Source organism: Helicoverpa armigera, chromosome 3 (genome assembly GCF_030705265.1).
Source record: "Helicoverpa armigera isolate CAAS_96S chromosome 3, ASM3070526v1, whole genome shotgun sequence".
Taxonomy (NCBI): domain Eukaryota; kingdom Metazoa; phylum Arthropoda; class Insecta; order Lepidoptera; family Noctuidae; genus Helicoverpa; species Helicoverpa armigera.
The window spans coordinates 9004580-9111781 of record NC_087122.1 but is presented as its reverse complement, the minus strand read 5'-3'; the positions used below and the strand labels follow the sequence as shown (position 1 = coordinate 9111781).

The 107202-nt window shown below is 36.0% G+C and overlaps 11 protein-coding genes and 1 non-coding gene across 19 annotated transcripts in view; 7 read left to right on the top strand and 5 right to left on the bottom strand.

Annotated features, from left to right (window-relative positions):
• Positions 1 to 9485: 9485 nt before the first annotated feature.
• Ago1 (Argonaute-1) lies at positions 9486 to 19583 on the bottom strand. 2 transcript variants are annotated; one of them, XM_021338346.3, is made up of 15 exons: positions 19380 to 19583; positions 18902 to 19236; positions 18513 to 18713; positions 17821 to 18064; positions 17269 to 17491; positions 16613 to 16858; positions 16152 to 16317; positions 15732 to 15856; positions 15192 to 15376; positions 14652 to 14818; positions 14162 to 14310; positions 13483 to 13530; positions 12372 to 12549; positions 11763 to 11954; positions 9486 to 11428 (listed from the first exon to the last, which is right to left on the bottom strand). In XM_021338346.3, exons 1-15 carry the CDS (start codon positions 19396 to 19398, stop codon positions 11120 to 11122), a joined length of 2787 nt encoding a protein of 928 aa, XP_021194021.1. In that variant the 5' UTR covers positions 19399 to 19583; the 3' UTR covers positions 9486 to 11119. The 2 variants fall into 2 exon arrangements, with proteins under 2 accessions (XP_021194021.1, XP_021194022.1); XM_021338347.3 differs by lacking the exon at positions 13483 to 13530 and having other exon boundaries at positions 19380 to 19582.
• Positions 19584 to 20147: 564 nt separating this feature from the next.
• LOC110378908 (large ribosomal subunit protein mL53) lies at positions 20148 to 21703 on the top strand. Its single transcript, XM_021338349.3, has 3 exons — positions 20148 to 20402; positions 21031 to 21158; positions 21248 to 21703. The coding sequence occupies exons 1-3, from the start codon at positions 20257 to 20259 to the stop codon at positions 21403 to 21405; spliced, it is 432 nt and encodes a 143-aa protein (XP_021194024.1). The 5' UTR covers positions 20148 to 20256; the 3' UTR covers positions 21406 to 21703.
• On the top strand, positions 21421 to 21703 carry LOC126053442 (uncharacterized). Its single transcript, XM_049836742.2, has one exon. It carries the CDS (start codon positions 21421 to 21423, stop codon positions 21598 to 21600), a length of 180 nt encoding a protein of 59 aa, XP_049692699.1. The 3' UTR covers positions 21601 to 21703.
• Positions 21704 to 21814: 111 nt separating this feature from the next.
• LOC110378916 (eukaryotic translation initiation factor 3 subunit E) lies at positions 21815 to 27129 on the bottom strand. Its single transcript, XM_021338361.3, has 9 exons — positions 26904 to 27129; positions 26685 to 26801; positions 26073 to 26240; positions 25548 to 25670; positions 22885 to 23126; positions 22668 to 22802; positions 22384 to 22578; positions 22068 to 22302; positions 21815 to 21975 (listed from the first exon to the last, which is right to left on the bottom strand). The coding sequence occupies exons 1-9, from the start codon at positions 26997 to 26999 to the stop codon at positions 21949 to 21951; spliced, it is 1338 nt and encodes a 445-aa protein (XP_021194036.1). The 5' UTR covers positions 27000 to 27129; the 3' UTR covers positions 21815 to 21948.
• LOC110378915 (zinc finger protein 347) lies at positions 23165 to 25524 on the top strand. Its single transcript, XM_021338360.3, has 3 exons — positions 23165 to 24580; positions 24738 to 24909; positions 25080 to 25524. The coding sequence occupies exons 1-3, from the start codon at positions 23481 to 23483 to the stop codon at positions 25179 to 25181; spliced, it is 1374 nt and encodes a 457-aa protein (XP_021194035.3). The 5' UTR covers positions 23165 to 23480; the 3' UTR covers positions 25182 to 25524.
• A 735-nt stretch (positions 27130 to 27864) lies between the features above and the next one.
• Pps (protein partner of snf) lies at positions 27865 to 37473 on the top strand. Of its 4 annotated transcripts, none has more exons than XM_021338408.3 (17): positions 27865 to 28328; positions 28707 to 28862; positions 28945 to 30733; positions 31301 to 31493; positions 31645 to 31896; positions 32007 to 32468; positions 33050 to 33379; positions 33460 to 33612; positions 33689 to 33816; positions 33905 to 34405; positions 34491 to 34753; positions 34833 to 34945; positions 35030 to 35238; positions 35386 to 35596; positions 35957 to 36089; positions 36214 to 36401; positions 36715 to 37473. In XM_021338408.3, the coding sequence occupies exons 1-17, from the start codon at positions 28196 to 28198 to the stop codon at positions 36883 to 36885; spliced, it is 5385 nt and encodes a 1794-aa protein (XP_021194083.3). In that variant the 5' UTR covers positions 27865 to 28195; the 3' UTR covers positions 36886 to 37473. The 4 variants fall into 4 exon arrangements, with proteins under 4 accessions (XP_021194083.3, XP_021194084.3, XP_021194082.3 ...); XM_021338409.3 differs by having other exon boundaries at positions 28701 to 28862; positions 34839 to 34945; XM_021338407.3 differs by having other exon boundaries at positions 28701 to 28862; positions 34836 to 34945.
• Positions 37463 to 39496, bottom strand: LOC110378948 (mitochondrial ribonuclease P protein 1 homolog). Its single transcript, XM_021338414.3, has 6 exons — positions 39348 to 39496; positions 39116 to 39264; positions 38808 to 39028; positions 38572 to 38720; positions 38118 to 38484; positions 37463 to 37850 (listed from the first exon to the last, which is right to left on the bottom strand). The coding sequence occupies exons 2-6, from the start codon at positions 39249 to 39251 to the stop codon at positions 37476 to 37478; spliced, it is 1248 nt and encodes a 415-aa protein (XP_021194089.3). The 5' UTR covers positions 39252 to 39264; positions 39348 to 39496; the 3' UTR covers positions 37463 to 37475.
• Positions 39497 to 39723: 227 nt separating this feature from the next.
• LOC110378949 (peptidyl-prolyl cis-trans isomerase) lies at positions 39724 to 40684 on the top strand. Of its 2 annotated transcripts, none has more exons than XM_021338416.3 (2): positions 39724 to 39889; positions 39977 to 40684. In XM_021338416.3, exon 2 carries the CDS (start codon positions 39997 to 39999, stop codon positions 40576 to 40578), a length of 582 nt encoding a protein of 193 aa, XP_021194091.1. In that variant the 5' UTR covers positions 39724 to 39889; positions 39977 to 39996; the 3' UTR covers positions 40579 to 40684. The 2 variants fall into 2 exon arrangements, with proteins under 2 accessions (XP_021194091.1, XP_021194090.1); XM_021338415.3 differs by having other exon boundaries at positions 39729 to 39893.
• A 326-nt stretch (positions 40685 to 41010) lies between these two features.
• Positions 41011 to 81496, bottom strand: LOC110378947 (solute carrier organic anion transporter family member 3A1). 2 transcript variants are annotated; one of them, XM_049836715.2, is made up of 17 exons: positions 81180 to 81496; positions 68455 to 68499; positions 57707 to 57841; positions 53555 to 53719; positions 52791 to 52926; positions 52466 to 52682; positions 52019 to 52221; positions 51583 to 51724; positions 48249 to 48356; positions 47824 to 48054; positions 47225 to 47389; positions 45576 to 45777; positions 45068 to 45237; positions 44551 to 44776; positions 44023 to 44214; positions 43715 to 43866; positions 41011 to 43631 (listed from the first exon to the last, which is right to left on the bottom strand). In XM_049836715.2, exons 3-17 carry the CDS (start codon positions 57775 to 57777, stop codon positions 42904 to 42906), a joined length of 3108 nt encoding a protein of 1035 aa, XP_049692672.2. In that variant the 5' UTR covers positions 57778 to 57841; positions 68455 to 68499; positions 81180 to 81496; the 3' UTR covers positions 41011 to 42903. The 2 variants fall into 2 exon arrangements, with proteins under 2 accessions (XP_049692672.2, XP_049692673.2); XM_049836716.2 differs by lacking the exon at positions 68455 to 68499.
• Positions 81497 to 82963: 1467 nt separating this feature from the next.
• On the bottom strand, positions 82964 to 83035 carry Trnap-ugg (transfer RNA proline (anticodon UGG)). The gene has a single exon. It is a non-coding gene; the product is annotated as a tRNA-Pro (tRNA).
• Positions 83036 to 90406: 7371 nt separating this feature from the next.
• Positions 90407 to 100839, top strand: LOC110381131 (uncharacterized). 2 transcript variants are annotated; one of them, XR_002429868.3, is made up of 5 exons: positions 90407 to 90481; positions 92790 to 92972; positions 95949 to 96063; positions 97565 to 97655; positions 99496 to 100839. XR_002429868.3 is itself a non-coding variant. In XM_021341338.3 (4 exons), exons 2-4 carry the CDS (start codon positions 92801 to 92803, stop codon positions 99500 to 99502), a joined length of 294 nt encoding a protein of 97 aa, XP_021197013.1. In that variant the 5' UTR covers positions 90407 to 90481; positions 92790 to 92800; the 3' UTR covers positions 99503 to 100839. The 2 variants fall into 2 exon arrangements, 1 of the variants encoding a protein (XP_021197013.1); XM_021341338.3 differs by lacking the exon at positions 97565 to 97655.
• Positions 100840 to 105343: 4504 nt separating this feature from the next.
• LOC110381132 (acanthoscurrin-2) overlaps positions 105344 to 107202 on the top strand; it is a 6487-nt gene continuing 4628 nt past the window's right edge. Inside the window, exons 1-2 of the mRNA XM_021341339.3 lie at positions 105344 to 105487; positions 106301 to 106484. Coding sequence (XP_021197014.3) covers positions 106316 to 106484 — 169 coding nt within the window. The 5' untranslated portion in view covers positions 105344 to 105487; positions 106301 to 106315. The remainder of the gene's footprint in view (positions 105488 to 106300; positions 106485 to 107202) is intronic.

Sequence of the window (107202 nt, the reverse complement as noted above, 5' to 3'; positions counted from 1 at the left end):
TTGGTACTTGAAAAATCCCGTCAAAAACTACTGCCTACTCTCAAACGGGATCTAGTTATAATATGATGCATCGAGATGGATCCCGAAAAATTACCCGAGACCTCGCGAGGTCGGGATCCCGCGGGATCGGGATTGCATTCCTTAGGCAAGGAGCCAGAAGAGGTTTGCAAGATTTGATTGTGGTAAATGAAATACATAGTTAGGGTAGAGAACATTTAATTACACAATTTTAGTAAATATAACGCAGATTGAGCGCTACTTCACAATACTCAAACATCCGATGCTCCATTTATCGAACCCAGAATCGTGGTTACCCTGCACGAAGAAATTTGAATAATCTATGTAAATCGAAAACCCTACTTGAAGGAGTCATAGGATTAAAATATGCTATTGAAATTCAATGCATGGTCCGTTTATAAAATAACTATAGTAACAACTATGTAGATATGTTTCCGAAAAAAAAAAACAATTGGCGTAAACTAGTTAAGCTTAAATTGTAGTACATACCTACAAATGATTATTGATATAAAGGACACAAATATCCTGAATACAATAATGCAGTTTGTTCGTACGTAGGCTACCACTAGATATAAAAACAAACACTGAATTTTAAAATAATATAAATGATCAAACATCTTATAATTAAAGGGCGGGCGACATGGGAGGATTATTCGTCAACTCGCTGCACTAGACTCACCATGAATGTGTTGTCATCATTTCGCCAACTGGACTCATTTTAGCATTTTACCCGAATTCAAGATAAAAGTACAGTCGACACATTCATTAAAAAAGGTACTTTGAATTTAATTCTGCTACTTACAACAAGTAGGGAATCCTAAGTTCATTGAAACCAGATAGATGCATAAGCGACTTACTTACTTTAGCTAAATAATGTACTTTTACCTTGAATTTGGGTAAAATGCTAAACGAGTCCAGTTGGCGAAATGATAAAAGTACAAATTTTGAGTTTCACCAACTGGACACATTCGTGGTGAGTATTGTGTGGCGAGTTGACGAATAAGCCCTGGGAGACAGTATGATAGCTGTTTTTACTCTGAAGTGGAACAAAACTGCTTTATTTTTTGTATTTTTCGGTGTTTTAAATTAATAATTGATAAAATAGAATTGTATAATTGTAAAATAAATTAATAATAATTAAATTGTAATAGACAGCTGTGTTGCTGGGAAGTTTGTTCTTCACCACTTCTTCTTTCCAGCCATAACACTAGGAAGTGGTGAAAGGGGGGCGTTTTGGGGGTGCTGTCCATTGTAAAATTTTGACGTTAAAAAGTGCTAATCGTATTAGCCTATTTTAATAAATGATTTTGACTTTGACTTTGACTTTGACTTTACATTGCATCACGTTCAACTTACCAGCGATTTTTTAAACTAGTTATTCTAAATAATACAACTATTAATATTATTGATAGACATCATGGTGATTTTATTTAGCATTGATAACCAATTATACAAGACCACGAGTAAATCTAAGCCTACGGATAAATAATATTAAGTTCTTACAACATTTTCAGATTCTACAAGGGCTGAAAAGTTAAAACCAAATCTGACACCAGCTTTTGTTTGCAATAAGATAGCCTGTGTCATATGCACGATTTTCGTAGAAGAAGTTCATGATGGTTAAAATTATCGTCAACGTGTAGCTATAAAAAAATATATCAGTCTTAGAACTGATAAATGATTCAAAACCGCTGATAATCTGTATCGGAATTGCGGTCAATAAACTATTTTAACTGATATCGAGAGGAAGCTGTCCAAGTCTTCCCTCCAGCGTTTCCTTGGTCTCCCTCTCGGTCGCCTTCCATCCTCCGGGATCCACTTTGTGGTAATATTGGCCCACTTGTCCGGGTGCATTCGACAGATGTGACCCGCCCAATCCCACTTCAACTTTGCAGACTTATTGCCCACATCGAGTATGCCCGTCTTGGACCGGATAATGGTGTTGCGTATCCGGTCGCTAAGCCGTATGTTGAGCAGGCTACGCTCCATGCTTCTTTGGCATACTTTTAGCCTGGACTTCTGAGATTCGGTCAAAGACCAAGTCTGAGCGCCGTAGGTTAGGATGGGCAGAATACACATGTCGACTAGTTTTCGCTTCAGCGATAAAGGGAGCTCACCCTTCATAAGCGACTTCATGGACCAGTAGCTCTTCCAGGCGTTTTCGATCCGTCGATCGATTTCCTTGTCTTGCCTGTTTTCGAAGGACACTAACTGGCCCAAGTAGATGTATTCGTCGACATGTTGTATTTCTTGCCCATCTACCTCGACCCTACGTTTCGCGCTATTAGTCATTACTTTAGTCTTTGACCGGTTCATCACAAGCCCGACTTTGAGGCTGGCGGAGCTCAGCTCTTGGAGCATCTGTTGCAGCTGTGCTGCCGACGGTGCGAATAGGACAATATCATCTGCAAAGCGAAGGTTAGTGAGTGTTTTACTGCCGACTCGGATACCCTGCGATATCCAGGGGTCGGCCAGTTCCTAAACACCTCTTCAAGCGTGCTGGTGAAAAGTTTTGGAGAGAGCGGATCACCCTGTTTGACTCCTTTGTTTATGTGGAATTTGGTGCCTGATGAATCTAGTTTTATGTTTGCGGTGCTATTGCTGTATATTGTTTTTAAGATGTCTATGTAGGTTTTTTCTATGCCTTGGTCTTGCAATGCTGAGAATATCGCTGGATGTTTAATGCTATCAAATGCTTTTGTGTAGTCTACGAATGCCAAGTACAATGGTTTCTGAAACTCAACGTATTTTTCGATAATTTGATTAAGTGACTGGAGATGGTCTGTTGTGGAGAAATTAGGGCGGAATCCGGCTTGCTCGGGTGGTTGATGGGAGTCTAATTTGACATCGATCCGGTTGTGAAGAATTTTTATAAAAGCTTTGTAAATATGAGAGACTAAGCTAATGGGCCTGTAGTTGTTTATGTCAGATTTGTCTCCTTTTTTGTGAAGTAGTATGATGTTAGAGTGGCACATCGTATCTGGGATCTTGCCTGTTTTCAAGATGTTATTGAAAAGACTAGTAAGGTGTGGAACAAGTGTGGCTGAACCAAGTTTTAAGGCTTCAGTAGTAATACCATCCTCTCCAGGGCTTCTGCCATAATGCATACTCTTGAGGACTCTATGGACTTCGTGGCTAGAGATAGGTGTAATGTCTTCTGGGTAGTGGTATGTAAGGTCATTACTTGTTTGTCCAGTATCGGAATATAGTGAACTATAAAACTTTGTACATATCTCTATAATTTTTGGTCTGCTGTGTTGTTTTGTGCCAGTTTCGTCCCGTAGACTATTGATCCAGGGTTTGCTTTTCGAGATACCTTGTTTGGCAACTCTCAAGGATCGGTGTTTCTCTAGAGCGACCTTGACTAGTTGTGTATTTAGATTTCTAAGGTCTTTTCTAATGGCTCTTTTTACTTGTTTATCTAGAAGTCTATGTTGTTCTGTTCCTATTTCGTAAGCGTTTCTTTGTTCTATCAGTGTATTTGTATGTACACTGAATTTAGTATTCTTCTTTCTATTTATTGTCATGCTGTTGCAAGTTTTATTGATACGTGAAACTATGTTGCGATATTGTTCTTCTACGTCGGCGACATTTAGATCTAGGCTTCGTTCCTCTCGGACTGGCCTCAAGCAGCGATGGATAAAGAAAAGTGGAAGGCTTTGGGGGAGGCCTTTGCCCAGCAGTGGGACAGCATAGGCTAATTAAAAAAAAAAACTGATATCGCTGAAACGTCGAAGTCACCTAGTTTCAACTAAGTAAATAAAAATTTGCCACTTCAGATTTGCTGTGAAATAGAGATAGTAAATAGGTGACTGAAAATTAAGCTTATATTGAAGAAATTTTATAAAATGGACCATTTCTTTCTCTTAACTAATAATTTGACACGGCTCATTTTTTTTTTCATTTTTTATGAGAAAATGTTTAACGTAAAAAAGAGTAGCGCTTTAAAAGCTGGTGCCAGATTTTACAATGGTAGTTACCTAATTCCTCTGCTATTGATTTATGGGGCCCATGACACATGTTTATTATAGTAGTAGAGATGCTCAGTTTATAATCGGTACATACGTACAAACAGGTGCTGCCTTATGTTTGATGTTATTGTGTGTAAATTAAACTAGTAACAACCATGTGTAACAGAGCCTTTTCTCTTTGCTGTTAGTTATTGAGATAATAATTATATTTGTATCACGAGCTAATTATGAAGTTCATGATCACAATTTTTTTTTAATCAATGGAGTATACATAATTATGACAACACATTTTTCTATCAACTATTATCTACGTTAGTCACTAAATTCGTGCTGTTTCTATAAGATTTTATGCAAAATGTTGTATACATGCCCTGAATAAGAATACAATCTGTGTAATTTCACTTCAATATCGTGACAGCTAATGTAAGAAATTATGAACGTACAAAAATAAGTGTATTATCGTGATTACCACTTTCTACTTCTTAGAATATTTTTGATAAACAGACCGAATTTAGTACGGTACAAGTGGATATAGTAAGAGGACATGGAGTTAGGTACGGTTTCTTTCATTAATTACATACTTCTAAATACTCTACATAAGCTTATCCCTTGTTTACGTTTATAATAAGATTAAAATAGCTTATTACAAAATAAATCTTATATTTAATTTTCAAATGTCTGTTTTTATCTTTAATTAATTATGATGTGCATTGTAGACTGACGCATATACCTTATGCATACCTAGGTACAATTCTCGCAAAAAACGATGGTGCTTCGCAACTTAATTCCGACGACAAAACATTTGCCGAGAACTATATCTAAAATAATATTCAGCCATAAGAATCAACAAGAATGAAAAAACAAAACATGCTGCAATATAATCCCTAGGCATAGGAGACTGCGTCAATTTAAATGATGAACTCAAGACTTCCTAATATTAATTGGACATTTGATCACGCACCGCATCTACTAAAAAGCGAAGGCAACATATTGCAAATTCTTATAGACTGCTTAGGGGCATAGAACTAACAAAACACTCGGTTTCTTACACTAAATTACATAGCGAATAGAAAATCCTGCCACCAACAATTTAAGCTCTATCAAAATAGCTTTAATGTAAATATCTGAATTTCAAAAAATGTTTCCAAATAACCTACATACACCACATAAACATGTTTTGTTCTCAAAATATTCGCTGATTAATTTCTCACTCATTTAGGTGGCGAAAAACCAAATTGATATCAGAAAGTTAGTATGGCCATCATTCGTATAGGTAGGATATCAAAAGACCATCAACATTAGCCACATAAAACATCAACAATATAAAAATTAAGAAAATTGATATCACATTTTTGGTATCTGATTATGATTATAATGTATTTTTTGGTAATTTTGGTTTGTGAAAGATACAGGATTTCTCATCTGGTATTAGGATTATTACTAATAAGAGGTGATAAATCCTGAATGAAAAATTATCAGAAGAGCAAATGCCATACCGTATGAATATCAACGCTCCACAACATTTTTGGTCAGTCGCCAGCTTTTACTTAATAATTTATGATTCTATATGGGAAGGGACGATTTCAACTTTGTAAAGTATTCGACAGCATGGCGTTTCTGTGCAGATGTTTGTTTACTTCAATACCAACTAATGTTTAGAGGTTAATTGATGCCGTACTAAAGTCCCATCCCATATAAATTAACTTAAATATGTCTGACTGCTGCTTTACACTACTTGTTACATAACCAAGCAATGCGATCTATGAAACAAGCTATATCAAGTTATTTGAAAAAACTTGTAGAAAAATTAAGAATGCTAGATGATTATGTAAAACTAGCTTTATTTTATACATTACTTGATGTTGATGAATTAAAATTTAGTTGAATGCCCGATCGATCTACGTAAGTATAATCTAAACAACAACCTTACACATACAAACAATCATGGTGGTATGGGGACTCACTATAGGTACAATTGAACATCTTTATATAAGTAAAGCATTATTTACCATTTTGTACAATGGTATTTAGTTAATATTGCTATAGAACCGGAATTTCATTTTATGTATATAAAATAGAAAATAGACGACATAGCATCTTTAGCTTCGACTGGTTAAGCGTAAACGTTACTTGTCTTGTGACATTAAAACAGTAATCTACAACCCGAATAATATAATTCATTTTTATGTACATAAAGTGTATTTGATTGTTCACAATTTTCGCTATAACATAGTATTATAGAATAATATATAGCACAAGTGGCCAGTGAGGCGAATAAGTTGTATGGCAGCATTCTGTAACTAACTCGTCCACGGGTCAATTTTCTACTATTTGAGGCACACAACGTTGAGCGTCACTATAGGCTCGTATTGATAAAACTGCGCCCGTTATGCAGTTTACAGACACTTTGCAAGCTACATACAAAATACATTTTCTTCACTTGCGTCAGCGACGTTGGATCAATACGTTAAGACTAGGAGAGATAAAAGGTGGCTATAAATATTAAGCGTCAACGTTATATGTATCTTTTGTAACCCTGCTTAATGCTCGCACAAAGTTGGCACGCACTATAATATCTATCTTTCTCTAACAGGCAATATAAGAAAGTGAAGGTAGAATTATTAAAGGTTGTACCAAGTACTTGCACCTTATGTTCCCGAATTATTATTTAAATAAAGTGTGGCGACGACTTGAAATAATTGGGAACAGGGTGGAGTAGTACAAAACGTGTGTTATCTCTGAATCTTAGATTTTAAGTTTCCTCCAACGCTTTCTTATCTCAACTGCAATCTTTAACCTAGTTGGTGTCTCTGTTTAGCGGAATAGAGCCATTAATCTTATAAAGTGCCGTCATTCGAGTCAGTAGTGTCGAGTTATGCAAGAAATTAATTTCCCTTATATCCCTAACTTATAATCGGATATTACCTCAATATTATAATTTTAATTTAACAATTTAGTACACAACAAGTTTTTCAATTAAGTCCATTTTGATGCCGTTTAAGATTTAGGATTTTATTTTTATATTGCACTTACACTCTAGCCTGAGAACGAATATCGTTAAATCAAACGAAACAATTTCATTACAACACATTTTTAAACTTTTGAGAAGGGTTCCCCTTTTCACATTGTATACCTACTCTGTTATGGGGAAGTAAGCAAGTCCTGTACAATATGAAATGTTGGTCAACCCGGGCATCAAACACTCATCGTGTTTTTCATTTTTCCTTACACAACGTATTATAGACAATTATGTTTATTCCATGATACATTGTGGAAGAATTAGTTCATAGAAAACGTATAATACGCACTATTATTAAAACTAAGTTCTGACCCTAGCCGAGTAGATTCTGAAGGTCTGTCTTTGGATATAAAAGATGAATGAAACTTTGGAGGTACATAGCGATTAAAATTCACCAACAAAGTCTCAAAAAAGCCTTTGGCATTCCCGTGACTTTTGAGTCCACTTACCTAAATATAAACAGACTAGTTCAGTAATGAGAAAGATCGATAAATAACGAACACAATGATATTTTATTTTACAGTATCGTAGTCCTATGAACCATGAAAGAATAGAAAGTTATATAAATCAATAATTTCTGAAGGATCAATGTCCAGAAACTATTAACAATTACATTTTGATCACTATTTCTATCAAAACTGATCTTTTAAGATTGCGCTAAGAAAATAAAAAGTTATCAAAAAAACTTGCAGAGATTATCCACAGGCAGAGTAACGCGTATAATAATTATTAAAAATTAAATGTACGTTAAAGGTATCTTCACGTTTAGCTTTTTGGACAATATTGCTTACAATTTAGGAAGGGATCTGATCAAATAAGAGTAGAGTTTTATAGATGACTGTCTATTTTCTTAACGCGTACGTCACTAAAGTCTTAGTTATAAATAGGCGGCTCCTGTTACATACATATTGCTAAATTACGCTCAGCACGCGGCCATCAAATAGAGCTTTCTTTTTTTCTATTGACATATTTTATGACGACCTAATTTTTCCCGTGCTGTTTCGCACCAATATTCCACCCGGAACTGGTTATCTATGTCTAATACCCAGTATTTGTGAATTTTAACCCTTATCGAACCATTAGGGACAGTTAATGTGATTACATAAAAATGCTACAAAATGAAGTTCATTAAGATTGACGAATTTACAAGTGAAATGGTAAAGCAGCGACTGTCGCAAAAAGATTGGCCTAAATATCTTTACCCTTTTTACAAAATATTTTTAAACGAAAACCTAGACTATATTATTACCCCTCGTCTACTGTTCAACCAACTAAAAAAGAAAATTCCTAAAAGACAAAGGTCTACTTTGATCAACGAGAGAATTCTATACGAAGGACTGTTATCGGCCGTTTATTTGCCCTATTGGCGAAGTGGTTCAAAATATTTGCCTCGGCTGCCTTTCGAAGCCTATGACTTCAAATCCCTTAGACAGGAAAGCTCAACAACCTATAATCTACGAATTTGCTGCATATCATGAAATAAATTAAATGCAAAGCTACTTGAAAGAGTTGCCGATATTATTAATAGAACTTATTAGTTCTGTAACGTTTGTGCGATTTCACATTTAATACTGTGGCACTGATTACGCATATGACCCTGATATGGCGCCTTTCCCAACTTTAATGGAAAAAAAATGAGTTCATTTTTAATGGAAGATTTTGTAGAAGATTGACATGCTCGTAAAGACAGATAAAGATAAAGGCTTAGACGAGATCTATGAAATGACTTGTGACAAACATATCATCACTGAATAAACAGTAGGTTTTAGCAAGAATAGATGTGGTTAAATTGAAGCCGAAATCGGTCTAGACAACGCGACGTTGTTAATGTAAAATAATCATAATCACTGCAGAAAAGCAAGCACACAAAGCAATCCTATGCATACTATTATAATTAAACATTTTATTATATAAATATGAACTCAAAGGTATATACTTAAATACCATAAATAAGACGCGATTTTTTTATTATTTTTAAGTGTGATTAAATACAGTCGCGTTTGCTCGACAACTAAGCGATCGCAATTACCGCTGAACATATTAGAATCATCATTCTGTATTCATCCTTGGAAAAGAAAGATGTTTGGAATATGTTTTAAGCTCATTTTGTTCACCCAGTTGTCATGCAAGTGGACGGTACTTTAAGATTTTATTACACTGGTATTAAAATGGCATTTCATACATAAGAAAAGTAATTTTGTTAATAATGTTAACGGTTAAACATTTACACGACACAAATATTAGGATATTACTGTGAAAAAGTGTTATGTTATACATATTTACATCAATATAATGTTATATCATGATAAGAAACTAAATTATTTATGTATATATTATGTTTATAGACAATTCTGTCTATGTCTACCGATCGTCTATTGTTGTATCATTTATTGCAAATATCCTATTTAACGGCAGTTACCTCGCGAGTGTTACCTAACTAAAAAATAAAACCGTGCGACCAATTGAAACACCAAATATAGAATTTCTGGTAAAAATTTGTTTATTTGCTTCCACACTACTTAATTACAAAAAAAACATTTGTCACCAACTCCTAAAGTCAGAACGTAGCTTCTTCCCAACTTTTAGTTGAAATAAAACTTAAAGCTAAAAAATACATTATAAAAGAATTCTTATTTTAAAATAAACTTAAAAATATAAAATAAAAATAACATTCTTTACAGTGATAATAATGTTGGCTGTATCTTCATACTGTGTATTTATATACATAATGTATTTGTGGCCGTGTGGAGTACGTGTGGTGTGTGCAATACAAAATATTATAATTAGAATAAGGATAGACGTAGAAATAAGATAGAAATTAAATATTATATTCATAAAAGCTGAACACGTAATAATCACTCACGAGTTATTTCCATGTTATGGTAAATTGTCCGAAGTAATGATTATTTTGACTATTATAGAAACGTGTGCATTGTGCACCTAATGAGGACTATTTGAGCGAGGGCGCTACGTATTAATACAGGGAAAGGCAGTATAAGCAACACAATACATTTTCTCACTAAATTATTAATAGCGGATACCAATGTAAATGATGAGTATATACGACATTTATTTGATTTTATTTATTTCATAATGAATGAAAATATAATGAACTCAACAGGTATCTGCTGTCCCACGTTCGACCAGGATGAGCAGAAATAATCCTCATTCAAGTGTCAGAATATATGAAGGTGATGAATGTAATTATTCTATTTTTTAAACTTTATGTCAATATGCATAAAAAATTAAGATATGATTCATGGCCTGTCCGTTTTAAAGCCTGAAAGTATTTTCAACTAGTTTATGAGCACTTGATTGTTCTTATTTATATATTTAATAAAATATATTTCTTTGCATATCACTGTCACTAACAATTCATTTTTAGTTTCAAATGACGATAAAACATGCACTTATTAAATTAATCGCACTTCTTTATTTTATTTAAAGAGCTAAAGTTGAATCCTACAAAATGCTTCTTAGAAGATAGTCAATATCCATGACACGTAGTCTTCGAGAGAAAGGGATTACTACACTACACAATACATGCATGAGGTAATCAGTATTGCATTTGTCTGAATATTCAAAATAATATCATCAAAGAATTGTCAACGGTATTCGTTTCGATTACCAAAATTTCATAAAAGTGAAACGTCTTTTATATTGGGACAGCTATCTTCGTAAAAGCATAACAACAATTATAAAATTAGACTATATGAAACACGTGGGGCTATACAGAACCTGATAGAAAACGGTCGGCATCGACATCGATTTAAGCAACCAGAAAATAGGCGGAGTTCTATCTCACAGCGAGGAGACCGGACGGCGTCGTGCCCCGCTCTCACAGTCGGGGTGCATCCCATTATTTCTATAGCGGCATAAATCGGTTAGAACACGAAAAAAACGCCTGAAAAATGTCGGCGCTTCGCGGAAAATTACTGTTGAAGTGGAATCATACCAAATATTTGTATATGATTTATGAGACTTACTTGTTCCGGTCTATCTATCAGAATCATTTATAATAATAGAAAACGTGGGATCCACCCGGCGATCGCCTACGGAGCCGACACTGGCACCGAGCTGCCCCCTCGGCTGGCAGGCTGAGTAGCGGCGGTTAGGCGAAGTACATGACCTTCTTGGTGACGGCGTGCACGGTGATGGCGCGCGCCATGGCGATGGGCGTGCGGTCCTCGCTGCAGGCGGACTGGTGGCTGCCCTCGCCCGAGTCGTGCTCCTTCTCCACGAGGTGGTAGCGCGCGCGGAAGGCCACGAGGTGCGCGTAGTAGGCGGGCGCGGGGATCGACACCGAGCGCGTGCAGCGCACGTACGTGTGGCACAGCTGGTACGTCAGGCACTGCAGCTCGTCCGACCCGAAGTGGTTGTCGTCCCACAGCACGTGGTAGTGCGACGGCCGCGACGTGCCCTGCGGGTGCCACGCTCACCGCTCAGTACACGGATACATACATCGCACAGGGCCGGATTTAGGGCGGGATATGCCAGGCCAGAAGGGCCAAAAGAGAGGGACAAAAAAGTAGGTACACATTAATTGAAAATTAATTCGATTTCATTTTGAAAAACAAAAATATTGATTGCTGTATTTTAATCGATAAACTAAACTTTCGAACTATTAAAACCCTTTCATACAGAGCTCCTTTTTGAAGCATAACAAGAGCTTCTCAATCCGGTCCTGACGTAGTGTCAATGCAACCTTTTCACACAACAGCATTAGGTCTTACATAATTTAAAAAAAGTCTCACCTGTATACCCTGATGACTGCAAAGATAGAAGTCGAACTCAGTGGGGTGCGTGATGCCGAGGTCGACGGTAGTGCCGGCGGGGATGTTGCCGGACTTGCCCGACTGCTCCTTCTTGTCGGCGCAGAACAGCCGCGTGTGGTGCCGCTTCTGTACCACGATGAACGTGATACCCGGCTTGTATTCCGCTTCCAACTACAAATTATAACAATTTTGTGTTGGGATATTTCTTCTATGTTGAGAAGTTGGTTCCAGCAGGTCTTTGCAGTAAACAAAATCGTAAAAAAGGGTGGGGCGTTTTTTTTTTTTCAATCACTGTTTATAGTCAATAAGCTGATTTATCAGCCGAGTTTGAAAAATATTATAGTTTTGATCAATTATATTTTTTTACATAAAAGCAAGGTATACAAACAAATAATAAAATATTTTTTAACAGAGATAGTGAGTTTCCCACTTTGATGTATCCAATATTCATAAGCAACCAATTTCGATGTCATTTTCATTTCTTTTGAGTGTTTCATAGGTTAACGGTTAACCTAATATCGCTATTATAACTTTTAATCCAAACACAGATATTTAAATAAATATCTGTAATCGGTGTTTTAAACTTACCTTGATACAAGCTTCTCTGACAGCGGTAAGTTCATGTTGCAACACATGCAGAAACTGTCCTTCTGATATTCCGTCGCGGTACATAATGATGCGATGCGGCTTAAACCCGCCCGTGCTCTTGTAGAACATTATCAACAACTCTTGCACCATGCTGCTCATTTCGTGAACTATCTCTTGCCTGAAAAGCATTATGTCCTTAACATTAGCAACAGAAACCTTGCTAAGAAATACGCTATGTTCAGTTTTCAGGTGACTTATAATGATGGTCCATGAGTTACTTATGCCAGTCTTTCCACGTTGAGAATAGACTGGCGATAAGAATATGATAACATGGAAAATGGAATTGTTATGACTCATTGAAATTAAATGTCTTGTTTCAACAAAAGGTCTGTTTAATTCTTTTCCTGTAAGGTTTATTATAATTTGCTGAAAGATATATTTATTTAAGAAGATACAAAAAATATATTAAAAAGCCATCAAAATAAACGTAAAAGGAAGGATTATCTTTAAACATAACAGCTTTTGGTAAACTAAACTGGGTGATTTCATAGGATGTATGCACCCTTTATCTTCATCCTTTAATGCGTTCTGAGCAGAAATTTTCCAAATATTTGCTTTTGTCAAAATAGATGGAGATTCGCGCAGGGAGTGCGCACTTTGCAGATTTTTATCGACCGATAGTTTATTCGCTATCCGGCTGACAAAGACTTATAAAATATATAATTTAATTAAAAACGAGTGCACACACTGTGTTCGATGGTCGGCCAATTTGTAGTGTTCAATTTTGAATGAATGGCGTATGCATTTGATGGGTACGACTTCGTCCATGCATCGTGTGTTATGAAAGAGCGACAACTAAACCAAAAGGGAATCGGGACGCCTTTCAGATTATTTTATCGACCGATTTTAGATTGGATAATGTGCGCACTCCCATATTACATGGTCAATATTTATAACCGATCCAAAGAAATGATTCATCATCCTAGCTTGTTCCCGTGTTTTGGGTCAGCCTCTGCGTAAGTAGATGCAGTTGACTAGCTAACCAACTAAACTATCGGCCGATAAAAAATCTGCAGTGTGCACACTCCAAAAGACTGCCCCATCTACTTACTTATAGAACCCTAACGGTGAGTCGGTGCAACTCGCACACCTGCCCTCGCTTGTCATTGACGAGAGCAGTGGACGTGTGATGAGCGAAGCGAAAGGGAAAAATAAAAAAACAGCGTAAGTGCGAATGCGCACTGAGACCGATCCCACTCCGAGATAATACGGACCGAACTAACTGAACATAACCCCAGTAAATTTTTAACAACTTCGAAAATTTCTAGCACAATATTTGTCTTATAAAACTGTCGTATAGATAGATTGTATCATCTTGGATCGAAAGCTATAGTGAACATGTAACATAGGTATTTATTTCGGACCGTATTGTCTCGGAATCGGATCAGACGCGGTGCACAAACGCAAAAACTGCAATTTCGCGTAAGAAAAGAAATGCTGGGCGCGAGATACGGGTGCACTGGACGCTCGGAAACATTTCATATAAAATCTGATGATAAAAGATATATATTTCGTGAACTTTATTTATATGATGATCGATTATTATCGATTACTAAAACCTTTCAAACAACGCGCAAAAGTAACATCTACCATTCCAAGTTCCAGCGTCTAACGCACATATAACTCGCACCATCCATTACACAAATGAGTCACAACACAACAGTACACAGACCGTGTACTGAATACACAACAGTACACAGCTGTGTACTGCAGTGGTAAGACGACAGTACCTGTGTTGCTGCACGCGAACAGTGGCCGCGTAACGTGAAGGATGAGCGTCCATTGAACCAACGACGGCGGCTATAGACGGCTTCTTGTTGTCGCCGGCCGGCGGGTGCGTTACGTCCACGCCCAAGAATATTACGGGCTCGTTGAATACCTGGCAAAGGAAAACATTATGTAAAAAAAATCGTACAAGACATCTCGATAAAAAAGGCTTCCCAAACCATAATTATCTTCATTTAATTGGTGGTTATAAGATTGATAATCCTGTGTCTCTGTAAAAGGATAGGAGCGGAAACCGTGATTGGTGCTGGCAAAACCAAACCATATTACACATTTCTTTAACTTTTACCCTCTCTAGTGAACAGGAGTTGTCGAAGAAGCAAAAAAAAAACAACACAAAAATAGCAATTTTTCAATTATAAAATGGATAACGTTTCATATGATATAATCTGTGGTTTCATGTTGAAAAAATACGTAATAAGCTTAGTTACACACCTTAGGACGTAACGACGGCACGAGAATAGAGTTGATACCGCCGAGCTTCACGTTGATTTTTAGACACAAATTGCTTAGCGTCTGCGGAGATGTTTTGTTCACGTTCTTCGCTTGAACACATTGCGTCGCCATGCCGAGTACTGTGTCGCCTACGCGTTTCACTTCAGCTGTGGACAAAGAGTTACCACTTAGTGTTTGGCCATGGTAGTAGGTACTGGTCGACTATGACCTTCTTTTTCGAAAAATCGTTTGAAATTGTCAAAACAAAGACTGCAGTGCATGCTAAATTTCAACCTCAGTGTATTTGAATGTCTCTACTAAAATTTGCCTAAGCTGAGTATTTCAGTACATTATTTTGAATAATACATTTTATTATTTTTCATAATTGAAGAAACTAATTTCGTGGCAGCATGAACTACTTAGCAATGTGTCATGTTGTGGGGCCGTAACCGTGGGTTATACATAGTGTAACCACAAAAAAAAAATATAGACAGGCTCAACGAAAAATAATCTAAAAATATTTTAACCACAAATACATACCATAGACAGGCGTTTTTCCCGGTAGAACAACAACAACAAGCTGCAACTGTACGAAGGTGCTTTTAAGGTATTTGAACATGGGCTCCACTTGGTCCGGCCCTGTCGCGTACTTGCAGAAGCACGGCTGCCCGATGATAGGCATGCCGGCGTCATTCGATATCTTCTGCAGCTGCTGTGTGAAGTTTCTGTAAACAATTCAGAAATATTATACATACACAAACATACTTTAGCTAGTAGACAAGAACAATGCCAGGAGGGCTTTTTTTACTAACCAAACCTGTATTTGAAAAGAATCAAAGATTCTCACATGGATCTTGAACTCTTTACTGGAACCGAAATTCCTTTATTACATTCTATATCCATATCTAGGCAGTTTTACAGATGTTCAACGACTTTGGTAATATCCAAAAATTTACCAGGAGATTAAGTTAGTTATTAATTCTGTAAACTGGAATTTTATATACCCACTCAATTTACAGGTTTTTTAGTTTAGATACAACATTTGTCTTTTTCATACCACATAAGCAGAAATGAACTTACTTCAAGGCATCTTCTCTAACAGTTCTTTGAGGCGCGAAGCAAGCAATGGCCCACACTCTTATCTCAACCCCCATGAAGAACTGCTTGCCTCTCATGTCCCACACACCTTGGTTAGGCAACGCTTGCTATAGGAGAAACAAGAAAAACAATTAAATATGAAGTAACAAAGTTATAGCAATATTTCAAACTTAGTTATAAGTTAGCCCATTTTTTTTAGATACTGTAAGCCCCATTTTCACTGGCAAAGTAATTGACCGTTTTTCGTAGAAGCTACTTACTTTGTTAATTAAAAAAATAAAAATTCATAAACAGATGTTGTCAACTTGGGCCTAAGCCTACTTATGTATTATTTTCGTTGTGAAATACAAAATTACAAGTAATGAAGGTAAATAAAGCAAGGTGAGTAAGGTTATAAACTACCTGTCCTCCAAGTGACGAGACACGGCCTCCATACTGTAGTTTAGGCGGCGGTAACACGCGACCACGGACCTCCATCATGTTGTTTGAGATCGTTAGACCAAACTCCTTCACGTACAGATCTGTGTTGAAGTTCGCACGACGCACCAAGTTGTTGATTTCTCTTTCCCTGTATAATTAAATAGAAAATAGCTTTTTTAGAAACAGTTTCTGAGAAATATTGGTGCAGCCATGGAACTCAAAAGCCCCACAGAGAAAACATAAGTTTTATGTCAAAAAATTTGGAGATACCCATCCATTTCGTATACAATAGGTGGGTAAATTTTATGAATGCCCAAAAACTGTCGGTCATTATAATAACCACAATTTCATAAAGTTTTAAAATAAATACTGCATCAAAGATACAGATAGGAAAAATATTATATGACTATTATCCTGGTATGTATTTAAAATCGTGCATTTACCTATCGGGAGCGGAGCGCGCTGTCGCTTTGATCATGGTAGATGTTTGCATGTCAGTCAGCTTTTTAATACATCTCTGACCCGGCACTATGTTGCATACTTCCAGAGGTAGGTATGTGTGTTTGTGCTCCTGACCTACTTGTAAACATGGCAAATGTGGATACCGTAACTTCATCTTGTACTTATCCAAGAAATATTTGGCTACAGTACATTCCACTGTTTGTCCATTTTCTAGCTGAAGAGGAAACCTGTGGGGAAAAAAGATAGATTGTACACACTCAATAGAGGAAAAAAGAACAGCTAATTTTTTATCAGATGGGACAAAACCGTTTAAACTTATGAATATGCTTTTATAGATTGGTAAAGTTTGTTCTTTAAATAATTACAATAAGGAAACAATGCAATTAGAAAAAAACTTAGTTTTGAATATTTTTTTTATTTTCATCTTGATGCTATTTTTACTTTAAACAGTCATCACAAAAGTTATATTGTTATTGGTTTTCATTACATTACAGTTCCAAAATAATATGTCCCTTGATTTTTTACTTACAACCATATTGCAATAACAAATCCCTTGTCAATATATAATATTTCACTGAGTATTTAAATTATCATGAAGTTTAGTCTAATATCACAATATGCCCAATAAATAACTTACGATTGCATCTGAGAAGGTCTGCGGGTCACATTACACACCCTGTATTTCCTCTTCATTGTACCACAATGAGTGATTTCTATTTTGAGTCCTTTGATTTCTTTTGTAAATTTAACTCTTTGCGAGTCTGTCAATGGCTTTCTCTGATCATTAATATCTCGAATGTCAAGTACTTCACACATAAATTCTATGACTGGCTGTGCTTTGTAAAAGGCGGTTGCAGAAACTGAAAAATTAGGAATAACATAAGAAACATTTCAAGTAATCCATATTCAAGATAAATATTATGTGCTTATAAGAATGTAATCTAAATTAAGAAGGATGGAGAGATGGATTGATTGCCTGAAAGAGGACATGAAGCGGAAGAGAGTGGATGTAAGTGTTACATCTGACAGAGAGGAACGGAACAGGGCAGGAAGATGATGATGAAGAATGTAATCTAAATTAATGTAAACAATATTGTTTAATTGCAATAAAATTTTTAAGCTAAATTTCTATCATACTGTAGTTTGGTCATTAAATATTATATCATAATAATTAAACAAACATACGTACCATCAATGTTAAGCATCATTTTCCATTGGCTAGGCCTCACAGACTGGTGGAAACCAAACCAAACCTCTCTACCTCCACCAAGTGGATGGTAATATCCTTCTGGAGATGAGAAAAATGATCGGCCAACTGGCGTATACATCATAGATGGTAGATGCCGCATGACTACATCCAAAGCTAAGATGGCGTCATAAGGAATCTGCCTTGTTCGACCTTCAAGAGCTTCTTCTAGAGCAAACAGTGACACCTAAAATAAATGTGTTGAAAGAACATTTGACTAAACACTTTCTTTTGTCCCGTAATACTGCAAAAAATTTGATTACTACCACATATTACGAATTTGCTGAATTTCTTAAAAACAGTAATACTAAAACTTAATTACAAACTGACAAGCATAAATAACATTTGTTGATTTAATTTGCATAATTATAAATGACATACTAAAACAAAGCAGAAATGTTATGTAAAATTATAGTAAAATAAGCAAATTTTTGATTGTAAATACACTCAGACACTTTAACGTAGTTACAATGAAACTTATTAATCAAAAATGCCACCACAAAACCTTTATTTCAAAAGCAAATTACAGAATAAGTGGTAATTTCTCAGTAAATCTCATGTTAACACATGAATAACTATTAAATGTTGATTTTATTACATGAAATCCATGTAGAATCCATTAATTATATACCAACCTGTGCAACCCATTTGATGCTGACTCGGAACACTCTGTCTTTTCCCTCACCAGGCAATATAACCTCCAATTCAACCTTGTCATTCCCTATAGGCAGCGGATCTCTTGTGTAAAGATTATTTCTGCCATCAAACACAGGCTTGAGTGCTCCAAATATTTTATTGTAACAATGAACCATAGTTTCAACAATTTCTCTATTGACCTAAAAATAATACAAAATCATGATCACTACATTCAAAGGATTTTAATCTCTTGTTATTAATTCAAATTGACACAATGAAATATTAAAGTAATATGATATTCGTTTTTATAGAGCTGTTATTTAACATAACACTAGAAAAAACAATGTTAGAGGAAACAAAAGGAAACTGTCAACAATATACAAATTACCTTTCTTGGGCATTTATCAGGTTGTATATTAACATCGTAATGATGAACAAATCCTCTGGGCATGGATATTTGAAAATGATTAGCCCGTAGCATAATCGGCCTTCCCTCATGGCCGAGGTTGGGACGTCTCGGGCATGTGAGGGTCGGTAGTTCTGCGAGCGGTGCAGCAGGCGACACGAGGCTCATGGCACCCGCGGCACCAGCTGCCCCAGGTGTGGTCGCTCCGGCCGCGGGGGCAGTGCTGGGGACTCCGGGCGCAGCACCAGTCGTGCTCGCAGCCGCGGTCACTGCCCCCGCAACACTCACCGCACCAGCATTCGTGTCCCCCGCTGGAGCTGATTATTTTACACATGTGAATACATAAATCGGAGTCCAACAAAAAAATTTCAAGTTCTAAGATCCATGGTCAATCACATTGCTTGTAATATTATTTAGAACAATCAAACAAAGTGGTGCTCCCATAGAGCATAACACCTACCTTGACCAACGGGGTACATCCTGATAAAATGTTTATATCAACAAAAGGGTAAAACTTAAGAAACACACAAATATTTAGCTTTAGAAATTGCCACAATGTGATAAATCCAACAATAATTATTATAGAAAGTGTCAAAGTATTTTCTAAGTCGTCGCCCTAATCTAATGCTTTATGACGTAGTGTGATAGTGTCATAGTGTGTAGAGTTATAGAGTAGGGCAAGAGTGTAGGTAGAGTTGAGTACAGTTGAGCAGTCTGAGCAACAGTCTCAATGGTTTCAATGCAAAAATGCAATGACTACGGCGACGCTTGTGACACTATCTATTGAAGGAATTTTAATTTTATTAATCTAAATTCACGTTTAAACTGTCTTCTAAGTGTAATTATAACATTAATTAGTCACTAACATTTTTGCAATGATACAGAATTTAACTTCTTTGACTTACTTTTATTTTAATGCAGTTATGTAAATGTTTTAGTAAAATAGTATTTTAAATCGCTCACAAATGAGTTTGCTCAAAATAAACATTTTAGGAGATCTTTAAGAAAAACCGTGATTTTATGGCCGTTTTATAGGCAGTGGTATGGAACCCTACATGTGGGAGTTCCACTCGCACTTGGCCGGTTTTTTATTGCATATGCATAATCATCAATCAATTTTGATTCTCCAAATGCTGTTATGCGTCATGACAATAGACTGCACTGCTTAAAGGAAAAAAACAGTACTTTTTCTTGTGTTTCATCGCACATGAACAAAAATCACCGACTATCGACAAAATATATCATCTGTGGTATCACATTTTATGTCTGCCGCCCTGCTCTACTTATTGATCAATCCCAGCTGCTACCCATATACATAATTATATTTTGGGAAAACTATGTCTATCCCATACAGTGGAACACTTAGAAGATCTGGAGGCGTAGTATCTGCTATTGGAAAACAGCTAAGACTCGTAAATTTGAAAGCTGCTAAGAGAATTACAGTCAAATTTGACCCATTTGGTGATAATGTAACACATACAAGGTAAGGCCGATTGAAATTTTATTTATATATGCCATGCCATAGTGACATTTGACGGCGTACACCAAAAGAGGTACACCTTTACTTATTTCCAACATTTTAGCAGATTCCTACCCAATTATTCGATTTTTTTCACATAAACACATTCATAACCTTTAAATCGGCTGAGAATAATAAAATAATGTCATAGACTATCTGGCATGTCTACCAGACATTTCGTTAGCCAATATCAGAAATAGTTGAAGAATTTTAAACCTGCTCTTATTAGCTTTAGCTCATACTTAAAAAGCAATCTAATAGGTTGTGTGGTGTATCATAGGTTGTGCTATTAATGGATAAGTTCTTTGTTATATTGGACATAAAATTATACTATCTCAATTCACTAGGTAACTTCCCTTAACATTGTTTTGATACATTTAATCTTGTTACTGCAATGTCTAAAAATAGATAACCAAATATGATTCAGCACCATTTCCAGCAAGACAATTTAATGTTTATTCAATTCTTGAACAACTAGAAAAGATTTGGGAGTCTGATTTGGGCTGAAAACAACAATATTTTGGAATTCATACCTTTGATAGTAGTTATTATAGTAAATAAGTTTTTAGTGATTAAAATATATTTTTTTTAGGAATTTCCTTCATTACATAAGCTCAACAAAAATTAGTCTGACTAATCCCAATTGTGCACTGAAAACAGAAATTGTTTGTGACCGCAGTGAGCCTACTGTTGATATCACATTAACACCTTCAATTGCAGGTAATTATAATCTATTTACCATGAATACTTTTGTCATCTGTACAGTTTATGAAGTTCCTTTATATATGAAATTTGTGTTTTTTTTTCAGAGACAGCCAAAATAAAAAACGTTACATTAAAAAGTGGGAACCTCACCTGTTTAGAAATTTTGCAATTGTTGAACAAACATATCTCATCACTAGCCCCAGTAGAACAGCCAGCAGCTACAATCCAAACCAAAACAGAAAAGAAGACCAAAAGGAAGTAGATAATATCATACAAGATGACGAGGTCAAATAAAGGCAATCTAAATGTAGTGGAAGAGCTCTACAACCAGATTCCAGCATTTACAGATGTATTTTCTGAAGATACATTTTACATATTTGTTGTATTCTTTGTAATGTCAACAATATTGGTTGCTTTTATTCTGTCTAAGTTCATTACTATCAAACCTGTAGAATAGTTGTTAGAATGTATGGATAAATATTTATGTTTAAAATTACAGTAAAGTTTAAAAATGTATCAATTTACATATAAATAAAACAGTACCTTTATTAATTACAAAATTATTGCTTTAATTTTACAGACTCTTTAGTTATCATTCAGGGAAAAACCTGATAGGAATATAGAAAGCAAGTTCAGAGGTTGGTTTTAGGATTCCGAAATAAAATACAAGCTTTATAGTATAAATATGTATATGTAATAAAAATTGCTTCATAGATGTGCCGAAGTACAATAATGTTATTTCTTTGAGACGATTCTTACGCAAGTAATGCTAGTTCGGAATTATTTTATCAAAAGAATGTTAAGCTTAAAATTCTTGAGTTCCCCAACGAATCTGAAACAGAAATTTAAAATTTTTGAGAAATGAAGGATTACATTGATTGTGTTGGGTCATATCCATGTATGTAGCATAGCAATTACACTTACATCTTGGTTACGGGTTTTCTGTTTACGTTCTACTAACGACGTCAGCGCTTCAGATCGGACAGCGAGTGAGTCGATCCTTTCCACAAGTTGTTGGTATGGGGATAAAGGTTGGGCCCCCATCACAACATGACCTAACTTGGAGTCGATCTTGGCGTCCAGACGCGCATTACGAATCAAGTTTACAATCCAGCATTCAGCCTCATCTGGCTGCATGTTCAAATTCTCAGCTAACATTCTGTAATATCACAATTAATTTATAACAAGATATAAAAAAAATACAGAAAATAAACTATCTTTTTTGTCATCTTATACACACCCAATACTGATGACTTGGTGAATACGACAGAAAGTTTCGAAGATCATGAGGCGAGCATTTTCAACAAACTCTTCTAGACACGCAATCAAGAAAAAGTCGGTCAAAAGTACTGCTTGGCACTGGTTCAACTTCCGGCGGGCAGCTTCGAAGTCAAAGTTTACGTAGAGATGCTCTATAAACTCCGTGATGGGGTCTCTGAAAATACGACGTAATTGATAGTATTAATTTTTCAAAAGTATGCCTGTAAGATTGATGTGATGTGTTAATCATAAATATTTACATACCTATAAGTGTAGGCTTCTTGCTGAATTACTTTGACCAAGTCCTTCAAGGCGTTCCTTCGGGAACGGTTAATAATAACAGCAGTCGCCAAATAACGCAGGATATGCGGGCACATCGTTTGGATGGCATTCAAGTACCTGTAAGAAAAATAACATGAATTATGAAACAAGAATAAAGACAGGTAAGTAAACAGATACGGGGTATTAAGTGGTTACTCACAGAGGCTTGTACAAAAACATCTCAATGATGAGGTCTCGCCCTTTGACGTGGTTGAAAAATACGAAAAGTGACCAGTGCACAAGCCAAGTGCGCTGCTGAAGGGCTTGCATGTTGTTGGCAGTTGCTCCTGCTCCACCATTATCAATGAACTCTCGCAACTTCGTCAAGTCGTCTAGGGCACCATCCCAATTTTGTACCAAGATCTCACTAGCGAGTTTGCCCCATAGAACGGACAAGTAGTTCTGAAAACAAAAATATTACTTCAAATAGGTTGGCATTTAAGTAACAAGGCACTTTACTTGGGCACGCTCCCAGTTGACAGCGATGGGGACGAATTTTTTGACGCTTTTTAGTTGTTTGTTTTACTAGGATAGTTTTTGATTTTTATTGTAAATATGTATTGTAAATATTAAAGGCTCACAATAACATTCTCAGTAACAAGTAAGATCGTAAGTAACGTCGTTACAACCTCCCATTTATCTATGAAGAACAATGTGCAATTGAAACCTTTTTTGACATCTATTAGGCACTTATTTTCAGCCATTAATGAACAGTAAAAATAAAAAAAATACTCTGTCTCTGTGGCATGTACAAAAATGTCAGCCTCATCAAAATTAATAATTCATAAATTTGAAGCGGCTGGGGTTAATTTTAAATCGTTACATATATCCATAGAAGATGAAGGGAGTTCTACACCTACTACCAAATACAGTAAATGGTTGGATGGCAAAGTGCAAGAGAAAAAGAAAGAAACTGATAAGTCTTCACGCTTAGTAGTAAAAATCGTTTCGGGAAATGATTTTGATAGATTTAATTTAGATGCAAGTGCAAAAGCAATTGAATCGCCTGAATCTTACATAACGAATGTTTATTCCGAGTCTTCAATGCTACACAAAGATGAACTTACTTATAAATTAGGTGAAAAAGATCAAGACATAAGTTACTATCATGAAGAATCAAGAGATACACTCCTATCAAATCAACAAACATTTGAAACAAATATACGTTACGAGAATGATTTACAGTTTTATTTGAAAAATAAGTGCAAATTAAATAATCCAGGAATTTATTTGAGTCCTTTAGAACACAGCCTTGAAAAAGTCAAAGAGAACAACGCTCGTATTATGGAAAATATACATATGCTCAATAGAACCCTGAATTATACTAAGAAGAAAGAGATACTGGACATTGTTTGTCCCAAAACTATAAGATCATTTCCCTGTAACACATGTGGGAAATGTTTTGTTTACGAGACTGGTTTGAGGAGACATTATTCCATGAGACATGCTATGGCGGAGGCACAACCTCGCTGGCAAGTGGTCTGGACCTGTATTCAGTGTTTCCAGGTGTGGCCTCGCCAAGACCAAGCTTTGAAACATTCCTCTGAGTGTTGTAAATCAAATAATGCCGATTGTGTTAGAGAGATCAAAACTTCTTCGTTGCTGCAATGTGAATTTTGCGAGAAAGTATTTACGAGCATTCCTAGATTATTACGACATTCAAAAAATCATACTACAGCAAATAATTACGAGTGCAATGCATGTGGGATGTCATTTATGTCTTACAAAACAGCTGAACAACATTGGATATTATGCCCATGGTTGAACATGTATTACAGTTTTTCATTACCGAAACTATTGCTTTGTAATGCATGTGATCGTAAATTCAGAAATTATGAACAATTGTATAATCATAGGTGAGTCTAAAGCATAAATTACTCATTTTTTGTGTAGTTTTTTTTTCGACATTTGTTACTCGAGACATTCTTCCATGTAAAGATACATAGATAGAGACCTTTAAAGGCAAGACCATTTTTTTCAAACAATGCTTATAAAAATTTGATTGATTTTCAGATACAAAGTTGGTCACTTCATGACTAAAACACATCAGGACAGCTCAAAATCCCTTGGTATATTGGTCTACCAATGTGAAATATGTGGCCAATGGTATTCTTCAACAGCACCATTGAAGGTTCATAAAAATCAATTCCACCCTAAACATGATATGGGATTGCAGTGCAGAATGGTATGTGTACATATTTATAATTTTATACAAACAAGTTTATATGTATTCAACTTCAAATAAAATTAAGTTATAATTACTAATACAATATTAGCTTACATGTGTAATTGCATCTACATAAGCTAATATTGTATTAGTGATCAAGTAATTAATTCTGCTTACTTATGCTGCAGGATAAAACCTATCAAGATAATCAAAACTACTGTATCTCCAATGAAAATGAAGTTTATGTAAATCAAGGTGAAGAGATTATGAAAGCAGCAGATGAACAATGAAAAATAAATATATAGATAGAAGAATACATGCATTTAGTTATGAAATAAAAACATTTTTTATAAATTAATGGATAGTTTTAATGTATGCTTTTATGAGTCAGATGGCAAAGACAGGCTAATCTAATATTATAAAGAGGAGCTTGTGACCGATAGCCACATGGGTTGATTGATCATATGGTCCAGCTACACTTGGACCACTTTGGCATTTGTTACGGGTAGTTGGAAGCCATAAGGATATGTCTAACCAAGGGAAGTTGGGTAGGCCAGGGAACGGAATTGGGAGTATATCCAGTTTTAGAAAGTAGCGCCCTCTGGAAAATGCTGTCTTGTTAATCATTAGTTTAGTTAATTCTCATCAAATCTTACCTTGTCAGTTGGGCACATCACCAGCTGGCAGAAATAGAGATAGGATGCTGATTCAACGTAGTTACCACACTCGTATCGGTATTTGGCCAACCGATACATGCTGTCAATCATCTCAACTTTGAACTGTAAATACATAAAAAGTTTAAAATAATCTGGATGTTAAAAATAAAATTATGAATAACAAAATAAATCTATACTAATATTATAAAGCTGAAGAGTTTGTTTGTTTGAACGTGCTAATCTCAGAAACTACTGGTCTGATTTGAACAATTCTTTCGGTGTTACTTTTTATCCGGGTTTGTGCAGAGGTTCCCATGGGATGCGGGTGAAACCGCTGGCAGAAGCTAGTTATTTATATAGATTAAACTCGCTCTCCAAGTTAAAAGCATTAATCTAACAGCCTACAATATGGAATCTTGCATTATTGAAACATTTCTTGTGACTTTTTGTTGTTAAAATGTATTCAGTACTTCCATAATATTACTGTGTACAGCACAATTATTATTATTTAACAAGGCTAGTTACCTCAAATTCCTTGTTAGTGGTGAGATGGTTGATGAGAGTCTTGGGGTCTCTCATGGTCTCTACTGTCTTCATGACATCATCTCTTTGCATGAGTCTCAATACTGGCTCCACAGCATCCTGGAGCTCTTGCAGCTGGGAGAGAACTACCCCTCTCCTCGCTTTAATCTCCTGGAAATAATAAATAAATCATTACTGAAATTTATATGATGGTGTGGGGGTTAAGACACAAATTTTTTTGTAAGGAATATCAAACAACTCAATTAATTATCGTAGAAATAACATAAAATATAAGCATTTAGTCATGTGAGGAATGAAAATAAATCACTTATGATACAAAAGCTTAAATATTTCCAAGTATGTATGAAGCAAATTATGGGTGTGAGAGAAAGTACAATATGGTAGCAAAAATTGGAAATTGTTTTGTATCAAGAAGGTGAAACTAAGAACTACCTTACTGGAAGGGATATTTGAATAGTTATAAATATTATTTATGCTGTGTTCCTACATTGTATTCATAATAATTAAACAGACAGTATTTGGTTACATTTTGAATTTATGAATGAAACACAAAGAACTTAGCATTATAAAGGCCAGTCATTCGGTGCATCTTACCTCAGGGGTGTCCTCATCAGGGTAAAGCATTTTCCTGATATCAATAACATAATCAATCATGTTAGTCTTGCTAAGAATCTCTAGTTTGGCTTGCAGGAGCTCCGATTGGTCGTAAGTCTGAAAGTGAAGTTATGTACATGATTAGTATTTAACCAGCTATTTGTACACTACCTCAATTTCTAATATGTCCAATCATACAGGTTAACTTGTGTAACTCACTTCTTTAGCAGCCAGAAACTCAAGTAATGGAAACACTAGATGCCGGTCTAGGTATTGACCTATTTTGAACGTTAAATCAAACTTGGAATAACTCATTTCGGCGGTTTTGCTTCTCTTTATCTCAAGTTGTACAATTATTTACTCGTAAAAGTAAAAATTAAGTCCTATGCATTGAATGCATGGCACTTGGAAAGAAATGCCAAAGTGACAACTCCTCAAGATGTTGCTTTCCGTGCATGAGCTTAAAGTTTATCTTTTTATTACTATTTGTCTCTGTTGCTCTACACTAACTTTACTATTTGATATCTCTTTCTAATGCTCATAAATTGATCATCGTTGGATCGCGGTACGGAAAATTTATAACCTCAAAATGATATTTCTCTTTGTCTATGATTGTGTGTAAATTTTAGGAAACGGAAGTAGTAATGTTGCATCAGTATTCAAAATGTATATTTTTGTTATTTTATTAAACCTAATATCTTACGTAAATAGACGTGACCCAATCCTTATAAAATTTTACGTAATGCAGCATAAACTGGGGATTGTTGTTGCATGTCTAGCAAGTAAGATTCTCTGAGGCCATGAGAGTCCCTGTGCAACCAAAGCTGACTTGCTTTTTTAACCTGACTGCAAAAGTAGAAAATCCAGTGTTACTCACGATATTAGGTTTTTATGAAGATTATTTTGTTACGGGACTAAGGGGCCCACTTATTTTTATCGTCTAAGCTGCCCCTAAGGTCAGGATATCAGTTTTATTTCTTTACCAGTTTATGTTACAGGAGTTATTTATAATGGGGACATGAACTTTAAATGATGTTTTTTTGCATAAAACACTACACCTAATCAACGGTTTATTTATTTTTACAGTTGCAGTTTTAAAGCACACTACCAGAGTAAAATCGACTAGTAATCGACTAGATTTTTTCGTTTTTAGATTAAAAGGCACTTATCTTAACTTATCACAAAAGTCTACAATTGTCTCTGCTCTCAAAAAAATATTGATAATCGTGTGTGTTTCGGAAATTGAATTTCCTTAATAAAAGATGCCTAGCTATTAAAGCTAAATAGTGCCTCTTACCAATTTGTATTAATATCTGCATTGCGTAATTTCGACCAATAGTTTAAATACTATAGTGTTTGCCGCGGTGCGGCCATTCAGCCTAATGGTGGAGTCCAAAATGGCGTCAAGCGCGTTGGATTTGGATGCGTCATAAATAGACGCGGTGCATGTGTCTTGAATGGCTATAAATAGAGGATTTGAATTAGAATGATTGCATGAATTGCAATGAAAAATGTCAAACACAGTAATTACTAACTATACTGACCTCAATGGACCTTCCACAAAAGCTGATAGTTCTGTTGTTGTTATTGTAAACAAGGATGGATCTCTGTCTGTTGATCAAAAATTACTCGGAACGTTGATGGGTAAGAAAACTTATGTATATTTATTGCGAGAGAGTAATGCCCAAACATATACAAAGTCAAATTAACGCCGGTCTATTTGCATGAATAACATAGTGGCTGAAATGGTTTTTTTGGCAAAAAAAATACTAGTAGTATTACGTATCTTATAAAACTCTCATAAAAGACAGCAAAAATGTGTACCTATGTTTCACATTAGAAATATATCTGTTTATCATCAATAAGATTTACCAATAACGCCTGTAATTCCATGTCAAACACTGAAATCCAGTCACAAATCATTTTGGCGCCAAAACCCCTAATCTTGATTATGTCCATTTTCTTGTTGGGAATTTTAAGTTAGTCTTCACAATATTATAAAAACTATTATCCTAGGTACAGATGGATCTCAAAGTACTGGTATAAGTGTTGTTCGTGTTGGGCACGAAGGCAAACCTGATGATGCTACTGATTCTGACACTGATGATGAGAAGGTGCCCCATGTTACACTTTCAGTGGATAGCTATTATGATGAACCAAACAGTATCATAAAATATGGTAAGTTTAATTTTTTTATTTTTTTCTAAAATGAGAAATGTCAAGGAGTGTTTTTAATATTTCTTCATACTTTTCATGACAGATAGTGGTGCTGAAATGCTACAATCGTTAAGAATAGAAACAAGGGAAAACAGTTTGGTAGGATTTCAAAATGACCACTGCTACACACCACTTAAATCTCCAAGTCAGTCCTTACCACAGCAAAGTGACAATTTATCAACTTATGATGAATCGGTTATTGAAATCACACACACACCACCACCAAAGCCTGTTCCTAATTCTAAGAAGATCACTATTTTGGAACAGCAGATCATACCAAAAGGTAAAAAGATAGTTATAAATCCTACTGAAGCTCCCATTATACTGAAAGGCAAAGATGTACTGAATAAACTATTGCCAATAAATAAATCAAAGGAGAGTAAGGACTTAGATAAGCCTTCCGATACAATACAAAAGGGTGATGACAGTACTGAATCCTCTTCCATTAGTTCTTCTGGTGATAGCATCCCTGACAGAGATTCTGATTCTGACTACAAGGACACTAAAGATAGGACAGGTTCTCTCAGATTAAAGAAAACCAAATTGAAACCCCGAATATTAAAGACTGCTGCTGCATCTAAAGCATCAAAACCAGAATCTAAATTGATTAGTAAATTAAAGCCAGCTAGAAATATAATTAGAAAAGAAATTAAAGAAAAGCTACAATATAAGAATGTTTTGGAAAAGAAAGATCCCTCTGAAGTTGATTTGGAAAGCCTCTTGCCATCATCCAAAATATCGACGGTTGTCACACCAGGCACTGAAGTTAGTAAGGTCATTTCTAAACAAACACCAAAACCTATCAAAAAGGAGAAGAAAACACCAGCTCATGTTACAGCTCTGCTGTCAGACATGACTTCATTGTTTTCAACACCAGATGTTATAAGAAGAGTGTCCACAGATGGTAAGGTTCCTCCTAAGACACCAACTAGTGAGAAAGAGTCTCTGTTATCTGTTGCTGACAAGAAGCCAACAACTGTTGGTAAAGCAGCAGAACTAGGGGATGGAAAGATCTCAGATATCAACAAGCTTGATGGTTCAGAAACTCTTAAGCCTATTGTGCACAAAACTTATGTGAAACCTAAAGAGAAGACTAAGCCTTATGATCCAATTCCACAACTGGATGATGCAAGTTTGGCTCAAATACTTCAAGATACCACAGGCATCTCAAACACAGTGAAGAGCCAACCAACAATATCTACTGGTGGTGCCATGAATAGCCCAAGTTTAGCAGGTCCTTTATCACCTACTTTAGACCTACTGGGTGGCCTTCAGCCTGAAGAGGAAGGATTGACTGAAGATTTCCTAATGTCAGTTGCTCAGCTTGTAGCAAGCTCGGAAAACTTACAGGAAGTCATTGATAAGCAAGTACTAGGGAAGGTGGATTCTGGTCCTATTAAGACACCACAGACTACTCAGTCACCACAAACGCCACAACAACCAACACAGGCAACCACTAATTTATACACTCAAACTCTTTCTAAATCAGTGCCTAAAACTATGCCCGTGCGCAAGGATCCTATTGAGATAGTGCGACGAGATGGACGCGTTATAACATTACCGCCTATTGAAGCACCAGCAACACGCTCTTCAAAACGAAAAAGTCAGATGGAGGTGGCAAGTAACCCTGAACCTGCACCTGTCCCAACGCCACCAGCTCCCGTGCACCCTGTGTCAACTACCCCTGAGCCACAAGTGCAGGCAGTCTCCAAACAGTACATTAACAAGAAGCTGTCCACCAAGAAACAGGAACAACCTCTACTTAATCCTGTTCTTGACAAATTATCTGCAGAATCTCAAGAAAGCTGGAACTCGGAAGATGATCCTAATAGGTATGTAAGGGTTGAACACTGAATTAATTATACACACACTGAAATTATGTACAGTCCCCATGTATATAATTAGGAGAGGCAATATGTACATAATTCATAATTTGTTCTTTAGTTTTTTCTGAAGCAAAAGATTTTTCGAATAATAGGCATGCTCAAAGCAATTACGTTATCAACATAATGCACTACTGGCTGTATGTTTAACATTACAGTTACTCACGATAGTATTAATCAATTAAGATAAGAATTGCTTTCAAGAAGATGATAGTAATTTACCTATATGTATTTTTGGGTGGTTTGTCCTAGCTGTTTTCCTGCGGCCTAACGTCCCGTGGGAACTACTGCCCGTACCCGGGTATCGGGATAAAATATAGCCCATGTTACTTGGCAAGAGTGTAGATTTCCAACAGTGAAATAGCAGTGAAATAATTTTTCAAGTCGACTTCGTAGTTTCGGAGCCTTTAGGGTATAAACAAACAAAAAAGAAATTCCCCTTCATTATATTAAAACACACAAGTGTAAAGGCAATAGGTACCAATTAATTTTATTTATAATTTGTTGTAATTTCAGACTATGGTGTATATGTAAGCAGCCACATAACAACCGTTTTATGATTTGCTGTGATGGTTGCGAGGACTGGTTCCATGGGAAATGTGTTAACATCACCAAAGCTATGGGCCAGCAAATGGAGGAACAAGGCATTGAGTGGAGATGCCCAAATTGTATCAAGAAAGCAAAGCCTTCTGCTAAAGGCGCTAAACAGGTATGTAACTAAAAACTAATGCTAGCAAATGTACCATATTAGAATACCATATCTAATTGGATTTATGGCACAAATACAGAGCATAGGTTTTAATTATGCTTTAAAATAATAATTGGAGTACTAAATTAATGAGGGTCTTTATTTCTTACAGCTACAGTTAACAGAAAGTAAAATAGAACCAGGGCTAACACCGGAATTAAAGTCACCAACCCAATCACCGGCTGTCAAGGACTCAAAGACAAGTTGCATTGTTTGCAAGAAGCCCGCTCGTGCTAGTAGCATTTATTGCAGTAACTCGTGTATATGGAAACATGCACAAGACTCACTGGGCAGTCAGGGTCCTTCAGGTAAAGGAGACGGTGAACCTGGCAAAAGTAATGAAAAGCAAAAAGCTGAATCAAGGGTAAGTTTTGCATTTCAATTTCAATCTGAAGCATGATATCACTAATAAGACATTACAGCCGTTCTATGCATGTTTTGAGGTAATTACATAACTTTTAATATTTTTTTCAGGTCATTGTATATGAACGCAAATCTGGAAGGTTACTGGCTGGGGCAAATGCTCCGACTGCAGAAAATTTGAAATCATGGTTGCAGCAACATCCAACATTTGAAGTAGTGCGTCCTGGTACTCTCAGTACAATTAAACCAGGCCTTGGAAAGAAGAAGACTAGTGAACCAAATAAGATTCAGACCACACTCAACTTTGAGAGAATACCGCGCAAACCAGCTGAGCAGGCTACACCACAGAGAACACCTAATGTGGAGCCAAAAGAGAGATCTATTAGACTTATATCAGCTCCTAAAGAAGAACCAAGAGCTTCTCCACAACTCAAGTCTCCCGTTACTCCGAAATCTCAGCCTCCTCTGTCGACTGAGACTCCTAAGGCCAGCACGTCAACTGCCAAGCCTGCAATAACAGCCAGGAAATTGATAAGAACGCCTAGCAGTCATGGACAGTCATCACAGGAAAAGGTATGAAATAATTTGGATACTAATCTCCACTGTTTGATGTAAATATTTAGTTGTATCAAGGACTTTTTATGATAGTGCTCTTTTCGGAAATATTCTAAGGTCATGACTATGGAGAATTCCATATAATAATCCCTCTATGCGCTCAGCAATTATGTCATACGCGTACGCAGTTTTATTACTCATTTTGTTTTCGACGTTAACTATGAAGTCGCTCAGATTTAACTCTAGCCAATTTTACGATCATAGGACGTGTCTCGTATACGAGTGTTACTGGTATGTATTTATATTGTATTACACCTACACCTGCACTGAAGGTAGTTGCGGGAATAATCGCTATCAATCTTTGATAGTATTTTTACCTAATTTTGTAACTAATCAAAGTAAGGTTCCTACTACTAAAGTTAATCTTGAACTATTTAAAATTTTACGTATTAGCATTGTTGTTGTTGTTAAAATTACTTACTATCCTCTTATTTGTAATCAGATAGGTATTGTCTAATATAGTGATTACAACCTTGAACGTGTTTGCATTTTGATTAGGAGGTTGAGATGGCGGGTTAACGATAATTGTTACGTTACAGGCGCCTTCAGTTTCGCCGTCGACATCGCGCCGGAAAGATACTCACAGTAGAATAAGGATGTCAAGTGGTGAACCAATCAGAGATAACGTGCGGAAAGCTTTGCAAGAGCAACTGAGCATCCGCATGTCAGAAAATACGGGCCCGAAGTTTACAGAAGCGGAAATACAACAGTTTGCCAACGATACAGAGTCTGAATTGCATGAACTATTCAGAGATGTGGGGATGAAATACAAAGCCAAATACAGATCACTAATGTTCAACATAAAGGATCGAAAAAATCTGACACTATGGCAAAAAATCTGTGACCGATCTATTACGCCTAAACAACTCGTAAGCATATTTCTTTTTAATAGTGTTAATGTACCGTTACGATTTATTATTTATTAATATTAACAAAACAACTTTTTTAGGTCCGCCTATCTCCAGAAGAATTAGCGAGTCAAGAGCTGGCGCAATGGAGAGACAAAGAGGCTAAGCATCAGTTAGAACTCATTAAGAAGTCAGAATTAGATCTTTTAGCGGCTAGCAAAACATATGTCCTGAAAACGCATAAGGGTGAAGAGGTAAAACAAAGTTAAATTTAATATTTATGTAAATGAATTTCAAAGCCTTGACTTATGTACTGTTTTATGTCCCCAGGTAATGGAAACTAAAGAATCCGTAACAACTGAACTTGATGCAAATGTGCCGGTTGAAGATGTAGTGACTGCACTCAATGACTCAACAGTCGGTCCTGATGTTTTGTCGCAAGAAAAATCACCAGAAAAGTAAGTTTATTTATTAATATGATTTAACTATTTCACAAGTTGCTTTGAAATAATTTCTTATTATAATTTTATTTATTCCGTTTACTAGTAACAGCAAAGGTGGCCATCCAGAAAAGAAAGTCGGTAAAAAACGTAATCGCGAGGATAGCAGTTCGGGCCGATCGAAAAGAAGCAGGCGAGAGTCGAAACGTGATTCTGACAGAAAATCTAGATCTGCAAAGAGAAGATCAGAGTCTACCGAAAAAGAGACAAGAACCGAGCAAAGAAGATCAACGCGCAGATCGGACAAGAAGTCCAGTAGAGCTAGATCGGTGTCCAAAGATAGAAGTAAGGAATCTAAAGAGAAACCAGATTCAGCTGATCGAAAACGGGACAGATCATCTTCCCGGGAGAAAAGTAGAAGACGTTCGAAGTCAACCGCGCGAGATCGGTCACGGTCACCGACACGCTCCCGCCGACGCTCGCCTTCACGCGACAGCCCCAAGCCCAGGGAAGAGTCGCGATCCAAACGTACTAACAGTAGCGATGACAAGCAAAAGCATCATCGGTCCAGATCTCAAGATAATATTTACACTAAGATTAAGAATGAGTAAGTATCTGCTAGAAGTTATTCCGTAAAATTGTAACAAATAGTAGGTAGATCAATATTAATTTATTTATTTTCGTTTCCTCAGTTCCACAGATTCGGATTCAATAGAGCGACCGAAGTCGGCTATGATGAAGGATGCTCATCCCGAATACGATCCTCATGAACCAATGATAACATCGGCATTCTCTGAAGAAGATTTAAGAAAATCTAGAGAAGATGTATTTGAAGAAAACTATCGGAATGATATGATTAGTTATGAAGCCGAGTATGATCCTTCTAAGTCATTAATCGACAACAATATCATATTGCCTGGATCAAGATTTTCAACAAACCAGGATAAAACTTCAGGTGATAAACAACTTGGATTGGTCATAATTTTATAAGTTTTTTTCATTGAATGGTCATATAGTATGTTTTAATTCTTTAGAAGCAGAGAGTGATCAAGAACCAAGTAGCACAGTGGACAATTCTGCTGCAACGGTGTGGAGTGGGTGTATCAACATGGTGGATGTGGCCAGGTTCTATGTAGCAGCACATGAGGTGGGTAACTGGCAAGAAAGGCTCGAGCAAGGGATAACATAAATATGAGAACTTGTGTGATCATCATCTTATCTTACATTTCAGGTGTCAGGCAGTTCTGTGGATTTGGAAGAAGACCTTAGCACAGAGCTGGATATTGTAGGTAGAATAAATCCTGACACAGTATGGGAATATATTGCTAAAATGAAGAAAACAAGTACTAAGGATATTGTTATTCTAAAACTTCAAACGGCTAACGACGAGGAAAAAATGCAGTACATTGCCTTATATAGCTATCTTAGTAGTCGCAATAGGTTCGTATTGTATATTCGAAATATAATAAATGAAATAAAAGAATACATCCCTATCCTTACGATTCTACAGACTTATTTTATTTACCTTGCATTCATGAAATAATTTCTTGGCAGTAAAATTATTTTAATGAAATTTTCACGTTTTAGGTTAGGCGTAGTAAAGTCGTCTAATATGATGACCGTGAAAGACTTTTATATAGTACCGCTACCGGCGAACACAGCGCTGCCGGCAGTTCTCCTGCCTCTTGACGGCCCGGGGATCGGAGACATTAAGACTCATCTTCTCATCGCCATCGTAATTCGCCAACGGAAGAAGCGATTGCATGCAAACATTCCTACCGATGTGGTTCCTGCTAAGGTCAGTTCGCCAACCGAGGGAGATCTATTGTAAATAAATATTAATAAAATATGGCTCCTCTTGTTATTTTATTATTTACCGAAACATTCTGTAATTAACTTTATTTAGGATGCCTATGTTGAACTTAGACTATAACTTGAAAATAATTACGTAGTTCTGGGCAAAACTTAATTGTGGCTCGTAACTTACTTCCGGCCACAGGTACGCACGACTGCTAATGCGCATGTTGCTTGCAATGCTTTCCGTGCAGTGACCGTTCCGAGCCGCCTTTCAGTTTGGCACCACCCCAAATACCTAACCAACTTAACGTATTCTATTTATTACAAAAATACTTACTTTGTTATTATTACGTAACATTAGGTAGCACGAGAGTCCCGAAAGCGGTCGTACACGCCACCAGCATCTCCGCGCAGGCGTCCGCCGCTTCCGCTACCAGCATACCCATCATCAAGTCTCTCTACTACCGTGAAGGATAAAATTGCTGCGTCCTTAGGTAACGTGTCTGCATTATTATACAATAAAATACCTCTATTTACTTCAATGTTATACAGTTTGTTTAAATAAACAAACCAAACATCGTCGGTTAAATAGTTCGTAACTTATATCTTATTCTGCAGTGTCTGCAGATGATGACGAACCATACAGTCCTGGGTCGACGAGCAGCAGTGGCAGCGGCCCGTCGTCTTCCGGACCGAGCTTAGCCTCCAATACTCTCAGAAGTAAGATGGAGGAACTCAACAGGCAAATAGAAGAGCAGAAACAACAAATTCTTAAGATGGCGCAAGCAGACTCTTCTATTGGCGAGGTAATTACGAATGAAAATCTGTATTGCCATTTAACGAAACTTTGAAGAAAATGATAAATGCAGAATATAAGTTTATTTCTTGCTTATACTGAATTCATGAAATATACAATAAATAATTTTTGTCTTGTTCATAACTCCCAAATGGCTTGAACGATTTGGTTGAAATTTTTTACGTATATTTCAATGGATTCCTTTATGGTTTAAAATACAAACGGTGGCGCTATTGTAGTTAGGTGGTACAAAGATCACCGAGATATTTTCTATTTAGATATAGTTATGTATATTCCTAACCTATTCCTAACTTTTTTGACAGGACGAAGAAGCATACTCTCCCTCCCGGCCAATGACACCGCCACCCGTACAAAATGTGCCCTTAGCCGACATTGCGTTGCCTTCCAACTTGCAAGAGATTTTAGCGACAATCAAGCAAAGGTCAGAGACCACTACTGCGGACGTCGACATGCGTACATTGCCTTTACCATAAAGCTTAAAATATAATAAGAATGTACATATAGAGTAATTTGTTTATCTAATTATAAGCACAAGGTTTCTTTGCAGTGCAAACATATCTATTTTTGTGTATATTCTAGCATTTTACCGACTTGGTTACATATTTTACTGAAATCGTATCGTTTGATAATTTAACTTTCTACTTTTGTAGAGTTATGACAATTGAATGCATTATCTTAAAATTTTGTGGTACTTTAGTTAGCGTTAGGAATTGTAGGTTCTAGACTAGACTCCTACTTTTTTATATACTGAATGTGCAAAGCATATTACAATATTTTTGTGCAATAAGTAACAATACATGAATTCCCAGTACATCATGCAATTAGATAAATGTGGGTGTGAATGAAAAATAAAACTTATTGTGGATGGAATTAAATTAGGTTCTCTGTAAAATATTGTAATAGCCCATTGTTTTAACGTAGATTATATTTATATGTTCGAAATAATTAGTGTACAAAATTTAGATTATGATTAGTTGTATCACAATTATTTTACTTTTTTCATGTTTTAAAACTAAAGTATACATTATAGTTGGATAAAATAAAGACATGTTTAAATTGGATTTTATATATTTTCATCATCATACAGTGACCTCTTTGATTTTGACTGATTAAATTTTCTCTTTTCTTTGAAGGCTAATGTGTTGAGTCTAGAAAGCTTGAAGTTTTTCATAACTTCTTCTTTTAGTGAGGGGTTATGACTCAACCTTTTCTGCATAGCCATTATTTTGGTTTCCATTAGTTTCCTCCTGGGAACGTGCCGCAATGAATATTCCCAATCACCAGTTAGTTTCAAATCAAGTAGAATGGGTACCATATGATTTATATTTAGATTCTTTTTAGACCCTGGTGCCCATTCAAGGTATCTGTCAAGTGGCAATTTAGCCATCTTTATTCCGTCTCTTTTAGCTTTCGCAAGAGAAAGTGGTTCATTGTTCACCTGTTATAGAAATAAAAATATTAGTAGGCGAAATAACTGTTACACCAGACTGACAAAATGAAAAAATATACATATTTACACAATATCCACAATTATATCTAGTTCTAAGCCATATTGTAACACCTACTCTATACATTGTGGAATGCAGATAAATAATATGATGCTCAACACTTATTAGAAAAAAAGTTGCTAAAATACAAAGAGATAATTAACAGAACTCAAAATTTAAGAAATGTAAATAATGATAGCTTTTTTATTTGACTGTACCTTGTCAACCATGCATCCAATAATATACACAGCATCATGATCAAACTTTGTCAATTCTTCCCGGCAGTGAGGAGTCAAATAAACCAACTTCTCTTTAGGAAATACATCTAAATAACTTTTTGTGTGGATGTTCAAAGGAAACCATGGTTCATCTAATGAAGGAATATTCTTCATCATTTGTTTCATAAACTTTCCTCCCATGTTTACATTGCAAATGTGCAAATTGAATGGTTCCTTATGAACTCTATTGTCACCAAAAACATATGTCAATTGTTTAGCAGCATTTAATGTTTCTTTATAAACCATGTTATCTTCATATGAGCAGTCTATAACAACTGATTGTCCATGCATCAGAGACTGAAGGGCCCTGCAAAATAGATGAAACATTACATTACTTAAGTTCATCCAGTGACCCTAGGTCATAGGCTCCTTACTAAGAAAATAATATTTATACCTATAATTATCAAACTGGTTTATTGACTGATCTCTGATTCTCAAAAACAGTGATTGGTGTTGTATGCCATAGAGGAGATCATCTTCATTTTCTTTAGATTCTTCAGGCTTTATTACCGGGTTCTCTTTTCGTTTAGCTTCCTTCTTAGCCTGAATAGTAAAAAAAGTCAGATGCTTATTTTAGTGCAGTTGTGAAGCAATATGATCAAATACAAAAATCCTTAAATTTAACACCACCTTGAAGTTTTCCCTTGATTTTTCAGTTTTGAACAAGTATTGAAGGTAACTTGCACGCTGATTTTTTGACGTCAATTCTAATAAATGCTGCCATTGATCCTGTTTTATATTATCTGGAGCATGCCGGCCATCCTGGCGCATTACCTCTACTTCCAACATTAAAATTCTTAGTTTCTTCTCAAGTTCAGCATCACCTTTACATATATTATGTACTATCAAGTCTGAAAAGAGTCATTAAATGTTATAAAGTCCAGTTTAGACTAACCAAGTACATCATATTCATGTAAACAACAAACTCTTGCTAATACCTGAATCATCTATTTGAGATGAAGAGAAATATATCGGTCCTGTGGTGAACTGTTTTATCTTGTAGGTAACTGGAGGAGGTACAATTTTATTTCTATTTTTGCAGACAAGGGATATAGCCGTTCGAATACAATACATGGTTTACTGTAGCCTGAAAACTTGGTGTGATAAACAATGTTAAGCTTAGAGGTAAATAATATTTTTTATAATCCACTTGATAGAAAAGCTTACGACCTCCTTACAATATACAAGTTTAGTAGCTAATACACTTAAACAATTTCGTCAAGTAATTCTTAGAGCTATCTTTGAAAATTCCGCTTTCTGAACCTATGATAAATAAGGTTATGTTATCGGGCGGACTGACGGCGGGCGACGATTTCTCTCAGACAGGCCAGGCTGCGGAATGACAGTGACAGTTGTGATTGTCCATGATGGTCACTACTCACAGAATAAAAAAATATTGTTGTTCCATGTGAGTTCCATGTATCCCATGTGAGTCCCATGTGTTACATGCAGTGGTTTGTTTTCGTTCTAGTCATCTTCTCTACAGTTAGTCTTTATATATATATATATATATATCTCCTACTTCCTCTTTTATTAGATACCATGTTTTTTTACTGGCCTATAGAAAATGGAAAGGAGGTTTATTCTAAAAGTCAACAATAATTTGACAATTTATTGACACATGACAAATGACAGTCAGTTGTGCAGATTGCCGTCAGTCTCGAATCTCGATAAAATCTGTCTGGAACTGCTCTAAATTTTGAAGCGTGCTGGTAGGTAAGGTTATAATGAAATAACAAGTTTCTCAAAACTAAATACATACCACTTAATATTGATAGATTTCATTTGTTTCTTTTTAGATCTTCGTTTTTTGTTAGTCATGGCTATACCGGCTTTACTTCGCCGTATCACCTTGATAAACGGGACCCTGTATTCCGCCGCTGCTCTTCGCTTCGCTTCATGCCAGTCTGAGAAAAAAGTCTTCTTTGATGTAACTGCTGATGGAGAACCTCTCGGTCGCATTGTCATAAAGTTGGAAACTGACATGGTCCCTAAGACATCAGAGAATTTTAGAGCTCTGTGTACTGGCGAGAAAGGTTTTGGATATAAAGGATCGTCATTCCACAGGATCATTCCTAACTTTATGTGTCAAGGCGGCGATTTCACTAACCACAATGGTACTGGAGGAAAGTCCATTTATGGCCGTGTTTTCCAAGATGAGAACTTCAAACTGAAGCACACTGGCCCTGGTATCTTATCAATGGCTAATGCTGGTCCAAACACTAATGGGTCTCAGTTCTTCATCACAACAGTTCCTACACCCTGGCTTGACAAAAAGCATGTTGTATTTGGTGCTGTAGTAGAGGGCATGGATGTTGTAAGTAAAATGGAAGGTCTTGGATCTAAAAGTGGCAAGCCCACTAAGAAAATTGTGATTGCTGAATGTGGTGAGTTGGACTAAACCTTATCACAGTATGTGTATGATTTGGTGTATAGTAAGTAGATACAAAAGTAGAAATAATTAATAATATTAAGTTGTCAATTAGAATCTGTAGATATCATAAAAAGTTGTATTATTTCATCCTGGTGTCCTATCTGCATTTATTTAGTCATAGTTGTTTCAATAGTGTTTAGATAATAATCTAATGGTATGTATTTGTAAAAAAATCTGGTACAATTTCCTTAACACAATACATTTTGATAGGTAGTCTTAATGTATATAATTTAGAGTTGGTCTATATTGCCTGGGATCTATCTAGGACTAATGAATATGTTGTACACAGGTGTTTATAAGGAAGAAATTGCTGTAAAAACTGCAGTTCAGTGAATGAACAACTTTCCAAGACAGTAGGTATTTTTTGTTTTGTTTTCTTCTAATGGGATAAATAAAAGGTTATATAAAATAAGTATGCAATTTTATTAATCACTAAATGCAACAAATTAGTTTAGGAGTTGCTATTATCAAACTTGTCTGGGTGATTGACATAACAACTTATTCAAATACATCTTAGTCAGTATCAATATCAAGTCTTAAGATCTATTGTAGTAATAAGGCATTTTTCGTTAAAACACTCTCTTTCATATCAAACTATTAACCTCTCTTAACAATATGTGACAAAAATTTACACAGACAACATTCCTGTCTTTTAACTCCATCATCTGAGATAAATATATTGCTTTACTTTTTATTTAATACATGTGTATTTATATTTAAATAATATAGTTAATAATTGAGTTCTTAATCCAGCAGCCCAAGAATTGACATTTTTTTACATTTCAAAAATATTATTTTACATAAATAAGTCTTTTAAACATCAAATTCATTTACAAGTTCAGGTAGGAGTATAATAATAACGGTAAACTTTGACTTTAAACCAAATAAGGCAGTTATAACTGTTGCTCATACAAAAACATATGCTATAAATATTAGCTGTCCAAAATATACAATTATAAAAACTCGGAAACATCAGGGTTTGTAAGTTTTGGACCTTGAGTGGCATGCATAGAACTATTAATTGCACTAATAGATGTAATTCCATAAAATAGGATCACAATATAATAAAATAGTAGAAATAAATATTTACAAAAATTAAAGATGCATTAAACATAAAATATTGTTGTCGATAATTCACATTTGGTTGCAAGCAGTCACTTCCTTTGCCCCACTTGAGATCAAAACAGATGTTTTCTTTAGTAAGATTAGTATTTAATTTGCCTGACGAGCTTGGTGATTTGTGCTTGTGTTGTATTCATTTTTAAGTCATAATAATAGTAGGAGGAGGAATGTCAACAGTAACATATTTGCAGACATTTTAAATTAAGTAGGTAAGCAAAAGAGCACCATAAGAGTAGTAATAATTAAAAGCCTTGTGCTGGTAAAGAGGGTGCAATACAATGAGTGCATTTTAAAATAGTGGCAAAATTCCTTTTGCACTCTTGTATTATCTGCTAATATGCTCTCTTTTATCTAAGTGGTGTCTATTTACTAAGGACTAATGTTGGTGAAGTTGAACAGTCTGTAAATTATTAGCACTACTAAGGCCTAGGTTCACCATCAATATAAACTGCAGTTTTTCTTAAAACAACTGTTAATGAAAAATTCATAATAAACAGTTGTTTCAAGAAAACTGAAGTTTATGCTGTCTGTAAACTTGAGCCTAAGAATATACACAAACAACAAATATAATCAGAACGCATTTTTACATAGCAATATTAGAATAATAAGTATACACAGGGTACACAATTGAATTCATAACAATGTTTTTAATTTAAGTACTTACAACAACAAAAAATAAGTTTTCCAGATTTAAAATGGTAATATGCATCTTTATGATAGAAAAAGTTAACATTAAAAATTTAACTAATAACTTTATAATTAAAACTAAAGTTAAAATAGGAGTGATGCGAGTATTTTTAATGTTAAAAACAACAGTTATTATTAATATTTTATCAAACATATTGACTCCTATTTATGTTGTAGATTTTTTTTTTGCTTCAATTAAGTCATTGCTAAAACACTAGTTAGCTGCATAGGCGATAGTTTGTTTTTAATTTTATGTAAGCATCAATACTACAGTTAAGATATGATTCGAAATCACCCATAATTTGTTTTCTATTATCTAAATTTAGAATAAGTGTAGTTCACTTTAAACTTACTCACGCTTTCACTATGTTTATCACTCAGTCGTGCACAGCGGTAAAAAGCAATTGTTTATACTCGTGTTTGTATCACTGAACTGAGATTCAGTCCCGACGTATATTGTACAGATTTGGTCCTATATCTATCTCACACACACGGATCCAACCGAGTCGACGCCAAGTGGTCTACGCTTCGACCCTTCTGCATCTGTAAGCTGAGCTCGTTCGGTTCCATCGTGATGTGATGGGACGACGTCCGCTTGTGTTTGGTCTCGGGCATCTTGGAGTCCTTGGAGCTTGTCCGGCGGTGGCGCAGCACGCCGCCGCCGTCGATGAGGCGTTTGCTCTCCTCGTCCACGCAGCGCGTCAGAGGCAGCACGGTGAGATCGAGGCTCTCCATACTCTTGAGAGCGAGGTGCTTGAGCTGGTCGAGCGAAAGGTCGCGCGAGTCGGAGCGCGAGTGCACCTTGAAGTCGCGCGAGCCGCTGCGCGAGTGCGCGGGCAGGTCGCGCGAGGCGGAGCGCGGGAACTCGCGGCGCGAGTCGCGGGAGTCGCGCGAGTCGCTGCGGGCGGGGCGGCTGCGCTCGGGCTCGTCCTGCGAGTGCTGGCGGGCGCGCGGCTCCAGCTGGATGGTCTTGGAGTCGTTGCGCAGGTGACGCGACGCCACCAGCACGCGCGAGTTCTTGCCGCCGCCCGCGCGCGTCTGCGACTCCTGCGAGTACTGCGACTCCGTGCGCTGCAGCTTGCTGCGGTAGGGCTCGTGCCCCTCGGCGCCCGCGGGCGGCTCCATGGGCGTCGTGGTCGCCGAGCTCACGCCTGACATCACACCCGAACGGAACCCACTTGCGTTATCCGCCGATGGAAGTTCTTCGAAAACTGTAAATAGATTTTTTAATTAACTAACTAACTTTAACATTTAGTAGCAAGTGAATGGAATATTAAAATAAAATTAGTCATACGTTTATCAAGACTGATGATGGAGCCGGCGATGTCCTTGTGTGGGTCGAGCGGCGGCGCGGTCTCGAGGTGTCGGCGACGCCGCACGAGCCACCAGTCCGCCATGAATATACCGAGCGCTACTATCTTGATACCGCCGCAAAGACCCACGTATCTGTACAAAGTCAACATAATTGGTTATGGTTACACACAACTTCAGACAAGTTACAAAAAAGATGTGCACATAATCACTTTTCGCACACAAAGTAAATATTAGAAGTTCTTAATCTATATGCATTTGAATAGTGGGAATATAATAGCAAAGGTTTACCTATATCTGAACTGTTCGATATCGTATAGAAGACACCGGCCGCCTTTCTCTCCGCTGCAGGACTGCTTCCACAGCAGACAGGTGGAGTCGATGAGGTTGCCGAACACGATGGGCGCGGGAATGTACCCGAACAGACGGAATATCACGAACTGCATGCCCAGCGCGAACGAGCGCTCCTCTTCGCTCACTGATCTGTAAGAGAGAAATTGTTGTCAATTTATTTATAGATATATAAAATACCCTGGTCAGGACTAAGTTTTATTCAATATAGTTTGTAGGGGAAAAGGAAAGGACATATACTTATTTCGATTATATTAATATAACCGAACGCAAATTGAAACGTGTACACTAAGACTTATAAACCGTATGCTTTTTTAAGTTGAGGGAAGAAAATCGTAAACACACACCATTAGCTATCGGAGAAACGCGGTGTTTTGCTATTTAAAATCTGAGCTGTCCCGATATCATGTGCCAGAGAGGTTACGAATACTGCTACGCATAACTTTCGCGACTGCCAACCGAACTTACCTCAATACGATCATAAGCAGCGGCATCTGGGTGACGGCGACAACGAACGTCATGAAGAACAGCAGCACGAGGAAGGGGAAGATGGTGGTGCATGGCGGATTGCAGGCGCCGGCCGTAGCTACCGGCACTACCGTCACCTCGGAGTAGTCGGCCGCGCCCCGCAGTGCCGCCGCGCCGGCTGCACCGTTGACCACCACGCCCGGGGCACGGACCGTCTCGTGCACACCTGGGGGTAAAGTCATGTTATAGAAATACCCAAAAATTTAATCAAAGATTTGCAACATAGTACGGAGCAACTTCATTGAGGGGGAAAAAATCATATTCTTGATGGTAAAGTTGCTATGGGTGCGCAATCGCCTTTAACAGTATGAAAAAGATTGTTGCCAGTTGCTGCAATGGTACACTTCAGTTGCGCAATACATCTCTTGAGAACAAAAATCTTTACCACGCAACTAACGTGCTACCTTCAAACTCGATAACTATTGTAGTTACAGTAAAAGATACCTAGTATACTTACAAGCACAGTTAGTGAAGTTGGACCGCGAGGAGAAGGCCTCACAGCCGGCGTGGCACGGCGAGAAGTACGTGAGACCATTGTTGCCACACACCGGCTCCATGTCCGTCTCCGTGCACAAGCAGTTGAAGTTGCAAGCCGCCGTCAAGTTCACTTTGAACGGCTCCAAGTTGCTGGGTAGACAATTAAATCAATGTCATTTCAAATTGGATTAGAAAAGTTTTCATACGCTGAGTAATTGCAATATGACATTTAATAGCAAAGTTAAAGGTAAATGAATAGGATTGTAATATAAATTGCACAAGAGACCTTACAATTTGGCAAAGGGGCTAGCCGGCCGCAGCGAATAAAGGTCAAGGTTGTTTGACAGAGTTAAGGAAATAATAATGTATTAAACACTCGTACATTTATGCCAAGCTGATTAGCCCAAAAATATTTTTTAGACTGACAATGAATGTATAAGAAAATAACTAGGTATGTATGTAGTATGTATTAACATAGAATCGCATACCTATGATTAGTATAAGGTATAGTAGTGCCAGCCATCTTGATGTTGTCACAACCTAAGAAGAACAACAGCGCGTAGCAAGACAGACAGATGGTGTTGGATATGAGCACGAACTGCACGGCGCCTTTCGGCCGCAGTTCCAATCGCTTGAGTAAGCAACCGCCCATGAAGATACCGATGCAAGCGCCCGGGATCGCGATGGAACCTGAAACAAGTTTAATATGAAATACTTGATATTGACAAGACTTTGTATTGGAAAACGTTGGTATCATGATCTTGTCTTGGTTAGATTTTATTGGTTGAACGTTTTGCTTTAGTTTCTAGGAACAAATAAAAATATGTATGTCACAATTATTTTGGCATCTTACTGCGTGCCTATGTGGTGTCTTTTCTTTATTCGTCTTGAAAAGCGACCTCTCAAGAACTTTTAGAACCATAATATTGTCTTCACTATTCACTTGTTTTCCAGGCACAAAAGTGTCAAACCTGATTTTGTGCAAGTTTTGTATAAGATTTGATTGGGTAAAGGACCAACCTCAAGTATGAGGGCGCGGGGTCGATCCCAGGTCAGGCAAGTACCAATGCAACTTTTCTAAGTTTGTATGTACTTTCTAAGTATATCTTAGACACCATTGACTGTGTTTCGGATGGCACGTTAAACTGTAGGTCCCGGCTGTCAGTGAACATCCTTGGCAGTCGTTACGGGTAGTCAGAAGCCAGAAAGTCTGACACCAGTCTAACCAAGGGGTATCGGGTTGCCCGGGTTACTGGGTTGAGGAGGTCAGATAGGCAGTCGCTTCTTGTAAAGCACTGGTACTCAGCTGAATCCGGTTAGACTGGAAGCCGACCCCAACGTGATTGGGAAAAGGCTCGGAGGATGATGAGGATGATTTGTATAAGATTTCCTCAAGGTGATCTGACAATCTTGCATGACAACCATTTTTTGCAGATGGCTTATGTTACAGAGTAAACATTTATATGTTCATGAGTATAGCATAAGTCTCAATACGAGTATAGGTGACGCAAGCGATGTCGGCATCAGATCGTCGGCTAAGATTAAGGCATTGTGTATAAATTGCTGCACGGCATTATTAGTAGCCGTTTTATAGTCTGCCTGTATTCATTATGTTAAGAGAAACAATGGATGGAAACATTTTTGATTTCTTAGTATTTGGATCGTTGTTGGTAGGTCAGTTTTTTGTGCAATAACTTAAAAAAGATTATCCTCATTTTAGAGTAAATTAAAAACAATGTTTGCTGCGTCAGATTTCAAGTTTCTATTACACGAGTATGCAGTTGCGTTTAATATCTATTTCTGTAAAATAAATCGCGAAAATGTCTGACGTACACGGCGATTGTTTACCGGCGAGGCTATACGAAATATTTTATTTATGTTTACTTTCTTTTGATATGGCAGATAGCCAAATATTGATTTTAATAGGTAAACAATCTTTTAGATACTTGAACAATGAGACGATCAAAATCATGCCTAATTAGGTATAGTTTATGAGTTTTATTAAATCGAATCTTATGATGTCACAAATATTTTTATTTCAATGACGTTGTAAATGAACTGAAACCATATCGGATTGCTTTGAAATGACTAGATTTCTTTCGAGAACATTTCTCTTTATGGCTACTAGATAACTTACCAGTAAACACGCTAGCCTGGCTCTTGCCCAGACTAAACTGTGTCTCCAAATACTTGGGCAGGAAGACGACGAAGCCCGATACGATCATGAGCTCCATACACGCTCCCAGGCACGTTACAACGTAGACTGGGTTCTTTAGAAGCCGCCACATCGACACTGGTATATCTGGTGAATACCAAGTAAATAATATAATACGAATTATGTATTGAAACAAGACGTATGAATTAAAAATAATGAAGACAAGACGTCTCCATAAAATACTGTATTTAGGATCTATGAATCAGCTTCATTTCTAGGTAAGTATTTATTGAGATCAATAGACAGCAGGCAGTGATGTTACAGATTATCGATGATACCAACCCATGAAAAATCGCGTTTTCGCAGCTCATAAAAAGTTTGCCAATCGATTTGTGGGGGTCAACTACCCAATTATAGGCAGGAGACTACTTAAAAAACCATTACCCACTTTTGGCAGCCAGGTATACATCATGAATTAATGGCATATTGTTTCAAGTTTCTAGGTCATCTGAGTCAGAAGTAAATTTATCGAGAAGGATATGCGACTGACAAGAAACCTTATTTAAATTGTTTGATGTTACCTTTAATATCCTTCCCGTATCCAGTATCCTTGATGTCTGTCTGCGGTTTGGCCGGTTTAGACGTGGAAGCTCCGCTAGCAGCCGCGGCCTTTTCCACCAGTCTAATCTTCTCCTTCTCTCGGACCAACACTTTTGGAAACGAGAAGAAAGGAATAGCGACCAAGATAAGAAGGAACCCGCAAAGTAGGAAACCGCCCCACCACATGCCGACCCAACGGTGATCACCTGGGTCTGGAATGGAGAAATAAAATTAAAATATGATTCAGGTCTTGAAAAACTATGCGTATTAGATGTCAATGACCAAAGTGACAAAGCCTAAGTAGGTACTTACATCAAAATATACAGAGTAACGATAAGGTTATTATCACACAAGATACAACATTATTGTCCTACGTTATTTGTTCTTCGCCAGTGTGAGTACTCACCTATAGAGATAATAGTGCCGGAGAACGAGTCCATGTGGAATGACAGCAAGTACGCTCCGAGTAGAAATCCCAGGACCGGCCCGAAGGCAGCCATGCTGTACATACATCCTGTAAACAAAATAATAATGTGTTCAGCTCTTTTATAAGATCATTCCCACATGTGATCGTATTGTTATTAAAGGCTTCGGATATGGCTGAGATTCGGTAGATTAAGTTTAAATTGTACCATGTTTTGATTAGAGCATTTCTAGAAAACAGCGGAAAAATTAATTGAATTGAAATGTGCAGAGAAAAATGTGATATTATTTTCATGACACAAACATATTCATGTTTGCAGAACACCGGCAGTTGTTTTGATTAATATTATGAAACCAACAATTAGAAACGTCACTCGAGATAATGATATGTCACAGTATTGTCCTTTTGTGACGTGGGCAATGCGTTGAGCAGTAAGTGCACCCGGCACGCCGATATTATGGAAAGTAGGTCACTCTTGTTTTGTGCGGCTGCAAATGGCGCGGATTTCACAGCTAATATCAATGACTTATGGTCCCCTCAAAATTGGTTTGCGTGAGAAATATTTCCGTACGCTCCATTTACTCTAGTTGCGATTATTTACAACCTCGATATTTCAAAGGTCGAGTACAGCCAAATTACATTACACGATAAAATCGACAAACAAAATTATGCTCATTATAGAAATTAATGGCGGGTTGGAAAACTCATGGTGTGGCATATACCTATGTTGTGACATAAGATTGTGTTATGAAAACATTGCGTGTTGCTCGCTTCCATAACTTTAAAATTCATTCACTTTTACGCGTCAAGCGTTTCTGTGGATTGGCGCAAGAGATAAATGTTCGTGAAAACACAGTCGGCCGTCGATTAACCGATCTGAGCATTGACCTGAACCGCGAAGATATCTTAAGACAATGTGGAAAAAAATAGACCGCTTTTCAGTATAAAAATAAAGCGGATATAAATCGATCGATAAAGTCTCTTTCTAACGATACGAGTGGCTCTTGAATCCAGGTCGCGTCCATAGGAGTCTTAACGCGAAGGGCCTTATTAAAACCCCTCCCCTTGATGACGCTCTCTACAAAGTAGACTGAGAAAATAAATAAAATACGAACAACCATTTTCTTTGACGGATATTAAGACTGGCGAAGAAAAAATGTGTTACATTTCTTTGCGATATAACATGAATAGGTACTTTTGCGAACGGTTGCAGTAACTATAGGTAAGCTCATCGTGTATGAGATAGGAAGTAGGTCAAGGGCGCGGGCTCACGACAACGGTTAATTTTCAAGGCATCGCATTTTGGTCGTGCCAGCCCTAACACAATGTATTCAATATAACGTTCAATGTGCACCCCAAACGAAATTTTCAGAGTTTCATGTCAGGGTAGGACAGGTGTTATTTTTAAGGTCAGAGGGTTAGGGCCTTCTTTTAATGTTCTGAATAAATAATGATGTGCATAATAAATATCAATTAAGGTTTTAATAGCTTAAACGCTGTGCCCATTTGTTTTCTATGGTCAGAACTTAGACAATCACAGCTTGTGTATAGAATCTATTCATGATTATCTAGCTAAACTATAGTATTAACTCATCATGGAGCTATGGTAAACACCACGCTTATTGTCTACTGTTGAGGTCATATACTACAAACCACTACTAACAAAACCGGTCCATACCTTTATCATTCTAGAGCATTCTATTTTGAAATCACAAAGAACATGTGCGGGTTCATCGAACTTTCACGTGAATACGTTTAATAAATGGATCCTGCAGTTTTATAGCGTCCCCGTGTCGATGAATCACGTATAGTAACGAGAAGGTCGTGTACCTAAGTGTCCATGATATTATTCAGTATCTTGGCATTATATTGCTAGGTGAACTATTAAGAATAATCGTGTGATTCATCAGTAGGTGCGCCAGTTCATTATTACAACACTTACCTACAATATCTACAGTTTACCTAAGTCAATATTGATAGTTGCATCTATGTAGTTTCCATGTTCCTACTGCATACTACAAATATTAACGTAAACATCATTATCTCGCACTATGTACACAAAGACGGTCAATATTGTTATTTAGTATTGTTAGAAATGTTAAACAGACTGAAATTAAGGAAAACAGTAGTTAATTGAAATATGCTGCTCTAGTTATATTTCATTTTGTATTTGTTTTCAAAAATGCTTTTACCTTTATTAGAGCTGTGTAAAAAGTGATGAAAGGTGTGTTACATTTTAATGAAGTTCAGTGACTGTACGTAGTTTATGCGAAGGGTGACAACGCATGGCAATAAAGACATGCAACGACGATACCAAGAGGACACGCGGCGCTATAATAAGTGTCACGACACAACACTATTGAAGTCGTTCCAAAGTTAACAAAGGGTGATAATAATAATTGATGAGGTTTGCACCGTGTCTACCTTTGCACTGGTGAATACTGTGAATTCATTACGGCTTATATTTGTGAACGCTTACCGCAGATGGCTGAACTATAATTAGCTTTAGAGAATATGACCCGATGTCGTTAATCGCTGCTATTGATCGGCAATCAAGTAGTCAGTCGCTCGATAACTGTTTACCGCCGTTATTATACATAACTATATTTAGATATTTACGTGGCTTTCATGTCTAAGCAGATTTTTGTCACAAACAAAAGCCCTCTCGCCATCCTAGTTTTCTTTTCTCCCCACGGTAGGACATTTAGGTAGTCCTGATGAACTTTTGCAAGAATATAACAGTGCTCTCTTGCTACAATTCTAGGAGAGAGAGAACACTTCGAAGTTCAGTATGAGACTACATTAGTGAGAAAGTAAGTTTAGACAAAATTCTAGCATCTGATTGATATAGCGTCATCCTCAATTAAAATATTTTATCATCATCCTTAAGCCTTTTAAGACGGACAATGAGGCTTGCTGGAAAAACACAAGTTGAGTCATAGGAAAATATTTTGAATCGCCTCACGAATTCACGACCGCCACACTGCTAATCTACATCGTAATACTGGGAACTATAAAATAGTATTGCTGTGACCAGGGGTTTAATGTTTACATTTCCTCATAGTTCTATAAGCCTTCCGTATAGAAAATGCTATTTGCTATCTCAAACATGTTTTATAAGCGGAACAAACGAACCCTATGCATGGAGTTTCTATCGCATGAGATCCTCGATTTTCGCTAACGTTACCTTCTGCTTTTGACCTTTCTTAAGGCCCTGGCGTGGCCATAAACTTTCGATTTCTAATAAGACACAAAACATAAAACTTTATTAACCTTTATATAGTTATCTACCCAAAATATACCATTTCTAACTTACCGATATACATGCTGGATGACTCCGGACGCACGTGGTCGTCCACATACGTGGTGCCGAGCGTGAGGAGAGGCGAGCCACCACAGCCGAGCAGAAGCTGTGCCACTATGAACACCATCACCGGCATGAATGTGCTCGGAGAACTCTGTTAGAATACATGTATTCATTAGGAAAAGATCTTTCCACAATAGGATATATGTACAAGTACAGAAAAGGTATGAAGTGATTTGTGTTATTAATCATTTATAAAGTTGGGTTGGGTTAATGCTCAATCCTTCTCCGTGTGAGAGGAGGCCTGTGCCCAGCAGTGGGACGATAAATAGGCTGTAACTAAAGTTGGGTTTCATGTGAAGGACTTGAAGTATAAAGGTTGCGAAAATATTTGGTTTTGGTTTTGGCTGACCAGCTGAAGTTACGAAACGCTGTAAATGTAACAAACCTTAATACAATTGTCTGGTCTCAGGTTGCTAGGTGGCAATCCTTGCGAGAGTCTTCCCAAGCCGCCCATATCCTGATCCAACGCACGTGGCAACCGGCAGATGTTATCATCAGATTTATTGTTCATCAGAGTTTCGCTGTTCACTTCCGCTATAAAGTGCGGAACGACGAACACTAACGACCCGATGCCCATAATGACGGCACCTAAAATAATACATCGTATAAATATTTTGTTACTGCTATTGCATATGTAATATTGGCAAATTATTCTACTGCTGCATGTAATGCAGTAAAAGAAGCTATTAAATTGAACCAGTCAAGGCTAGTTGAAAAATCCATAGACCTGTTAGGTCATAAGTTTTGCATACAGCTACAATCAATAAGATTCGATAATGCATAAGTTAGAAAGGAGACTGTATAGAAAGCGGCTCAATTTGTTTATCCTTACCCACTGCGATCCAAACTGGAATGTGTCTCCTGCTGCCGAGATACGATACGAAGATCACGGTAATGACGTTACCGATCTCGTAGCTGCTCGCGATGAGCCCCGACAGACTCGATGGAATTTCAAAACGCTTCTCAATAGTCGTGATCACAGAGTTTATGTACCCAGAGCTCAACGCTTGTTGCAGCGTCACCAGGAACGAAAGGAAAAATACAAACACCTGGAACAAAACATGCCTTAGTTGAGCCAATAGCAGTTTTCTGTGTAAAGCTATAGCAAACATGTTTGGATAAATAAGCGTCAAAGACAAAATGTAAATCACACTTACTTTAATACTAGAAAATCTCTGAATGAAAAGCGGCCTCCACGACAAGATGCCGCAATCTCTTGCGTCATGAGGAATGTCTAATATTTCTGGGTACATTTGCCGAGGCTTTTCTCTTTCCTTGTCCCGCTCGCGATCTCTATAAATAGAAGGGAAACGCTTGTTAGTTCCTGTAATTACATTGTATGTATTTATGCTGTACCTGATTCAATGTTTGAAATTATAGTTGTTGAGAATATTAAACAATCTATTAATGGTGCGTGCGTAGGCCGTTGTACTGACAGGTATTTCTTGATTTTTACTGGGTCATCTAACTCTTGACATTGGCAACAGTGTGGTAGTTGTACGGTCTGCACCAGTATAAACACTATTGTCAGTGTCGGTATGAGATCCGCTTCGAAATGTTATTTTAAGTGATGCTGTGCGCTCGTAAATAAACGAGTTCTTCAGTTCCGGTGTCATATGAGCGCACAAGTGGTCATAACATTACTACAATGCGCAAACGTATCCATCTCTTTGAAAATACTACACAATGGGAGCACGGTTTGGGTTACAGCGAGAACGTAATTCGGAGAAACTTTCCGACTGGTGTGTATTATTACTTTTTTAGCTTCTGCCTCTAACGTCTACCTGGACGTTGTGTTCTGATAACCATTTCCTATGTAGCTCAAGCTGTGAATCGTGCGTGATTGATAAAACCACGACATCTCCAATTTTTTTGTAAGATGGGATTGATAGGCTATTATTAATATAAGATGCTAGTTCACCTGTCGACCACGCCCGCCGAAGGGTTTCGGCTGTGGCACTTGACAGATTCCCGCGGAGGGTGGGACAGGTGCGGCGGAGTGCTTGGCCCGGCTTCGTCGCCAGCGCCATCCGCGCACCCTGACTCCGCGTATAGCCCTGTCATGGCGTACATTGATTCTTGCCTCCTGAAAAGAAGATGTACATTCAATATCTGCAGATTCATTCATACCCTGTTTTAGAAGATGGGTTTTTATCCAGTGCCTGGTATTTAATAATTTGAGAATGTTTAAAAATAATCATGTCATGATTACTTTTTCGCATCCTGTTCAATTAACGTTTTATGATCTAACTGAATCAAATGAATGCTGAGAAGCTATGGCATGTCATCTGATGTTTTAGTCACACACAGGTTAATATTGTAATTTTCCCTCTACAGACAAAATATATCAAAGTAAATTCAATGTTAATTATTATCGACAGGTGGATTGTTTTTCAAAAGAGTTAGTTACGAGGCGAAACTTCAAAAAATCATCTGTAGGAAAGTAATAAGTGTCATAAGTAAACCACGGTTGTGGGCATTCCACATACAATACACCCACAACATGTGTACAAATGATACCTACAATGTGCTACTAAGGCAGATCTGTTACTGTTTTCATTAGGGTAGCTTTTGGCACGCTTCAGACTCAAAAGCGAGTGGGCTATGGAAAATATTTCTGTTCTAAAATATCATTCATCCGTGAGCCATGAGTCACGGACCGTGACATCTCGAGTATCGAATCCTTGAATGAGTTACATCATATTTAAAGGCTAAAATATACATTTCCAGTACAGCATACTTGAGTATCGGTGTACTGTTTCAATGCCAAGTTTTTATAACAACAATATCTACAAGAGACATGCAATGTTCAAGAACGTGAAGCTATAAAACTAGTGTTTGAGATATAGGTTAGGGTTCTCATAAGTTTGCATACAGAAGTTGCGAGGTTCATGATATGGATATCCGTCACAGCAGTCACGCCAGACTTCACGATGATATATGGTTTGTACGTCACCCAGCCTACATACAAATGGTCCTACAAACTATCTTATAATCTAACTTGCTACTTTGTCGGTTTGTTCCATTTCAACTAACCACAGCAGTTCATATTTCTGTAGGTACTACTGTATGTCTATCTATTTGATATATTTTTTACCACGTCCGGTATTTTCAGTCATTAGTTGTCATTATGGATTTTGAATAACAAACACGGATAATATTATTATAATTATTTTACGCGTGTGCAAATTTTACATTAAATATAATACCTGCCTGCAATATGTGTTTACACAATGCACAGTCATTTGTGGCAATTGTCTATAATTTTTTTGTTTGTAACGGAATCTAAGGTTTTCTAAGCAATAGACAGGTATTTTGTTCATGATGGAAAGTGCTAAGAGAACTGTGGGAAACGTTGCACAGCGAGCATTGTTTACAAACAGACAAAGCAATCGCATGATTGAATGGATACTTAGAAACTGATGTGCTAATACAAAAAAATATCATTAAAAAACACAGTTTAATACCTGTCTAATAAATACTTAAGTTGTTCCGGGTTTTCCGACATTATGGCACGAAAGTTACGATCACTTCACTGTCACAGTCATTGAATAAAAGTTTCGGTTTGACGAGACACGAACACTAAATATTTCATACATCAGGTACATAAGGTTTTATTCTAAGAGTTTGAAATTACAGCATAAGACCGAAGACGAGAGCAGCAGATGAACGTGGTGCGTGCTCAAACTTGACATGAGTACTAAGATGACTAAACTTAAAGCTTTGTCTACTTTGGGTGATATCAGAGCAGCACGATTAGGAACGTACGAATATGGGCCAGGTGTTGCAAACCATACGTTATCTATGATATGACGAGTACGACGTTATCTTCTAAGGGAGTAGAGGATTTTGTTTGTTCCACTCGAGCAGGTGGCATGAGGTAATGTTTTGGACAGTTCAACTGATAGCAGGAACCATCAACATTGTGATGCAATTATAGTACTATCAGTTTTTGTGTACCGTCACAATTATTTGGATAACATCTGGTTGTATAAAAACATTGACGACTCTATCATAACAACATAAGACTATTGTAATGAAGTTGAATACTACGTTGCTTCATCATGCAATGCACATGGCCGCAGACACACATTTATGCAGTCAGTCTCGTAGCCCACTAGCCTCAATGCGGAATACACATTTCATTACAACTGGCCTTCAAGACACCTATACATTTAACTATTATCAAATATCTATATTTACTCAGTCACGTGAGATAACGCTTATTGACAGTATCTGTAAAATATAAATATTTTCCTCTTTCGGCTGAATGGCTTTTATTCCAGGTAGATGTATTGATAATAGTGTTTATCTCTATTTTTCATGAGTGTACACAGGTATTAAAATGAGTCACTGCTGAAATGGATATACAACAGATATCAGTGTCGATACTATCTTTGATGATTACCTATATATGATTAAACGATCCTCAATAGACAGTTCTTATCAGGGTAGATAGGAGGTAAACAATGACTAAAAAATGATCATTATCAAAACGTAGGTAATATCAATTAAATAATGTAATTAGGTGCCGATTCATACGTTAAGCATCTTGTGGTACATATTGCAGTTTAAAATACATACTAATTTAAGATTCCAAACTTATTCTTCCTCTGTATGAAAAGATGATGCATAGAGACAGTAAACAGACTGATAGAGAAAGTCCGAAACCAGAACATTTTCTAATAAAATAAAATTACCTTTTGCTCTATCTAATACCTAAATTATATTAATTTATTCTTTACAATGGCACCATAAACATTTGACGAGACATTTTACTTTAGTCGATAACGGGAAATACATTCCTTAACAGGTGAGTCACAGCGTAATATGTAGAAATTCAAGAAGTGTTGTTTTGAGTGGAACTAGGTAAAAATTAACATACCTAAACCATACGACTCCTAAGACCTACTCAGGATTTGCAACGCTCCTTTGGGGAAACAATGCTCATTGGGAAGGTAAATAGTGAATGTGGATGGTCTTAACTTGCACTTTTTCAATTTGCGACTCAATGCATCTGCTTCCTTTTCTAATTAAAACAATAAAGGACTTGTTCGTTTCTATTGCGAGGCTCATTATGAAACAATTGTATAAATTCAAAGGAGTTCAAGCCGGTAGTATAATAGGATCATTGAAATTGAGGACCGGGAAGGAACTTGTCAACCTCATTCATTGCATTATGTAACGAAACGGAAAAAACAACGTAATAAGTATCGAAGATATCACACAAAGATGATTGTTTCCCAAAAGCAGATGTGGATCAGCTAGATAAATCTAGGGAATTTCTTCATAAATCTAAAGATTATGACGACAAAGGCGATAAGAAATTCGTTTCAATTGAAAATAGACTATGATCTAATGTTTCCTTATGCACTTAAACAGCTGTAACTATCAAATTAAATGACCCAAAAGTTCAACGAACAAAGAGTAATAAAGCTAATTCAACAGTGATAAAAGCAACCAAGCAAAGTGCAATCGAAACGAGGAGTAAGTGGGTCATCACAATAATATCGTGAAAGATACTTTAGTAAACCGGAGCGCATAGAAACATCAATATTATTTTATAGAATTGGGTTCTGTGGGATGAATCACAAGTACACACGTAATGGTGAATCCTACACAGTGCATAGATACACATTCCACTCTTAAAGCTTATAAATTACCTATTTATCCTCAGATTTGCGCCGATCACTAGAGTAGATTACAAAGCGCAAAAAATCGCGATTTAACACAGACATATCCGACATGCACGTAATTATGTTTCAGTGAAGTTACGGATAAAAATAGAAAGCTTTTTTGTTTGGTCCAATGTGTTGTTGGCAGCCGGATTCGGGCTCCTGAAACAATACTGGCCAAAATAACTCTATTTATGACGAGCGAAAATTCGGAATACGGCTTGACATTGTGATCGAAAAAATCGTTTGTGTTTAGTTGGACGTTGTATTGTTTTGTTAGGATATTATTCAGAAAGGATGAGTGAAAGTTGTCACACGCCACAGAGTGTCGCTTAGCCAGTTCAGTATTTATAAATGCAGTAAAGAAAGCCATTAGAATGTTGAGATATTTGACCGACCTGTGCCCTTTCCTGTGCTGTGGCGCCGCGTTGGTGCCGCCTGCATTCTGTTGCCGTTCTCCCTCCGTCATCTTGGTTTAGATCTCCGCGTCTCACCGCACGCCCATACCAGTCTTCAGTTCCACACAGCTCCACCTAAAACAAGTCATACACAAAATGTTACGAGGAAATCCCAAAATTTTGTTTTAACTGGAACTGGGTTTGACTGCTAAATGATATTCTTATCTCGCACATTTTTATGATAATAAATATTATTCTTTTAATAATGTTATTAGATTTGGACCAGAAATATCTCTTCAGTTTTTCGTCATGAGCAAACAACGTCAAGCAATATTTAAAGTGTATGGACAGGTGAAGTTGAAACTATAATTACTCTTGTCATAACATCTGCTATTTCATGAATGCACGAAGAATGTAAAATGTGTGTATTGCATAAAGAAAATATATTCAAATGAACATTTTCTGACTGTTTATTATAAAAGTATTGCTGGAAAAGTTCCAACATAATCACAAGAATAAAGAAATCATATAAATAAGTATTAAAACCTTATCTATAGAACAATTAGAACTGAAAACAATGTTACGTTGTGTATTGATCGGAAGATTTCGCAAATAAAATATGTACCATAAATAAATGTTAAATCGCCGTATCAAGCTGACACGACAAGGTCACGTTGACGCCTCAATACCGAAGGTTGACGGTTCCTCCCTAATGGCAATTCGACTAAGAGCCATGCTAGCACGTTAGTTAGTTAGACCACAATATACTCACGTAATATTATACTGCCTTACACTGTTCTAGCAATTATGTTCGTATCAAGTTAAGGAACTTATGAGTCATGCTGAACAAAAACAATGGGTCAGCAGCTTTTTATTAAATGTGCCAAGAACGTAGGAGTGTTCTGCGTAAACGATCTTACCGCAAAGTTGCTGTTAGTGTAACCTATTGGCGAAGTGGGTGAAACATTGCGTAACTCAAGTATGTATATCTGACACTCAGGATTAATCGTAAAGCTACTTTTAAGATAAGTATTGACTAATGGCTAAATATTGCAGACGAAGTTTTAAAACTACTACTTAATTTAATTCGTAGATTTTTCAAGGTGGTGTCCCCATTAAAACTAAGACCAGAATATGACCATAGAAACATCAATTTGTTTATTTCTTTTGTGACAAAAAGGACATTAAATCTTTTATTAGACATTCCAAATACGTATAAAACCGCGGTGGGTTGTCTGGTTATTATTGGTAGGATGATTCTGTACCAATGACCCCCAGCGTTGTGGTTTACACCATCTGTTTCTTTGTGCGACGACTCCCTAGAGTACAAGCGATTTGTTTACTTATTACACAGGTGGCTCGCGTTTGATTCACCATTGAAGAGAAACATAATTGCTCTTCTAAAATCAGCCTTATTGCTTTTACCATTTGTAGATAAACTGGACGGGTTAGTTCACCTTGTGTGTACAGCTTCTAAGTATCCTCAATGCGTACGGTTGATCTTTGATGGATCTGTTTGTTAACCGCAACTGGCACACAGTTCATGGACTCGATATATTTAACCCAAAACAAAAATGTGAAAGGCTGCCAAGTTCGATAATATGGAAATCCTTCGCCTACAAAAGAAGTGAGATCTGAATAAGTACCAAGTTCCATACACATACCTGAGTTAAAAATAGTTACTTTTTAATAATGTTACTTGGCAAGTTTTCACACACCTTGTTATAAACCTACTAAACGCAATGAATCAAGTATTTAATTTTCTATTAAAACTTGCCAAGTAATATTATTAAAAAGTAACTATTTTTAACTCAGGTATGTGTATGGAACTTGGTACTTATTCAGATCTCACTTCTTTTGTAGGCGAAGGATTTCCATATTATCGAACTTGGCAGCCTTTCACATTTTTGTTTTGGGTGGGATTTCATTTATTTTTGTAAGGTTGTTTATTTTATTTTTTTCTTATGATTAAGTTAGTTAAGGAAATGTCTCATTTATACTATCTTTCAGATTTTTGAATATGCACTATGCTGCTTACAAAGAAATGAACTAGATTAACTAAATGGACTAGATTTACCAATTGACTGGCATGACATGTTATCATATATTATGTTCGTGGATCAATGTTACACATTCGTTACTTTCGAAAGTGACTCACACTTGGCCGTTTTCAGATTTTTACTTTGACTAAATACAAACCTTTGTAATGAATTTCAGATCGGTACGACCATTCGAAGATATATTATATAAATATAGATAAATTTAGTTCGTTTTAGTTCCTTAGGGGTATAAATTTACACTGAGTATTTTACACCTTCATTATTTTGAAACCGACTCACACTTGGCCATTTTCAGATTTTTCCCTTTACCTTGACATAAAGACCTACCTCCATGCCAAATTTCAAGTCAATACGACCATTGGAAGTGGTCTAGGTTTTTGATGAGTGAGTCAGTCAGTCAGTCAGTGAGTGTATAGTAAAAACAGCGATTTTCTGACGTCAATATCTCAAGACCTACAATAGGTATATTAATGAAATTTTGTATTTTAGATAAGTGAGGGGGTCTCAACAGATACTAGAAATTTGATATGCGTAAATAAAATAGATTTTGAGTTATAGGGGGGTCGAATTTGGCCCGAAATGGTTCGTGTAATATAACCCACGGCCGGTGTGTCGCTTTTTTTGCTCGAACTTGGCGGACACACTGCCGTGTGCCTAGATCCATCGCAAATAAAAATGTTTCTGCAATGTTGACCTCTTTATGACGACTGAACTACACAAACAGGCAGGGTGTTCAGATGGAGTACCACGTCCAAATCGAGCGGCTAATGTAAGTCGTTCACATTTCTGAGAACATACCCAATTCGGTTGATTGCGGTCAAACTGCCGGCAAACGTAGCCTGGCCTGGGGAGTGTAGTACGGTATCTAACGGGAAATATAGGTATAATGCGGTCATTACTTTCTGCAAAAGCAAAAATGCAGACTTCAAACGACTGCTTATATTAAAAGTACATAAATTATTTAAAACTTAGATTAATTCTTAGTCGGCCGAAACACATTTATTTAAATAACTAGTAGGTGGCGCTAATGATCAGGCGCAGTAGATTTCAGGGAAGGCCTTCAAAGGTGACAATTACAGTCTTACCCGAACATTAGAATGACAGAGTTACCGATTAACAAAATTGATTACAACAAGGAAAATTATTCAATACCATTCCTATTAGCTTTATTGATTCGATACATTGAAAATGTATAGGAAACTTCCAATCACACGGGATTATGATGATACAGTATAGTCCAGTACAAGATCATGATCCTTTGGTCGCTATAATACACTACATGATGTACCGACAAGTGGTTCGCAACTCAGATTTCGTATCATACTCTATATCTACGAATTACGCAAAGGTATATAGCCAGTGTAAATACCGCAATATTGAATTCTATATCTAATGCGGAATACGGCATAGTTACAACTGCCGGGTGATTAAGTGCGTATATAGCGTGCCACTGGAACAGACTCATTAATGCAAAAGGCATTATTTTCATGTCAAATTTCATGTCCATGGCCCCAGGACGGCAAAATTGGCGTTACCGTTTAATATACGAGTATTTTGAAAGAGTTGTCAGACATATGCTATTTATTATGCGATCACAGTTTTATTAAATAATAATTTATAGGTGTAACAAAATTCGCGCGAGTAACGGCAGTGAGAACAGTAAAATGAACACAAAGTGGGCTCTCACGGTTAGTGTTACAGCGTGCATCGTTATAACTGTCCACCTAGCAGCTAGCAGGTACAATAAATGATAGCGAAACTTCACACAGTAAAGCATGGATCTACAATACAATTACATACACACAATTTGCATTTCAGCGCGTAGGTTGTGTAGCGCAAAATCGCCGGATCATTGTGATAATTCAGATCTGTCAATACAGCAGTTGCACAACCGTCATGTTTGTTTGGACGTACGAACAATTAAAATGGTTCATACGGTGACAAATCAGTAAACATGACAAAGAAAATAACACAAACAGCAAACACTATAATTTCGCGAACAGCCTCAAACATTTGTCATAGAAACAGGTAGAGATGAGGCTATAACTGTATATTATGTAGTTTGCAGTTGGAATGAGGGCGCTTGGATGAAGAAACCTTGCAATATAATAGGCACAACAGATGCTTTACGACGCCGCCGTTCACCGTATGGCATAAACTGAATACCGAGAAAGAAGCCACTGTCACTAATACTGCTGACACGATCCCGCAAAGCCTATTTTTAACGGAATCCAGAGACAACCCAACAACACAAGTTTACTTCATGATAGAACGTTTCATTGTCAATATTTAACATGACCCCCTATTTTATTATTCAAGACGATTGCTAAGTTTTGTTTAAACAATATGTTATCATGTACATAACCGATTTTTTATGGCGTCAATGTAGCAAAATACTCAGCTACAATCCAAAGATGGACTTTTATTGACGTGTCAGCTATTGTTCGCGGTAGCTTGCTTCTAAGAATTTGTTTTCATTTTTATGTTACCATGTCGTCAATGAAGGTCATGGTTGTTCACAAAGTTGCAGTGTGCATTGAATAGCTTGGATATATCGATAGAATCGACAAAACATCCTGTCTTGTAGAGTGGGCGCATACCTGCATTGTTATGTAACAATTTTGCAGAGTAGGACGGATGCCAAAATTTCACTCGCGCCAACTGCTGCCGGTCGCCTTCAGGGAGAATTGGAGAACAGTTTCGTTGCGGGACGGAGACCGCAATATAAACGATTTTTTTGGTACTAACATCACACCTAACCACCGCTGCGTGTCCACTTAACATCAGATTTTTTGTTACGTAATTGAAGTAGTTTCCGCTTTCTACGTAACTTAACTAAATTAAAACATATATAAAATAATATGGAGATGTTTCACTATCTAATTCAGCTATAAAAGTTGCTACTTATGTAGGGCTGCCATTTCGAATTTCGCCAAACCCGGACGAATATTAAAAAAACCCGGACATTTGGCATAAATCGCATTTTTACCCCGGACGAGTAAGTTTTTTTTTGGTCACTAAAGCACCTAAACTTGTATAATAAAAAAAAATCCGCAAAGTGAAGAAGCCGCGAGCGAAGCGAGCGCAACATTTTTTGAATATTGGGATCTTAAAGTAGCTAAACGTAAAAAAAGATAGTGTCAAGAAAGGAAGCCGCGAGCGAAGCGAGCGCGAAAATTTTTGAGTTTTGGGACACTTCGACTTCTGCAGTCTGTGTCGATTGTAATTCAACTCGTAAGAAAAATGACCGGGTTTTCCCCGGACACTTCTTGAAACCCCGCCCGGACGTTCCCCGGACGGCCTCCAAACGAGGACAAATCCGGGGAAACCCGGACGGATGGCAGCCCTATACTTATGTTATAAAAAGGTATATGTCGCTAGTTCGTTTTATAACATCTTTATGAACAGTGTCTGCTAGAAACAACCAGAAACCATTACATTTTTAATAAGAAAGAACCAAAAACTAAAACGAATCGATATTCCTGAAGCGAACGAAGTGGCAATACCGCCAGAAATAATTATGAACACGCCTCTCTACAATGAGTCAACGACACTTGACAATACTAGAACAATAAGTACTTATTGCAAATCTGTCCTATCTAGCCAGGAACCGAATCAGTCGATTCCTGCTATCGGGCTTCGCTACCATAAATGTACGGTTGTGCGAAATTTTGTATCCTCTTTGGAGATACAGCTTACTCTTACAACTATATTATTTACTGGTTCGTTGGTCCGGAGATCGAAAGTTCGATTGCTGAGCAAGTGCTCATTCGGTTTTTCCACTTGGAATTTCTTAGTACCTACATAGCAACCCGGAGTTTCAATCTAAGGCATACTGCATAGATATTCAAACATAAGTAGAGGAATTAACGTAGGTACTATCTGCAGGTATGCACCTTCCTAGTTGGAAACTATTACTGCAACTTTAAAAACTACCATTTCAAGGCCATATAATTTAATCAGTACTTGTTTTCAGGAAAATATTGCAGGAACTTATGTTAGAAATATATGTATGTAGTTAATTTGATTAACCTTGACATAGGAGTTATCAGTTAATGAAATAAAATATATTATTAAAATGTTGATTAGGATTTTAATTGTTATTACAAACTACTTGTTACCTAGTTTCTACGATAAGAATTCATTTTGCAAAAATACGCAAATGTGGGTCTAGTCTTGGCAAAAAATATTCGAGTGCTTTCCAGAGACCAGTGACATTTTATTGGGAGATACAAAAAATAAAATGCTGTAGAAAAGTAAATTCTTGAACCAGTTATTTTATTGCTTTACTTTACATGAATAAAGGCAAAAGATACGTTACACGTGGAATCCTTATATTCGCAGTATAAAACAGTCTGGTCGTGTGAGTCGCAGCAAGGTGAAGGCTGATGTTTTCAAAGACTGCGTCTCACTCGTGCAGCCTAACAATGGCTAGCTGAATATGAATAGGCCCCATCTTTATTCTACTACATCTCATATGGTTGATAATGCGCTATAGTGCTAATTGTATACGTTTGAGAATGGTAAACAAACATCATCATCCGCACTAGCTATTTGCCTTGAGGATATTTAACTCTTATATCTTTCATAATCTCAGGTACCATTTTGAGAAATTACATAGTTCGGTTCCTGAACATCAAATGATTTATTTTTAATCATCATCTCGACTTGTCAAGTCATAACATTTTAAATTATATCAAGGCAGTTAATTGAATTAACTAAACATCGGAATCGAATTCACTTTCAATTAAAGTTAAAAATATCTCAGACATAAAATACTAAACATTTATGTTTGAGAAACATTAAATCGACTAATCGAGTAACACATTCAAGAATCAATATTGCATGAGAGGACGTAATATGTATTTTCAACACTATCTTAAAAGCCTTGTAACTGTATCCATTTATCATGAAAAATTCACGAACTTTGTATTCTGAAATTTTCGATGAGTATGCACCACGCAATGACAAGTGTTTTCAATATATTGATGGACACGGGTTGAATGGAATAAATTGATTCGGAGAAACTGTTGGCACTTGTAAACAAACAAATCTACGCCTTAGAAGCCTCGCAAAACACGGGGATGATTCATGTGAAAGCATATTTGCGTTCAAGGTTAATAGGCTCGGCACTATCATGCCTGTACGCTACGGTCGATATTATGACATTCTGGCGAAGCGCCTAGAACGTATTCTTTAACCACTAATTCGAAGGGAGGGTCTCTACGCATCTAAAGACGAGCGCTTTTCTCTTCAGACCTGTGTAAACTTCGAGTCTCAGTCTCGAATGAAAGAACACGATATGCCTTATTAATGATGATGTTACGTTAAACACGCTAAAAGCTATTGGATAACTTTAATAGTTAGTAGGCTTTCATGTATAATTAATTAAAATCCATTAGGGAAAATGGCCGGTGGCTGTTTGATGTAAACCATGTCCGCAAGGCATAATATTTAGAACACATTTTATCATTGCATGTTCACTTTGGGAAAGCCAAAACACACATTGATGTTTCGTTTCGTTGTGATCATCATTTAGATAGCATGCTGTAAAATTTATATGAATAAATAATGGTAATTACACTTCAGCAATTTTATGGGCAAGTGTATTATAATTTAGAGTAGATAATGTCCTATGTATTTCGATCATGCTTGATAATAATTTTGTTGGTTTGTTTACTGTGCAAAAATTTATAAACACATCTACCTTCGCCAGAGAAGTAGGAAATACAACCAGAGTTCAATTACATCTGAGCAATAAATAGGTTAGTGTCCGCTTTCAAAGTTTTAAACTGGACCGGAACTGTTTCTGATCGACCATACAAAATTACTTTCATTATAGATATTATTGTTAGTCACACAGCGTAGTAAATGACGTGTGTCTGTTTATTGTGGGCAGCATACAATGTGTAGACAGAAGACCCACTTTATGGAATGCACAACATACTCGCGCTGCTACTTATAGGAACGACTAATAAATCTCTGGCTAAATAAAACCTGGATTGGACGCGCTAAGCTTATTTTTGTTTCTGAACACTCAGGTATTGTCGGATTTTATAGTGATTTACTATACCTCACTGATATTAAATGCTATGTAGGTGGAGTTAGAGAGCTTTCCCATCCCTGAAACCCTGTCCTGAGGCTTTAGTTTCCGAAATGATTGCGGAAATGTTGAAATTACAGGAAAACGACCTGAGAGTGCAATCAAATCCCTTGCATTATCAGCTATGGGAACGGTCTTTAGTTGTTCCGTGTGTACCTTTTTCCAGTTTTTAGTAGCACGTGTATCGAGGCTCGTGAGGTCCGTGTTAGCGCGTGCCCGGCCTCTGCCGCGTCACCGAGGGAAAGGCTGCGAGGCCGACCAGTCGGCGTGGGCGACACCGCCAGATCAGGATCGATTTAAATGTCAGTCTTTGTTGCTACTTCCAAACTTGATTAGCGATTTACTTTTGTTTTTTTTATCCGAATATGGCTAAGGAAATGAAAGGAATATGAAGCATGACCTAGAGATAGATTATGGTATCTATATTATTTAATTGGATGTTAAGTATTACTGAGACTGTTCTGTAAGACCAACAAAATCTATAAGTTATAAGATCGCAGAATGTTTGAACATCGCTAAGTTCAGACAGAATTCTTGCAATTTCACTTAGAAACAATTCACTTTGGTATTAATTGAAAGAATCGATCGGTTAGGGTCGTTGCATTATCATGACCTAGCAACAAATACAAATAAATGAAGGTTAACAACTGCTAATGTACAGCAGTGTGTAGCAACACTTCCAGAATTACTATTTAAATTAGCATACGGCTTCTGAGACGTACTTAGCGCAACTTAGACGGTAGAATAATCAGGTCAGACAGAAGTCGTAGTCACTAAGAATGTTAACATTTCTGATAGAAGTAGAGTACATAACAGGTGCGTACTTTATTATAAGGAAAATGTCTGAAGTAGGCTAAATAAAATATTTGATTATAACGTCGTGCTATCCGATGTAGTAGTAGCTGCTGCAGTATTCAGCTAACACGCAGCGGAACTCTTTCTGGATGTACATTTGAATCATGCACACTGCCAGTAATTAAATGTTTTTTCATGAAAATACTTGCAAGCATTTGCAGTGCGGGAGCATCAAGTGACGACCATGGTATAACAGAGGGAATCGATAATCAATAAGACGTTAAAGAGAGCGAGAAGGCTCAAATATTCGAAACGTCTAATAAATGTTATTATGAAATTGATTAAACATTCATGCAGTTATAAAGCAGTGGATCATAGAAACTAATACTGATTTCATTAAGAGCCCCAGATTGCAATAGAACATGCAATAAATAGGTGAGACTAATTACTACTGCAATATCTCAAGACTCGTAACTCAAGATTCAAGTATGTAATGGTATTTTGCAATAGATGTTGTAACTAAATAAGGTATGAGAGGTGTGTGAGTTTCTAAGGCTTCACGCGTGCCCTTTGTCGAGGACAGAGATAATGAAACACTGTGTAAACCGCTGTTACTTTTTATCCTTAGAATAATATCAACGAAACCTGAATAGCCCGTAGGTCCCTTGACATAAAGAAGTAACGCTTTGGGAATAAAAGCTGTAATCGACCGTTAAATTGCTTTGTGAACGGGTCAAAAGAACATAAAAATTAAAAAAAGTTGCATGCACGACGGATAAAAAAGAATTAGGAGGCTGCGGCATGCATGAGGCAGAGTGCAGTGGCAATGAACGATCGCCAGTCAACCTGAAGACCGGTTTGGTCTCGGCCAGACAAACATTCATGTTGAATAATGACTCACTTGTTGTCCCAACTTATGCAGACGCCTTTGCAAGCTCTGGATTGACGAGACTTCTTTTTTTATAAAGCGTCATCCGCCAGATGCTATTGTTCAATAAAATCGTTATGCATGCTCATATCATGCAATAAGCGTGCAGTGGCATGAATATTGAAAATCAAAATCAAGAATAGATTGATAAAAAACTATTACAAGAACTGCCATAACCAGTGGCTAATACTGTGAAATAGATTTTTGAAGTCAAAGAATAAGATCTTTAAAAGGCGAAAGAATCACAATGAACACTAAGTAAATGGAAATATAAAGCACTTTCAGGTTTGTTCCGCGTCTGCAATGTAGCAGGTATGAATGGCGAGATTACAAAACATATTCCTGGGTGTATCGTGGAGCCTGTGAGTACCCGTGTTGTTTGCAGAGCTCTCACACGTTAATGCAGACTGGATGGAAGTTGATGGAACAATTTCCCCGATAACGGGGATGAAACACGCTCCGTTTTAAAACTGTATTCGACAGCTAGCTTGTCACTTTATCAAACACTGGTAATTCAGTTTCAGTCATTTCCGAAACAGCATAGCATGGCATCAATATAAACGATAAAAGGATGACAGCACAACCATAAAAATCTGAATACTGATTGTTGATATCGCCAGGTGAAAACTAAATTCATCAAAACAGTTATCATCCTCTTCAATAATTTCACAACTTGGCAGACGATCTTATGAGATGACATCGTAGTCTGTTATCATCGACACATAAGGACTTAAACAGTTTTTAATTGTTCAGAGTGTGTGAGTATGGTAGTGTGATGGATATTTGTAGATCAGTACTGTAATGAATTATCAATGCCAGCTAAATAGCTTCAATTATGGTAATAACATTTAAATGATATTACCTTCACAACTTTTGATGGATGACAGCCGTTGTACGCATTCCAAACCTGAAATAAACGAAAATACTTTTAGAATTGGATCTTGAAAAGATTACCTCTGTGACAATCCTAGATTTGAAAATGAATAACGACTCTTGATATTAGAGCTGGCTGAAGACCGAGAGTATTTGTGAAGATATAAAACTTGATTGACAAGGGTATTATAAGTATGTTAGAAAAAGCTAGAGTATTTCACGACCAACATGTTAAGTGCCAAACAGCATAGGCACTCGTAGATAAGTTAGCAGCCAGCCACTCCATATTGGACGTACAGTCCAACTAGTTCACACAAGTGCCACTTTTACTGATTATTATCAAGAGTTTGAAGTGCAATAAAGTGCTAACACAATTTTAGTTTATTTACCTTATCGTTACGTTATACATAATGTAGTAATGTTATGAATGCAATTGCAAATGCTATTTCTCATACGAAATGATTAATGATCCTGAACAATGAATAACAGAATACAATTTTACAGAACGAAACATTCCTAAGGCCGGCAGCACACATCCGGTTTCCTGATCCGGTTTCCTGATCAGGAATCCTGATCCGGAAACCGGAATGCTCTTTTTTCATACAAAATGTTCACAAGAGCGCACACGTTCTTACTTTTTCCGGACGGAAAAAAACCTGACATTCGGTTTAAAATTTTCTCCGTGCGTTCTGGTACTCAGAACGGAATAAAACCTGATGACGTCATTCCGAACGCAGCGCTCGCGAACAATTTGGTTTGACCGCCGCACACATACGGAAATTTTCATTCTGAATCAAGGTAGCCCTGTTCCGAATGGACGTGTATCAGAGCCCGCTTGTCACTTGCTTTTTTATATTTGTTTTTATTTTTGTATATATATTTTTTTTTGAGAGATGAAATCCAGTTTACTAATATTATAAAGCTGAAGAGTTTGTTTGTTTGTTTGAACGCGCTAATCTCAGGTACTACTGGTACGATTTGAAAATTTCTTTCAGTGTTAGATAGCCCATTTATCGAGGAAGGCTATAGGCTACTTATCGGCTTTTTATCCCAGTACGGGAAGTAGTTCCCACGGGATGCGGGTGAAACCGCTGGCAGAAGCTAGTATATACATATTTGCATACATAAAAGATAAATAGTTTAAAGAAGGCGAATCACAATCCATACAAAATTGCCCCATGTCCTATAACAAAGTGACGTACCTCAAAAAAAAGATAAAAAATTTAAAACAATGTGGTACTTATATGTACTCTCTAACTTAATTTTTTACACCTTTATACGAAAAAGTGCTTTAAAAATTGTTCAGGCGCTGTTATGAAAACATCGCTCATAGGACTATTCATACATTTTATTAAATTATTTTTTTGTTTGCTATGGTATACCTCATAGGTGGTCCCATAATCATCTCATCATCGTCATCGGATCTGATGATGGAAACCCTGAGAAATCATTATTTATCTCGAATGGCTTGATGGAGTTCATCAAATGATTTGATGGACATCCGATAGTATTTAAAAAAATCTTCGGGGTACGCCCGTACATAACATGGCTCTTTTAATGTAGAATTGACTTTCGGCCAATCTCCGGGTATTTAACGGGTGTACCCAGTAACGCCGCTTATTTTTTTTTTCTTTTTTAACGAATGTAAGAGTGCAATCGCAATTAACTCGTCATCCTCCATGATGCGTGTTTTCACTTAAGTGGCTCTATACGTACTGGCCATGTAAATTCAGAATGAAAAAAACCGAATGTGTGCGCTAGTGTCACGGAATCCCGAATCGGAATTCCTGATCAGGAAACCGTATCCGGAAACCGGATGTGTGCTGCCGGCCTTAGTGTTAGTAAAATATTTTTGTACAATACCGAAATTAATGGTCGTTTTTATTCGCATACCTACCTACTTGGAAAAGTAGGTAGTGGATAATGTCATACCTAGTAGTTATAAGATAACAATACAAGGGGTCATAGCACGAGGCTCATAAAAACCCAGACGCTATGTAGGTATGAGATAAGATTATGAGTAGGTACCGTGTAAAAACATTTTTCTAGAAGATTTAATTTCAGTGTACACAAATAATTAAATGTGTAGTAGTAACAGCACCCGTTGCGTGCCTCTATAGTTATCAAAGTGCAAACAAAAACGAATAACTGTAAACAGCAAGCGTGACGCTACATTAGGTTTATCGTTAAACTTTTAAATGTAGCACATCAGTTCTCGATTACAATATCAGACTTCCTCGTTCACGTGCAATGATAAAATATTGCAATAACCACACAACGGGATGTTATCCAGTTGCGACAGCAAATGTTAGAATCTGTACTTAGACCGAGAGACTAGCTCTAAACGAGTGTCGTGATTTCGTGACCCGAATTGACGTTTCGTCCTCTGATTTTTTCGGTTCATTAACTCATTCCGGTGGTCTACGGATGTTTACTTATGTTCTCGTGTCAAATAGTATGTTACTGTTATCTGTTTTAGCATTCAAATCATATATTTCTATGGTCTAAACGCCAAATGTTACTTGATGTGCGAGTATCCACGTTTTTGTTATAAGCAAACAAAGTTTTAATGTATTAGGAAATGCCACGCCAGTACTAATGACGTCAGCTCTTATCACGCCTACCTGTTTTCAAGCGAGAAACATGTTTATGCTAACAAAGATCAAAAGCGAATACTTTACAGGTAAAATCAATATTATGTTCTAATGGAGCATTAATATGTGCAGCACATTAATAAAACCGATACTGGAAAATGTCAAGCATTATGTCATTATTATCATTTATATTTTTAACATAGTTATGAAGTCTTTTTTAAATAAACTTTGTTTATGCAAATAAAGCTTTCTAAAATATTTAATCAGATTAAATATCAGTCCTGAACATAGCTTCATCCTCATTCATATGACACAGAGGACACCGGAGAGCTTATCGTGATCATATTATGAGAAAATAAGCATAGAGCAGATAAAATCATCGCTTTCGCTGCCCCACTTAACTCTGAGATGAGGTCATTTAGGTTAATCTTTTAGCAATAACACCCACTATCATTGTCATCATGTTACTATGAATATTGGTCAAGTTTTTATGACATTGATTTTAGATAGCAAGGTGCACTCCACGTGTAGCTAGACTGAAACGTCAGGAATGTCGGTCTTTACGACCGGTCTGTCAAGCTTAATTATTGACGTCCATATGTACGTTACGATAAAATAATAACGCGGGACCGGTTCCTAATAAGATTCTCTGTGAAGAAAAGATAGACAAAGAAAGATGGCTGAGTCCCAGCAACGTTGAGTTAACAATGAAGAGTTCTATACATTTTGTTCTTCGAGAGTATCTAATAAATTGAGCAGAAATCTCAAACAATTTTTGCAAAGAATAAGTAAGCTTTTGTTTCCGGATGCATAGTCTGACCGTGAACTTTTATAAATAACTGCAAGGTGAGGAAGACGTAAACTAAGCTTACGTCAACAATTTACTAAACAATCTTGTGAAGGCAGGTGGGCTTTAGCTAAACAAAAACATGGGCAAAAAATATTTCCTAAGCATCGATGGGCATTATGAGAAATCAATAATGATGTAGTTTTTTAGGTCACGGAATATGGGTCTTAATAATTCATCAATGAAAACACGTGTACTAGTTAGACACATACACTTTCAACGAAACCCTTAGTAGGAATAGGTGCCATTGGATAATAATTTACCTGAATAATTACAGTTATATAATTATATAATTACAGATTTTATCAGTGGTAGCGTTGAAGTAGAATAAAGGATATTTTTATAAACTAGAGATACGGGAGAATCCTGGAAGTAGTTAGTCAGATCGTGTTGTGACGGAGGTGAGCGACCGGCTGGTGGGTCAACGTCGCGCACGCCTTTGCCTCGGCCGCACTGATTCATCTTCTATTGCGCAATATGTTAAATGCTCTCTTTATTTTTATAGGATCCTAAATATGCTTTTGCCTTTATTAAACTTTGGGAACAAATATAATGACCACCATAAAATGCTTTGATACCCTTAGTTTTGCAACCAGAAAAATCTACTGAACACCAGAAAAATAAAGTCTAAAAATGTAATAGTACCAGCTATTTTAGTCACGACTTCACTTTAAATTGTATTCGACCACCAAATTTAGTAAATGATCACCAACTCTTGACGACCAAATTAATGTATTATTTTTGCCTAAATAAGTCACTGTGATTGCCATAAAATGTAGGCTTATTATCAAATAAAGTATTATGATGCCATATTAAGTTATGTGTCCGGCTTGCAATGCATGCGTGAGTGTCAGTATGACGAGTGACAGGGGAAAATGGAAGAAAATGACATATTGCGCCGACCCCAAGTAAAATTGGGAACAGGGCAGGAGAAAGAAGAAGAAGAATGTGTTTCTCAATACACTCCCTCGAAAACACACTCTTATCGCACTGTTTAGAGGCATGTAATAGACAATTTTCCACGCTAGTGCAGGAAAAGGGTCCCCATAATGTTATTACATTTATTGTATCAGGCCGAACTTATTTTTTTGGAGTCAGTTTACTTAAACAGGATAGCAAGATGTAAAAACTTTGATTATCATTTTATATTAAAACGCTGGTATAATTTTGATGATCATTCACTACTTTTGGTGACCATTTACTACTTTTGGGATAACAATGATTTATTTGGACTCATTTTGCTTAAATAGGATAGCAGAATGTAAAAACTTTGGTTATCATTTTACTTTAAAATGGTGGTTTAATTTTGGTGATCATTTACTATTTTTGGCTTGCGCATGATTTATTTTGGAGTAATTTCACTTAAATAGGATAGCAAAGTGTTAAAACTTTGGTTACCATTTTACATTAAAATGCGAGTTTCATTTTGGTGATCATTTACTATTTTTGTCTGCTATTTGTTACTATTTCTGGTGATCAGTTAAACATAAGCCTTAAACTTTTCACACACTCCTATTATGTGTGTATTACTGTTTCATGTACAATTTTAGACTCGAACTTGAACACTTTCAAGGCATCTTGGCAATTTTATCTCCGTGTACGTACAATCCTTCTATCGGAATCTTGTCTGTAAATGATCTGCTTTGAATTAAGAAAAATTCCCAATGGATGTATGAGTTTCGACAAAGGCGGGCAAGCGGACCTGCCAGACTCTGAAAAGATTTTACGTCTGAAGGAATAGCGCTATTACTAAGCTGGTTCTCAGAATTATTCAGTTGTTCTCAATTCTGCGTCATTTGAGTAGATACATTTTCGTGAATTGTTAATTTGAATTTGGTAGCTATATGTATCTTAGAGATAACAGCCAAGGCTCTTTTTAACAAACAGTATCATTGTTAGTGGCAGAATAAGTTCAATGCTACTTGAAACAAGTTTCTAAATGCAAAACAATAGTATGGGTAGTGTGTAATGTACGTTGCCCACTAAGTACATAACTAACAAACTGACTTTTAGCAGACAATACACTCTATTAGCCGTTTCAATGACTCAATGATGCAACAGCTTACGGAGTACAATCATTATGGCGTAATAAGTTCACATTACTTAGCTGTACTATTTGCTTATTTTTTATCATTAATGATTTTATTCAATAACAATTAATTACAAGATACTTCATTTCTGCTGATTAGAAAATGTGCCTCGTTTTGTAACATGAGCCTTAGTTAATTAATCAACAAGCTAAAAAGCATGAAATCGATTAGAAATCGCAGGGGCTGCTTGTTAACATTCAAAGGAAAGTGAACTTTACGTAACAAATTATTTTTTCTGAGAACGGACAAAATTGCATATAATTTTGTGCCCATTGTTGTTTAACGACGAACCTAATGGGAGTTACTTTCGTGACCGAATGACACGAAGAATCTGAATAAATGATGAATTTGCGATCCGCCAATATCGGTTTCTCGATTTTGGAAAAATGGAATGACACAATTTTCTGTCAGGAGTCCTAGCATATTATATAAAGTTGCCACTGTTCCTAGTTTCGTCCCACGTCCCAGTTACTAAGAGTTAATCGTGCAGAGTGCATTAGTGCGAGCTATAAGGTTATTCTAATTATACATACAACAGAATTTAGTGCAATCTTCTCCATGTCACAGGCTCATGGTAGGTTACCGGTGTTATATCTTAGTACTATAAAACCGGAACACTTACCACAACCTATTAAATAATATCGAAAGCAAAAAACTAACTCAAACTGTTTTCTTGCGATTAAAGGAAAAAAAAAGGTTTATAGGCGCACGAGTTCTCATCCAAAAAATGTTGCCCCGAGTGGTCCTTTCGTGGAATAACCGCAATTAGAATGCTCGTCGTGGTCCCAGTTCGTGGTGCACTTTCTACATCGAACAATGGGAAACGGGACTACTTTCAAAAACAGTTCTTGAATCAGAATAATAAGATTCAATTTTCTCTGTGGTAGCCTTAGAATAAATGGATAGGTCGAGCCAAACAAAGGATGACTCGATTGGTGTAGAGTGTCATAGTAGTATTGCAGCTTGAGAATAGATTTTCTACGTTTCTTTGGGAATTCAATGGCCATTCATGGCAATTCTTATTTGGATTTGGTATTAATTTATAAACGGATAAACCCGTTAAAGATAATAAAGTACGTGCTTTCTTAACAATATTTGAATGTAGTTCAAAGGGCAATTACAATTTAGCAATAACTTGGAGGCCAGTGGAGTCTGAACTCTGAACGTTTATCAGTGCTGTTTATGAGAATGGCCTCGCTATATCGTCGCAATGCGCAGCTGTGCCGTACGTAGGTACTTACTGCTGGGGTTGATTTCAATAGTTTGGAGCTTGTGTTATATTTCTTGGCCAAATACCGAATATAAGACTAACGAAGTTTCTAGACATTATTATTGCGGCTTCTGTTAGCATTTGCACGTGTTATTTTGATAGCTCTGTAATGTAAGTTCATTCTGAAAAAGTTTATATTCCATTTTATAGCCTCGTGTTTTACAGTTTCTATATCTGCAGTGTAGCTATACAGTATGAAGATGTTAAGTTGAAAGCGATCTCCTTGGCTGTTATCCAATTTTTAATCTACCTGCTTTGAGACATTCCAACTAAACCTTATTGAGTGGTTTATGTGTAATGCGGCTGTGCAGGCAGTGTCTATGGCGTGGCTGACGCGTTGGCTTCACCCTCGCTTACAGTATAGCAGCGGTACCGACCTTGCAAGGTCGTCATTTCGCCCACCCCCTACTAATCTATCTGACAGTTTCGTGGTCGTTTCACTTTATTTTATTATGAAGCTCTCGATTTGTATGTTTTTATTTTCTGTATGCAATTTACAAATGGAGCCAGATTGTTATGCTATTATTTACTATGTATTTTAAAGACCAAATGCTTAGGTTATTAAAAATAATGGCTTGGGATTATATTTATTTTTTTTTACAACCAAAATTATTAATTACTTATTGAAGAGTTTCTGCAAAACAAAACTTGTATGGTAATTACTTAATAAGATAAGAGAATTAAGTAATTTTGTTTGCAACCTTTATTAAATCAAATGTGACCTTGTCAGCCTAGTCCTTACTCAGACAGGTTAAAAAATAACATGTGCTGAGGTTTATTAATATTCCTCAAAAACAGGTCTATTCAAGTACATATAAGCATTTTAGGACGAGTTTAATACTTACTAATATTCTTTTAGACTTTGATGTGAATCAAATATTTAATGGTTATTTCAAATCACTTAGATCGTAGGTAGGCAGGAACATGTATTTCTAAGTATAAATACAAGTGAGCGTGAGATACCAGTCTGTCAGCGTTTTGAATGACAGATTCAGATCGGACGTAGCGAAAACTTGTTGCATTCACCTCGAATGTATCCGAAATCCTCAAAGGGGAAATACATTTAACACAAATAAAGGTAGGCAAGTATGACAATTAAAACTAATAAACAATAATTAACAAGGAAATGGTTGTGGTCATTCGTGCGGAAGTATCCCTACCTATCAGAATTTCATTTTTCATTTAAGGTTGTTATACCTAGTTATACCTACTTAATTGTGACTATTTATAAAAAATATTATCCACATTAACAACATGCATCTATGCATCTCCATTCTTTAACGTCGTCCTATTTAGGGAAGCACTAACGATCGCAACAGGATACAGCACTAAATTCATCTTTCTTTATTTAGGCATCTTTATTTTGGGACGAGATTTTTGTTCAGTTCTCCTAAAGTTCGGGTTAAAACTCGAGATTAGTTATTTATTATTTCAGATGAATCTTACATACCTACTTGATTGATATGACGATGACGTCTATATTCTAAGTTACTTCAGTTGTGCTGGATATAATAAAAACAAGATAAGCCATACATATTACGCTAGAGTTTATGTCAATAAACAATATTATACAACAAAATATACGACTAAAATCTAATCTCATGCTAGGAGACGCATGTGCTATAAACTCGTGTAGCGCACAGTCGATCGACCTTCAGAAATTACTAATGCCCCACAAGATTACAGTTTATCGATTTTTATGTTGTTGACGTCTATATAATGGAGTAAAACAATGGTGTGTAAAGGACAATGACGGCAAAACAAACGTTGTCAGATAGCGGCTTATACGTAGCCGTCCCTGTCCTTGTTCAATCTATTGTGTTTGCCAATGAATGAATGGAAACAGCCTAGTTTTCCCGTTTCTATGATAATACGATACCCGCGTTACCTTTAGATAACATGTCAACATGCAGTCAGCCTCCATTCATAGAGGTTAAACATAAAACACTAACAACACGCAATGATGCTACTAAGCTTATGATTCCTGGTGTCTGCCATTTAAAAATGTGAAGAAATATGACGATGAGGATACTGTCATTGAACTAAATCATATATAGAGCATTTTATCTTCGTTAACACTAACTTGCAACGTTTATCTTATTGAAGGTAATTGAGGATACTTTCTGATGTTACACAAAGTTGTCTGAGATTTTATAGCAACTTCAGAAGAATGTGTTGCTTAGATGTAAAGTGAGTCACTTATACATATTATATGATCTAGTTTAATGTAGCAGACGTGTTAACGAGCAAAGCAATTAGCACATGTGTACACAAACTGAACGCAGGGCTGCAATGCACGTGATGGGATGACTGTGCAAATATTTTGCAAGCAATCGCTTGCGGTACCTGCCGGTAATACCTGACAGAGTTTTTGTTACGGTTCTACAGTCTGCGATGAAATGATAAAATGAGAAGTATTAGCATTAAATATCAATCTCATTTGACAAACTTATAATTTAACGAGAGAATGTGAATACATCTCAAATAAGCACTGGGTGATCCCGTTTGTGATCCTTGAAAACAACAGAATGATGCAAGATGGCCAAATTGAAACCATTTTTTTAATGATTATGAAACAATTATATGACCTATTAATTATACAAGACGAAATGCTCTCGTTCAGCGATATTTCACCATCGGATCTAGTCTACAACAAAAGAAGTTCAGTCTTACCATACGTACAGTTACCGGCACGGATGTCGGGCTCTCGGCTGAAGAGTGGGGATCGTTTTGCGCACCCGTACGCATACGGCAATAAGGCAGTAAATCGCTTGTGCGCAGATGAAGGTCAGGGCCCGACATCCGTGCCGGTAACTGTATTTTACAATACAATTCTATCGTGTGATTATGCAGTTCACGACTTGGTCTCAGTACTCTCAGCCGACCTTAGAATAATGTAGTGAGTGTGGGACCTTGTATTTGAAATGTAACTAGATATTGACATATTGTGTACGGGTATCAAAACTTTTATCCTAATAAAACAAGTTTGGATAAGTATTTGCGCCGTGAATTTTATTTCAGGATGCTTCTATTATGTTTTGATCTGTTATTTAACATGGTCATTTTAAAACAGGTACTTAGTGACCAGTGTAAATTAATTAGGTCTCACATAATGACGCTGTAGCATTATAAATTTAGAAAGGACCAAAAAGTACAATCAAATGTATATTACTTTAGCGGCGACGCAGCGGCTGCGCTTGCGCAACCCGGTTGCGTCAGGGCACCGCTCCGGCTGCGGGCCTCGGGGGGGTGCTACCGCGAACTTAGAAACGGTACTCTAGAATTTGTGATTCAGCATAATGTACAGGATTTGATAAGTAATGGGTTAATTGAGTCTTTAAAGAGTAAATAAGTTCTACGCTGTCAAGATTGATTACCATATTGATACTTGTAGATTCTGAAAAATTTCATATTCACTGACCGAATATTCCTACTTACTACCTGAAAACATCTTATTACGCAAACCAGTAGGAATTGGAATCACGCCTAAGTCGTAAACAAGAAGTGTCGTAGGGTCAATGTGTAACAATGTACACCACGCACATCCGACCCTGCTGACAATAACAACGTGATGATGCGCCGCTAACTGAATTAATGAATTAACACGAATTAGCTCCATCATCTGGGTCAAGATTACACGGTGCGTGCTAATATCAGCACGTGCGAGTAAACAAATCATAAACACTTAGTTATAAAAGAATTTAAAACTATCAACCTTGTAATTAAATTTCCAATATTCCATTAACCTCTAGGTTCTGCCCTTTCTATACAGACTTTGACCCTAAATCAAGTGTGTACCTAATCTGTGCTTAAAGCCTTTTTGTCGTTGATCTTTAGAATAAAATTTTTATTTTAGACATGTTGCATAAACAATAGTATTTAAATAGTGATGAGCCGGTTCACCGGTTGGCAAGTGTGTGCATTTCTGCGCCCGCGACGACGACCAACTCGACACGGAAGCACATACTGACCTAGTATACTTATCTGCTTGGTTTGCAATGCTAATGTATCGTTCGTTAATATCCCCCACAATTGAATTGAGGTTTGAGATTATAATTCCAAATGGCCGCTTTGCCTGCGTCACAGATCCACAGGAGTGCACATGTAGTTCAGTCTAAGAATATTATAAAGTTGAATGTTCAGCTAATACATGATAGGTGTGGCAAGTGGCAATGTAGATCGTAAAAAAAGATTGCAATGTCAACGCTTTAAAGCGAACACATAATAATGTAAGTGGCTTGGCACTTATATCAGAAACAAAGAAGCAATGTAATGACGGATATTAGTTTTGCTGAACATAGTGCGATTTGCAGGCGGAAGGGCGCGGATATTGTGCCATTACAGAATGGCTTGTAACTCTTGTAAGAATAATGCCTACAATGGTCTTCTCAATTTGATTTTGGATAGACTAGGTGGTAGGTAGTTTATGGATTTGGTGTGTCTATTTATACGATACATTCTATAAGTAATTTTATAATATCTAATAAATACAATATTATAAAATGGAACATTTTTTTGTTTGTACACTGAAAGGCTCCGAAACTGCTCAACAGTTTCCACAACAGAAACCATGGAACAAGCTGGTACTTACTTTATTTATTTTTCTAAGTAGAGGTTTTAAGTCAAAATATTTGTGTAATTTATCATTACAGCTATACCATCAGCATCCTCCGAAGCATTTTGGAAACATTTACTTCTACAGATAGCATCAGGGTAAGACTTTCCGCAGGATTCCAGTTTGATTGAAAGACAAAGAGAAGGAAGAGGGTAAACCATCTCGACAGTTCGTAACATTCAATTTCAATGTAAAATCTTGGCATGATGAGTGTAACTAAATATTCTAGCTATTTGTTTGTCCACCTATGAGTGTGAAAGCCATACTCATTTCAAAGTAATTTGTCAATGACAAATACATAACAACATTATGGTGGTATGTGCAAAGACCACTGACACATCTTGAAGATCTCTAAAATATTTAAAGATTTTAATATGCAAGGCACTTGATTCTATTTTTTGTGCCACTTTAAAGGGTCTTGAGAAATCAGTAAAGCGTAAAGGAAAAACAACATTTCTCAGGTTTTAAATCTTAAGACTATTTAAGCCATTTTAACAATTTGAACAATCTTGAAAATGTTTTCAACGGTACCACTTGATTAAAATGACTTAAGTTAAGATCAAAACAACAACTCTGTTTTTTCCTGACTATATTCTGATAAAATCTTCAGAATGGTTGTTTGGAGTGTGGTTCACACAACCAAAGAAACATAATTGATCTAACACTTGGCATTAAGCTAAGGTACTGGACAAGCCATGGATTATATTTTTGTCATTATGGCATTTTGATATACTCACAGAGCAGTTTAGAAGAATTTAATTGTGCTTTACTAATTAGGTAGGTACCTAGTTACCCAATTCTAAGATATTAAAAAAATACTGAGGGCACTAATAAATTGTCAGAGGTTGAATGGTTTTTTCTTCTGCAATAGCTCTGTTTGGTTTGCTATAATATTTTTCAGCTATTATTGTTAATTCCAATTTTCAGACAACCTATTGCAAAAACTAAAACATCACAAGCACCTTGTATTGTTGTACAACCCCTGCGCCCCCTACCCCACAGCCGTAGGTAGTCAACTCAGCTGTCTGTGTAGCCATTGAAAAGTAAATAAATCGATACTTTTCATGGCAAACATGGCTATACGTAACATTACGTCGTTTCATAATTCGCAATGTGCATTACAGCATCTAACATAGCTACTGCTCCATAGAACACTAAAAATAGCTGCAAAATATGAAACCAAAAAGCAAATCAATAAGGAAAAAAACTACATACTGCAGGTTGGTTATATTTATCCTATGTGCGCTAGAATAATATTTTTACGCTGCGAATAAAATACCATACGTATTTCTACTTACGTTCCGCAATGTGTAATTGTCGTAAAGGTGAAATGCGCACGGGTAAAACACGAAGTCTCCCGTTTATCCTTTGTGAAAGGAGTCCGTCGTACGCACAATATTTTGATTCGCACTCGTTTTAGATTCGAATGTTTTAGATAATCACACAATATAACTTGATAATAATACCAATACCGGTTGCACTGGTTAATAAAATTTACTAACAAAATAATTGTATTCCAAATAAAATCGAAGTACTGACACAACTCACGAAATCGAACACAAATTCTCACTGGCTGATGTTGGCTTTGGCTGGTTGGCGTGACATGAAGTTGGCAACAATTGAAAAGCAAAACATCATCATAAAAACAGCTGTTTCGCGACGTTGGCGACATCTAGGACATTCATGTTCACTCGTGTTAAAAATGGTTGCCTCATTTTTTCAATAGATGTCGCTTTCAGTACAAGCCGGAGTACACGTGCCAATTAGTTCAACGGGATTTCAAGAGATGTCTATTTTTTTAAACATGGAAAAGGATTTGATTACTCGATTGCGCCAGAGCTAGAGAGTGAGGGTATGTTTTTTTTTTAACAGCAAGTATTTAACATAGACATAATATTAGTAAACAGGACTGCGCATATAAACCCAAAAAACGAGCCGAGTGAAACAGTTAGTACGGAGGCTGTCTGTCCCTTTCTAATAGGGTGACTATGAGATTAAGCTATGTGAGACAAATCCGAATTTGCTAAGATTATTAAACACAGATTAGTATTGAAGTTTTAACTTACGCAGTTTGTGACCTTAAGATACTAATAAAGGCTTTTAATAATTAGCGGAAATTAGCAGTATAAAAGCAGGAAGATTCGAAGTGAAGACTGTTTTTTTTGTATTTCTACTTCATATATAGACTGCTGAGCCATTTATGTCGCCTTTTTTCATTTTTTGGGAAGTTATAACAATAGTACAACAGTTTTAAAATCCATCACCCATATTTTGACTCGTTACAAGAATTCATGGGCACCCTAGTTGTTTGGTTTACGAAAATGTTATTATTAGCTAACCTGTGGAACGATATATTGCAACCACCATAGGATTCACTTTTGCAAGTAGAAACGCAACACTTTTCACCATTTTAATAGTTTAAATTGATTTAATACAAAAAAATATAAACAAAATTTTAAATGCTGATTACGCGCCAAGAATGTTCAGGGTTACCGCTAGAAAATAAAAAAAAGCAAAATAAAAATTTATGTTGTTTATGTTTTAATAATAAATACGAATAAATTAATGCGATTGTTATTAATTTGTTGACTTACAATTGTTAAAATAAGATAAAAATATAAGTGATTCAATTGTTTTTTGGGAAGACAAAACTTTTGATCACAACATTTTTTTATGCTGGCAAGGTGTTAGAAAGAGACAAACAGCCTCCGTTCGAACTATCCCTCTCGGCTCGGATTTGCCTCTGTGTATTATGCAACCAATTTAGTACCTTATTGCGTTAGAATAGAGTTCATTTTCATAAATATATATTTTGAGCGTGCGCAATCTTGTTTAGTAATATTATATCTATGGTATTTAATCCCGAATGATAAATGTGGCCGACTGAACGGTTTTCCAATAGTAGTCGCTATTTTCTGTCGTTCTGTATATTGTGTTGGATATACATTTTAAATTGTTAGATACCACGGGCTATTTTATGTAAATTAATGTAACAAATACTAATTTGGTAAATTAGCAAAATAAAATACATACAACAATCATAAAATGAGCTAAGATAATGCAAAACTACTATGGCAAAACAGGGCCCCTCCGGGATTTGAACCCGGGACCTCCTGCACCCAAAGCAGGAATCATACCCCTAGACCAAGAGGCCGCTTGCTGTGTATTATGAAAATACAATTCACAGTATAGATGGAGTTGGCGTCATTGCTTTAATTCTGATGAAATATTCTTGTGTGAATTACCCTGGAGCAGTTTTTGCTGAAATTACACTCACCATTATTTTTTCGCTGTTACTTTCATCAGCATTGTTGGATGGTTAGGTATTGTATATTGATTACTTTGGATGTGTATCATGTTTGTATTTCGTTCTAAAGGGGTCACTTTTTCTTAGAATATTGTTATGCCGACCGTTAGACTTTGATAATTGATTAATTTGTTTTATATTTATCTCCTCACACCTCTTCCTTTATTCATGAGACAGCTGACAGCCATGAATCAATATGGTAGTCACGTAGCGCCACCCGATGCACGATTCACGAACTTTAACAATTCCTAGCTTTCCCGTAGTACCTAACGAGTTTGTGCCTAGACAAAGACCTAACTGAATAAAACGAAAACGTGGACATACTGATACCTAGTTCACTTTCAGAGGGACAGGTGGCAGTTCAGTGAGATTTTTTTATTACTTCTTGTAATAAAGTTATATGTACCTCACCTCCCTATAAGATCTATGATACTTGGTAAGTATTGAATGCGAGCTTTCAAATTGAGTGATTTTAGAGCATTGCTCTTGTAGCTATTTCCTTAGTGATCTACCTATATTGTTATAAAAAAATAGTAACCTCAATCTTACTTTACATGAACATAACCAACTTCGTCATTAGAATTTTCTTTTTAGCTTTGTATGTATGTATTCTAGTGAGTGAGTATGTATGTAGGTAGTTTACGCAACCTCCCATAAGGTCCTACACAATGGCTTTTGTTGGTATATTTAAGTGAAACAACAGCATGACTAGAGCATACTAATAAGATAAACCTATATTGGGCTACTTGGAACTTTTCTACTTGGAATATCAAATTGTTATCAACAACATAAACTATTGCATTTAATTAAGCAAAATTTATAAGTTTCCTTATTAAAATATACTAAGATATATATATTATATATTTACTAAGATAAGAAGGACAAAAACCAGGCCTGAAAGCCTGCTATATTTTGTTAAGTGTACGTATGTACCTATATTTCATGATATTCCAAATATTTAAAAATACTCTTAACTCTATCTAGTACCTGAGTTATTTTAAGAATATGAAGTCCCAGAAAATGTTCTAAGATATGATTTAGTAAACCTACTTCCTCGTATTATGTATTGAACAGCAGAGTTTCATATGATTAAGACAAATTGCTGTAACGACTATTTTGCCCCTTGTTAAATAGAAATTAGGGATGTGCTAAGTTGAGTTAAATGAAACTCTGCCTTGATTTATTGAGACATAGGCAAGGCGAATTGATCGACCCACTTCTAACGTTAGCTGAACATAAAACCAAAAAACATAATTTACATTTTGCTGTATCGAAAATATACTCCGGTAATTTCCAACCCATTTCCACATAATTGCACAAAGAAAAATCGTGCACCGTATAAAAATACATATACTACACTACGTAAGTACCCATAGAACGTATAGCTTGCACGTTGTTCGCTTGAAAAGATTAATGAGCAAAAATTACGTACTAGCCTTTATTTAGTGTTTAAGCCTGACACACAGTGGTATTTGTAAGGCAAATGTGTTCTTCGGAGCTATTAGCAGTCTGCTCGGGCATCCACGTACTGTATACGTTATACCGCTAAATGTAACAGCCTTATATCATTTTGGCCACGCAATTTGACGTAATTACGAATTACATGAGCAAGCGCACGGCCACGCGAAACTACCGACAAGGAAGCGCCCAACCGTTACTCAAACATGATAATCATCCAGCCGAAACTATTGTGTAATTTTATATTTGTTTTGGTACCTTATTAGGTGTGCTCGTGATATATTACTTGGTTTACTGGAATCTGAAATGACCTGATAATTGTTCAGCGCCTTCACAAGTTATGTTAGCAATCATTTGCTTGACTTTGCTTAGCTTTGCCTACGCAACTTCGCTTTGCAGATGTTATAGTACCTACCTGGCAGAACAAGCTATGATATTACAGGTAGTTCTATAACTGGGAGAACGTTGTTATATTATTACCTAAGTATTAGAAGCGATCATTATCCATAACATAATAAACTTGATCTTACTTATTACATAAACGTTAAGTTTATATTACTTAACTATATATTTCATTTTGAAGATGGGGATACGGTCTATATAAAATGTTAATAATTTAAATTGTTTAATCTACATCGGTATAATTTGTGCAGGAGATAACAAATCCTCTTTACTTTGACTCCTTACTAGAACAAATAAAACAGCCCGTAAGACCTGTAAGACCAATATTCATCAGGTATCCGAATAACGTCAATCAGGTCCCTAATTAATAAAACAAATTAGACTTTCTACCAATTATTCTCATCGTGGAAAATTACCTAAGCTTGAAGCTTTTCTTTAGTAAAGTTTTACGATTTTTCCATTAATTTCAACATCTGTTAACTAGAATATTCATAACTATTAATTATGCGTAACTATATAAATCAACTTGGTAACTTGTTAACTACAGCGATATTATAAGTAATAGGCATATAATTTTTTTTTAACACTTATTTTAATGATTGATTTGAAATGAAGCTGTTAATATTATGTATGATTTATTCACTTTGTATACTTATGTGTAAGCATCCTCAGAAAAATTGAACTGCATATACCTACCTCGTAAAATGAACAATTTATGTTCCTATTTACTCCAAAGAATTTAGAAATTAAATTACAAAATATCAACCTCAAAAAACCTTAATGCTATTTTGTTATATAAGCGAAGAACATTATAGCAAAAAAAAATACCTTCTTCAAAATCAATATCCTATAATCTGACTAAGTATTGCGCAAACCCTTTAAATTCTGCGTAACTGACATAAAACCAAACGTTTGCGGTCCATATGAGTGTATAGGTGCGTTTTCTCATTTAAATTGCGACATCGTGGCTCGTCTTGCGTCCATTGAGCGCTGGACAAACACCAAGAAGGTCGGACTGCGTCTGTGCTAAATAACGATCTTACTAATGAAATATCGCTCTTTTAGATAAAAGCATTTGTGAATAATTTACCTGGATAATTAATTGATTCTCTTTTAGTTGTAATTAGTTTAGTAATTTACTATTTTTGTAGTGTTTATCAAATGGGTAATTCTGTTTTTGCATAAAGCCTATATTCTTATCCTAATAAAATAAACTGCAATAAAGTATCTACCTAAGGCTGCACTTTTTAACGGTGTTTGTCAACTTCTGTGTATTATGTATGTTGAAGAACCGGGTATTTATTTATTGTTTATATGCTATCCTCTATTGGCGGCTGTTTAACGTAAGGAATTCCTCTTGTTCATAAGAACGTGCTAAGTACTCATAAGGTTACTGCACTGTACACTGCTTTAAAGTAAGCACCTTCCTTCTTACATTAGAATAACATCCTATATTTACTTCTACAGTAAACGAATCTGTCTTATATGTAAACTTCACAAGACAGCGACTGAACCAATTAAATACTTTTTCATTTGTTTTTATGGATGTAAATAACAGTATTGAAAATTATATAGGTATTCATCCACACATTAAAATTTATCATATAGGTTTACATCCTTGGCAGTCGTTACGGGCAGTCAGAAGCCAGTCAGTCTGACACCAGTCTAACCAAGGGGTATCGGGTTGCCCGGGTAACTGGGTTGAGGAGGTCATATAGGCAGTCGCTTCTTGTAAAGCACTGGTACTCAGCTGAATCCAGTTAGACTGGAAGCCGACCCCAACATGATTAGAAAAAGGCTCAGAGAATGATGATGATGATAGGGTTTTCAAAAGCTTTCAACCAGATTTTTACGAAGTTATAATCAATGTATCTATTAAATCAACGTGAAACTATCAAAGTCAATGTCATTGCGATTTATGTTTTGGTAGGATTGAATTTTGGACTTTGGTATATTCGATAATTTGCATGGCATATGGCGAAATATGTCCTAGCTCTAAAAAAGTGTTGTGTCATCTTGTATTATTTGAATATAATGTGAATTAATGATGGTTCTTCTTTGAAAGAGTATCAGATAGCTAATGATGCCTAAGGCCCGGTATCCACCAAAGCGGAGAGGAGAGGAGACGAGAGGAGATGTGTTTGAATAAACCAATCCGATTTCGTTATTTCCACATCTCTTCTCCGCTTAGCTTTGGTGGAAATGGGTCAAGCGGAGAGGAGAGGAGATGTCTCAATTTTCTATAGAATTTTGTGCAGCGAGCGAGCAAGCGGCGCGGCAGAGCGGAGAAGTGTCTAGTCGGGCGGCCGGGCCGGGGACTGGTAGAAATTATTCCTTGTTACCCTGTAAGATTTATGAAAACTTTCATCATCAAACTCTAGTGTGGCATATTCGCCATGACTGTGACATTTTATATGGTTATTTATCCAGAATCTATGTTGCCGTCGATAATTTAAATGTTGAAGAATTAATTGTGTTTCTTCGACCTCTAATTCTTCTTCCTCAAGCAAATTCAGATATAACTTTTGTAACGACATGACGTCTTCCTTTCGTAGACAGAACTTGACTGTTTTCGATATCTCACAGCTCACATCTCCCCGCAACGCATCTCTTCTCCGCTTTGGTGGAAATAACCTGCCAGCTTCGCGGCACATCTCCTCTCGTCTCCTCTCCTCTCCGCTTTGGTGGATACCGGGCCTTAGGGTAAGACGCTTCCTGTATTGCAGGAAAAAGCCGTAACGTAGGTTAAAATTGTCTTGCAAACTGCATCTTATTACACATATGGAATTCAATTGTGAATTCAACAAGGCCATTTTTTCCTTTACTGTGACAGCCTTTTTATCGTCCCACTGCTGGGCACAGGCCTCCTCTTACATGGAGAAGGATTTTTCTTTTTGAAAATTTAACTAAACTTTATTTTTAAACTTTACTTCTTTGGAAATATAAAAATGCAGATCTGACTTAGCCTGAATCTCAAAAACCTCATAAATGCATTATCTCGGAATTTGGCAATGAGATTCAAATTCGACAGAGAATATCGATTTTGGTATTGAAGAGACCTGCCTCTCTGATCCATGACCCTTTTGAAATATGTCTTTAAGGTCAAAGTGACAAAATAAATCAATCGGCTTTAAAATATTAGTAGGCAATTATTTGTATGGATTGTGAATCTTATTAATTTCCATTGATACATTACTTAAGCGTAAACAACGGTTTACTATGAATTTTCGGGTTCAAAATATACACTAGTTTTAAGAATAATGAATGTTCATGTTGTCGGTGAAACTTTACTAAAATGTCATTTACTCTCACCTGTAATATCTAACTTGTTTATAAGGAATACAGAATTATAGGGAATAGCATAAAAGTATTAGCAAATAACTATTGTCGCTATTTTCCAACCGGCTCTTGACAAAGAAACGTTTACTCGAAGCATTTTTTGCGTTTCATCAAGCAATCATCCATCTATTTTCGTCTTATTTAACAGTAGGTATTATATAACTGTCACATTATTATGCCGATGGGCCATAGCTCACGACATTCCTACGTCTCTATACCTACCAGGATATCTCACGTGGAAATCCACGAGCTTGAACAGGTTTCAAAGATCTTTGTTCCGAGTGTCAAACAAACTTCTTTGGATGTTAAATAAACGGGTCCCAAGTATTAGAGATGGTTTTATGGACATTTGAACATTTGTTATTGCTAAAATTTCCGTAACATCACCGCTCAATGTAGGTATTGGTCCAGTCTTCTTAGTAAGTTGAGCTCGGAATTTGAGATAGCCAGCTCAATATTTGTAACTTGTATTTTGGCATTCGTAGTACTTAAATATACTACCTAGTGCATAACATACCTATATCGAAAATAATCTTATTTATATTCTTAACAAAAATTGTGGGGAATTTCATTTGGATGAAAACACCATGGGAAATAAGATAGGTATGTATTTGCAAAAAAATCTAGATATTTGTGACCTTTGACCTAAAATTTGAATTGACTAGTAAGTATACCTGTCAATTTCTAAAATAGCATCTTAAGGTACTTATTCGGCGATTCTTACCTAATTTTGACTATGATGACTGCATTATATCTGCAGCACTGAAAGTCTGAAAGTGAATAAAAAGTTCACTGAGACTGATAGTATTTAGATGCTTGAAAAACAAGAGCCATATTTAAAAATTTCATTGTATCAAACGAAGTTATATCTGATTTAGAGAAGATATTGGCTGAATGCGTTTATGTAGGTCAGTTATGCGTAAAAATCATGTAACAATACACGTTTTTAGTAGTTGGTTTAAGATTAATTAGGCACTTGTGAATGTGAGTAGGTATGAGAACTCGCTATAGATATTTAAAGATTCTATATTTTTCCTAAATATTACTGTCCTCATTTGATGTAATAAAGTAAATTATGAGAGGCATCGTGATGATCACTTCAACAAGGTAGTACCTACATGTTGAGAAGTATAAAAAATAAAAAGTTCATAAACAGAATATTTATTTTAATTTGATCACTGTGCCTTAAGGAAATAAATTACTGTTTTTTCTTTTTAAACACCTATCGACGTGATTGCAAAAAAATCACAATTATAAAAGTGTCAAGTGGACTTAAAGTAATCAGTAAAGAATATCGTCCTTGACTTTACCTACTGTTTCGAATGCATTGACTGTGACCTTCATGTAATAGTTATGATATGAGGCGTTCGTTTTCCGAGTGTTAACTTGTAAACAAAACACGGATTTTCACAAATACAGCAATGTAGGGTGTACCTCAGTCATTGACACATAGAGAGCAGCTCGTGAACTTTGAAGAACAAAAGTAAACTATGCCTAACTATACGTCCTACTGTATTTATTTTTATGGTCCGCCAAAATGAGTGCTACTTTCAATTTAAAGTTATTTATAGATAACGAAAGTCAATGTAGAACGTAAGGGACAAACCACAATGTACTCGTATCAGTTTTTATTTTAAAAATAGAAATCAGGTTTACATGTTTTTTTAAGTGCAATAAATATTCCATTGCATTTTTGGTATCTAAATAACACTGATAAACTACATTTCTAACGTTTTTTTTGCATCGAGTTTGTGAAAATATTTTATGAGGCCTCCAGGATTGCGTTTCTTTAAAAATAAACAGGAAGCTTGCACTAAAAGACTTGCATCCAAAATTAGGAATAACTAGTTGTAAAACACACGGATGAAACCTTGCAAATTAACTACTTATCCAGCATGACGAACAAAAGGGACGTCTGTCACGGTGCGTACTTGCGCGTGCGTTTTCCTTGAACCCTACGAAATGCGAGGCTCGAGCGCCCTCCCCCGAAGCATCGTAGTGCAATCTATAAAAGAATTGGACACCAGCTCATTGTCATCGTGTGTCAGTGGCTGCTGCAGTGCTGTGTTGTGTGTACGTTAGCGTATCGACAAGGTACTTGCGTAATACTTTTTTTACGAACCAGTGTTTAGTAGTGGCAGTTGTTTCTTTTCAGTGCGTAGGGTAATCCGAGAAAGTAAAAATAGATTTGATAGTGCACCATTTCTTTTGAAAAAAAAAACTTTTTTTAAATGTTTTTTCTTGAACCTCTAAATTATTTTATGATGTTTTGGAACGTATAAGTATGCTTAAGTAATAAATAACCGTTCTGGGGATAGTTAACATAACTTAACTGATGAGTCATTCCATGTTCGTATATTTTTTGCGACACAGGTGCTATTTAGTACCATTGTGATGGGACAATTAAGCCCAGATATATTGATGGCTAATTTGCATTCGATATTTGACACACCTAAAGCCCACGTGTCAGCCAGTATAATATGATTTCACAAATGAATAATTCATTACACTTATCTATTATTTAATGTCAGTTTTGGGGTAATTATTTCAATAGCTATTTGGGTGTAGCTGAAAATTGATATTATCTTTCGTTTCTAAAATATAATTTTAAATTGCGCTATCATTTACGTTGTAGAAGTACCTACCTATATATATTTGTTGTATTTTGGCGTGCGCCCGTCGATAGGTAGTGAAGCAAATGTTTTCTCGGCAGCCGCAACCGGATCGCCAAGGAGATGGCTAGGAAATGTTGAACGAAAACCAAATAGAAATGTCTCAATTTCCGTTGGAACGCTTCTTAGCGGAATTGCAACATTTCTTTTTCGGAAAATTTTTGGACGGGAATGTGTTTCGTTTATATCAATTTAAAATGAATAACAAAATAATATGAATTTTATTTTCGTTGATTCCGTAAAATTATATGTGACATGATTTCGTTCTTCTTAGCTTTGATTTGAGTTTATTCGGAGGAATATTTACTGCTTTCGATTACCGTAACCTTAGCGGGGATTAAGGAAATTCCTATCGACGCGCCTCAGTAATCCCAATTAGTCCTGATGACTGTCTGTTAATTAACATAGATTAAGAACAGTCGATAAACAAATACGCTTGAGTTCGTTTCAAAGATAATCCGCGATCTGTTACAGGCTTTGGTACGAATAAGCGAATAAAAACATATTTGAATCGGTTCACGAATGACAGAAAAACTTCGCCCTTTTTAGAGTCGGTTGAAGCCAGTAAAAATCTTCTTTAGAGCACCTGCTTAGCTTATTAACATACCTACAATGCTAATATGTGTTAATAGTGGGGACCATGAGTTAGATGTTGGGCAATAAAAACATAACATAGGCTTGTTTTTGAATACCTACTTACTATTTCACGTTAATTTATTTTAAACTTTATTACGATTGATTTAGTGTAAGAGCAAGGGACGATTAACGACAAATACTAAGTTCTTATTCCCTGTCGTAAGTGTAAGTTAAAAACTTCAATATCAATTAAAAGCTTGCTATTAAAATGCATCACCGCAAAATGTTCTTGATAAAAGCTGGCACATAAACATAAAACTATAATTGTTATGTTGTGGGTAATTCGGCAGATGACACAGGCTTCCATAACAGGTAAAAGCATTTAATCGAATCTCCAGGAAGCACTTTCAGCTACGATAAAATTATAATTTACAATGACAATTTATGAAGGAGCTCGTGGCTACTTAGCCATTGTCAACAGCCCCCTGGGTCGATCGATAAGGTTAAGCAACGCTTGGCGCGGTTGATCCTTGGATGGGAGACCATTTTGACATGACGAGGTCCCCTATATTTTGGAGGGCACGACTTTACATACATATGTCGCAATCGTTCTGTGTAAAACACAAAAAATTATAAATCAAAAGGGTAGATTCTGATGTAAAAGTCCTTTTACGGCCTCCTTCTAGCTGATTAAGTAAATATCATAATATGTATATTATGAAGCAAACTTCAAGGTTTTTTACATGAAGTAAATTATCGAATGTACAGATGTTGGTAGGTATGTAGTTCTGATTGCCGTCATCAAAATAGAACGGGTTGTGGGAATAAGAAATAAATAAATAAGTGCAATGTTTGTAGTTCCTGCTTGAAAGTTGTTTCGTGATGTCAATATGCCTCTTTGCCTTTCCTATCTTAATAAAAATAATGTTTAATTTTATTTACCTTTGATACCATTTAATTTTAAGGCACTAGTTGGACTGGACTGTGCAATAATAAAAGGGTAATGTAATTCGCTGTCGTTGCGGGGTGCGGTTGTCTTTTTTTTTTAAAGACACACTCTCTTTCTTTCTTTTATTTCTTTATTAAGAGTATTTATTTCTTCCCCATATTTACATCCAATACTTCTAACATAAAGTTTTTTGACCATTCCCCAGAATCTTCAACCATGCAGACCTCAACCATTGTAGTTCTTGCGTGCCTCATCGCCGTGGTGGTTGCGTACCAAGAACCTCAACCCTTGGACGCGGCACAGGAATCCTACCTCGACACTCCCGAACATGACAGGAGTCCAAGGAATAAGAGAGGTCTGCTGCTCTTGAAGAAGAAGTTGCTTCTTGGTACGTACTTCATTCTGTTCGTCCTGTTCCTGGATAAAAGCCTCCTCCGAGATGGGAGGATTTGCGCAGTGCGGAATATTTTTAACTTAAGAGATGCGTAGGTACTTATAATTTAAGTCGTGTTTTTTTTCAAGATTTCACGAAGAATTAAGTGAAGTATGTATGTGCGATATTTAAACCATTAATGGATAAATATTAAGCAAATTATTAGCAGCGGCAGAAATAAAGTTCCATTTAACTGTGTACTTATAGTTACTATCATGAGCACATTATTCACAGCGGCAGAAATAAAGTTCCACTAACTGTGTACTTATAGTTACTATCATGAAGGCAGAATTCGTTCGGCACAAACTTTTTTCAATCCTAGACAGAAGCAAATCAATACGTTACCGTGTTTCATAGAATTCCGATATAAATAGGGACAGGCCAATTAACTAGTGAGTAGAAAAAAATACTAAGAATTGAATAACAAAACTGATAACTAGCCTTTATTTTTAATGTTTGTCTAAAAATTAAACCTCTTTGAAATGGCAGTAACTGTTGTTGAAAAGGCTCAATAATAAGGTAATATGTGTAGCTGAAAGTTGTTAAACCAAAACATCACAGTTCTCATAATTATTATTGGCACGTGAAAATGTTTCGGGCCTGTATACTAATTCGAGCAAAAATGTCGTCCAACATTTTTTTTTACGGACTTTAATTTACTTAATTATTGTCATCAAACTAAACGCAAATATATTAATTGCCATTTTGCTAATAATCAAATATTTGACCTACAACCACGTCGAGCATGTAAACATTTAATTTTAACATGCCATCAAGGTAGCGAAGACCGTGTTTAGCTAATAGGGCTCATGGCCGCTTGAGCTTTGTCATTCTCTCTCGTGATCATCAAAAGGCTAAAATATTGTTCTAGAAATTTACCGAGGAAGATTTCTTAACTTCAGGCCGCTTTAGTTCGTGGTGTTTGGTAGTTAACAAGTTAACAGTTACTAAAAGTAGCTTTAACTTTAATACATAAATAGGTGTCGGTAAACTGGTCTGAATTTCCACAATTTTAAAAGCAAAGCAAAAGGAATCTTAATGTTTAATTGAAATGATTAACACTATGTGATGTATATTCATTCATTTTAACATAGTAAATTGAATGAAGTGAAAATTACATACATTTGCACGCGTCAAATTACGAGAGTTAGCCGTGAAGTGACATGCCTTGCATGACACAGCAATTTTTATACAAACATGGCATTTCCAAGTGTTTGACCATTGCTATTCATAGCGTTAAAAGTTTAAGAAATAATTCAACATGCATCTTGTGTACATAAGCCTTAGAATACGGAATATTGAGGTAAATTAGTGTGGGAAGTGTGAGAACCATTGTCTCCTATTAGCGCTTATGAATGAAGTTGCATACATTTATTGGGAAAATAATTGATGTTAATAATTGTCTAGATTTTATGATCGTGCATTAAGATAGCAGTTACAAGCCTTTTATAAACGCACGTATTATTATTGAATAAAGCCAGCATTTTTCTGGTGAAGTGTTGGTGTGAACAACCCTGTTAATTTTTTCGGAAAATGCGGTTACAAAAACTCTTCTGAAAATAATTTAATCCTCGAAACTAAAGACAAAAAAAGTATGAATTCAGTCTATTACTTTCATAATGAACGTGTTGGTGCTTCGATTTAATATTCTATTGATTATATAACGTCGACCTCCGTCCGAGCCCTCAGAAAGTATTCCAATTATTCAGTAAAGTAAACTGACGATGTTTGTACACCTAGTGTGTCAATACTAACCTACGTTTATTAACCTATTTCCTTTTATATTGTATACATAGTAAGTGTACACAGAATTACGTAATGTAAATAAATTATACAGAATACAGAACATAAATATTCTTGAATAAAGTTCAGTGAGTTTTCTAAAGAAACTTGTACATGTGGTCTAGGATTTGAAATTGGAAAATATTCTCATAATGCTGTACCTACATATTTGTAAGTAAAGTCCTTTCATGTCGCGTGTTGCGACTTCGATTTTCACAACAGACTAAATATTTGTGCTCAGGCGGACATTGGCCTTCAGATATTTGCCTACCGTCGGGATCGCACGCACGTTAGATTTATTTTCAAGTAATCCTATCTCACACATTACACAAGCCTAAATTGCTGCAGTGAGAGGTAAAGCGTCATTGGACTTAGCTTTGTGTATCGAATCGTTTAATACCATGAAGACTTTCTGGCTAAAAATAAAAAGTTATAATAGATAAGTAATTAGAAAGTTAATGCTAAATTCGTAGCAAGTCAGTGCTACGAAATAGGGAATCGTAGCGCTACGAGAGCAAATTCCAACATTCGTAGCCATACATTAACGAGGGATATTCACAACGTAACGCTAGTTTAGCCAGTAAAAGACGTGCAAAGCTAAAATTTGCATCGTCTGCGTACATGTAAACATGTTTTGGTACGCAAATCATTATCCCGGTCGTTAGGCGGCGCTAATCCACTGATGGATGTAACAGCACTCGAGGCAGGATTCCCGATACGCGTGCTCTGCATCCGATGCTAAAATATTGTTAGAGAAACATCACTACTTGCACGTTCTCCTACTTTCGCTATAGGAATACACGCTTCGGTTTTGGCCTAGAAAGAAAAACATTGTTATGATAGGAAGTTCTACTGATAATTGCTAACAGTGATATTTTCATGACGATTAAAAATAAATCGTCATTTTTTTATTAATAACAGATTAATCAATGAATTTTTGATGTATGCGCAGATATTGCATATAAAATTACGATGACGTAAGACCATCATTGGTTCCTTTAGACATTGTCTACGGAGGAAGGAATTTGTCATATTGTAACTGGCACACATACTGATATATTGGACCCACAAACATTTTTGAATTTCGAATAAAAAAAACGTTCTGTTGTCTCTTGTTTTTATTAACTGTTCTATTTTGTTTTTCTTCAGGTGCTCTGGGCCTAAAAGCAGCGAAGGTCGGTGCTGTGGGAGTCGCTGGAGCTCTCGCGCTCAAAGCTAAGGCAGCTAAGCCGAAAGTAGCAGCGGCCAGCTTTTTCCACCATGGGTAACTTTTTAATTCTATTTTTAATGTAACGGGAAGAATTTTAAAATCACGGTTCTTAAAAAGAACTACGACAGTTCGTAGAAACAGTTAACAATTTTGTTTCAAAATATTTTCATCAGCTCAAACTTCCATAGAAAACCCTTCTCTTTAAAACCTTCAGAAATATTCGTGGAAAATCTTAAAGAAAATTTTTCCTTAGTAGCGACCAAAATGGGCAAAATGTTACTAACTGAATTCATGGAGTTTTCGTGTTATTTGAAAAATATGAATAGTAACACTAAAATATTTTTACACACTTTTGAAAAGGTTTAGGATCCTGTTTGCTGTCAATAACAGCTTATAAGAAGAAGATTTATTTAACTCACACTTATGAATCATAGTTTAATTTTTGCGTAGTCATGATTGTCCTTTATTTTTTTATTATAGCTGTGCCTAAAAATAAACATAACTAAGGCAGATTGGAGCTCCATATAGAACAGAACCAATCAACAAAATTGTTTTTTAGATTTTACACTGAACCATCAAATTATGTCTGAAATCAAAAACTATTTAGCTTGAAAAATACGGCTTCAGAAAATATACCTACCTAAAACATTCTAAGTCTGATAAATGCAATTCTGCAAACCGCATCAAAATCAGTACTGCCCAACGTGAGATTATCGCGCATCAACATACATACAGGTCAAATTGAATTTTCTTATTTTGAAGTTGGTTAATAAACCAGACATCGTGAAACAATGTGTCTAACAATGATACTCGCAGACCATGTATGCTTTATTTAATAAATAGTTGGATTTGTTTATTCTTATCTACACATTTCTGTTACGGTAGCTGATGTTCTACTACATAATAAACATTAATGAATTGATGTATCTAAATAAGTTCTGATGAATAAAGTCAAAAGCCTAAGGTAAAGAGATCAGACTATAGACGATAGGTACGTATCTACATCCTGACAGTATATAAACTAACTAGAAAACCTTTACGTTTTACAATGTTTAATAATCACACCGATCAAAACTCAATTTTCAAATAATTTTCCATATTTAGAAATCATTCACCGAAAGCATGATTCAATAGTTCACTCTAATAAACACGTTCGAATCGAGAGCCAATAATATAGAATCGATTAATTAGTGAATACTTACTGGTTCGGAATTCTGCTATAATTTAATTAATATGAAGTTAAATACATTGGGAGCAAATTACTCTGTGACTCAGCATTTTGGAATAATATTGTTTCTTTAGGAAAGTACGGACTAAGTAGTTCGTGGAAATTCAAAATTAATTAAACTGTAGTGTACTAGAAGCTCGCTAAAAGGTTTATGTATGTATGTATATTCATATCTCTCACTAACATAGTCCCAATTACCATTCCCATTAGTATTAAGTAAGTTTAAGTTTCCAAAACCTATTCGTTTCATTTTCAAATTACATGTTTCTTTCTTTTTATTTATATTTATTGATCTACCAATTATTTGTATTTATTTTTATTATACAGGGATCTACCGCTGGTAATTAGGTACCATTAGTCGCGGCAACTTCCAATAGCTCATAATAAGTCAGAACGTTGAGTAGCAGAGAAGTTTCATGTCAGTATTTTTTTATTATTATTTTGCACGTGCACAACGTTTTTTGCATCCAAGCATGAATAAGTATAGAGGTCTTACGGTTTAAAAACCTAAGCTATCGATCTTTTCTTTCATACTCGACTTATACAAAAAAATGGACTTGAGGAAAATATTTAAAACATTTTTCCCTTTAAGGCAAACGAAATGATGAAATAAATTATAATTTATTGCTATAACTGCCTACCTGACATGTTAAGAGACACATTTATGAATCAATGGTTTAAAATAGATGCCATCGGTATTGCTTAACCGATGATCTTTGAGAAAGAGTGTCGTAACTAACTGAGGTCAAGGTTGGCTCCAAAGGCTGCAAGAATGGAATGAAATTATGAGGATAACGCCATAAAGAGCCTTCTTCTTAGTTTAAGGCCTTATAAACATCTTGTCTATTACCATTAGAAGGAATTTATGCATTCATTTGTATATTTTTTAGCTTATTGAATGAATTGAAATATTCTAACAGCTCAACTTTTGATAATTTTAAACGAAATCGCATACTCAGTTGTCATGTATTTTACAGCACTTTTTTGCACCTTATGCATGTAGCAGATTGCAGTTTGTACTCTTATTGCATTACCAAAACAGCTTACCGTGTTAAAACTTAACCTTTACGAGATCCAAGTAGCCTTCTTCTTAGCAAAATTAAACAAACATCTTAAAACGTACCGTCATGCTCATCGACACATTCCAACTGTTTATGTGACTGTCACATTATGAAATGCCTAAATAAATTGAGCAACTAACCGCAAAGGTAAGGTTTGAATAGTTTTTAATTTACAATGATTATAATGTTAAAAGATTAATGTTAGCTGCTTTTGACGGCCCGACTTGGCACGTAGTGCTTGAACACAATTATGAATTTTGAGAACTCCCTTGCCTACTGTCAAAGACTATAATTGAAACTAAGCTTAAACCTATTATGAGAACGTTGACACTACATAAATTATTTATTAATTAAAATATTTCATATAAAAAATAAATAAGGCTCGTATTTAACATTGAAATAAATATCATTCATTTAACCTTAGTACCTACACTAAATATAAACTGTTTATGTTAGTATATATTTACTGTTCTCTTTTTATGTAATACGTAAAGCAATTGAATGTTACTATTTATTCACGCTTATGAGATGACATCGCAATATTTGCGGTTTTACCCAAATCGAGTCATTGAACAACGCCCAATGAGATACTTTACCTTTGAACCTTGAGTAAGTGCTAATTCGGTATTCTAAATAAGTATGGAATGACAATCACATCCGCTTAAACTTAGCTAATTAGTAAAGTTTTATTAACTAAATAAGTAATATTAAACCGGTATATCATCTCTATTTCACCTTGGTATGTGATCTATGGATAGTGATGGGTATATCCGATGGCCAACGATTGGCCAACATGTTCGGCAAAACCATAGACTTGAATGGAATGCGGATTTGAAGGTGATAAAGAGTAGAAATAAAGAAATCGTTCACCCATATACGTAACATATATTCTTAGCACATTTTGGACACGACACTATTTTTTATTGTTTTGTTTTCCTGCATTCTAATCTTTCTCACGCCAGGCTACTTTAAAATATGGTTTTTAGGAGTAGTTTAGAGGCACTCAGAGATGCTTTTTCACTTCTTGCATTTTAGTAGTCGTTATCCACAAATTATATGTAGTAAATTGCAATCATATGTTTTTTGATGTAATATAAAGGTAACAAGAATAAAATGGATGTGAGCAGTTCAGATGGACGGAATTTACTCCTGAAGTATTGCTGTTAGGGTAATTAATATTTTCTTATTATTTTTCAGTTGGTGATTGCCTGTACTGGGATTTTTCTTACAACGCATCGAGTTCGTCTACGTTCTAAGAGAAATCGGTATGATGTGTTAAGTAGTGTTAACAGCTAGGATTTCGTTTTAATCTATGAGAGGCTTCTGTGTGATGGGTATTTAGATTAAACGGATCATTTTATAGGTTATAATTTAGAGACTTACGTGACGCTTGATGGCAACAAATTGTTTGAATCGCTTCCATTTGAGAATTTTAAAAAGGTCGTGCATATTTTAAACATAATCCATGCCATGTTTTTGTCATATTTTGAATGGTTCACCTGACAAGTTGACCTGAGCTCCATTTTGTTTTTTACTTTGATTAAGCTGTATGACTTGCATCATGTATCAGCATAATCGTTGACATCTCAAGTCAGATCCGTGCCCGGTAGAGGCTTACCTAGAGGCTATTAACAGTCCACTGTAAATTCTGAACTCAAATATTAAATGACCATGTCTATCTGTCAGGTAAAGCATTTGCTGAAGATTTTATCATTATGTGATTCTTTGATGACATTGAAGCTCAAATGCATGCGAATAAAGCGCCAAATGTGACACCATAGTAAAAAGGGTTGTTATATTTGTGACAAAAACTGAATAAAAGTTAATTGAAACAAACCATTTTGAACAATAACATTAATTAAACTTTGCCCATTAAAGATCATATATTTGCTCATGAAATAATTACTGCCATAATTTAATGTATTATTCGAATGGTAATAAAAGCATTATGCAATTGCATTAGTCACAGGCTTCCAGGTTGCTAGCAATGAGGTAGACTGATGTATACCTAATTGGTAAACAGAAGCGCACACGCATAGATTATCAGGTTCAATATTTGTTATGTCATCAACGTCACGTAAACTTACATTATATGTAAATGGCCTGTTACATAAACCTAAGATTTAATATAAGTCAATGTTTGAAGGAATGCCATAGTAGATAGTTTATAAGTTTTACTTTAACACACATTCAAAATTTAAATATCTGGTCAATTTTGCATAAATAATTTTTCTGCAGAAAATATTGAATACGTTTTGAGGCTAAAAAAAAATAATTATATAGTTAACGGGTCTAGTCTATCATGAACTGCAAAAGGCGCTGTTTTAAATATATATTTTTTAACAATGCCCCATTATGTATTTGTACAGGTCTTCAAAAATGCGTCTGAATCTAAAATTGTACACTAGAGCTGTAAATATTATAAAGAAATATGTGAAGTTGCCAATGTGGCGATGTTTGTTATAATATTTATAACATAAAGTGCCGAGGCGATTGTCATTTTTTAAACGTTTTATAACGAATAAATGATATACTGAAGGATATTGGTTTTTATTTCATTTGTGATCCCTGTGTTCTGATTTGGGCTGGTTTTAGGTAGAGCATCAATACTTTTTTATATTGCATTATTTTATCCTTCATTTGAGTAGAAGGGGGTAATACAAAGTAAAATATTTCATATTGCAAGGACTTAAAGAAGTACTTATGAATTTAGATGATAATAATCGTTTTGTGAGCGACGCATTTGAAAGTTTTTAATTTAAACATCAATAAAGTTTAAGATATAAAAGCTATGCACTTGAAACTTTATACTTTCAACAAGTCAACTCTGATATAATCTGGAAAGATCTCAAAAAGGTAGGATCTTATATGCGAGGACACAACTATGCTTCTCTAGTAGATACTCATCTCATTTTACAGATTATTTTATTCTAATGGCTACAACTAAACCAGTTATATAATTTGATAGTTCTTCTCTACCCAAATTCCCAACACATTAATTTGAATCTTAAAGATCCTTAGACGACACTAAAGAACCGTTGCCTACCAATAATTATGTGAATTCCATAAAGATATATTAGTTAAACGGGTAAGTTGTTAACAATGTTAACAAACGGTTTGTACCCACTGATTTATAGAAGTTTATAAATTCATTTGAAAATGAGAGAAAGGCGAATGACCTTATCATTTATTTTTATAGGTACGAACTTTGCGCCGTATTTTCTCGAGGATTCGAGAAATGACAGCATCGTTTATGATAATTAATTAAAACATTCGATGATTTGGCAAGTTTGAATGATGTATCAAGTTTTCAGATGATTCGGCGTCACATTGATTGAAAATTTAAATAAAGTAGGTATCATACTCGTCATGTGAAATGATAAATACATAAATTTTCCAAACACAAGACATGATAATGTATTTTTCCGTTTCCATTAAAAGGAAAAATATTGTCGCTAGTTTTAAAAATATGTCACAGATTAGCATATCTTCCAACGGTCGAAATAATTCTTACTCATATAGTTATTAGGCATGCGGATTCACAACCGCAGTACATTGCTATGACCAGACAGAACGGCGCTATTGCATATTATCGCTTATTCAGAGTATACAGAAATAGTATTAATTGGTACATCTTTGTAGGAATATTAAGTACATATATTGGTCGGAAATTGTCTTGATTTTTTTTTCTTGTTGAAAATAATTTCTCAGTCCTAGCATAGCTACATACTCAGAGCGATAAAAGCCCTCGTTTTACCCCAGGATTTCAAAAACATGTAGGGAAGTGTTTTTTATATTCTTGAAACATACTCGTAGATTATAGATAAAATGGTAGTCGTAAGTAAATTTAGCTAACACTCCTAATAATTTTCATGGCACTAAGCAAGTGCACTTCGTTTTTAAGGCCGGCAAACATACAGTATGTTCAATGGCGTTCATGTGGGACTCAAGGTCTAAAAATAACTCGCTTAGAGTGTTTTACTTAGTGCTTTTCACATTTGAAATATTTTCTCGTTCGCTCCAGTCTAAGCTCCGATTTTAGGAAAAAGTGTAATCCTCTTATATATTTGACAATTGTGAAGATATAATATTAATAGACAGGAAAAGCTCAAGGACGCTTATTTATGAGAGCAGGTTTTCCAATTTTACACTTTTTCATGGAATACTTGTCTAGGAGCTTCAAAGCTGCGATTATTCAACTTGTTATTATCTACACTGTTCATTAGTGGATTTTTTTAAAGGCGCCCATTACGACCTGGACGTTGATCTAGGAAATATTGTAAAATAAACTTTTATATTCGAAAAGTACGCTTAGCATGGGGGTGGACACTGGACAATCGTTTTTTTTACATTTTCTATACAGGTACTCTCGTGGAAACGTATTGAACGTTGGGCACAAAGGGTGCAGAAAACACGTTCCGCACACCCCGTGCTAGCCGTGGGTTCTGTTAAAGCTCAGTGCAAAACTCTAGAAATCAAACGTACCAAACGTTTGATCAAGAAAAACACAACACTTTGTTTTCGAACTTACCAAAATTACAACTAATTAATTTGTAGGAAAAATAGATAAAAAAACCCACAGTTAAAAAGCGGAAAGTTTTAATCGAAAACTGTAAAATCCAGCAATCTAAACAGAGGTCAAAGGTGGTCAAAGGTATCGCTTTCAGTCCATAGACTCCATCACAAGTCGTTGACATCAGAAAAAAGCCTGTTAGGTGACAAAATACAAAACAGGCAGAGACAGTTTCTGTTATGTAGATATTATTTGGCAAAACACATGATTTGATAATGTCATTTAAGAGAAATGGTTTCTTGGAGAAAAATAAACCTGTTACGTATTGAGGTGTGATATTGAGAGTAACCGCACACTGCAAACTTTTAGTCGGCCAATAGTTTTGTTTGGGCTTATAAATCAGTATGAAGATGAATGGCACATTACAAGGATTAGGTATTCCAGGATCAGACCGGCTGAAAACTTTGATGGAAAGGAATCAAGAATTACTATAAAAAATATTTTTTGCCGATCATCGGGTCAAGCGTCGGTCGACTGTTTAGTCTGCAGTATGCTGCTACTGGGTACTCTCAAGGTTTATTAAAAAACTTAAATCTTCCTTTAATACTATTTTAAATATTATCAATTAAAAAAGCTATTCGTTTTACTTAAGGGTGTTTAAGAATTTACCGTTTTATGTGATGATTTATATAGGGTTACGGCGGCGGACGGCGACGGCTTTTAGCAGTACCGCAATAAATTATTATGCTTGACGTCGTGAACTTGAACTTGGTTCAACTTACAGCCAAAACGGATAGGTCAGCAACTCGAATAATGTTTAGAAAGGAAATCGCGTAACACAGGCGAGTTAGGCTTTCGTTTTGTTTATTCAGAATACTATAATGGGTATTTTAAGTGATTTTATTATTGTTTTATTAAATTAGCCCAGGAAAAGGAATACCTAAATACCAAAATTTAATTTACGAAATAATGCCGTGGGTAAAATAATAGAGTTCTTATTTTAAATAAGTAGTCTCCCACGCAAATCGTAATTATCATCGAGATTTTCTTGGTCGAATTTGGAATTTACTTAACATTTTATAAAGTACACAATCTATATTTTTCTTCCATCTTGCTCCTCACCTGGTATTTCCTTATACAAAATATGCTCACGATTGTAAATTTTTCAGTACGTGGAAGTGTTATCGTTGGATTGCGTTCTTTGCAGCAATTTTTATGGGGTCGTATATTTCGAGGGGAAGCTGAGCATTTTTTTTTCTGTCAAAGTAATCTTATGCATGGTTTTATGGAAGCTTTCTTTAGACAAATTGTTAAACATAATTGTTTGCATTAATGGAAGGCGTCAACAAATGCCTTATTTCATTTAAGTTTTTTTATTAGCTTAACTTTATTAAATGTTGTAATTACCTGCCGTTGTTAATACAAATATTTTGCTAAGTCCCTTTCCATCAGTGAATAACTCGATCGAATAATTTTTATAAATTAACAAATTATTTAACGATAACATTTCCAATTGTATTCGTTACTGATTCATTATTGCATATTCCAACGATGCGTAATAATCCTTATTTGATTGGATCACTATCGAGCGCAGGCTTAAAAGTGTATATGATTCAGTGGAGGCAATGGAAAACTGTAATGTATTAAAATATATTTCATTGTGAAGGACTGCGGCGGCTTTCCTCAAAATATTCTGGGTTTATGAGCTAAACACCTGATAAACTGGGTACTATATATGTTCGCAATTTACCGGGGCACCTCCAGATTTGCATACCAGAATTGGATGATTCAATTTGGCATACAAAACTATGTTGCTATTACGTAAAGTGTAAAAAAGTTAAGTGATCCTGATGAGGTCATTCACTTGTAGCGTGAATTGTTTGACATCAAACAACTTTCCGCCGGTATGACGAGAAGTGACAAAAATTCTATTTGTATTGACGTTCATTTACTTAAAGGAATATTGACATTGGCACTTGACGACACTTTACTTTTTTACATAAATGGTATAGTGGGTCATTAGATGTATGGTATGCATAGTTACGCGTCTATGTATTTGATCAAAACTGTTTGATAATTCGCTTCATTTGGTATATCCGTATTTTCTTAACCATTCATAACCAATAGGTATATGAAACGACTTTTTAACTTTGATTTACCTTATGCGAATACCTTGCTACAAGTAGGTACCTTTACCTAAACAGTCCAAAGGCAACATCAACGTTAGCTTACGTATAACATTACGAATTAATTAGCACAATTCCCAATGCTCTCGTCGCAAATATACTCGTACATTTGTAGTGTAAAACTCTCGAATATACTCGACATTATTCTAACGAACTAGTATGATGGCAGGGCACAATATAATTCTCAGGTACGAGTACCTACGAGTAGCTTTTGATTAATACCTGTGGAATTTCTGAAGCCCCTACAAAGTTGAGTTGGCGAACTATGGGCAGCAAATATTTCATGTTTATAATTACGTATAATGAATATTGAATATCTGAAACTGTTGAGCCCGTTGCGTGGTTAGGTGGGGCGACATACCTTAGCTACAGATAATATATGATCTGCTACGCGTGTGTAGCTTCGCCGACCTATAAAAGTCATAGGCAGGACATCATCGCACAGTAGATCAGTGATCAGTGTTAGTGCTGGACGGTGATATTTGAACAGGTATTTTTTTAATATCAATAAAAAATATTTCTTTCTATGTATTTAATTGATTGGTCTTTAGTTACAAATATTTTGTTTTCGTTCTATTTGTTTTGTAACTTTAATTGTTACTGTTAAGACTTAAATTAACTTTGGTTTATGACTTACTACTTAAGTTTTTGACAATTGAGTCATTACAATTTCATTTTAAGAAGTTTAGTATAAGGTCTTACTATTTGGTTTATTACTATTTGGCTTGGTTTTAAACCTATGTATGCAAATGAGTTTAATATTATTGAAAGATTTGAAATAGTACCTACTTTTATTTATTCTTTGAAGCTTCTTTGTGTAGTTAAAACATTTTAATATTTCTTGACTGAATATAATATTATGCCATACATGCATAATGCCGCTACCATACATAACACAGGCTTCAGGGAATGTGTAAAAGTTTTAAAGTTAATTATAAATGTTAATGTAATAAAAGTTTATATTTTCGAGGCAATTCATAAATTAAAATTACCTATGTCGGAACTTAATTACAAAGTTGCCTAAAGGCAGACTTTCAGAGTTTGATATTATATGGTAAATAAGTATTTTACAAAATACAGATAGTACGGAAATTAAGCATTATCTCATTCGCATAACAGTATCTTAAATTATAGACATATCTTGTGTAATATTTACCACATATTGATCAAATGACATTCACATGACATCTCACATTTGAGGAACTCCTGAATTACAGCAATTTCATAGAATGTAATTCTTATAAACTCCTTATATTTTATCTACACAAACCTCTTAATTAAAAATGAATTTCTATTTTCCCAGAACAAAAAAACAAAGATGAAATTGTGCACATTAGTCTTCGGTGTGTTGGTGGCGTGCGTGGCCAGCATGGCTGCGGAGACAGGTCCTCTGCTCGCTGCCCTCCAGCCGGTGGAACAGCCTGAGGTCCGGGAAGTCATGGTGGTGGACGAGCAGGGCAACAGGCAAAAGAGGAGTCTGCTTCTTGGTAAGATTTTTAGTTACCATTGGAGCCTTGGCAATGTCTTATAATTTTTGGCCCATATCATGAGATAAAAAGTACAATTAGGTGTATTTAAAGTAGGTTTGTGTGCGATAAATTACCCAAAGAAAAATTGCGTGAGCAAGGATAAAATGAAATATTTATGTTTACTGCAGGAAATATGTAATTCGAATGATTGATTTTGGCGGGATAAACTAGGCAAATAAAGTAACTTAACATGATTAACTGAAGTTGAATAAAAATTTTATTACATCGTAATACGATATTTTAAATTCCTATAAGTAGGTTATTAAAACTACGGCGTGATTCTTTATTTCTACGAGATGTCCTAAGACCTAAGATTCCTAAGATTCTATAACTTTTTTTTTAATTCTCGCGTTGATATATTATAATAGTTACCGATAAAATAATATTAATCAATTCTTATAACAAATTTTCAATTAAGAAAAGATTTACTCAACCAGAGATAGTCCTTGGTATCATAAAAAAATAATGTTATCCGATCCGTTCGGTTTATTTTACGCTTAATGTATAATTAAAAGGAACTCAAGAAATAAATTCATATTATTTTGGAAGCCGCGGTTTCATAAAATTGCTTTATTTGTGGAACACTGTACATTATTCTTGATCAGTTTTTAACTCAGCCACAAGTAAAATTATTTTAGAACGTTTACTCTGCATCAGCTGTTATTACTATAGCTGC

Coding starts and splice junctions, on each gene's coding strand:
- Ago1 (XM_021338346.3), bottom strand. Junction 17,492..17,820: donor AATGATGCTTAACATTGATG/GTACGTATGTTT, acceptor CTAATTTTTCAG/TTTCTGCAACCGCCTTTTAC. Junction 16,859..17,268: donor AGACCTTCTCAGATGCAATC/GTAAGTTATTTA, acceptor TTTTCCCCACAG/GTTTCCTCTTCAGCTAGAAA.
- LOC110378908 (XM_021338349.3), top strand. CDS start 20,257: ATGTCTATCCCATACAGTGGAACACTTAGAAGATCTGGAGGCGTAGTA. Junction 20,403..21,030: donor GATAATGTAACACATACAAG/GTAAGGCCGATT, acceptor TATTTTTTTTAG/GAATTTCCTTCATTACATAA. Junction 21,159..21,247: donor ATTAACACCTTCAATTGCAG/GTAATTATAATC, acceptor TTTTTTTTTCAG/AGACAGCCAAAATAAAAAAC.
- LOC126053442 (XM_049836742.2), top strand. CDS start 21,421: ATGACGAGGTCAAATAAAGGCAATCTAAATGTAGTGGAAGAGCTCTAC.
- LOC110378915 (XM_021338360.3), top strand. CDS start 23,481: ATGTCAGCCTCATCAAAATTAATAATTCATAAATTTGAAGCGGCTGGG. Junction 24,581..24,737: donor GAACAATTGTATAATCATAG/GTGAGTCTAAAG, acceptor ATTGATTTTCAG/ATACAAAGTTGGTCACTTCA. Junction 24,910..25,079: donor TGGGATTGCAGTGCAGAATG/GTATGTGTACAT, acceptor CTTATGCTGCAG/GATAAAACCTATCAAGATAA.
- LOC110378916 (XM_021338361.3), bottom strand. CDS start 26,999: ATGAGTTATTCCAAGTTTGATTTAACGTTCAAAATAGGTCAATACCTA. Junction 26,241..26,684: donor CTGATGAGGACACCCCTGAG/GTAAGATGCACC, acceptor TATTATTTCCAG/GAGATTAAAGCGAGGAGAGG. Junction 21,976..22,067: donor AGAAAACCCGTAACCAAGAT/GTAAGTGTAATT, acceptor TTTCTGTTTCAG/ATTCGTTGGGGAACTCAAGA.
- Pps (XM_021338406.3), top strand. CDS start 28,196: ATGTCAAACACAGTAATTACTAACTATACTGACCTCAATGGACCTTCC. Junction 31,897..32,006: donor AGCAAAAAGCTGAATCAAGG/GTAAGTTTTGCA, acceptor TATTTTTTTCAG/GTCATTGTATATGAACGCAA. Junction 33,613..33,688: donor AAACGCATAAGGGTGAAGAG/GTAAAACAAAGT, acceptor TTATGTCCCCAG/GTAATGGAAACTAAAGAATC.
- LOC110378948 (XM_021338414.3), bottom strand. CDS start 39,251: ATGTATTGTATTCGAACGGCTATATCCCTTGTCTGCAAAAATAGAAAT. Junction 39,029..39,115: donor ATCTCAAATAGATGATTCAG/GTATTAGCAAGA, acceptor GACTCTTTTCAG/ACTTGATAGTACATAATATA. Junction 38,721..38,807: donor AATCAAGGGAAAACTTCAAG/GTGGTGTTAAAT, acceptor TTTACTATTCAG/GCTAAGAAGGAAGCTAAACG.
- LOC110378949 (XM_021338416.3), top strand. CDS start 39,997: ATGGCTATACCGGCTTTACTTCGCCGTATCACCTTGATAAACGGGACC.
- LOC110378947 (XM_049836715.2), bottom strand. CDS start 57,777: ATGACGGAGGGAGAACGGCAACAGAATGCAGGCGGCACCAACGCGGCG. Junction 48,357..51,582: donor GTCATCCAGCATGTATATCG/GTAAGTTAGAAA, acceptor TTTTGTTTACAG/GATGTATGTACAGCATGGCT. Junction 47,390..47,823: donor ATACGGGAAGGATATTAAAG/GTAACATCAAAC, acceptor GGTATTCACCAG/ATATACCAGTGTCGATGTGG.
- LOC110381131 (XM_021341338.3), top strand. CDS start 92,801: ATGCAGACCTCAACCATTGTAGTTCTTGCGTGCCTCATCGCCGTGGTG. Junction 92,973..95,948: donor GAAGAAGAAGTTGCTTCTTG/GTACGTACTTCA, acceptor GTTTTTCTTCAG/GTGCTCTGGGCCTAAAAGCA.